Raw genomic sequence first — 144,179 nt, 5'->3', positions numbered from 1 at the left:
CTATTTCTAATAGAACAGATTTAAGGAGAAGGGACGTCAGTTAAATGAAATTTAGATAATGTGTCAACATGTGACCTAATATATATTTCATTCATTTGAAATCAATAATATGACGAGATAAAAAGAGTTGTAAACCTGTTAAGAACAGATACATAACGGATACTGAATAATCAGCAGACTATGAACAGCATAGAAATACAGGTAATATCTTGATTTTACTATTTATCATTTTGTTGTATTATTGTACAACACACATGCACGGGTATTTTTTTTAAGTATCTAGTGGCGAATGTCCACGACATGACAATTGTATGAAACAAACTATTAATCATACAAATAAGGTCAAATTCCTCATCCGTAGTGGGTGTACTAATAGTTATCAAGGGTACCAGGGGATTATAATTAAATACGTCAGACGCGCGTTACGTCTACACAAGACTCATCAGTAACGCTCAGATCAAAGTAGTTATAAAGCCAAACAAGTACAACGTCGAAGAGCATTGAGGACCCAAAATTCCAAAATGTTGTGCCAAATACGGCTGAGGTAAGTTTTGTAAACAGAAATTTATAAAAATTACCATATATTTTATATTCAACACCGAACTGCTTACTACTGGGCTGGGTGATACCCTCGGGAACGAAACGTCCATCAGAAGTGGCATCGACCCAGTGGTGTAAATAGTTATCAAAGGTACTAATCGATACTGCAATTCAAAAAGACAGCGAAAAAGATTCAAACTTGTTTTAGTGACATATAAAGAGCAGCAAGATCGATACTTTATGTCACCTCAGATCACCCAGGATTTTTGTAAGGTTCGATTTTTATTGTTCAGTCTTTAGTTTTCTATGTTGTATACTGTTGTTTGTGTTAGCTATATCGTTGTCATTTCATATTTGACCTGTGATCGAAAATGTCCTATTGGTATCTTTTGAAACTTTTTATGCTCTTTCAATTCATTTTTCGTTATGTGTCTGATTTACCCACAAGCCAGTAACTCATTTGTTGTCGTTGACTGTTTTTTGCCAGTACATTGCATATATTTATTTCTATTATACCGTACATACATTACAAACAATTCTATTGGGCAATACATTATCACTTGACATGGAATAATTCTTTTAATTTTTATTCAATTGCAAGGAAGGATGAATAACCCTTAAAAGGTACACAAGCGTTGAATAACCCTTTTATACAAAGGCAAATAACATTTTCAGTTCCTTGATTTGTACACGAGTAATCTCCCATGAAAATGACGTCACATATGTAAATAAACAAAAAGGCAACGTTCACGTTACAGAAAGCCCATCGAAAGACGAGGAAATAAGACTTTTGACATGCAGCTAATGCTAATGATATCTCTTATATAAACGGTCCTTTTCATAGCAATCAATGTTTTACAAAACGATTCAACCTTTGTTGTACGTACAGGAACTTGTACGCTTGTAGCTGTGTCTCAAATGTATTTTCGAACGTCAACTTGTGTTTGTTACTAAAAAAGGTTAGTATTTTTTCACTGATTCAAACATGGCAAACGACTCTTCTACAGTAAGTTCTGTATAATATTTAAAACAATTGTGGCCCCTTAGAAGCGATGAATATCCAAAATTGTCAACCCTTAAAAGTTATTTCACTTCGTGCTGCGCCCTCAATGAAATAACCTTCTCGTGTTGACAATGTTGGATATTCACCTTTTCTACGGGCCATAATTGTATATTGAACAAAATGTTTTGTCTCTCTCATTGTTACAGCTATGCGTTATTTATATTCACTCACTTATACATTTGACGATTGAATATTCTTTACATAAACATATTAAACGTTGACTTGATTTTCAATTGTTCTTCTGGTTTGATGCTAGATTTTACTTTCGTAACATTGTTTTATACACGCGTGCATTACTTTCAGTTATCTATCAGAAATGGAGTATAATGTAAATCGAAAAGAATGGGATGAAATGGCTCCATTTCGTTGATTTTATAAGAGAAAAAAAAAATAAAACTGTTAATATTGTACGTTCCCTGTTCTCTATTTTACCAACAAAACAACCCAACCAATGAAGACTCAAGCAAGAACTAAGCAAGATGTTTTTCTTTATTTTGTTTTCTTTCAGAAGAATTTGCAGGAAAATCGCGTTCATAGTAAAAACAAAATAATGGCACGAACAAGTGCGTAATAGTATCCAGTATAATACCAACTGTTTGTTGAAAATGTCAAGCTGTTGAAGGAATGTAATATTGTACGTCTGTTGAACCTCTTGTGGCCAGAGGAACACACGTTTTTATAAATTTCCTGTTTACAATACTTTCATTTTTTCGAAAAACTAAGGATTTTCTTATCCCAGGAATAGATTACCTTAGCCGTATATGGCACATCTTTTTAGAATTTTGGGTCCCCAATGCTCTTCAATTTTGTACTTGTTTGGCTTTATAACTTTTTTGATCTGAGCGTCACTGATGAGTCTTATGTAGACGAAACGCGCTTCTGACGTATTAAATTATAATTCTGGTACCTTTGATAACTTTTTACACCGACTGTGTCGGAGGGACACATATATGCGTGTTTAGAATTATGAAAGCGTCTCCTTATTGCTGTTTAAAAGAAAAAAGAAAAAAAGATATTAATCATAGTTATATTTTTCTTAAATGATTCTAGCGTAACGTCATATATCAAATGACGTCATTATTGGACATCTGATGTCACAGACAACAAGCTGTCGCATTGTCTGGCACACGAAATGCAAGTTTGAAAAACAACTGGCCTCAGGATTTTTTCTATCCATGAAGAAATAACATGAACAATGTTGTGCACACTAAATATCTTTAAATATATTATTTTTTTTAAAGTGTGCACCACATTTCTGATGTTATTTTGAATAGACAGAAAAAAATATTACAGTCATTCCTTTCAATTTTATTCTACATTCCATTTAAAACCTGAGTAAATCATGAAAAACGTTGATGACGTCACGGTCACATGAAAAAAATATGTCTAAGAGTGAAAAAAAAAGTATTGTCAGCTAATCAGAAGACTCGTTACATCCGAAATTAAATTATTTTGATATATTGAGAGTATCAATTCAACTATATTTTTGTCCGGAAACATAGTTTTAAACACAATTGTAATGAAGAAAATTTTATTTATATAAATGTGACTTAAACAATAACTTACAAGTTTTAACTTAGATAATTACCTTTTTTGTGTAAAAGTTGTTTTTCGGTGAATAATCCCCTGGCCATTATTGTATCAATAAAGGCAACAGTAGTATACCGCTGTTCAAACTCATAAATCCATGGACAAAAAACAAAATCGGGGTAACAAACTAAAACTGACGGAAACGCATAAATATAAGAGGAGAACAACGACACAACACTACAATGTAACTAACACACACAGAAACGGACCAAGCATCAGACAAAATCCCACGAGAATAACAAATATAACATCAAAACCAAATACATGAATTTGTGATAGACAAGTACCGTGACACAATAACCTTATTCGTTTGATTTATAAAACCAACGGAGGTCAAACTTTCGACGCACAAGGTTAACAATTAGGAAATTCCGCTTAAGCCACTGCAGATGCCATCTAAAACGTACATTGAGGTAAGCGTTTTTTTCCCATGTTGAAGGTCCAATTTTAAAATGACGAACAGCAATAAAAGCGCTCTTCTATACTTTCGATCTTGTGTTGATAGTGCATCTTGTGTTGATAGTGCATACCCCATATCCTTTGTTTTTATACAAAATTAAGTACCTTAACTAGAAGAAATCAAAACCGAATATTCGAAAGCCACAAATGTATATATTTGTTTTTGTAATACTTAAGACGTAATATGACAAAAAGGGGCAATGACTTTTTAACATTTTAGAAAACCAATATCTCGCCTTCTCGCTTTGATTTGAATATGGTCACCTACGTTATTTAAAATATCATTCATACCAATGTACATGGTATGATTCTTATGTTTTGAAAAAAAAGGTAAACAGCACTTTCAGACAGAATAGATACTTGCATTTTAATGGCATTATTTTTAAAACATTTCCTGAAATTGCAATAATATATATAAATTGCATTTGCGTCTTTCGATAAATAATCGTTGTTATAAGTGCAAGCAAATATGAATGAAAACTTAGGTAATCTATGCCTGGGATAAGAAAATCCTTAGTTTTGATTTTTTGGCTAAATCAAAATGAGTGAAGATTGTAAGAACCACTATTCATTTCACTATTATATGATGAAACACTGCAAACAAGAGGTTAAGACTAGATTTTGTCAACGTTGATATTTTATAACCTTTCTTGTTAACTGTCAATGTTGATTGCAATATATACACTATTAGTATTGAGATGAATGATGAACTTTGATCGTTCGTGACTATGATTGTTCATAGTCAACACATCGAATTAATTGACCGATCATAATTTTAGGCGTGACTACCGATATGTTGCAGTGCGTCTAAGATATCTGTTCGATCTTTAATCGAAATTTTACGAGATTTTAACATCGATAAACTTCAGTCTCCTTAATAAATATTATATACTTTTGCTAGAATAGTTACAATGAAGAACGAAAATTTCAATGTTGAATTTGGGTGAAGTTGAATTGAAAAAAATAATTAAATATATTTTTAAAGCTTAATTCTAAGTTGACAGTACAAATTATCTGAATGAATAGATAACAACTTTATTGTCCTAACCTTTTATAAAGAATTTCGAAGTTATGCATTTTTATACTTTATCATTCTATATTATATAAAACGCTGCAAGCAAATTTTGTATTGCACAATAAAAACTATCTACTTAATGATATGCAAGTCAAGGCAGCCCAGATACTGTGTTGAAAACCGTACTTTGACCTTACCTTTAATGACTTACTTTTTACAAATTGTGACTTGGATGAAGAGTTGCCTTTTTGGCACTTATATCACATCTTTTTATATCTAAATACATTTTAAAGGGGCATTAGCTACAACATAAAAACATGACATTATAATGTGTTTTTTTTCTTCAAATTAATGAAAGTGAAATAGTAAAATAAGATGAAGTATGCATGATTGATGCATGTTAGGCTATTAAAAGAAAATAATGTCAACATTGAAAGTGAAACAAAGGTAAATAATGTGATTGACTGATTCGATCCACAAAAAAAATCATTCTTGTACAGGTTAAAATTGAAAATTAACTTATTTATTTAACCTTAAAATTGAAATCAAACAGACATAGGAAAATCCATGTGCATGCGGTCCATATATCTATGTTTATTTATGTTTATGTTGATATCCTATTATGTGACCGTCGGTTGCTTTCAGGATAGTTAATTAGATGGTGTCTATAAAAAAGAAGATGTGGTATGACTGCCAATGAGACAACTGTCCACCAGAGACCAAAATGACACAGAAATTAACAAATGTAGGTCACCGTACGGCCTTCAACAATGAGCAAAGCCCAAAAAGCATAGTCAGCTATAAAAGGCCCAGATATGACAATGTAAAACAATTCAAATAAGAAAACTAACGGCCTTATTTATATAAAAAAATGAACGAAAAACAAATATGTAACACAATAACAAACGACAACCACTGAATTACAGGCTCCTGACTTGGGACAGGCACATACATAATTAATGTGGCGGGGTTAAACATGTAAGCGGGATCCCAGCCCTCCCCCAGCCTGGGACAGTGGTATAATAGTACAACATAAGAACGAACTATAATACTAAGACTAAAATACACATGAAATGAAGCTTCATATTATCGAGCCTATGCCCAGTAAATTGTTTAATTTATACTTTTCATAATTTGGATAAATGTTTTAGATTTTTATAAATCTTATATGATACTTTGCGTCAAATCGGTGAACATGAATTTGACTTTTAATAAATTAAAAATGATATATAAAAACGAAGATCATAACAACCAACGTTTTATATCCCCACTTTTAACGTTGTTTTGCCCCAAATTAATTTTCCTGATATTAGCCACAGGTCGCTTTTTTTTCTTCCTGATATTAGCCACAGGTCGCTTATTTTTTTCTTCCTGATATTAGCCACAGGTCGCTTATTTTTTGTCCTGATATTAGCCACAGGTCGCTGTTTTGTTTTTGTGACTGCTTACCTTGGCTGTCTGATCTCCATGTATATAATAAGTTCGAGGCGTATTTATGCTACTAAATGGACAGTAAATCTGTAACATGGAATGTGATATTTGAATAATAACGGCAAAATACAACAAAACATAAGTTATTCGTAGCAAGAAAAGTCAAACAGTTAATCAAATAAATTCAATTAGTTACAGACATTACTGTTGGCAAAGTAATGTTATTTGTCCTATTCTTGAATTGAAATGTATTTCAGAACAAAACAAAAATAAAAGGGAGGTAATTTAGCAGCATTGCAGATAAATGGAATGTTGTAAAAGACAATTATTTCCCTAATCTACAAGATATGGCTTGCAAATAGATTTTAGATATTTTACCTGTTTGACACAGAATAATTGAACCATTCAACCTCGTACTTAATATATCCGTGTTTACTTTTAACAATTTAATTCGATTGCCACTAATGAATCTTTTGACGGCATAATGCGCGTTGATCGTAAAGTTATTAGCCTCGTAGAATCATTGATGATTTATATTTATTCAGGATATACATTTTGGAACATATCTAATTTTAGTGTTGATCAACATGCATGATCAATGGACTGTTGAAAGGAAAAGTACACCATCTTGTAATTTATGCTTGGGCACGTGGATTGTATAATTAAATTCATACCAACTAGGCATAATTATGTACGAATGCATTAGAGTTTAACTAACCAAAATTAAAGTATGATTAAATACAGAATAAATTGACACAGCTTTCATTAACTGTTTTTTTTAGATCGGCACTTACTTTTTTGTTATTTGTTTTTGTTTTAAATATGCCATTCTCATGCTCATTCCCGTCTTCTATTTTATTGTATCAACACTGTTGTACTTTGTTTGATTCTCCGATTGCGTGTTCAAGCTTTTTTTATAGTGTTATATGTCTATTTGATTTTTTAGACTCCCTCTACATATCCGTTCATTCATTTCTTTATTTCCTCTCTCAAGAGATTCATTGAACAACTATATGCTAACAGATTAAATTACAAAAGCTTACAAAACATACAACACAATACATTATTACAATATGTACAATAACTATAGAATATTTCCACTTACGACAGCTCATATACTGGAACGCACCGTATCATCCTTCTTGTTACTATGCTATACTCAGCAACACAGTGTGTAACATGTACGTGACTTAGCGTAAGAAAACTGTCATATTCGATAATGACTGTTGTTACGTGCTTGCCTAAAAAAATGCAGTATAACTGTTCATTATCGTATGTTATCGTCAGTTCAACAAAGAAGTGCAAAGGAGAACTTTCAATAATGAAATCCCACCCTATATCTTTCATTTTTCACAACCCTACAGGACAGTAGGTAGCACAACAGAAATTTAAAGTTTAAGTAGACCGCATGTGTCACCATATCATTCCCATAACTTTTGTTATACTCTGATGGCGTGTTCAAGCTTTTTCTTATAGTGTTATAAGTCCATGTGATTTTTTTTACCTCCTCTACATATTCTGGGGTTTTCGAACAATCAGTTGTACTATTTTTGTTACAGTTTCAAAATGGTTTCTTATCTTATTTTAGTAAAGGAAAACAACAAATACTTGTTCAGTGAGAAGGCTACAAACGGTTTAAAATGAAGGAAAAAAAATCAGGGAATATGACATAAGCGAGTTAAACATGATATACCTGTGCCCTACTTATCCCTTTTAATCAACGGAATAATTCTGCCAATAAACTTTGTGTGATCATCAAATATACACTCTTAAATACAATTGCTCCAGTCTTGGATAGATAATTACTGTTCATGCTTCGACTATATCAGAAGCACCTTACTTTAATAGAGAGAAAAAATAATCGTAACCGTACGAAAAGAATCGCTTATGCTCAAATGATTCCCAAAATATCTATACAAGCACAAAAACAAATATCGCATTGAGGCCATAATGAGGTAATTACCGCTAGGCTCTCTCAATTTGTCTATCCGTTCGAACAGCATTACGTAAAAAAATTTCCTCAAAGTTTTCATTGCCTCTAAAGTATGTGGAAAATATATAGTTGGTATGCACCATAGTAATTAGTGAGTTACAGCGAGTATGCTATCTGCACATTTGATGTGCAACCACTTCCAGTTACCGATTGTTTGACAATTTACAAATCTCATTGCACAGGGAAAATTTTCATCAGAGTTCGACGCAGGTCTAAACCAGATATTGGTTCTGTTTTATTCGAGAGTACATATAGTAGAGTAAACGTTCCAACTATTTCAATACACCGATTTTGCATTTTAACAGAGTGACGAAAAATAAAAATTATATATTTGATACAGATGTTCATTGATAACGAGATTGTGTTTTTTTGTCGTATATTTCTGATTTGTTATTTAAAAATACGTGGACTAAGAATAAAAGATAATAGAAATATATCGAGTGGCAACTGTTATACAATGAAGAATAAATAGTTCTTATCCACATATTGTCTTTAAAAAGTATGGGAACTTTTAAAATATCTTAGCATGATCATTAGATATTGCCGACATACCCTTCAGTTGATCGTCCTTTCTTGATATATATCAGTTTCTGAATGACACACTTAGCCAACGAAAATATGATTTTTTTTAATGTCTCATTTAATATCTATTAAATGATGATTATATCATAATCCAAACTTATCAGCATGTTAATCCTGGATATACAATAATTAATGTGTACACATCACTTCATATTTTTCTTAAAAACCCTGTTGTTCAACAAAATAAAAAATAAAATAATGAGTAAGAATGTGTTGTGGAATTACGGTTTAAATTCTAGACGAACCAACACTTAAATGCTACCTGTTAGTGTTATTGTTATCTTAATCGTAAGTATAGTGCAGTTTCCGTAAAAGTCTAGTAGGTAAGAGCTGTCATTCCGTTCATAAAAGAAATTGTTAATATTCGACTTGCTTGTACAAATAAGCCTATCATTTCGGGCATTTATGACATCACCTGCTTTTTGGTTTTCATTGATTTGTCCAGTCATAAAAGAGGGGCGAAAGATACCAGAGGGCAATTCAGATAGACAGCCTTTACTCACAAAGGCTGTCATAACTTCTTTGTCTTCTTTTTGTGAAATGTGAATCAACTGAAGATCTCGATTAACTTTTCGTATCATTTGCTTCACTTTGCATAAGACAAAACACTATCATTCTTGTTTATTTAAAAAGCGGAAAATGAAGATGAAAAAAGTTGAACATACTGAACTGATAGATATACAACCATAACAACTGAATATGAATAATATCATAAGATACACGGGAAAGTTTCTCAACACAAGTAATTTAACTGAAATGAGGATCATTGGAGAATGCATATGGAGTGTGAATGATAACATATGCAACGTGTACAACATAAAGTATCTACGGTTTTGACATCTGACGTTTATATCTCCGTATTTGGGAAAATCAAATTCACTTCCACGTAATCTCCATAGAACATTTTATATAGTCAATAGGTTCTCAAAGAAATGATTAAGATAAGATTGTGTGCATATATATTAATGTTTCCATTCCTTCTTTGTACCTGATTGTGTTCAACAGAGAAGGATTAATAAAAGCGAACAACAAAGCGAAATCGTTGAAGTAACTTATTATAGTCAACATATTCTCATAGAAAGACAATTGTGTGGATATATTTAAATACTTCTCTTTATTTTTTCATCTGTTTCTATTTATTTGATGTAGATAAATAAAAGTTGGCAGCTGTGTTATGTGTATGGCCCAAAAAGGATACCTACAATGTAAAGAGAGTCCAACATTGTCATTTTCGTCTTTTTTGTGTTAAATTTGCCAAATCAATGGAATTAAGATGAGATTATGATTTCTGTTGTTGAGGTCTTTGCAGCGTATTAACGATTTATTTTTATATTTATAACTTAGATGTAATTCAGATTTATTATCAAACATTTTTTTTTATAATCTATCAATCAATAATCATGCCCTCTAAACGTACATTAAACAGAACATTTGAACAGATTAAAACTTTATAAAAAAGACTGTCTTTTTTTAAAGAACATTGATGTTACAGGTTTTTCTAATTTTGTATTTTATTCATACTATGTTCAAAAAGTGTTGGTTCGATGCTAATTCAAATGTGTCAAAAACTACAATTGCATGTTTCAACGTCATATAACGTAATACAGATTATGCAATTTGACGACAAATAATCAGGAGATAAGCTATGCATTCATAAACCAGTATGCAAATCCATACTCACGCAAAATAGCACAAAAGGGCAATTGTTTTTAATTTCTTGTTTCATAAAAAATCATTTCAAACAGTCATTTTGTAAAATCTGTTCATGTTTGCAGTTGAAAAGTTAAAATTTAATTTTTAACGTCTTGTGTATAGGTAATAATGAACATCCGACTTATTTATATAACCGTTTACATGTGCATACAGTAAAAAGAAGTAGACAACACTATGCAGGCAATTTATTTCGCATTGTACTTTAAGTAATCTTCTGCAAGTACACTCTGAAAAGTCAATTTGGAATTTTAAGTGTATTTTAACGAAACTAAAACAACACTACTTTCACTTCATCACACAAGAGTGAGATGAATATAAAAAAGAAGGAAATGTGGTATGATTGCCAATGTGACGACTATCAATCAAAGTTCAGATCAAGTCGATGTGAGCAATTGTAGGCAACCGTAATGCCTTCAACAACGAGAAAACCCCTTAGAATATAGTTGGCTATAAAATGCCACGACTTAAACAATCTGATTTAATTTGATTGGGAAAAGGAACGGCCTAAGTTATAATCTTGGAAAATGGTGTTACATCACAGCATAAGAACGAACTGTTAAAACCGTCAACTCATCAGATCAACACAAAGCAGACAAAGACATAACAAAAACACTGACTGGCCATGACAGGATATTTATGAATCCGTAACATCAAGAAAGATATAAAAAACATATATCAGAGAACTCGCAGCCAACTACAACTAATAAAAGAAATACTGTATCGATCTTAGATTTAAATATCATTAGCACGGGCACAGGAAGCGTTTTAAATAAGATAACTGATTAACAGTTAATTGGACAATGATTCAGAATCTTACTTGATAGTTTCTATCGAAAGCTTAACCCTACTTAACTCTAAGATAAACAGGTGTGGTATGATTGCCAATGTTATTGACACTTATTTAGTAAGTTGTCACTGAGAATAATTGCATAAATTCCATTGCTATGGAAGAAAATTTAAATTCTTCAAACTGATAGTTTTTCAAAAACTTTCTTACTGCTTTTTTGATGATAAAAAAACACAACTGAAACCTCTTGTTCATTTACCATTATCTTCACCACTACACTAAAATTGATATAAAAAATCAAAGGATTTCACATTTTAACTGGTCACAAACAATTTCTTTTTAAAGAAAATCAATACCTGACTTAATAAATAATAAATAAATAATTTAATAAATCTATAATGTATATCAATGCAAATGATATCTAAATTGGAATCAATTGAAATCTAAATTTACTCCAGAACAAAATTACTCAATAAGAAGGATAAAACTGAATTGACGGTTCAATTTATTATAAGGTTGGTAATTACTGTAAAATGAATTGACGGTACTACCTATTATTAAGTTTTATAATCTATTATAATTACAAAGGAAGCGGTGATATTCGACTTAATAGATATTGAAATATACCCTCCGGATAATCATTGTATAAACTGCTCTTGGCTCATACGTCGATTTGCTCAGTCTGTGTAGTTTTTATCAAATGCTGTATATATCTTAGTCGTTTTCATTTCGTTTTAAACCCTAACATATTCAGAAGAGTAGAACAACTACAGGTATTATTAACCTTCATGTAAATGATAATGTTGAAAAACAAATTGAATTAGAAGATTTGCATCAAATAAAATATAAATATAATACATTAAGTCTGAACATGAATGATATTAAAAGATGCACCGGAAGATTTCTCAAAACGAGTAACAGAAACAAAATGAAGATCATCCTAGTGTTATAAGTCCATTTGATTTTTTTTACCTCCTCTACATATTCTGGGGTTTTCGAACAATCAGTTGTACTATTTTTGTCACAGTTTCAAAATGGTTTCTTATCTTATTTTAGTAAAAGAAAACAGCAAATACCTGTTCAGAGAGTAGTCTACAAACGGTTTACATGAAAAAAAAATCAGGGAATATGAGATAAGCGAGTTAAACATGATATACCTGTGCACTACTTATCCCTTTTAATCAACGGAATAATTCTGCCAATAAACTTTGTGTGATCATCAAATATACACTCTTAAATACAATTGCTCCAGTCTTGGATAGATAATTACTGTTCATGCTTCGACTATATCAGAAGCACCTTACTTTAATAGAGAGAAAAAATAATCGTAACCGTACGAAAAGAATCGCTAATGCTCAAATGATTCCCAAAATATCTATACATGCACAAAAACAAATATCGCACCGAGGGCATAATGAGGTAATTACCGCTAGGCTCTCTCAATTTGTCTATCCGTTCGAACGGCATTGCGTAAAAAATTTTTCTCAAAGTTTTCATTGCCTCTAAAGTATGTGGAAAATATATAGTTGGTATGCACCTTAGTAATTAGTGAGTTCTAGTGAGTATGCTATCTGCACATTTGATGTGCAACCACTTCCAGTTACCGATTGTTTGACAATTTACAAATATTATTGCACAGGGAAAATTTTCATCAAAGTTCGACGCAGGTCTAAACCAGATATTGGTTCTGTTTTATTCGAGAGGAGATAGTTCCAACTATTTCAATACACCGATTTTGCATTTTAACAGAGTGACATGTGGTATTTCTTGGAGTGTTATTCCTTATTTCTAAATTATCTTTATTTCAAAAAGATGATATCATAGAATTTAAGAAAAAAATATTAATCGACAGTGCTAATAACACACAATTAATGTCGAACATTGCGCAAATTTTATTTTTGCGTGTTCAACCTTCATTTAGTTTGTCAGAAAATTGTTTTTATATTTTTTAATTGGCTGTTGTGACACTAGCTAAAAGAAAGTAAAGCAAAGGGAGAACCCTTGCACTGTTGTCGATGTCCCATACACATGTATTGAAATGCGGATTCCGAGTAAAAGCATTGTTTGTGTTTTATCTCCTTATAATAAAAAAAATAAATTGTTGACAATCGGTTACTAAAACAGAAAATTAACAAAAACAATAATTAATGCAATTATCTAATTGAGTGATGCAGAATTAACGGCAGTAGAAAGCCACATAAGTGGTATCGGGTATATGTAAAGTCTCCGTTAGCCTTTCTAGAAGTCGAGACATACTAATTGCGTTAAAATATTATTGATCCTTTAATGACGTAAACATCTTTGACATTGTGAGATATTAAAGAAGTAACGTTATTAAGTTTTACTTTCAAGAATATAATATTTATATTAGATAATTTTCTGTTTTCCTATATGGTTTAAAACTTTTCGCCCCAAAATTATCAAATATATTGATAACGATTTATGACAGCAAAGACAATCGCAAAACTAATTTGTAGTAGATGCATTGCTGTTTTACTGTGATAAATAAAAACAAATTAAACGAGTTGCATTCAAGTTACATAAATGATATATCAAAGGGTATTTTCTGGTGCTGGTTGATTTTCATAAAATAATGTTTATACAGGCAGTGCACTATCATAAAATTGAACTAATGTGTGGCTGTTTTATTTGTTACATAGAAATCGTAAAGATACATCGTTTTCATTTTTGTTTACATAGATGTCATTTAGCATTGCTGTGTACGATAATTATACCTTATACCATAAAGTGCCGTTAAACAACATCAATCAATCATTTGATTAATCAATATATTCGTTAAGTTTTGTTTGATATATGTGTATATTGTCGAATTGGGTGAACATGGTTAACCTTTTAATAAATGAATTAAATGAATCATCGTTTAATCGTCGAACAGTTTACTTTATTTTAGTATTCATAGAGACATATAATACAATTGTATGTCTGTGGTCTTCATTATTATTTTGACAAGTTTTTCACCAATTGTTCCGATATATGTTTAATTGCCTTTTTTAATTGTATTTTACGGTCGTTGATTTGATTTTTTTGCTTCTTCAATGAAAGATAATAACGTAGGTAAGGGAAAAACTAACTTTATTGGATTTACAATCGCTATCGAAATAATACATGTATTCACAGTTGTAAATTTTATTCTCACTTTGTATTTAGTTTGAATTGTTTTAATGTAAAACGAAGTATATCTTTATCTTAGGTTTTGAAGTACTCGGATCCTCTAACATGTATAACGACCCGGTTGCTACCAGAAAATCGAGCCGTTGACCCTCTGGTAAGTAGTTTTGTATTATATGTAACAGTCGGCTTAGCCTAAAATACTAGATATCTCCGATGATCATTATGTGTATGGGTTATATTTATAAGCATGTCTTCTGCATTTATATAAGACGACGGTTCTTTAAGGTTCAATGTCCTATCAAATGATTAAAAATAAACAAACAATGTAAACTTGTTTTAAGACTTTCATAAAATAAACTTAACATAAATGAGAAATAATTGTTTTTTTTAATGATTAGACATATGATCAATCAATTTATTGCTAAATATGTTGTGGTTATAGATAAGAAGAAAGATAACTCTGCTACTTTTATCACTGCATAACATGTTACACTTTACACGTTTATTGCATTATACACAAGAATAACTTCATAGAATGACTAATAACAACTCGTTGTAAGATTTGCTTGAAAACATCAAAATTATTACAAGTCGTATGCAGTTAATCCAAAGATGATGTGATTACCAGACTATGCATTTATCAGATTCGGTCAGGTATATTGCAAAGTTTTTCAAAATCATTTCATAAACACAAACCTAGTAAGTCTTAAACCGGCAATGATATGATGTTATGCCTTTGACTCAAGTTTTAGATCAATATATACGGGAACCAAGTATGCATTTCTAAATACAGTCATTTCAAATAGAGTAGACATCTGGTTATAGTGTTTAATGCTATTCCTAACACGCTAAATGAAGGATATAATTTCAGGTTAATAATTGTAGAGAAAAATACATCATATAGGCAGGCCAAGTTCTATCCTTTTTTATGCAAAAGAAATGAAACGGACATGGTACATTGTGTTCGATCAGTTAATATTTTTCTCTTTAAGGAAATGCGTATTGTGGGGGGTCTGGCAACCATTTTTACTTGTTTTACTTGTTTTAAATGAATGACATATTCGTGGTAAGCAACGAATTCCTAAAATAGACAATAGTGCATTAAAATTTTAAATTGTTAAAGCTAACCTACACCCAAAAACACCCAGTTTTCGCCGTCAGGTATGATTGATTAGAATTGTCGACTATGAGATTCTACAAAATGCGTATATAACTTAAAATGTCGTTTGCAATTGGTGTAATATAGTTATGTTGATTATTAATGCAGAATTGTAAATGTAATTAGTAAGTCAGGGGCGGATCTAGTAATATTTAAAGGGGTGTCACACCAAGGTTGTTAGGGGTTCCAACCATATGTCTTTATTCAAAACCATTGATCGTAAAAGAACCCCTCTTACATTCGGATCCGCTACTTTAAAATGTCTTACCCTACAGAGAGATTCAATTCTACATTAGAGGAGGGAGGGCCAGACTGTATCTTAATTATAATGGGATTTTTACTTTTGGGCAGTATTGTATATGAATTTTAACTTCAACACCAATGAGACCATAAAACGTATGTGATGTCATAAATTCTACCGCTTGTTTTCGTTTATTTAAAAACATTTCGTAACTTTCAAAGGTTACATACGAATCTGTATTAGAAGATTAGCTGATACAGAAATTCAATCATCATTAGATCCTATCACGTGAAATTATTAGTTGAATATTTTTTGGGATCAAATATCTGTTCGTTATCGACCATATATAGTGTTGACCTTTTTTAAATCGATTTGTAGTTGATGAGAGGTGTAGTAAATGGCATATAGACTTTAATTAACTTTTTTTTGGGGCAGTAACAAGTAGTGTAAGAAGCAAACACATCTCTTTGACAACAGTCAAAATAAAACATAAAACTTTAGATTTAAAAATTATTAACCATAATTACCCTATTTAAGAAAACAGGAATAATTAAATATGTATGCTTCTCAGATATTGAAATCGTCAAATGTTGCTAATCACATGTCCTCTATTGTTGTCTTCTCAGATAAAAGTTCAAATAAAATTGTTTGTGTGTAAATCAAATTGTATACAATGTTTGATAACGGAATTATGTTTTTTTTTTCTCTTGGAAGTTAACCTTTAATGGATTTTTCTATAATATCAATGCCCTTTTTGGTGATATTGCTCTTCAACAGTTTGACTTTTTATAAGTCCTTGGCTATCAAAAATTCGACTTTGTGCCGACCTGATGAAGATTAAATCGAGGAAAGCACTTTGGACGAATTAAAAGTGTTGTTTCATCGGCGTTCCCAATGGGAATCAACTGTGCCCTTCTTCATGTCGACACGTTCCGTCATTCATATAGGAAGCAGAATCTCAGTAATAACAAAAGAAGCTAGCAGTATCCTTTAACTTTGCATTCTATTATTTTGATGATATCCACTAAACATACTGTTGATTGTCTATGTAGAACGCATATATCCCATCGAACTTGAAATATGAACCTTAACAGATACAGTTAACTCTGACTTGTATATTGGCTATCATCTATTTGTTGACAAAAGAGGTATGTGACGAATTGAGAATACGTCTTTACGACGAAAGGGATGATTTCTGATTTCCAATGGTGAACTTTAATTTACTATTAAGCAAAATTTTAGCTGCGCATGCAGTGGAGTATATGTCTCCCAGTAGGAACGATATTACTGTTAAGGTTGCAGTCTTGTAATTGACTGCTCCATAGGCTTACATGCTAAACAGCTGATCTTTGAAAATAAAAAAATAAAAAATGCTACATAGAAAAAAAAATCATGTTTATATCATATATGTACTAATCTGAAATTGTGATTTAATCGAAAAAAAAGTGGGTCATGCCACGAAGAATAAAAAGTTTCGTCACCCTGAAGTCAAAACATTTTTTTTCTACTTTCTGTTTGCTGTTTTTTCTAGGCCGCACCACTTCCAGTAAACATGATATCCTTCCACTTTCCTGGATTGATATCCCCAAAAAGATGCAAGATTTTTTTTAAAGCTATATATATGTTTCAATTCAGAATAAACCTATAATCAAACAGAAAAAATTGAGTCCAGAAAAAAATTCAGAAAAAAAATGGACTATTTTGTTTCCCTCCATGTTTTGACATGCAACGGAAACTGGAGTTGTAATACAAGACTGGTTCCTATAACAATAATAACATGTCTTCAAAAAAAAATATCATTCACTTAGTTTCATTAAGTAGTCATATTTGAACATAAAAAGTGCTATTAAAAGAACTGTTTAGTTGTATTTAGAAAAATAACCCCACTATTAAAGCAGTACCCCTTTCTGAAAACAGATAAAATTTGGAAATCAGTCATGTCTATCAACTGATCTGTAAATCTCATTCTAATCTATCTTTATGAATGTTTTCTTATTATTTGGATACTGTGAAGCTAGAAGAGTATTCTTATCTATTATTTTTATTTTTTTTCCTTCTCTTTGATTGAACCACATTCAATAGTTTACCCCTCCCCCTTTTTCCATGAAATCTACCCAAGTGGGCCTCTTGTTTAAGTCAAATTGAAAAACTACCCAAAACTGTTTCATAGTAAAGAATATGCTACAATACAACTATCTAAACACAAGAAATACCATACCTTTTCCTTTTTTGACTATACAGGTCTTTATACATGCCTACTATATCATGGTTTTTAGACTGTACTTGACAACCCAATGCATATAAAATTTGCAATAAAAATCAAGAAAAAACAAAATGAATACTCAAGTTGGGGATTTTGGTAAGAATATTGATTACTTGTCACACCTAATCACAAAAATCCTTGTTATGATGGATAGTTTTAGAGAAATTCTACTTTTTAAACAACTTTTTAACCCAAATATGAAATTTTCAATTAACCATGCAGTGCCGCAGACAGGAAAAGAAGTATAGACTCATGCAAAGTGAACATTTTGTGAAAATCTTTTCACCAAAAGTTCAATTTATACATATTCTACCTAAATGTCAACAATTGAGCCATAAAAATAATAACCCTGAAGAAAAAAATTACTTTTGTATGTAGCTGTCTCTTGAACTTTGCACTGATTTTCAATAAAATTGCACAACTAGAAATTTCATCACAAGAAGAAGATTTCATAGAGTAAAAAATCTTTCTATGTTCTTTTTAATTGAAAATCATGTATGTAATACAATCAAAATCTCAATTTGCCTCAAACTATTGTGCTTTATATCTATTAATACTTTTGAATGGTGTCTAGTATAAAAAAAAAGCATAGTTTTTACATAATTTCTGTTTTTTCAGTGTAACTTGATACCGCTTGATGTTTTTCTCTTACAAAGTACTTAAATCATGATATTTTGTCATTCTGGACACACAAAAGTCCACATGAGCTACTTCTTTGCAGTGAACATATGACAAATTTACCCTATGCAGGTTGCAGTCTGTAATTGACTGCTCCATAGGCTTACATGCTAAACAGCTGATCTTTGAAAATAAAAAAAATAAAAATGCTACATAGAAAAACAAATTTATGTTTATATCATGTATGTACTAATGTGAAATTGTGATTTAATCGAGAAAAAAGTGGGTCATGCCACGAAGAATAAAAAGTTACGTAACCCTGAAGTCAAAACATTCTTTTCCTACTTTCTGTTTGCTGTTTTTACTAGGCCGCACCACTTCCAGTAAACATGATATCCTTCCACTTTCCTGGATTGATATCCCCAAAAAGATGCAAGATTTTTTTTAAATCTATATATATGTTTCAATTCAGCATAAACCTATAATCAAACAGAAAAAATTGAGTCCAGAAAAAAATTCCGAAAACAATTGACTATTTTGTTTCCCTCCATGTTTTGACATGCACCGGAACCTGGAGTTGTAATACAAGACTGGTTCCTTAACACATGTGGAACAGGATATTTGTACCTTTGCAGAGCAACTGCGATCAACCCTTGTTTGGGTAGTGTACATACTGCTAAAATTTTGCTTTGAATATTGGGGTCTGTGTTTTTTCTTCGGTTTTTGCCATATTATTGTCATTTCGTTTTCCACTGTTTTAATGCCCAGTTGAAATCTTTCGCATCTATTTTTAAAAAAGTACTGATATTCCAGGGTTGTTCAGAATATTCACAGGAAATAATTGTGAAATTGATACTTTCACTAATTTATGCAAAGAGAAGGTAAAACAATGACCTGAAAAAAATGTCTATATTAAATGAACAATATAGATAGGATCATTGAATACGAAACTCACGTACATATAGAATCTAAATATAGCTTAAGAATAATAATACATGCTTGAACTACGTATTGGTAACAATACAACAACAAAAAAGCGCATGTACCTTGCAGCCATTTTAATTGAAACGATAAAAAATACAGTGTTAAGATGTATAAGCGTAAGATATTTCAGATATGTCATTGTTATACGACGAGCGCATAGTATATTATTGGTGATAAATGGGAAGTTGACAAATAAAACTCAGTTTGTTATATACATATATATTCCAGTTTTAAGTCGTCAATCTGTGTCAATGTCTAGAAGAAAAAATGATTATGTGAAATAAACTTGGTTTCTGTATTATAATAAATTTCAACTCCTAAGGATGGATGAGATTTAAACACTCACTGATACGTCGGTGACATGAAAATCAATCCACAAAATATGACAAAATGAAATTAAAGAACGTTGCAAGAAACTTTTTGTTTTTATCTTTAAGAAGGTTCTGTATTAATTCTGCGCTGTAGGAGTACATAAATAGATCAGCAGGTCAACACGGATAATACTTTCTAGAACAAATCTCTATTTCTCTTCAATGACCTGTCAGAGTGGACATGACTCTTGTTCTAAAACTGATGTTAGATATAAAGACTATGTGTGATGTAGACTACCCTCTAATATAGTATATCAAAGAAAGAAAGTTGTTGATACTGCTTCGTAGGTTTGTATGAATTGCTTTGCTGATCAAAACAGACTTTCTTTAGTTCATGGTAAACCGAAAAAATATTATAAAACGAAGATCATTACAGCCAAAGATTTGTATCCCAGGTTTTTTTATTTATTTTCTGATTTATGCTACAGATCGCTTCCTGTCATATATTTCTTGTGCTACTATTAAAGGGAATATACACCTGATACACTATTGCATATGTGTGAACTGGGATACCAGGCGGTAGCCTTTCGACCTTTCAAGTCATTGCTTTAACGTAGGCTTACTTTGGCTGACAGATCTCCACGTATTTAATCAATTTGAAACGTATATATATTACATAATAAGCAATGAAACAGTTATATGGAACTTGATATTTAAATATCAAGGACTGGAAACTGCAAACATAAGTAAATCGTTGCTTGTAAGTCCGAACAATATCATAATAGCGAATCATATAATTGTAGGTAACGAAGTGCTATTTGGTAAAAGAATTTAATAACATTTTCATAGACAAAAGGACAGTAAAACAAATAAGGAAAAGGGAAGTCAGTTACCCAAAATCTAGATACGTAATCATTGTTTAAACTGCTAACAGATTATTACCTCCCTTTAAAAATACCCTGAATATGACTTGTAAATATTGTAGATATTTCACCTGTTTTAAAATTTACATTTATATCGGTTATAAAACTAATAAACAACCTATGAGTAAAATGTTGGTTTTAATAGTTGACACCATGTTCCCTGATGTGAAAGTGCATGCTATAGGACTGAGGAATAATAAGTCTTGTTTTGAAGGTTAGCAGCACGAGCATTGTATTAACGAATGATAATAATTGTACAAAACAAATTTCTTAAAATCTCTGTTGTAGTTGTACTAATCCAAATTGAAATTTGAATATTGTTAAAAAAAAATGATAGCAACACGTTAAATAATTTAATGCGTCCGAAGCGCTCTTCTTGATTAACCTTCATCGGGGAGGCTCAAAACCAAATGTTAAGATTGCTATTTAAGCTATAGTTTTCATTACCTGCGAATATGTTTAGTTTTAGTTTAAATCGTTATACACAACATCCTGTAATTATTATATACATTTAGTTTTGTTTGGTTGCTGATTGCAGTGGTTACGATTTGATTATTTTGAATCATCAGGTAAATATTTGGATCATGACAAGAAGGACAGAAAACATTATATAGGAATGGTCTGATAGTATGTTTAGTTGAAACACGACCGATGAATACAGGTTTGCTATAGGATCACACATTGTTGAATAAGAGTAATAGACATTTGCGGAAACTGTCATACACCTACAATTAGGGTTACAATACACTTACAGGTAGCATTTAAATCTTGGGTCGTTTCAAAGTGTAAATATAAAACATTGATCCAAGATACTCTAACTCCTATGAAGTTTTTCTATAGTTGAATAACGGGATTTTGAAAAACAAATGAATGTAGTAATACGTATACATTGATTATAATACATGGTATTATCAAGGTTTTGACATGATGCAAATATACGGAGTATGATAGAATGGTAAAATATCATTTAATGAATTCTACACCAGACCTGAAAAAAAAATCGCGAGACGTGAAAAAAAATCGTAATTGTCGTTGGCAAGGTTGGGACGATTAGAAATTTATTTCAGATAGACTTAGTGGAAAGATAGGGTGATCAACTTAGAAGCACGTTGATAATATTTAATGTTTATGCATAGACATGCCCTTTTCCTTTTTGTTTAAAGGGAATGAGTGGACCAACGGGTGGGTGTTTAAGAAATATCTAATCTTCATTGCAATGTACTTGCCTTTCGATATATTTTTATTATCTTTTATTATTTTCTGAAATAGGCAAACACTCATTTTAACGTTTTTGGTATGAACAAATTAAATAAATATATACGAAAAACCCATAACGCCGTTTTCAATGAATATCTGTGTGTCTAGTATATAGTTTAAACTATTCGTCAGAATCTGTTGAAATGTGAAATAGGTGTACTCAAATAGTTGGAAATTTTAAAATCTATCTTTTGAAATTAAGCAAGACCAATACCGGGTCTGGACCTGCGCCGCTGCATGTAATATTGATTGAGGTTGTATTATACTGATTCAGAAGCAAAAAATGATCATTCCCTTCCATCAAGCCAAGAAACCTTGACAAAAAGTTTCTTTGTGGAATGAGTCTTGTAAAATGTCAAATTATCGCCAAACAGGAAGTGGCTTGACAGCAGATGTAGAAATTACTTAAACGCTGCAACTCATGATTATTGATTATAACGAGATTTGTAAAATGATTCCCTTCAATAAAAATAAGAAAACTTTGAGGAAAGTTTTCTACCCAAGGTCTTTTTGAAAGATGAACGGACAGACAGACGGACAGAGTCGAAAGGCAACGCAGGAAAAAATGGCTACAAAAGAGAGACGAAAGAAACCAGAGGGAAAGTCAAACTCATAAATTGAAAATAAACTGACAACGCCCTGGCTAAAAATAAAAAGACAAACAGACATATAATAGTGCAGAAGACACAACATAGAAAACTAAAGACTAAGCAACACGAACCCCACCAAAAACTGGGGTGATCTTATTTTTGTGCAATTTTTATAGAGATCTTGTGAATCATTTGAGTATGGACGTTTTTTCACGATGTTTATTATACTCTCCCATAAACATGAGTGGGTCTGGTCTGCTCGAAACATGACCGGTACACTTTTCTTGAAATTGTAATATATATTGCATTTATCAGACGGTGTTCATTTCATCACAAAGTTTATCCTCAAAAGTATTCATTTGATTAAAAGGGATAAAAGGTGCAAAGTTTATCAGGCGAGAAGAAGAAGTGCACCATTTGTAGAGTACCCTCAAAACGAAATGTTTGCTGATTTTTCTATACTAAAATAATGAAGACACAATTTTGGAATATAACATAAAGAGACGTTCCTTGTTTCCTGGGTAAAGCGTATGGTTTTCTGCTGTTATGTTGGATAATAAAATATATCCGAACAGACATCTAGCATTGACACTTTTACAAGATTGTTCGAAACCCCAAGAATATGTAGAGTAAGTGTAGAAAATTAATTAGACTTTTTACCCAAGATTGAACACGCCATGCATTGGAGAGTTAAAAAATATTCAAAGTTATGGGGATTTGTTGACATCTAATACAGCGATTCGAATCTGCTATGACCACATGAGCTGCATTAGTATGTCGTCGAAAAGACCTTTTTATAATAATTAAAAAAATCATTTGGTTTTACTATGTATCTCTATTATTTGTTTTGTTTTTTGTTTTTTCAATTTTGAGATGACCCCTTTGTTTTTCGTCAACTGTAATCGTAAGTCTAAGTGTAATCGTAGGTATAGACCTAGTTTCCGCACATGTTGAATAGTCAACATAGATAAGTTTATTAAATTACTTTTATTGAATGAAGTGTATGGTGCCAATATTATAAATTACGTTAGTCATTTCATATAAAATACGAAGTTTATGGCTCTGTTTAATCGGGGGTTTGTTCAACATTTTGTAATTTGTTTGTTAACAAGAATTTGTTCCAAAGTGGTCAACACTTCTGTGTAGACAGTATTTATCATTCATTGGTCATAAATGATCAAATTATTACAAACCTTTTCGAATTGTCAAGGAATAGATCATTTGACGTACTAGTATTTGGCAAATTATTTTGGACTTTTGGTCTTCATTCTGTAAAAAATCGAACTGATTTGGTTTTTTATTTTGTTTTTGTTTCGTTAAAACGTCGCTTTGAGTCTTTCGAAAACAACGTACACAATTTTAATCTATGCTAAGTTAAGTGTACACATTTCAAAGTAAGGATCTTAAACGACACTTTCAAAAACAGAACAATGAATCAACAATATAGATTGTCGGAGTTACAGGTGAAAACCTCGAAACCTGGTAAATTTACAGCATCAATAAATGACTAACTATCTATTGAAAGAATGTGAAGAATGCCACACTACAGATAGTCGATCTACGAAGTATAAAATAGTTACCATGGTGATGGATATTGCAAACCATAGATTATTCAGACCCGTTTTTGAACATTCGGAGGAACTGCAAAAACTTTCATTCTTCAATATGAAGTTCACAAACAAGGGTATTGGTGCTATAAATATAAGTAATATTCTTCACCATAAAAGAGTAAAAAGCAACATTCCTTCTTACTTTAAGGATCATTCTTCTCCTATAGTATCGTATTCCTACATCAACCCTGTTGCATCTAAAATACTTTATCACAAAAAAGTGTTGCAGAATCTAAATATTGATGACCTCAAAGCTAAACCACCTGATTGTGCCTGTTCACATTCCCATTTCGTGTCTAATCCTTCTGGCCATGTAATTTCTGGAGACCTAAAAATAGTCAATAACTACAAGTTGAGACAACTTTTGTCCAAGGGTCCGAAATACAGAGAGCCACAGCCAATCAAATGGAAGCAGAACTTCAAACTACTAATGGATGCTTTTGAGGGTTATGCAAAAGACTGGATAAAAAGAGAAAAGGTTGAGGTTGACACTCTTACTGAGTGGGTAAAATCAGTGAGGTCATTGATTCAGATAAGAGTAAGTAAGCTAAAAGGTTCAATGAGGACCAAAGCTCCTTCCATCTTTTAAAACCCTCAGGTCATAGAAGAGTTGTCTTGCCTCCATGACAAATATCTTGTCGTTTCAGCTGACAAAGCCTCAAACAATATTGTTTATGTTTGCAAGAAACACTACATTGATTGCCTGATTAAGGTACTGGGGATAAATAACACTGTCACTTGGAAATCATACATATACACTAAGTACGCTTACGAAGCTGGAGATCCTGGAAAACTACAAATCGGTTCTAATCTCCTTTGGTGTTAATCCAAAAGATGAAGACCAGGATCATCCATCCTTATAATTATTGGATTCCTAAGCTTCACAAGAATCCTTATAAGGAAAGGTATATTGCGGGTTCTTCCAAGTGTTCCACTAATCCCCTTTCTAAAGTTCTTACTGCCATACTCACTGCAGTCAACGAAGGACTTCAGAAATATTCTGAAACGGCATATTCAAGAAGTGGTGTTAATCAGATGTGAATACTGAAAAATTCAAAAGAGTTATTGATGAATTTACTATCTAAATCATTAAAACAACATTGTACCAACATTAAAACCTTTGATTTTTCAACTCTTTATACCACTATTCCACATACTAAACTTAAAGCTAGACTGAAAGAACTCGTCAGCTTATGTTCTTTAACAAAAAGGGCACTAAACGTTTTAAATACCTATTTTGGTACTGGGATTCAGCTTACTTTGTAAAAAATCACACAGAGTCGAGGAAAAAATATACCGACGACGATATCACTGCCATGCTGCACTTTTTAATCGACAACATGTTTGTTGAATTTGGAGGTTTGGTCTTCCAACAGACTATTGGAATCCCAATGGGTACCAATTGCGCTCCTCTACTTGCAGATTTGTTTTATATTCCTATGAAGCAGAATGTATCCAAGGGCTTGTAAAGAAAGGAGAACAGAAATTAGCCCAGTCTTTTAATTTCACCTTTCGGTCTATTGATGATGTACTGTCTCTTAATAATAATAGATTCAGTGATCACTTACATTTAATATATTCAAGTGAACTTGAAATTAAAGATACTACCTACACATATAAATCTGCTTCCTATTTATACCTTTTTCTCGAAATGACTACTGATGGTAGGTTGAACACCAAAATTTATGACAAACGCGATGATTTTTATTTCCCTATAGTCAATTTTCCATTTCTGTGTAGCAACATCCCAACGGCACCAGCATATGGAGTATATGTGTCTCAATTGGTACGTTACTCTAGAGCTAGCTCAAAGTACGTTGATTTTGTTGAACGAGGAATACTGTTTTCTCAAAAGTTGCTTAGACAGGGCTATGAATCAATCAAATTAAGGTCATCACTCAAGAAATTTTACAGTCGCCATCATGAGCTGATTGGCCATTATGACAAAAGTGTGTCAGAAATCATATCTGATATTCTTCCTCAGTCATAATAACCTTACCATCATTACCGAACTGAACAAAGAAATAACACGACGGGTGCCGTATACGGTGCAGGAAATGTTTACCCATTCGGAGCACCTGATTTCACTCCCGGTTTTAAGTGGAGTTCGTGTTGTTTCTTAATTATTATTTATAACTGTTGATGTAAATGTCCTTTGGTTTTGTGAGTCTTTGTTTACTCCTTGATTTTGATTGTTATTGTCTTATGTATCGGTTTTGATTGTTATTGTCTTATGTATCGATGCATTTTTCTGTCCTGAGTGTTCTTGCGTCTTGTGTGTGTTTGTATTTTTTTCTTAACACATAGGGTTGTAATTTAAGCGGTATTTTTTGCTAAATCGAATTATGACTTTTTAGCAGCGATATACTCATGTTGCCTTTATTTACAACCAACAATATAAACTACTTAAAGTGTTCACCTCAGAAGTGTGTATCACTGTTGTTGGGCAGTCACATTCAATTCCACATGATTTCACTGGTTAATCATTTGAACATTGTATGTAGTCAAAAGATTCGGAAAACGACAAGATTGTATGCATATATTTTAATATTTCTTTGTACCTGGTTCTGTACAATAGATATGGAAGGACAAAAGAAGACAACTCTTTAAAGTGTTCGATAAAATAATGATATCATATTATAAACCAAAAGAGTCGAAAAGTCCATTTTCGGCATTTTTGTATTAGATTAGTTAAATTCATTGCGTCACTAATGAGTCTTTTGTAGACAAGCGCAGGTCTGGCGCAAAAAATAAATTTTAATCCTGGTATTGATGATGAGTTTGTTTGCTAGAAGTTTAACATGTTTACGAGGAAGTGCAATATATTACAAGATATATCAGACGATTTCATAAAGTAAGCAACTGAAACAAAATGAAATAGACTTGGCGGTCAAGTTTTCTTCCACATTAATCCACTCTTATAGTGTTTTGATAATTTTATACAGTCAACCGATCGCGATTCTTAAAGAAAAAAACATATTATTTCTCTTTCGTTTTTTCACTTTGTACTGTTTTCTTGAGTTGGTTGAAAAAAGTGTACAGCTATAGTATCTATATTTTCCAGAAAGGATCACCACTCAGAGTTGGTATTCTTTTTCAGCGTCTTGTGTAAGATTTACAAAATCTATGGATCTAAAATAAGATTACTTTACTGTTAATTCACTTATTTTCGTAGGTACCAATATTCATGGATTGAAGAAAACTTACATGTTCGTAGATTTTTAATTTCGTGGCTTTGCCATAGTTCGCATACTAGCCTTAAGGCAAATTGTCATTCGTTGAACATTTAATTTCGTGGTTCCCCTTTACCCACGAAATCCACGAAAATTGGTATCCAACGAATAATAATGAATCTAGAATATCTGATATTGGGAGATTGCACGTCCTGCCTTAATTCAGAACGTAAATGTGATTCAAAATTATTAAACATACTTTTTTTTTTATAATATGTCAATCTAAATAGTTATCAAAAGTACCAGGATTATAATTTTATACGCCAGACGCGCGTTTCGTCTACATAAGACCCATCAGTGACGCTCAGATCAAAATAGTTAAAAAGCCAAACAAATACAAAGTAGAAGAGCATTGAGGACCCAAAATTCCCAAAGGTTGTGCCAAATACGGCTAAGGTAATCTACTCCCGGGGTAAGAAAATCCTTAGTTTTTAGAAAAATTAAAAAAACTATGCCTTTTAAAAATCCATTAAATGGAACATGTATTCAAACCAAGTCTTAATTTTTAAAAATGTCTGTCACATATAAAAAGAAAATTTATTTTATAGGTTTTTTAATCTTTTTTTGTATCATTCGGTGCTAAATCAAAGGCAGCTTTGTTTACATGTAACTGTGTTAAAAGTCATAAAATCAAACAAATTGATAACAAATGTCACACTTGGAACAGCTTTTTACAATGCAGTAAAAGGTAGATTACACCTGATTGTATAGCTAGCTAAACCTCTCACCTTTATGACAGTCGCATAAAATTCCATTATATTGACAACGATATGTGAACAAAACAAACATACATTAAAGGTAAAAATGTCATAAATTGGGGAACATCAGTCAACATTGTGTTGTAATTTTCATCACTATAAAAACAAACAAATATGTAACAAAAAAACACAAAAAGGCATTTAGACAAAGCAAACACATTAGTAAAAATAAAAATCAAGTGAAAGGGTTAGCGCTATAAAACCAGGTTTAATCAACCATTTTCTACATTTAAAAATGCCTGTACCAAGTCAGGAATATAACAGTTCTTGTCCATTCGTTTTTTATGTGTTTTGTGATTTGATTTTGCCATGTGATTATGGACTTTCCCAATTGATTTTCCTCTGAGGTCAGTATTTTTGTGATTTTACTTTTCACAAAAATTTACCATAGCACAATAACACAATGACCGGATGTATAAGTACAGAGTCACGTCAAATGGATATCACCAAACAGTCTAGACTAAACAGTAAACAATACATTAATAAAGACAAATAAAAAATAATAAAACACGTCATTAAATGATAAACAACTTCAATACACCGATTCTATACTTCAAGAGCATCGTGTATTATTTCTGAAGTTGATAGAGAATATTTATCAACAAGGTCTCAGTACCTTCCGATAAACTCTTTTTGGAACAGGACTAGACGTTCTTTAACATACTCCTCCTGATTTATCAACTTTATACTCAGACGCTGGTGACATTTTACAAAGTCTGAGTAGGAGCTGCAAGCTCTTGAATGCCAAAACAGTAGGAAAAGGTATATCCCATATCATGTGAAGTTTGTATATTGCTACAAAGGTGGGGTAAATAGATAATTTTAAAATTGAAATCGTTTAGTTGTCATTGACCCTCATACTGAGATGGCCGTGTATGTCAAATTCGAGGTATAAGTCTAAAAATGAAGCTTTGGAAGCCGTGTCTGTTGTTTCTAGTTTTAGGGGATATGTTAATAAAGTTAATGGGAAGAACATCATCAATATATCTGAATGTGAAATTAAATGACATGGCCTCTTTGATTTTCTTGTTTTTGATACGTGTCCGAAGAAACTTCGATTTATATGGAAATAAGAACAGCCCGGCAATGAGTGGCATATAGTTCGGTCCCATAGGAATGCCGACAATTGGTTGGAAAAGTCTACCTCCAAATTGAACAAATATCTTGTCAATAAGAAACTCCAGCATACTGATCACTTGATCCTCCTTGTAGCATATTTTTTTATGTTTTTTTCAATATTGACAAAATATGCCAAATGGTATCCTACAGTAACAAAATTATAGCATATGCTACTATTTTTATGTTGAAAGGTACTGGTACGACCCTCTTTAGCTGAGGATAGATTTTCTGTCAAACTTATGGACAGTTCTTGCAGTCAAACATGACGATGAACCGCCATTGTACCGTTGTTTGTATGAAATTTTGTGAAGCTTATGTACCCAATACAGACAAGGTAAGTCCTCCGATTTGTTGTTGAAGCCATGAAGGACTTGCGATTCGCTGAAATCCTATTTATGTCAAATGGTATTCTTTTTGTATGTGTGATAACCTGAGTGCTCATTTATTTAGAATGTCCCTCTGGTATCTGCTCCCCTTTTTTCCTAATTCTTTTACATCTTTTACAAGACACGCGTAGTATTACGATTTACATACACAGACACTAGTATTTGAAGCTTTGTTCGAAGGGGCAACATGCTTATCACAAAGAGATAATGCGACGTCAGAGACCTAATTTTTTTACCCATTCTAACAAAGTTTCCAGTTCAACCTTTTCTCGTTCAGCTCATGCTCTGGCATAGTCCTCTATGGAATCAATAATCATTTGAAGTTATGGTTCCAATTAATGTTTACTATAAACTTTAGACCATGAGATATCATCTTTCGGTGATGCTCATGTTGAATTGTGTTTAGATCCCCAGTAATCAAACTGTTAGGGGTGTTAAAGATATAGGGCGAGTGGAAACATGTCAGAGGATTTTATATGGTATTGTTCTAAATCAAGGTCCTGCAATGCTTGTTTATAGTTAGATAATTTGGGTGCAATGGTTTTTGGTGTAACTGTAAGATAAAATAGCAAAAGATTGATTGCTGATGTTGTTTGCATCAATTCATTTATTGGTAAACTAAACAGTAAGAAGTTTTCCCTTTCCCATTGTAAAGCTTCAGTTCTTACTGTTTTGTGTAATCCTGGCGGATATGGAGAGGATCAAATCTCTCAGTGAGCGATCAATATTTTGAAGTTGTTTTTTTACATTGGGCCGATGGTTATTTTTTCGTCAGTGACTACGTTGGTAAAATTAAATAATCTCATTACATTAACATCACTGCATGCTGGACTTGAGAAATTTCCTACTCCTTTAAAGTTATCATTGCAGTATCTAGTTCCCTTATCCAGAAATGTTCTCTATCTTTTAGGAAAGGAGTACGTAGTATAGGGCTATTGTTGTTATCATAAATTTTCTTGATTTTGCGTTATTTTAACGATACAAAAAGAGCAACATCGTCCAGTTGATTAAAATGGTTATAAAGAACCCAGCATTGTGGATCTCTATTATCGGACCGGTGTTGGTTCATCCTTTTTTCGAGATTCACCAACGTAAAGTAGTCAACACACAGTTCATTTAATTACGTAAACGACATTATCCATGGAACAGTCCAGTGGATCAAAAGGTTAAGTATAATACGTTTTTCCTGTTGAATTAATGGTGAAATCAAAAGAGGGAAGAAAAATAACAAAAGACAGTCAAACTCATAAATCAAAAATAAACTGACAACGCCATGGCTAAAGATAAAAAAGACAAACAGACACATAATAGTACACATGACACAACATAGAAAACTAAAGAATAAACAACACGAACCCCATCAAAAACTAGGGGTGATCGCAGGTGCTCCGGCAGGATAAGCAGGTTTTGCTCCACATGTGGCACCCGTCGTGTTGCTTATGTGTAAACACATCCGGTAAATAGTCTAATTCGGTAGGTGAGTCGCGATTAACATATTGCATGTCTTTCACCTTTCTTGTTTATGTTTACAAGAGGAAATGATAGATGTTGATTCTTTGGACTGCTAAAGCTAAATGTATGTTGAACAAGCAAAAATATTTGCAAAATATTAATCGTGATATTGATATTATTGGCACTGTCAATTAATTTTTTTTTAAATTCTATAAAATCATATGATTAAAAATATTTTGACGTTATGAGGGATTAACGAAGTTACGTTTTAATATTTGGCTTTTAAGATGTTGATATATACATGTATATATATATATATACGCCTAGTATTTCTTAATCATAAGAAATCCGATGGACAAGGTATAATTTGCAGTTGTCACTACACATAGGCATACATATATATATATATATATATATATATATATACAGTGCAGGCGGTGTGGTGTCACGATATCTCAGTTGCATGGGTTCGAGTCCCGGCGAGGGAAGAACAAAATATTTGCGAAAGCAAATTTACAGATCTTACATTGTTGGGTTGATGTTTAGACGAGTTTTTTTTACACATAATGTTCACAGCCATGTATCACCAACACTGCTGGTGATCTGATGGATACATCTGTTGTAGAGTTGTCCCTGGCTCAGACGTACTTATAAACATCATTATTTTCTGTGACTGTATCTTACATTAATTTGTAGGATCCTTTTCTATAGACAATATCGCTGATCTGTAAGAATAACATCTGCATGCCTTATTTATCATGTACTGTAGTACGACGCTAGATTAAAACTGACGTGGAAAGGTAACACCCGGCCACCGAAAGCTTTATTTTTATGAAGCCTTGGTGGTCGTGTGGTCTAGCGGGACGGCTACAGTGCAGGCGGTTTGGTGTTACGATATCTCAGTTGCATGGGTTCGAATCCCGGCGAGGGAAGAACAAAATATTTGCGAAAGCAAATTTACAGATCTAACATTTTTGGGTTGATGTTTAGACAAGTTGTATTTACATAATGTAAACAGCCATGTATCACCCTCACTGCTGGTGATCTGATGGATAAATCTGTTGTAGAGTTGTCACTGGCTCAGACGTACTTATGAATATAATTATTTTCTGTGACTGTATATTACATTAATTTATAGGATTCTTTACTATAGATAATTTAGCTTATCTGTAAAAATAACATTTTTTTTTATGACTGTATCAAATTAATGTAAAAGTGTGAATCAGACTTAACTTCAAAATGCTGCATACGTGGCATCCTTTGTTTCAAGTTCGATGAGGAACACAAATTAACTTAAACTATTGAGTGAAGGGATATCATTTATATTATTAGGCTTGAAGTTAAAAGAAAACGCCTTTTCCTCCATAAGAAATTAACTCCCAATATGAATTTTTAAAAAGGTCATTAAAAAGGGGACAAAAGTTGTTCATATTAGAACACCAAACATAATGCATGTGCTGTTTTATTGAAACTAGTGATAAAATTAAAATAATTGTGTCATAAAACGAAGATCATAACAGCCAAAGTTTAATACCCCAGGGTAACACGAGAATATTGCCCTGATGAAATCCCTGATTTAAGCTACAGGTCGCTTTACTTTCGCGGATATTAACATTCAATATCCGACATTTAATTTTCCTGATTTTAGCTACAGGTCGCTTTCTTACATGGATATTAACATTCATGTCATTTCAAACTTTTCCTGATTTAAGCTACAGGTCGCTTTTAGTTCATTATATCAATTTAGAAAATCTTTACACTTTTTTGGGATACCAGGAGGTAGCCTAGACACCCTCTTGTAATTTTGTTATCATAACGGCTAACTTTGACTGTCAGATCTCCATGTGTCATATAGAATTGAACCGTATATAAGGGTATCAAACAAGCTACAAAACTGTTATTTCGAGTAGCATATTTAAATATGGAGGAAATAAAACAGCAAACATTTGAATATCTTAACATGAATAACATGCACTTTATGAAAATAAATTACTATAGATAACGAAGTAAATAGTGTCAAATTAATCTATATTTTTTTATTTATCAGAAGAAGCTTAATTTGAAAAATAATGAATATGAGAAAACAACATTGGAGATAGTTTATAGGAATCTCCATATCAGTGCGCTAACTGGCGATTAAAATTATCTCCCTTCTTAAAAGGAATACCGATTTTTCAAAATGTAAGATATTGGATTTCAAAAGGTTAGTGTTTACGCATAATAGGTATACAACTAATTAATACACCATGACAAGGGAAACTTTCTACATTGTCCTTTAGTACACAATTAAAGTATATGTAATTTCTTTTCAAACAGCTGTACGAATGAAAAATATAAAGTTTATTGTTTTCTGTTTGATATTTAATAAATATTTATTTTGTGAAATCTGCTTATCAATTTACTTTGGAGATCATCTTTGCAGTCAGCAGCGTTTCAGAACATCTGTTTCTCGACTTGCTAGTCAAATGCATGTTGTGAATATATACTTTTTGTCACTTTTTGGCTCTTTTAGAAAATATTGTTTGTGCTGTGTGCAAACCCCTTTGCCACGAAATTTGTTTTGCATGCGCACGAATTAAAATTTAGGTTTTTTTCCAATCCAACATAGGTTTGAACGTTGTTTTCAATTTTGACTTGTAAATTGTTTTCGTTTTGGATATTTGCCTTTGGGTTTAAATAATCAGTTTATCCTTTTATGACTATTCAGAATATAAGATTCTATCCTTAATTGAGGTAACTTTTATGGCCTTCAGAATACCGTTTCGATTCCGTACATCACTGACGAGACATTAATTATCGAAATCCGGATAAAATGTACCAATTATTGCACCTCATATTGGCGGTATATCATCTTTTCCGCAAGTTCAATGTTATCAGTTAGGTATTTAAATTTAATTTGATAACACAGATCGATTTTGTTACATCTGATGATCTGTTTATTTTGCACTTGCTGGAACAGCCACCAGTGTTAATAAACATCTATGTTCGTCCTGCTAGTTCTATACATTATTATAAAGTATACTTTTTTCCACTTTTTTGTCTTTTGAAATATGTTGTTATGTGCTGTATTTAGATCCCTCTACCAAGAAATTTGTTTTGCATGCAAACATATAAAAATGCAGGTTTTATCCAACGCAATCATAGGTTTGAACGTTATTTTCGCTTTAGACTGGTTTATATATAAGCTTTGAGAATATAAACAAGACCTACGTATTGGCATTTAAGCAATTTATTTTTGACTAGTCTTTAACACATACATATTATTACTATATATTTTTTTTAAAAAGCATGATTTGAATTGATTTGATTTCGGTGATTTTATTTTAATATAATTGTTTGATTCACGCTTTTATAGAACAGATGTCATAAGCTAAAATCACCCGAAACAATGACTGCTGTACAACATGTTGATCAACAACATCTGCTCTCCTGTTGTATCTTCAGCTTCTGTTTGGTACGTAAAAAGAATGACTATGCCATACATTATCTCTATTGTACCCAAACCAATCCAAATATTTCGCTGGGTTGTGGTAAAGCCTGTTGCAGCAGTTACTGGTACAAGAAAATAAAATTATTTTACTGTTCGATATCAATTTTTAGGGTTAGCTATACCGTCAATTATTCCCCAACAAGGTAATACTATACAAAAAAAATTTAGATTGAGCAACACACAGTCCAACCAAATTCAGGCTTCTATAAAGTTTGATTATTTCGTGCTTGGCCTTTGTCAACTGTCATCAAAGTGAGAGGTTTAGCGCTTTAAAACCAGGTTTAATCCACCATTTTCTACATTTGAAAATGCCTGTACAAAGTCAGGTATATGACAGTTCTTGTCAATTCGTTTTTGATGTGTTTTGTAATTTGATTTTGCCTTGTGATTATTGACTTTCCGATTGGATTTTCCTCTGAGTTCAGCATTTTTGTGATTTTACTTTTTTGATATGTGCGATAAGTCGTCACGGTAAACAAAAGTTAAAAAATAGATTAAATACATCTTTGTAAAATTAACTTATCTGTGACAGAGGAAGGCAAAAGATACCAGAGGGTCATTAAAACTCACTCATTGAATATTAACTGATAACTCTACAGCTAAAGAGAAAAAACACAGACAAACAATAGTTCACAAAACACAACATAGAAAACTATGATGCTACGGAAGGGTAGGCAGATCCTGCGGCACATGTGACACCCGTCGTGTTGCTCATGATAGTACAAATCCAGTGTTAAATTTAAGTTGGTAGGTCACATTCATGATAAGGGGATGGTATTGTTGTTACGACATTAGTTATATAATTATTTGTTATCATCTGTGAAACGGATATTCCATAATGGTCAACCAAATCGTAAAATTTATAATTACAAATGGATGATTGTGAAGTTCAACAAAATAAGTCGATGTTCACGGAACATAAAATAAAGATCGAACATAATAACGATGACATTTTCTGCAAAGGAGTAGAGTTGCATTTTTCTATATATAATATTATGAAGCCACAATAAGGATCTGAAATCGAAATATTCAACACTACCAGGACAATACTTTTAACGCCAGACACAAGAATTTTGTATACTTTATACATTAGTGACAAAAAACAGTTGAAAGGCTAAAAATAGTTTGTTTGGAGTAGTGCCAGATTGGTATTTCCTTTTTAAGAAACAAGATGATAACTTGTTTATAATCAAGATGGTTGACATGTTTGAAACAGTTACATGTACATATGAAATAAAACTTATAAACAAGCTATGGGTATGGTATTGATTTTGATGTTTATTACTATGTACTATGGTCGTAAAGTGCAGATTGCAGAAAAGAAGAGTGTATGAATTTGTTTCGAAGGTTTCTGACACTTTAATTAAATAAAAGAATGACAAAAATCATTAGTTAAAATAGTAAAATAATATTTTTGTCCCAAACTAGCAAACTATAGTCCATTTACTGTGTACTATAATTGTGTAGCGTTTACTTTTGTTATCTTTGATGCGTCGAAATACTCGACACATTTTTGGAACTTGCACAACCTTTAGATTATTACAAAAATACATGGATCATATACTCTGACACCATATGGAATCACGCTTTCTGAAAATATACATAATTATACATATGCACAAAGAATAAAAATAAAAATAAAAAGTTATAAAAGATGAAATCGGCATTAATTTTAAACAATCACTCAGTCTAAAGAGCTGTGATGTAGTGGTTAAGGCATCGGACTACTGACACAAAGGTAGTTTATTGGTTAAGCTATTGGACTACTCACACGAAGGTTCCTGGTTCAATCCCCGGTCTGGGGTTTAAATTTCAGGCACTGAATTATAGGCTCTCCCGTGACACCATTTGTGAGTATGGTCATGAGAAACGATGATAGTTCGTCGGAAGGGAACGAAAATGGCTGATCCGTGTTAAGAGAGAGCCATATCTCTTGCACGTAAAAGACACCCTTCTAGACTTCGAAAAAGACTAGGCTAATGCCGCTACAAGCTAGCACTCGCATCCGCAAAGTGGAAAGTTTAATATAAGTTACAATAACTTGTTTCCTAATCCACCATAAATAAATATGTTTACACAAGCTGACCTAAAAAGGTAATATCATAACTTATGAAAAATTCGGAAAACCGTTCCCAAAAACGCTAAAACGTTATAACAAATAAATGAAAGGTTTCAAATGAAATGTTGGATTAATCAATAATAACTTTTGGAAACTAGCCCTATATGAGACTTATTTTGAACTTGTACCATGCATATCAAATTATAAGCAAAGCGTATTTACTGAGCTGTTACAATTACTTAGTAAATACCACTGTTTGTGGATATTTCTACCTTTTTTTTTATCAACGGTCAAGTAGACATCACCTATGCGTTGACACACCGTACCATTGATTAGTTTATATATATATAAAAATGAGTGTTTATAAACTGTAAAATTAAAAACTGACATCTAAAGCATACTATTTACCTTCTTTGCTCTTCAATCTTGTACTTGATTTTCCCTTCCAACTATTGCAGTTCAAGTGCCACCAGTGAGTCTTTTATAGACGAAATCTAGCATACAAACAAATAAGTCTCAAGGTTTTTGATTGTCCCGGTTATATCATAACATTTGTTTGCAGTAGAATCAATACTATCAAAATAAGAACATAGTTATAATTTGATTTAAAACAATAATATACATTGAAGATTAAAAAGTATGTTGAACTAACCCTAACCCTAACTATAAAATATACATAACGTCTGAACAGGGAAAATATTATTTGATGCACGATTCCATTGCATTGACGAGGGGCTTAAGATACCAAAGGAACACTAAAACTCATAAGTAACATTTAAACTGACAACATCATTCTTAAAAAAAAAAGTAAAAATATACACAACAGTATACAAAACACAATATAGAAAACAAAAGACTGAGCAAAACGAGCATTTGAAAGATGTTATTGCAATTCCTCTGCAATTTTAGGCAGATTCTGCTCCCCAAGTAGCATCTGTCGTATTGCTCATGTTAGTAAAAGCCCGTGATATGTATAACTAAGCATTGCATCACTTGTTTTTGTGTGGATATTGATTTGTTCATCAGTCATTACTTTTCTGTTTTGTTTCTCAACACGATTTACTGTAACAAAATGAATATAATTGTCGAGCTATGTGTGACTTTTGGCAAACGCTACGTGTTTATTGTAAATAATCCATGGTTTTCACCTCTGAAATTTGTTTCAACGTAGTAGGGAAGTCACATTCACGTCCACATGATATCCACTCCTAAAAGGATAAATTTTAAACTACAGATAAGATTATGTGCAAATATTTCAATGTTTCTATTTCTCCTTTGCACTTGTCTGTTAAGGGGATGCAAATAAAACAACAAATAGACCGAACTCAAACATCTAACGAAAAGACAACAACTTTATTTTAGTACAGGCATTTTTGTATGTAGAAAATGGACGATTCAACCTTGTTTCATAGCTAGCTAAACTGCTTACTCATTACTTGTGTAACAGTTGCATATAGTTCCATTATATTGAAAAAAATGTGTAAACTAAGTAAACAAACACAATCATGATAATAGGTCAAAATGTCAAAAATAGGGGTACAATATTCAACATTGTGTTGTTATCCTAATCACTATAAAATATAAATTATGTCATTAAAGAAAATCAAAAAAACATACCGGCAAAGCACTTCTGCTAAAACGAAAGACAAGGATATGTATTAATAAAAGCGGACAACTCTGTAAAGTGTTTAATAATAAAATGATACCGATAATATAAATCGAGTAGACAATTCTATTTTCAAATTGTTTGATCAAATTTACAATCCATTTTTAAACGTTCAAAATTAAGTAGAACCAGCAGAACAGTAAAAAATGACTTTATGTCTTAAAGGGGCACTAGCTACGAGATATATAAAAAAATCTTAAGTATGATCTTTTTTTGTTCAATCATTAATGAAAGTGTAATAGTGAAATAATAATTTGCTTTCATTAGCTAAAATGATTTAATTTTGTCAAATAAAGCTAATAATCATTGATAATGCATTATTCCCTTGCAAGTTAATAATTTGCCCTTATTAAATCCGTCTTCATGTGAACTCCAATTTACCGCCGTAGAAAGTGATAGAATAACGCATGCATTGTCCATGTACGTTTTTTTTAAAGGAAAAGAATGTCAACATTGAAAAGTCAAACAAGGTAAAAAATTTGATTGACTGATTAGATCCGCTAAATATCGTTCTTATAAAGGTAAAAACGACGATAAACATATTTTATTAAATCTATAATACAAAATTTAACAGACCTATAAAATCTAATTGCACGAGTTGCTTAATCTATTTATATCTATGTTTATGTTTACATCTCTTATATGGTCATATAAGGTCAACTCGATAGTAATTTAGATGGCATCTTGGCTAAAATTCACACGAAACGAAGCTACATCGTATTGAGACCATGTCCTGTAAATTGTTAATGTTATACTTTCGATAGTTTGCAAAAATGTTTTTCATTGTTATAAATAAAATATGAGAATTTGAGTCAAATTGGTGATCATGAATTTTGCAGCTAGTGTCCCTTTTACAAGACATATATTTATAGACAAGTGTCCTGCAAGAAGCAAATGAAACAAAATGAAGATCATGTGGAAGTCACATTCGCTCCCACATGATCCCCACCTCTTTTAAGAGTTAAATGTTTTATATAGTCAACAGATTCTTAAATAAAAACAACACTGTGTGCATATATTTAAATATTTCTCTTTCTCTTTTGCACTTTTTTCTATTTATTTGATATGGTTGAAAAAAGCCGACAGAAAAGTTATAGATATGGTCCTAACAATGATAACCATAATGTAATCAGAGTCGAAAATTCCATTTTCGTTGTTTTTATGTTAGATGGTCAAAATCCATGGATCTAAGATAAGCTAACTGAATCTGATATTAAAGTTTTTGGAGCGTGCTGACGGTTTCTATTGGCAGTGTAAATTTAGAACGTAAAAGTGGTTCATAATTATTAAATTTACATACAATTTATAATATGTCAATCTACAACCATGTCTTTGAATAGCTCATTTAATGGAACATTTATTTAACAAGTTATAACTTTACTATAATGCCTGGATCATTTTAAAAGACAGTTTATGTTATAGGCTTTTCACTCTATCTTCATGATAATTGTAATATCGTCAAACGTCAAGAGGATCGTTTGATGATAAATCACACTCACTCGAAATTTTACAAACCAAATAAGAGTGAGATAACTATAAAAGGAAATGCATTTATCCACCAAAGTTCAAAAGAAGTGGATGTAAGCAATAATATGCATTCTTATTTCTTATATCTCATTTCTTCAACAATGAGAAAACATTGAAAGTGTAGTCGACTATAAAAAAGATTACTGACAGCTACACTACAAACCATTAAAAGTCTGAAATGGCCTATATCTGTACTCGACCGTACTGATTTTTACTCGACCAGTCTTAATTCGTCTGAGATTTACTTGATAATACTCGACTGAAGTCTGAACCATACTTAACAGTCTGAATGTGTACTTGACCAGTACTTAACCATTTTATACGAGTCTGAACCGTACTCGACCTAGTCTGAAGAGTACTCGACCTAGTCTGAACCGTACTCGACCCAGTCTGGACCATACTCGACCAAGTCTTAACCAATCTAGACCTATTCTTTGTATCTATCAACTGAATTTTATCAATTTAGGATTTTTTTTTAATAAAAATGAAATTTGAACAACAACTTGAAATTAAAAATGTATTCAATACAGTATTGAAATCAAAATTTCACAATAATCAATCATAATATAACTTCAACTCAATATTAATAAACACTTACATAATAATATATATCAACTTTTAAAATATAAATAAAACAAGCTGATCAAATAATCTAAAAAAATTAATTGTGACTCATATTTTCAATATTATTCAAAATGTTATGAATATTTCATAAGTATTTTATAGATCATTTTCACCATAAACTTAAGCCTAGTATAGATTTATGGTGTCAGTTGAGTTCAGGTAATAATGCAGTGAATGTTTTTTTTTATTAAGATATATATAAAATAGTATATAAAACAACTTAATAAATTTTAAAAAAATGAGAGCTTAATTGTTTTGTTTTATTAATCCAAGAATTTAATATAATCATGATAATATAATTTCCATACCAATCCTTGATAACCTTTTAAAAAAGGAAATGTTTTCCAAACTAACAGTAAAAAATATTTTCAATTAATTTAAGTATTTTTTTCTTCTTCAAATTAACATGGCATACATAAAGCACTTTGATATATTCTAATTACCTCAGTACATGTGTGTTTTACAGGTAAAAAGACAGCCCTATTTTCTTAAATTCGTGTATTACTTATCTAGTACATACATCTATATTATTTAATTAAACAGGATGTTGCAATTTTGAATCAATGTTATTTAGAATTTAATACCTCTGACCAGGTGTGATCTTATTTATGAGTTTGCCCCCAAGCAGAGGTTATACTTTATATTTCACCACTAATCAGAAAAACAATTTTATTTATTTATTTAATTTTATCCCTTTTTGATAGAACTTATATTTTTTTTTATCCTAAATATAATCAGAGATATATTTCTTTTATAAGGTTATTTTTTTTATAAATTTTGTTGGCTGTTGTTATATATGTCAGTAAAAAAGTAATTTATTTTAACAGTTAAAAAAGTAGAGGTTTTTTGGTCCAGTATGGTTCAGACTGGTCGAGTATTGTTCAGACCTTTGGTTAAGTATGGTTTAGACTAGGTCGAGTACATGTCGAGAATGGGTTCAGACTGTTTCAGACTGGTCAAGTTATAGTTCAGACTATTTTCAACGGCAAAGATAAGGGTCAAGTACGATTCAGTACAGTCAAGTACGGTTCAGACTGGGGTCGAGTAATGTCAAGTAAAAGTCAGACCAATTCAGACTGGTCGAGTAAAAATCAGTACAGTCGAGTACAGATATAGGCCATTTCAGACTTTAATGGTTTGTAGTGCTAGTTCAAAGCAAATAACAATTAACAAAACAAATCATGTATCTAAGACTTATATATCAAAGACACGGGCATACCACTTATTGTTGTCCTACAAAAAGATGACTGATTAACTGAGATGTATATATAGTAGAAAACTTTGTACACGACAGTGTTTCAGAAATAAAAAAAAAATAATAGGTCCCATATAAAACAAGTGAAAGCTTAATCCTACATAAATGATAACCGATATTATTGAAAAGTGATAAAAAAGTTTTATGAAATGTTTCCCCTAATTGTCTCCATTGCGTTGCTTTTGCAGAAAGAAGATTCAAATCCGAGAGCTTGTATTGTTTACATTTTTTTTTATTGCACTTTGATGATGAAATGCTTCATCTAACGACTCTTGTTTTTTTTACCATTATCTTCAACACTGCACTAAGATTAATTTAGAATATCACATCACAGGATTTCACATTTTAACTGGTTTCAACCTATTACCTTAGTTTTAATGAAAATTGAACGACAAATATATGTGACGTATAAAATTTTCTGACGTCAGACACACGAATCAATGAATGTGTTTGTAGATACATGTAGATGTTTTTGTGTTCTGTTAAATTATTCCTTTTAAAATTGTTACACGATGATGACTGCTGTACCAATATTTTGACTATTTTATTTATTATGTCTGTTTAGTTCACGCATCATTGTAAATATAACGAAATTTTTCATCAACGTGAGAGGGTAAGCGCTATAAAACCAGATTTACTCCACCATTTAAAATGCCTTTACCAAGTCAGGAATATGACAGTTCTTGTCCATTCGTTTTTGATGTGTTTCGTTATTTGATTTTGCCATGTGATTATGGACTTTCCGATTAGATTTTCCTCTATGTTCAGTATTTTTTTTATTTTACTTTTTACTATCTGACTCTAATTCAACAAATTCTAAGTATAAACTAATTCATATGAAAACAAAATTACTAAGTGAAAAGGGGTGAAACTGATTGACGGTAAGTCTATCATTTATAGTTTGATAATTTCTCAAAGGAAAGCGGTGATATAAGACTTGCTTGAATAGATTGTTTATTTTCTCAATCGATTTATGAATTTCGAACAGCGGTATACTACTGTTGCCTTTATATATACCATCCGGAGTACTCATAGTATCAACTGCATTTGGGTCTACATCGATGTTCTGTCAATGTTTTTATAAAATGTTGTTAGAACAAACTATCGGTTTAAATTACTTTAATGCAAATAACAAGGGCGAAAAACAAGTTCAACTAGCAGATTTGTATATAATATTTAACGTCTGAACATCAAATATATTCAAAAATACACGAAAAGATGTCTCATTACATGTAAATGAAACAAAATGGAGATCATTGTAGAATGAAATGCGACTTATGACCAACGCTACGTGTACAACATATTAAACTATCTGAGGTGTTCACCTCTGATTGTTCGTATCACATAGTGAGGAAGTCACATTCACTTCTACATGATCTCCACTGATATAATGATTTGAACATTTTATATAGTCAACAGATTCTCAAAGAAGGAAAAGCATGTGTGAATATATTTAAATATTTGTCTTTCTTTTTTTGCAGTTGTTTCTACTCACTTGATCTTGATGAACAAAAACGGACATCTAGGTTATGTGTATGGTACAAGAAATGGTTTCTATAATGTAAACAGAGTCGAAAAATCCATTTTGGTCTTATTTGTGTTAAATTTGCAAAATCTCATAGATCTAAGATAAGATGACTGATACTGAAGTTTTTGGAGCGTGTTAATGGTTTTTATTGGCTGCCTAAAATTAGAAATTCAATGTGCTTTAGAATTATTTAACACACATTTATAATATTAATTCTACACCTCTGCTTTTCATAAACATATTATACAAAACGTCCTTTCATCACATTTAATGTTATAGATAGAGTCAATATTGGTCATAATTGTCACCAAATGTATGATATGTTTTTTTTATACTTTTTTATTACCGTGGGTATCAATTTCGTGGATTATGGAAAAATTGCATGCATGTTTCGTTGTTTTGCCGAGGTCTGCATATAAACCTATAGAAAATTTGTTATTCGTTGAACATTTAATTTCATTGTTCACCTTGGGCCACGAAAGCAACGAAAATTGGTATCAAACGAATAATAATGAGTCCATAGTATTTGAAAACTTCCAAGCGGTTGAAAATGAGTTTTCGACATTGTAACTGAATCATGGTATTTATACCAGCCATCTAAAGCAGCACGCAAAAATAATACAAATAAGACATGATAAATGCATATGTTCTTTTCAATTTCAGCGATGAATATTTTGTTTTTCTTAGAGCGAAAAGATAATTAATTTGTTTGATGTTTTGATGTGTGCAATTTAAAAATTATTACAATTTCGACTGCTTACACTACAAACCAGTAAAAGTCTGAAATGGCCTATATCTGTACGCGATTGTACTGATTTTTACACGACCAGTCTGAACTTGTCTAAAATTTAACAGACTGGTCTAGTATTGTTTCAGACCTGGTTAAAGCTAGGTTCACACTGAAACTTTCAAAAGCGACTATACGGTATTAGGTTTTCTCATCATTGAAGATCGTACGATGGCCAATAACTGCTTGCATGTACTGCATTGGACAACGATTAAACTCTGTTGAGTGAATCCCATGATGTTTCAAATGTGTCTTTATTTCTTTTAGGGGCCGTTTATAGGCAACTATACGGTATGGTTTTTTTCTTCAAAGTATTGAAGGCCTTACGATGGCTAAAATTGCTAATATCTACTGAATGTGATCTCTGATGAATGAAACCAATGATGTTTTAAATGTGTATCAGGTTGTTATGTTCATTGACATCGGTGTTGTTATTATACTCCAGCAGAAAGAGGACTGAATGAATATGCCATATTGCATAAAGAGTTCAATGCATATGTCCTAAAAACATAAATAAACAAAAACTATGCCCCACTCGCACTATAATTTTATATGTTCATTGGACCGTAAAATTTGGGTAAAAACTCTAATTTGGCATTAAAATTAGAAAGATCATATCATAAGGAACATGTGTACTAAGTCTCATGTTGATTGGACTGCAACTTCATCATAACCTACATTGACCAAAACATTTAATCTGAAACTTTCACTATTATTTTCTATGTTTAGTGGGCCGTGAAATTGTGGTCAAAAATCTAATTTGGAATTCAAATAAGAAAGATCATATCATAGGTACATGTTTCAAGTTGATTGGACTTCAAAAACTTTGACTTAAACCTTTAACCTGAAGCCAGACAGACGGACGAACCGACGAACGAACCTACAGACCAAGAAACATTATGGCCCTCTACTATCGTTGGTGGATCATACAAACAAAAAATACCAATGGTTTAATTGAACTACTTTATTATTGTTAAGTAGGTTATAAAAGTAGGAGTATCAATGAGACATAAACATATCATTACAGGTCAAAAGAAAACCAATTTAAAACAACTACCTAAATTGTTTGACAGATATGATAATATATCATGTTTTGTATTTTAATGATTTAAAGCTTATAAACATTGTTCTAAATGCTTATTAATTGTTTACGAGTAAAAATGAATAAATGCAAATTCTGCCTAAACATTTGATTCTACCTCTCTTACAAATATAATGAGTTAAATATGAACATTGCGAACAAATAGACGTACATGTAACAATGGAACATTACAAAAACATTTATTATCACAGAATAAGTTAACAAAAATATTTGACTATAAAATAATAAAACATAACAGTATCTAAACAAATATAACAGAATAGTAACATAATTACAGATTATGTCATTTTTTGGTATCTATGAGTTTATCTAATATCATCTGCCCTTTATTTTTGTTTGGCACAGAAAGAAGTTTAAAACACGAGCTTTACTTGAAATATCCAAAAGTAAAAAATAGCAAAAATATGTAAGAAATAAGCAAGATGTATTATTCGCAACTACTGATTCTATAACAAAAAAATCATGCTAAATGCTATCTGAACCTTTCTTTTAAATTGCTGAAAAATTGTTCATAACAAAACTAGTCCTTGCTTTAAAAATGCACCAAAAAAAGTATCTTCAGATTTGCGTCGCCACTATTTCTACTCATTCTATATATTTGCATTCATGAAAGTTGTTAGAAAATCCTGATAAGATATTTTTCCAGTCATGTTATGGTCAAATTCGGAGAGGATATGGTAAAAATCTTCATTGCTAAAGCTAACTTTGCAAGTTGTCAAAACCTTTTTGAAATCCATAACACTAAGATAACCTCTGTTTTGACGATCCATCTTTTTAAAGGCTCTCTTTAGATTTCTGTGTTCGTTCATCATCTATAAATATAAATTATTAACAATCAGTTGTAAGTAGTTGATATTCTTAAATAAACATTGATTCAAAAGAAAGTGTGCATCGGCAATATAAAATTATAAAAGTAATAAGTTTAATATTAATGTTGTTGAACTAAAACAAATATATTATACTAATCTAAAAGTACATTAGTTGTGCATGTACTTTTCTTATTGTATAAATTGCAAATGTACAGAAAAAGAATTATTATACGATATTGAAAAGTCAGTTTAACCATACAGGAATCAATGTGACACTTGGTATCTAGTATTAACGAGGTTTGATCAAACTGGTTGCAGTCTTTATTCTTTACACTTAATTGAATCATCAATATCTGCCCCATTACACTTTTCATGTTTATCTAAAATTTTATCATTCTATTATTCACGGCGTCTTGTTATCATTACACGAAGTAACGATTGTTCATATTAAAAAATAGGAAAGTCTTTTTTTAATTTCCTAAAAGTTGTCATTCAATGGACACAACATGAAACATGTGCAACCTATCAGAAAGTTGTTCGAGTGGTTTTTTTTAAGTGTTTGAACTCAACTGGAAGGTTTAAAGTAGACAAACATTTATAGCTAAAGACTATGAAAAATAAAATAAAATACAAAATTGAAATCATTAGACTTCAAGCGAAGTTCATCTGACTTTGGTTTAGTCAAGTTTGTAGGATTGATGTAATAAAATTAACAGTATCCGTTTGATTAAACCTTTCGGAATTTTAGGTCCTCCTTGCTCTTCAACTTCGTCCTATATTTGGCCTTTTAATCTTTTTTTTATTCGAGAGATCCTTATGAATCACTTATAGACGAAATGCGCATCCGGCGTACATAATATCAATCCTTGTATTGCTGATGAGTTTAATTACTATACAAAATCCGAATTTCGACAATTTCAGCTCTGCTCGATGCCAAAAACCTAGAAAATGTTTAAAGCTTTTTCAATTTTTAAAAAGTGAAATAATACATAATATTCCTTTCTCCAAAGAAACAGCTACGCATTTTCTTTGATACACATGTACAACTAAAATTATCTTATGATTCAAAACGATACCAGGGAGTCACCAAATCATGCAATTTAAACGTGAAATAGTATAGCTAGTTCAAGCACTCTCTACAATAGGCATCCCTATGTTCATAAGAAATAAAGACAACAGTAGTATACTGCTGTTCGAAAGTCATAAATGGATTGAGAGAAAACTTAACAAAATAAAAGAGTTTTATGTACAGCAGCAAGAATGGTATCAACAGAATAAAACAATGTATGTTAAAATGAACAGTTACTGCAAAACAACAAACTAATGCAAATATGACCTTCTTCACGTTTCTTCATCAATACTAGACATTCATTCTACTAATATTGGAATCTCTGAATTGAAACTACGGATAGAATCTTCACTAAAAATAAGAGCTACAATTTCTACTGGAAATATATGTATGTTTTCAATTTAAAGCAAAATATTAGAATTGAAATTTAACGTCAAAGAAAGTGCAAACTAATTGTGCCACTGTTTGTATGATATTCGTTTTACATGCATAAATCTACGAAATAATACAGTGTCAATGTATCTAATAGTATATGAAGCTGCATTCATTAGTCTATGTGGCTTAACAGTATCTGAGATTTTGAAATTAAATGCGAAGAACAGAGATATATATAATTGAATAAATCATGCATAAAAATAATATGTATAATGCATTAATCACTATGATTCAACTAGATTATAGAAAGTGTCACCTTCTTTCTCATATTGTTTATTACTTGTGCCACAGTGGCTGATCCTATGTCCCGTTGCTGTTAATAATTATGAATATATGTCAGATCATAAAGCAAGCACAATGGTGCAGATTAGCATGTTCAAACCAAACATAATGTTATAAATAAAACAATATTAATAAATATTGTCCACGCAAAAAATCAGGGCCAAATATGACGTTAATTTCTTCAAAATGTCATACATAATTGTTTATCAGTGTACGTACAAGGTGAGGACAAATATTTTTAAAGTATTAACCAACATCACACAGTTATGTTGTGGAATCAGATGCTTAGGAAAATTACTGGAGTAGGACACACATGGTGTTCGTTTACATATAAAATTAAACATGTTCTGATGCTGTTTTTTAAACTCTATAGTTATAAACGATATTTAAACTCAAAGTAAGTAGAAATGAAACGAAATTTCAAATTAAAAAAAGACAAAGAAAACAACAGTATATGTTCTTACACTGTTGTTTTTCTTTGTATCGTCGAATTTTGCAATGATGTTTTCGGTATCTCATCGATTAATTCTGCCATTGGTATACTAAGCCCTATCCCCTGAATTTGTTTTACCATCTTTATTTCACCTTTTATTAAGAATAACGTGTTTAATACCTTTTAACAGCATCAGACCAATCGACTCTTCAATATTAAATATAAGCTTTTATTTACCTATCAAATGAGCGTATGATGATCGTTAATGTAAATACTAAGTAAAAACAAAGAAAGGTACAATAAACAACATCAAAAGTGAACATAAACTTATATTTGTAATTTGGTTTCTAAATATCCCAAATATAGGTATGCAAATAACATTTGAAATTGTGAACAATTTCTCAATGTTGCAATTTCTTTTCCAGATTTTACGAGATTGAACTCTGAAATGGTTAATGATAAAAAAAATACTTGTTAAATTTATATAAGGATAAGATAACAAAAAACAAAACAACGTGATATAATTTTGCAGCTTTCAATTCTGAAATTTTCCCTGAAACTGTTCACATTTCAACTATTCATAATTTATAACATATTTATGCGAATGAACATATACATATAGCATTTGATCCTTAAGATCGTGATCAGAACTACCTTGTTTCGTGCAGCAACCTGCAGAAGTGATTAGTCACCAATTAGCAAATATATTCATAGCGGTGTAAATCACACATTTCAATCAAACGTTTAACTTAATACCAACATAGATTCAAAGCTGTTTGTTTTTACTTACAGGGAAATCGTAACTTGCCAAATAATTTGATACGTTTATGTAGCAACCTAAAATGTTTAACAAGGTAAATAGCTTTGTTAGTTTGCAAGAGCTAAAAAATGTGATCCGGCAGATGAAAATATTATGAATGTTTTGTGATAAAGAATAAGAGGTTAAACATTAAGTAAACAACGGATGAATAAGTTAACCAAAGATTTAGACCATTTACTTTCTTTATGTGTTTCTTAACAAATGAAGAAAAACAAAGGAAACGAACGCGATGACATATGCAATTTCAATCTACAGCAGATAATGGTATTTTTGTAAGTTTTAATCAATTTTGCATAAATAGATGTATTAGTTTTATGTTAGCCCATCAATACTTTATGTAAGGGTCTTTACTTTTCGAAGCTCAATTTAATTTCATCGTGTGGAAATTAATGTTAAAGGTTTATAACAACCACAGTAGTTTTTTACTTACTTTTTGCTCTAGTTTGTGTGCGTGTTTGCTGTAGACAAGGGTTTTGTAACGTGACGCTGGTACAGGTCGGTTTGAAAAACATTTCATAAACTCCAAATAATGAAATCTGAAAATAATCAAAATACAGATATATGTAACGTCGTTTTGTTAAGAAATAAATAACTATGGGTAAACAAAATCATAGAATTATCACGAAATTTAGTCAACACTGACTAATTCAAAAGACTGCAATAGATTTGTATAGAATTATTCATTAAACTTCCTAATCACGTGTGCCGAGTTTTATCATTAAATAGAGATTATTACCAATCATATTCATTTTATGTACGAAGTATAATTGTTTAATCAAGTTACCGATACCTTATCGATGTTAAAATCGTGTAAATCAATTTAAAAGAGACAAGTCAATGCAACAACAAAAAACCATAAAGAATCGAATGAACTCTAAAATGTTCGAGACTAGTGCTTTCGAGGGAGTAATCGTCTCCTACTGTACATGAATCACCCGTCATCTATATCACACTCATATAAAATGTTATAGTCGGGAGTAAAAACAATCGGCTCATTACATATAAACGAATGAAGAGCGTAGACATTACTCATTTTATATAGTATTGAAAAGTTTTAAAGATTTTGTAATTGAATATTTTTGAGTAGATCCTTTTAACCATAAACCATCTACTTTGATACTATTGGTTGAATATAGCTTGTCACAATATTTCTGAACGCCATCAGTTAAAGAAGAAAGGAGGATAGTAAGAACGTTTATTGCAGAAGTAAAGTATTTAAAAAACCATTACAGTATCCCTGACCATAATGTTAAGGACATATTGTTTTCCTAAATAGAAATATTACCTTCCATTTTTCTGTAAATCAAACCTCAGTATTAGTTCCTTCAGTTCTTCTGCTGAGAGGTTAAACTTCATCGACTCCATAACTTCCTGTAAAGCAGATTTAAGGAGTTAATTTCTTTTCTTTCTCTATCAAATAATATGAAGATGATATAATCGTTATCTCTATCTATTATTCATTATCATGTTTTTTTAAATTATTTTGCGAATAAGTATTGAATGTTCGAAACATTTTAGCTGATGAAAAACGTAAAAATCAACTGCCATCTATGGTTTTATTTATTGCAGGCATATTGACATGATGGTTTTAAATGTAATACATAAACAAAAGAGTCTCCATATCACAAAATTAAAATTGCGCTCATTAGTGGAATACAATGTATTAAGTGTTAAAAAATTTGCGACATAAAGGATAATAAATAGTCATTTTCTCCGAATGAGCCACTTACTGTAATTTCGTTGTAGTTAACTGTCGCACAACCATTCTTGTCTATATATTTGAAAACAGATTTCAGTCCCTCCCAGTTGCTAATTACCTAAATGCATAAAATACAATAATATTTCACCAATAATACAGATGCTTCCTATGTTATTTATATAATGTTTAAATATGAAAGCAGACGTTTTGAAATCTTTAAAATGTTTGTTTTCAAAATATTGTCATAAAAAGTAATTATAATAACTGTATGTCAGTCCCAACACAATAATATATATTGTTCAACTTAAAAAAATGTAAAATTTATGTCATATCCCACTTATAAATGATCAGTTCATTACATATCCGTATTAAGAATATGTTTTTGTAATCAGTCTTACAATAACTTTGAATCAGTATTAGTTACATGGTGTGTTTGTGACGTAATACGATATATATTGGGTCAGTAAATTCCATATGGGGTGCTCTCAAATATATCGTATAAGGTCAATGGCACACACGAATTTATCTTACCGACTATTTTCACATGTGGTAATGTTTAAACTAGCGGCATATCGAAGTGATTAATTGTTTTAACATTCTTAAGAACCTACTTTCAATTGTCTATACAAAAAAAATGCTAATAATAACAACATGTTAGCTATAAATTTGTTTTATCTATCGATCCTTATCAGAATCTTCATCTGTATTAACCTTTTAGATTTATTTTTGTTTTGAATGGGAAGTAACTCCTTACAAACCCCATATGGTTGATAACCCTATATGGTAACTAACCATATATTTTTTGGGCACCCTATAACAAATATATATAGTCACCAAGTGTAGTTCATTAACCAATTATCTCCCCATAAATCTATAAGAGGTTAGATTAATTTACTTACATCTGGTTTCACCTTAACTAGCAAATCCTTTGTACGAACACTCTTCACTGACATAGCAGAAGTTGGTGCAGTTTTCTGATGTTCTGGTTCAATTGTTTCTATAGGCATATGCGATTCTTGTGCTTTCTTCTCTCTTCTCTCTCTCTGAACTTGATGGGCCCGCTCTACAGCATCTGTAGTGTCCTCTGTAAAACAAACCATAATGATTATCTTAAATAAAGGCAACAGTAGTATACCGCTGTTCGAAAGTCGTAAATCGATTGAGGGAAAACAAATCCAGGTTACAAACTAAAACCGAAGGAAACACATCGACTATATGAGGAAAACAACGAAACAACAGAAACACTGAAGTGAACAAACAACAGACGACAAATCTAATGCACGCAAACCATATTTTGTTTTATTCACTTCTTTTTTCTCTCACTTATTTCAGTTACCATATAATTACGTATTCGTTTGATTAAATACAGTATATATACAGGTAGTTTGTATAAAATGATAAAAAAAATATATAAAGCTAATAAGTTGGAAATCAAGGCACAAGTTTACATATAAAGGCAACAGTAGTTTACCGCTGTTCAAAAGTCACAAATCCATTGAGAGAAAAAAATCCTGGTTACAAACTTAAACTGACAGGAGCACATCAACTATGAAGGGAAAACAACGAAACAACAGAAACACTGAAATGCAACAAAACACGACAATCCTACATACATAGAAACGACTGCTATCTTCCTGACTTGGTACAGGACATTTAAAGAAAAAGAATGTGGGTTGAAAGAGGAAATCTTGAGGTGCCGATATTTGCTAATTTGTTTTAGAAACAAAGTTTTAGTGATATGGTATTCTAAAGGTTTCAACTTGACACATATTCGTCATTGCATGTTTAAGATATATCACTCATTTATACTTCATCGTGACAAGAACAAATATAATATCAGCTAATTGTTGTGCTCTGTTGTGTTTAAACTCACCAATTAAAACATTTTCTGCTGTTTTATTTTTATTTTTAAACTGCATAAAGTGTCGTATAAGTGCACTGTAGCTGTACATTCCATCATTAGCGACACTGAGTGTGGCCCATACTTTATCAAGTTCCTGTTGGTTCATTGATAAACCACACCTGGAAGTAAATATACCAGACATATATATGTATGAAAAGGTTAAATCACAAAAATACTGAACTCTGAGGAAAATTCAAAAAGGAGAGTTCCTAATCAAATTGCAAAATCATAAGCCCAAACACATTCAACGAATAGATAAAACTGCCATATTCCTGACTTGGTACAGGTATTTTCCTATGTTATATGATGAAAGTAATGTTATGTAACTTAATAGTTACTCGTTTGTAAGTAAAAAAGAATGTTATGTGGACTTAACCACCAATTTATTGAAAGCCACGACTCAGTTTAACCATGGGAAATCATTAAAAACATGATTTGGTTAATATACGACTATTTCATTACTTATTTTGTTATTAAACTGTAGGGTAAAAAATGCTTTATGTCATTCCTACGTTTTTGAAATTTAAACATAGACTGAAACCTACAACAAACATGTCGCTTTACTTACAATTTGATCAATGCTCCAAACTGCCATTTACTCATTCTTCCCATCATTTTCCTGTCCATTTGTTTGAAATGCTATCGATAAAAATAGATCATTTTTATTACATAGTTAAAAAAACAAATCGGTTATACCAGGATGCAGAAGATTTCATAATTTAATATGTGAAGATACAAATCTTTTTCTATCGTGGCGTTTTTTCTAATACATGCATACACATATTATGAATAGCTACTGTTTTAGTCATTTTGAGTTTGATGTTGAACGAAATATACAAACTTCATCCACTTATTGCTTTTCAACTTTACACTTGTTTGGCTTTTTAACAATTTTGATCTGAGCATCACTGATGAGTATCATGCAGACGAAACGCGCGTCTGGTGTATCAAATTATAAGTCTGGTACTTTGATAACTATCAAGTATACATTTCACAAACTCATAGGACATTGCAGCAGATTGCAGCTGCTACTCGCGACTTTTTAAAACGACATCGGTGTCTGCATACATTATCAATGAAGCAACAGTCTTTTCAAAAGAACTATCCGTCTTTTTTCTCTCAGAGTTTGTCGGAAAGAAATCAGACCTATAAGATAAATACTCGGTGTCCACTGTTCAAAAACTACAACATGGTTACGAGTTATAGATTCTGTGTGTGGAAGTAGTGTATCTTTTTATTTATATATTGAAAATGTATAAGACAGGTAGTAGATTTCTTAATCACGGTATCTTTATTATAATAAATACCTTATCAAAAGTGTGGAACTTGTTTTTGAACAATTCCTCGAGCAGTCGTTTGAGCTGAAAGAAAAATAAATCTGTTTAGAACTATGAAGTAGTATTTTGACACGAATGTCTGTTTTTACAAATGTCCAATATAAAACTTGCGATGAATGTTTAAACGTACATCAGAATTCATTAAATATTTCTGTAAATATGATTTGGAAGAATTTTTATGTCTTTTTTTTTCGTTTTTAAAATTCAAAACAAGACGCATGATTATGGAATTATAATATCATTCCTGACCACGATATTTCATCTAGATAAACCGATTCAATTATACTAGCTAACCAACTTCAGTGCAATTATGGTAACATTTTAGACAAATTTATCACAATTCAGAAATCTTTATATATACCTCTACAATTGTTCTATTTCCTGATCCATCCATTTTTGGTTTCTCAACCTCCTTAAATGATATAGACGTCTTTGCTTTCTCTTTCATTAACAATTCTACTACTGCTGGTGTTGGCATGTCTGACTTTACAACCTTAACAACGTCTACCCCTCCTTCCTGTTTTTTATTCCAAGATCCCGGCCTTTAAAATGTACATAATGGAAGTAAATATGAGAACAAATCATAAAACATACTTCAGCATCACCCTAATTCAAAGATACCACATGTTCACTGGTATGATTTTTTTGGCCCGAAGTCATTGCATAAACAAAAATTTAACAAAAAGTACATTTTAATTCTTTAATAACTAGTGTGTATTTAAAGTTTCAATTTTATGCCTAATAACAAGTAATATATGGATGAAATTAATGTTTTTGTCTCTATATTTACGGACTTAATACAAACATTATTACATCATTTTTCTAACGGTTATCGAAAATGAGGAAGATATAAATATAAATATAAATATATTTCGTAAAAAAATGTTGCCTTGATTGTAACACCATATATAATATATTGTTCGAAATCTAACAGGATTGTCATATTTATCAAGTTTATCATTAGCCATGCAATTAAAATGTTTTTATATGGACACCAACACACTATAGATTTACATTTGGATTGTACAAATGTGCTAGCTTAGTCTAGTAATAAACAAATCGCTATGTCAATATATTGCTGAAACACATCCATTGACCGTTGCTCTTTATACAATATGAGTGCTATAACACAGTATACATATCCACATACCACATATATTATGTCTAGTCATATTCTAAATACCTTTTTTTGTTCGCTTTGCTACACAATAAAAATGTTAACAAAGTTAAAAATGTCCATCACGATTTCAGTAACATGAAAGTTTAAAATAGCAATATAAGTTATCTAAATAGTTATCAAAGGTACCAGGCTTATAATTAAATACATCAGACGCACGTTTTGTCTACATTATACTCATCAGTGACGCTCAAATCAAAATAGTTTTAAAGCCAAAAATGTACAAAGTTAAAGAGCATTGAGAACCCAAAATTCCAAAATGTTATGCCAAAAACGGCTAAAGTAATCTATGCCTGGAATAAGAAAATTCTTAGTTTTTCGAGAAAAAAAATTATTTTGTACAATGAAAACAGGATTTTATAAAAATGACCAAAAAAGCTCTTTTGCATCTAACTGTTAATGACTTTTGTTGTCCAATTTATATTTAGTAAGTCGGCTTATCGTGTATATTGATATCTTATATGCTGACTAAGACATTGGACTGCTACTAGTGTTTGCGTTTATAATCAGAGAAAATGCAGTGTTCATTTGAAGAAACAAACACGTCATGTAGCAATCTCTAATTAGTCACTCGCTCAAGTCCATTTCATTACATTTAGTTGTTGTATATAGCGTCATAAACAAATAAAATACATACATAACATCGAAAAGTTGGAGGAATTTGTTGTAAGGTATAAGACCATCTGCATCTTGTCCAACATCATTTTTCAACTGATCCCACTGTTTATCTGACATTGTGTACCCAAGTCTCTTCTCCAAAGCACCACGAAACTCATGAGGAGTAATTACACCCAGACCATACTTATCGCATGATCTGAAAGCAAATACAAATAACAGTATTACTACTGTTGCACATTCTAGGTCTGTACATAGAAGCATTTATTTTAGAAAACAAATATTTTAACATGTAATGTAGTGAATGAGAGGGAACTTGCTTTGTAGTTTTCAAGTTATGTGACATTTATAAATGATCAGTTGATCTGTTTTGTTAAGTTAAGAAGTAGCATTCCTCTTGTCATACAAGTGTCACATGTTAAAGTGTCTTATGAATGAAATTAAAATGAAAGCTGTGTCACTCATTACAAATCTTGGATCGTTTAGAGGTCGGTTCAAATCCATATATGCTATGATTAGGTATGAATACAAGAACTGTACAATAAAGAAGAATACTTCTACAAATGTAAATAGAATCACAAAAAAAATCAAGTTGCTACTCACTTCAAATAGCTCATTAGCTTGAGGAAATCTCCATGGAAATAATCAACAAGTTTAGCTTCCATTTCCTCTACGCTTAAATTACTGTTTGGCAATGGTTGTGAATCATGTTGAAATCTTCAATACAACAAAACGAAACTTAATAATTAAAAAATAGATATTGAACTCAACATTTGAAGAGTACGATATGAAAGATCTCTTCATTTTTATAAATTACAGTAATATTCACTTCTAACATTGACATTGCATTTCCAAATATTATTATATATTAATTGATAGCGATATAAATATATGTGTGAGTAAAATTACAAAAGTTAAAAAATTGATTACATTAGAAATTTGCATTTTAATACAATGCAATGAAATTTACTCTTTATGAAACATATAATGTAGAATGAAAAGAACTTTTCCTTCCTTTATTGTTTTCAATACATATACATTGTTTATTCTACATACCTCACTTTCACATTTATTTTTATAGTTGTTATATTTATATTCGATAAGTTTATATTCCTTTCATATTTTTTTACTGATTGACCAATAACAGACAGACGTAATGGATTTGTCACTAATTTTGCCATTTTATAATATTGAACACTGTGTATTACATATGTGTATCAGCATGACACTTCCAAGATACAATGAACAAATAGGCATAGCACGTTATTAGCACTTTTTCTAAAACACGGTATAATAATAACTGTCACACTGTTGGATATGTCTAATCGTATGAAAAATCAAAATGTCAAGAATGAATTATTTTTATCCTTTTCTACATGTGCTCCTTTGTTGAGATCGTATTTACTTATAAAAATCTACACACAGCCATGATGTGAAGCAAAATACTTTGAGAATCAATAATGATGATTAGTATTATTTCTTGTGAAACACGGTATCCATTACAACAAATGACGTGCTATGACAACATGAACAGCTATGGTAAATGACCGTTTAACTCTTAAAAGATCAAATCAATAACCTTGATTGAAATCATTCATAATTTATAAAGATTAAGATTCGAAAACTATAGTGTGAGGATGAAGTCCATTGTTAAGTTTTTTCTTTGAAATCGAAGGCGAAAGGTAATTTAATATCAAATAAAACAATTTAACTAGATGAAATTGTATATATTAAGTATAAAGTATGAAACATAAAAATAGAAACAATTTTGTGCTTTTATTCACATAACATATTTTTGAAATAAAACGTAGACAGCCGCATTTTATTTTCTAGCTTTTACCATTACTATTAGTCTGCTATAAATTTTCTATTTAGTAAGAGGTCAAATTATACAAAACATACCTGACCAGTAGAAAACTCGTAATTTTAATTTCTAGCGATGCTACTATTTACTCTACATAACGTTACAATAATATCATGCTACTGAGTGACTATAAACTACGTATGATAGTATGGCAAAAAGAGGGCATTTTTTAATGCAAAGAAGTAAGCTATGAACTATGAAGCAAGGTAATGTAGGCTTGTACAATATCTTCTCAAAGCAACTCAGTAACTATAAATACTTCAAACCTGTATGCAATTTAAAGCGGTCATTCAGATTTCGTTTGTACGCGCTGAAGCAAGCTTTCGGATAAAACTAACATGAAGCGAACAAACATGACAAATGATTGAATAAATGATAATTTAAAGCATATTTACTACGTAAAGATTTTCCGATAACAATAAAAAGATTCTAAGACACGATTTCTCTATTATATGATCTGAATTATTAATGAAGTTGAAACAAAGGGCGATGTTTCACACTACTTACATATGGGCTTGGTTTGTAACAATTCTGTTAGTCATACTGTTTTCTGACTTGCTCTGATACTTGTACAAGAATTCCTTGTAGTTCAGTTGACCCCTTATAGATCTTATACTGGCCCTACAGAAGCATAGAAAGGAAAAATTAAAAGGGATGAAGTGTAGTGTGTGTTTTATTATGTGTTATATATGCATTATGGAGTTGATCGCTATATTGTGTCTCTTCACAATTTTGGTGAAATAAAAACATAAAATTGAAAAGCTCTTAACTTATGCTACAGAACATATAACTAAACTGATACATTTATATAAGAGACAAATATGTTTTTCTTCGATCAATGAGTACCATAATACATATAAAATTAATTGTAGAACCTGAGCAGTATGTATGTTTTCTTTTTTCAAATTCAAACAAGTATTTAAAATACACTACACGTTAATAAAGGGACATTAGCTGTAAAATTCGTGTTCACCGATTTCACTAAAATTCTCATATTTAATTTATAACATACTAAAATGTATGTATACTAAAATTTTGACAAAGTCTAAAATAAACATGTGCGATGCATCCCCAATATGATATGTATCAGCACTTCGTGTATACATTTGTATCTTAATCTTGACATCTTCTAACTAGCTGTCAGGGTGACCTCCAAAGAATGGTCATATATCGAGATATAAACATAAATAAAGATATATTAAATAATTAAATACCAAACACGTGCATTTCGATTTTTCTATGTTTGTTTGATTTCATATCATACCGTATGTTAGTTATTAATTTTACCTGAATAAGAAAGTTTTTTTTTTTTATCAAATCAGTCAATTTGTTTCACTTTCAATGTTGACACTCTTTTTAATAGTTGAACTCGACTAGTGCATACATAACTGCTTTCTAGTTATTAAAGGGTTTAAATTATAGGTCATATGAATACAGACTCAATGAGGTCAAATTAGTTACTTGAAAGTGAATAATTCATCATAATGTTTATTACATTATTTGACCAAAATATTAAACCAAACTGACTGCAAAAAAATGAATAATTATTTCACTTTTACATTTTAATTAATAATTGAATAAAATCAAAATCATTTTATATTTTTTTTAATATCACTCGTAGCTAATGCCCCATTCAAACAACTCGTGTTGGTGTCTTCAAATGACTTTTTGGACAATAACTGCTCAAATTCTATTTCTTGCTAAAACATTGTGGTTTAATTCCTATCACCAATCACAATGTTCGAACATTTACTGTCATATTACTAAAACTTACATTACAAGTATCTCCCTCGAATAGTAAGTTGTATCAGTAAGCATTCCCCATATAATTATTATGTGCTATATTGCGTGTAATACCTTTCTAAAAACAATCCTTTTTTTTTGGTCATATTTTTTAAACATTTGAATAAAAATAATTAGACACATATTGTCTTCACGGAACAAATCGTGTTTATGCGTGTGCTAAACTCTTAATAACGAAATAACTTGTTCCTTCCATCACATTGTAAAATTTTAAGAAAGTATTCGGAAGTCATCTTTCTTTAAAAGTATCGAATGCTTTTGTATTTGTCAGAACTCTTGTCGAGAAACAACTATTGGAGACATGTTAACATTGTGGAGCCTTCAATAGATTTATATCATCCTTTCCGTCGAAGGAACGTTTTTAGAAAGGTCCACACGCGTGAGAAATAGTAAGATTATTGTTTTAAACAGAAGGGAATGTGTGGTGGGTACCTGATGTCGACAGAACTAACGGACTTATGTGTTGTTTTTGTTTCCACACTTATACTTGTATTCCCTACACTAACGCATCGTTTATCCTGGTCGATTGTTTTGTCTGTTATCCTTTCTGATACTCTACTAAAGCATCTGTTCCCGACAATTGCACTTGATGACTGTTGGTTTTCTTTCCTCTCTCGCATTGCTTTGGCCATTTTGTTAAAACTTGAGTTTCCAAAGTGGGCTGTCTTTTTCCGCTCAGTTACGTTTTTCTGATGTGAATTAGTTGATTGTCTATTTATTATATTAGAGTTGCCAATTTGTATATTAGAGTCACTTTCTTCTAATTCAGTCCAAGCAGTTTTTCTTACTCGACTTCCAACATCAGCTTTCCCCATTGTTACCTGTGACTCTTTTTCTTGAACTGTTTTCTCTGCTAATCTATCCATTGTAGTGTTTGCACTTCCTTTAAGTCTCCCGCCAAATATGCTTTTGAATGTTTTACTCAGTGTCTTATCATTTAGTTGTTTTGAAAGTTTTTCAATACTAAAATGTGTGTAAAAACAAAAAACAAAATGTTCCAGATTATAAAACGAATATCCCTCTTTCCATTGATATCATCTAAGAAATGCATTTTACTTTTGTCAATTTTAATAACAGACTCAGAATATATGTCTAAATCTATCTTAATGGCTAGATATTTGTGTGGCTGGGCATGAATGCATTTGAAATGTCACATTAGGAATAATAAACTATAATGCAGATTTAAACATGAAATAAAAAACTGTGTTTTAGTCAATCTACCGTCATATATATCCATAAATATTTTAAACAATTCACTGATTATTTCCCTTAGACTGATTAGGCATAAATCTTTATATTGGTCTAAAGATACTTTAAGGTCAAAGTATTTTGAATTAGTGTTTAGACATTTCATCATTTAAGAAACAAAATATATAGCTTCAAACTATTTGCATTTTACAAAATTTTAACTTGTCAATTCTTTAGCGCTAAAAATTAACTATATACGTTAGCCGCAATTATAACTGGCAGAGTATTGATATGAAACTTACCTAGATAAGAAATGATCTAAATCACTTATTGAAATGTTAAAGCCAAATTCCTGGAGAACACGTCTGAAGTCTACTCTGGAAATATATCCATCACTCAAATGGTCAAACAACTCAAATGCTGTTAATATTGCGTTGTATGATTCTTCAAACTGAAAACATATCACAACAGACATAAACATTTTTCAACATTTCACAAACCTATGATGCACATTGGTCGTTATCATTTTTATTTTATGTAATATTATTATTTGAGCAGTGAAATACTTGATACTCTTCATTGTGAATCGCTCCTATTTGAAATCCCGTAATTAAAATAATCAAAAGGTCACGAAATGTCAATTTTAAAATATCTTTTACAGTATAAAACAAACGTTACAAAAATACTGAACTCCAAGAATTCAAAACGGTTAATCCCTTATCAAATTGCAAAATCAACGAATCTAAGCATATTTTCGAGAACACCTCCCAAGGTCTATAACATCAATTAACTTAAATAGGCATATTTCATACTGAACATTAACGCTTTAGTTCACCTACCCTATAATGTAAACAGTCTATAATGTTATCTAATTTTGGTTGCCCTTTCCTTAGTTTTGATTTTGCTGGTTTAACTTTAGTTTGACATTCCGTAGATTCTGTTTTGCTTTCCTTCTCCACCGTTGTTTCTGACTTCTCTATCGTTTTAATCACTCCATTCCCTATCTTTTCTGTTGTCTTTTCAACTTGCAATGCAGTGTCAGTTTCCACATCATGTTGCACTTTGTCTATGATATCGAGGGATTTATACAGGAAATGATCGGATTTTGGCCTCTGTGGTTGCTGGACTGGCACTTGCGTATGTGATCTGTGGAATGTTTTGGGTCTTGGATTCAAATCACAACCAAGCTTTCTGAGAAATGGAATTGTTCTTATACCACCTGAACCTTCGGTGTCATATCTGTACATAAAAAATATTTCTTTTTCAGTAAGTAGTACAAAGCATTTTTTTTATGTTTAGGTGACCATGTTTTAAGTAACAAGGTTGTTCAAAATCCATATTGCAAAATTGTTCAAAATATTGAAAACTTGGTTTATTTAAACCTTTCAGGTAAGTATACTTTTTCCAATAAATGTAGTTTTGTATATACATTAATCTGTTCAGAAGTGGATTTTTTTAAATTAAAATCTTATGAAACTAAAAGGGAGTATATTCTTTTTTACCATTAAAGAAGCAATTTAGATTCAAATTTATTGTGTAAGTCTTAACATATTAATTTTCGTCTTTACAGAGGAATAACCTCTAATTGTACTCTATGTAGTAAATATATATATATATATATATATAGTGCTGTTATCTCACCTATCCCACAAAACTTGGAAGTCTGAATCGTGCAGATAAATGCCGATGTGTGCGTATGCTTCTCGTAGTTGTGGAGGAACTATCATACCATCAGGTTCAAAGCATATTGCTGGGAACACTTTTCTAGCATCTTCACTGAAAATTAAATGAAAAAAAGGTAGAAAATGGTTTTTTTGTTAATTCGCCCTTAGATTTTTTTTTGGTGATTTTGGTCTTTATTTTTGTAAACAGTAATTTTAAACAGTTAATACCAATAATATTTAATGATAAGCTTAATAAATAAATATAACCGTTTTATGTCATGTAGTCGATGCATTCATGTAGTTAGCTTTAAATCCAGTATCAAAGAGGAGAAGAACCCTTTGTAAACTTACATAGTTTTTAATTTACTTTTGAAGATCGTATCAGAGAATGGTGCAGATGTATACGGATCGTGCCTTTTCAAATCAAGTTTAAGTCTATCTTCAGGGTGCCTCCGTTTTAATGCCTCCTCTAATGCTGATCTCTGTACTGGGCTTACCCATTGCTTTTGTACTGTCTGTAACGATAACATATAATATTAGACAAGTCGACTGTTTCATCAACGTTATAATTTATATCGTGTTGTTTCTTATTTATAACTGTTGATGTAAATGTCGTTTGGTTCTATGAGTCTTGTTTACTCCTTGGTTTTGATTGTTATTGTCTTATTATCTAGTTTAACACTAAGTATAAATGAATTATTACAAACTTTAAAAAGAAATAGTATTATAGGATAATAACTCATATAGTTACGTTGTTCTTTTTAACATACCATTAAAAGTCTAATACAAACTGAAGATGGTAGAGCCCTAACAAACTTGGTATTTTGAGTCTCGAATTACCTTTTTGTAAATGTTTGAAAGCTAAATATTACCTCATTTTCTTTAAAACATGCTACAAAGTTGTCAAATGCTATGGTTTCCTTTCCTTCCAATCCAAGACTGTAAAAGAATATTAGGGTTTAGTATTCTTAGTATTGAGTTTAACAAGTCTTAAATATTATTTCATCACCAGTGCTACATATTTGTTAATTTTTGAGGTTTTTTTTTCTTGTTGTTGAATTTAACGCCAGTACACATTATAAAACCAAGGTGTTGCATATGGTCTTTCAAGTCTGTTAAATTAACTAGAGCATGCATATCTCAGCTGGAAAATTAAAGAACGAGATATTGTAACTAGAACAAAAATACGATCACATAACATACACAAACCATTACTGTCAATTAGATATAGCATATCTAGAATATGTGAACAAATATCATTGTTAAACGAGAACATACAATCACACAATACTTAAACTATCACATTCAAACAGCAAAGACTATGGAAAAAACTGAAACAACTGTTGGTTTGATACAATTGACAATGCTTTCATAAACAAGACACTATGGTGTATGTCTACTTTATTCTGAACTTCATTCTTAAGATTATGATTGTTGAATGGTAGAGGGTAGTAATTTACCAACGCTTAATTAAATATCATTATAAGATATCGTTTAACGTTTAGCTAAAGTTATTGTGACTATATCGTACTCAGTGCATTCTGAAGAACCCTTTTTAAATGAGCAAATAGGTGCGTAATTAGCCTCTTAAAAATTATTTTGAAAAACCACTTCATGTCCTTATATTAAATAACATCTATATCCAACCATGTTTGACATACTATGTGGATGTTAAACATGACATAACTACTCAGGAGGCTATTCTTGCCTTATTTACAATTCAATTCAAATCTTTATTGCCATAAAAACTACATAATATAGATAGTATGTGACACAACATAACAAAATGAAAATTAGTCGTTTTATAAAACGATGTCTCTTTTTTTAAACTTATCCAGCGGTTAGCGACTACGACACAATGATAAACATACTTCTGTAAAGCCTGTTATATATGTAAAACTCAAGTCTTATCAATATGAATTTGTTGACTTAACACAAGTTTAAATAGACAGTTATTGAAATGTCATATCCCCAGGACTTCAATTTTAATACAAACCAATACACATTGAAATGAAGTTTAAATTACCGGCATTGTATCCTTGAAAGCACTACTCATTGATATGGAATTTAAAATCATGATAGTATTGAATAGATAATTATAAAGTTGAGGACACTTTATTAACTGCGCCAGTGTATGTTCTATTTTTCAGGTCATTTGTTGCAAAAGAGTTGCGAAATAATATATTGAATTACAGTCGTTTATAGCATAATTGCAGCATGCACATGTATAATTATCCACTGAGCATGTCGGGTATGATCAATCCTATTATTAAATGAAGTGGGTGTCAATCACCGTGGTGCTGGTTACAACTGTCGAAGGTACAAGACTTTATCTGTTTTAAAGTATAAGACGTAATTACATTTCTGGTTCCTACGTACACTCTAAAGAGTCCCCGGGTATAGAAATCGGGCCCATATTTTTCAGCTGTTCCCCAAGATGTCTGTTTAATTGACTGAAAAGGGACGTTTTGTGTAGCAAAAGTATCATGCCAACTATAGTCAATCAAGTTCAAGATTTGACATTGGTCAGATTTTCTCTACATTCTGAAGATCTTGTAACGATTCGACAAATGTTTCTTTATATTATACACACCTTAAAAGGTTTGTGACGGAAAATGTATATGTTGATTCAGTGGAAAAACAGCAAGTAAACCGGAGCGTTGTCAAATGAACAATACAGATAAGTTAAAGTCCTGTTAACAGCTACCGCTAGACGTTGTCAGATGAACAATACAGATAAGGTAAAGTCCTGTAAACAGCTACCGCTAGACGTTGTCAGATGAACAATACAGATAAGGTAAAGTCCTGTAAACAGCTACCGCTAGACGTTGTCAGATGAACAATATAGATAAGGTAAAGTCCTGTAAACAGCTACCGCTAGACGTTGTCAGATGAACAATACAGATAAGGTAAAGTCCTGTAAACAGCTACCGCTAGACGTTGTCAGATGAACAATACAGATAAGGTAAAGTCCTGTAAACAGCTACCGCTAGACGTGTAGCTATTAAACATCAAGAAATCAATCCACGAAAAAAATATCATTCGGCATCAGGTGAATTCGTAATATTAGTTCAAGGCTAAATCCTCATGGAAGGTGATTATCAAAAAGCTTCATTAAAAAATCGAATTCATGGGATGCCAAGGTTGTAACGATGATAAATTGTATAGTCTGTGACATGGACAAAAGAAATGCCTCAAAGTGTCTATTGAATGTAATACATAGATACATGTGTTACGCATGTACATATAAGTTATAAATACTTACGATTTTAGAAACTTTGAGTATTGTTCTCTTGTGATAAATCCACACAAAGAATAGAGTATCCGAAGCAATGCTTCTCTGGAATAAAATTGTGTACAAATGAAAATCAAACTTGATATGTTGACGCGCTAGACCACTCGAACACCTAGGCTTCACAAAAAAATAAAGCTTGCGGTAGCCGGGTGTTACCTTTCCTCATGAGTCTTAATCTAGCGTCGTAATACAGTACATGATATGTAAGGCATGAAGATGTTATTGTTACAGATCAGCTGAATTATCTATAGTATGTATAAATAATGAAGCTTATCGGTAAATAAAAAACATTCATAAATATTCATTTTTTTGTCTATTTATTTTCTTATACATCTATTAATATAAATTGCATATTTCTTCATGACCATAAGACAATTAGAAAAAAATGTGCAGAAAACTCTGTATATCTTATTTCGATTCATAACTTAAACGTGTATCTATATTAAGAATACATATTTTTATTCCCCAAAAAAGTGCCTTTGGAGGGTCTGTAAAACATAAATATCTTGATAGGAATATCAGAATATTATTATATTAGAATATGTAAATGACAGTTCTGGTACTATTAACTCAAACTATAACTCTGTACTCAGGTACTGTTATACGTTCCCGACTTAGGAAGGACTGTCTGATTCTTTCTTACAGTAAAGTTGGGAATGGGAATGGGGAACGTATCGAAGAAACAACAACCCGACCAAAGAGCAGAGCAGTATCTTCAAGAGTATCAAAAACAACAACAATAGTCACCAAACTGAAAAACAAGACCATGGCAAAAGACTTACATTTGTAAAAGGTTTACATCTTCGGTTTATTAGGTTTGAAATAATTACCTTGACACATTTCCTTGCCCAGTAGGATCATTGGCTCTAAAAAGATGGCGTAGTCCGTAATATCCTGTCGTTAGTCTTTCTCGTACTATATCAGTCAGCTTTATAATAGAAAACCAAAAATAACGTAAAACATAATATTAAAACCTGAGAAACAGTGTTGTCAAGACACAAAACCAAAATTAAATCTTTTTGAACCTTTGTTCTTAGTTTATCTATACTTTAATAAATACGCATTATCATGACTTTGTGGGGTATGTAAAGGAATGATGACTTAAGCTGTGGTGTATACACAAAAAAAGATAACTTAAGCCTGGTAAATAAATATAAACCTCTGACATCCACCATAGACTTGCGTAACAAACAGAAAATAGGTTGCTTTTAAATGTATGTACCGTGCACCGTTTTCAAACCATTACAAAGCCATCAATCTTATGATTGTTACACATAGCTTACAAACGTCCCTTTAAGTTTATGCGGTAGTTTCAGGTCAAATGTTATTTACATGGATTAGGGAGTTAAAACAGTAAAGATTAAAGTCATAATTACAACGATAGATTTATTGTTGTGTATTAACCGAAGCAAATAAATTAAATCGCTAATCATCCCATTGTCATAAATACCATAATAGCATTAATAACCCTATTATCCCATCAATGGAATTTCTATAAGCCTTTGTATTGAACAATATCTTGAATGTTTATAAACGCATATAGAAAATAGCATGATAATCAAAATAAGGGTCCATGAGAAACCAATTATGATGCAAAATTTTGATTGAGATCGATCAATCCATCCATCGATCGAGAGAGAGAGAGAGAGATCGAGAGAGAGAGAGAGAGAGAGAGAGAGAGAGAGAGAGAGAGAGAGAGAGAGAGAGAGAGAGAGAGAGAGAGAGAGAGAGAGAGAGAGAGAGAGAGAGAGAGAGAGATTTACCTCTAGGACTTTGTCTCTAGCCGGAGAAAACTGTAAGTCATCGCATTTGACAGCTGTTGCTTTGGGTCCAACTAAATACTCTGTAACATATGGAAATAATCAGTTGGATGTTTTAAATCTTTACTGAGGATCTGCGAATTATTAACCAAAAACCTTAAGAGTAAACAAACTCGTAAGTTATACCCCATGGAAGTATTCCATGGTAGAAATTACGATAAATTTTAATCGTAAGATGTTTTGTGAAAATAATTGAAATTACAGAATGGCAGCATTCGACATTAAAAAGTATTAACCAGTCAAATTGATCTAAAAACGTCGAGAAAAATAAATAAAACATCAGCTGTTGGGTTTGTTCGGATGTTTAGCAAAGTATTGCGAAATATATGTAACTCTTCATTAGAGAATCTTGAATCGTTTAATGATCGGTTTAAGTCTATTTTTTCTAAGTTTCAATTTGGATTCTAAATTAAATTTGTGGAACTATAAAACTAATAAAGTCTTATATATATATATCTACAAAATAAAAACAGAATTTAATAAACGCTTGTCTGTTCCATGAATACACAAATGTGAATAACTGTAAAACATGTTAGATTTGGGTATCATCACGTTGGGCTATAAGTAATGCGATTTAGATATTCAACCAGATTAAATGTAATGTAAAAACTTAATACATTTCTGAATATTCGAAATTAAAATGAAATGTATTACATGATTACGACTATTCTGTATTGCTTTAAATTCATTCATCGAATTGAACATTTAAATAGAATATACATCTGTTTTATAAGAAATGCCTTCACCAACACATACACAGACATAAAAATCAAACATCAAACACACCAGCACACGAATCTGTGTATAAGCTATATGTGACAGCAACATCAACCATATACTGTAACGCAGAATATCGTTATCTTTCCATTATTGAACGAGAACACTCATATACTATGTTTTACTATTGTAAATCTTGTTCTTTTCTGTAAAAGTGTTATTGCTATTTATCACAAGGCTTTAAAAGTGGGTTTCAATGATAGGAAATACTAGTAGTACATCGTATTGCTAATTTGTTGTTTCATTTCGTTAATAAATTATTAACAGGGAATTGTACGAATTCAAGCTGAATATGCAAAAGCGACAATATGTTCAAGCCAAACAAAAAATATATAGTAAAACCAGTCACACATTATTCTTTTTATCATACAGTGCTAAAGTTGAAAGTGGCAATATACTGATTTCCGTTTCCTGTGATTTTGAATATTTATTTTAACCTAACCACAGCAATACTATACCACGTTCCACCAAACTTACTAAGACGGAAAAGTCTATACCGCCAGAGCTTTAAAGGTAAAGCACGGTACTCCCATAACTTTACTGTGAAAACAAAGCAGTTGTAAGTCATACACAAGACAAGTTAAGAAAGGGGTTGCCCATTATATTTAGACGGTGTCTGGTTAAGCTTGCCTCTACAACTCAGTTAGATTAATCAGACCACTCAGAAAACCTCTTTGTTCTTTGACTAAGTCCACTATTTTTTCAATGGGAGGTAATTTAATGCGGTCTTTCTTCCTTCCTTTGACTGTGTATTCAACAACTCCAATGTCAAATTCTGAATTTTTCCTATGAACATATTTTTGTTCCTCTGCTTCCTCTATTTTTGGAAGAAAGCCAGTTGGCAAAGTGGACTTCCGGTATGAATACGGTGGCTCAAAATCACACACTTGATAAGTTGGAGGAAAAAATTAACAGGATATTTAAAAAAATGTTCAAAAGCAAAACAAAGCTGCAAGATTTATATGACAAAAATAAATACACACTCGTCAGATAATAATGGCATGATAAAAGCGCGATAAATACACATTTAGCTAGGATCATTCTATTTTTCGTATCAATCATTGCAGTTTTAAACATGAGACATTAACCAAACAAAAGCTTTAGTTCTTCTCATATAGATAATATAAGTATTATACAATACAACATGTGGAGTGTTTGCTTACAGGAAAACGAAATCCTTAGTAAGAGAATTAACTTGTCAAACATGTGGTATTTACTACGCAAAAAAATGGAGGTAACCAAATAACAGAAACACTGAAATAAAAGTATTTATTGAATGTATGTGAAGTTTAATCAATAGCTCATCAATATATTGGCCAAGATAAAAACTAGATAATCCTAGATAACGTGACGTCTATGGCACGCCGTTTTTTATATTTATTCAAATTTGAAGATATCTTTTTTATTTAACAAGATATCTTATTAAGTATTAAGATATCTTTAATTTTTATAAGACATCTTATTTAATTTGAAAGTAAATAAGATATCTCTATTAGTTTATAAGATATCTCTATAAGTTAATAAGATATCTCTATAAGTTAATAAGATATCTCTAAAAGTTTATAAGATATCTCTATTAGTTTATAAGATATCTCTATTAGTTTATAAGATATCTCTATAAGTTAATAAGATATCTCTATTAATTAATAAGATATCTCTATTAATTATTAAGATATCTTATAAAATATATAAGATATCTTACTTCTTTATAAAGATATCTTTTAAATACATACTTTATAAGATATCTTATTAATTAATAGAGATATCTTATAAACTAATAGAGATATCTTATTAATTAATACAGATATATTATAAACTAATAGAGATATCTTATTAACTTATGGAGATATCTTATTAAGTAAATAAGATATCTCTATTATAAATTATATAAAAGATATCTTATATAGTTAATAAGATATCTTATAAATTAATAGAGATATCTTATATTCTAAATAAGATATCTTATATATTTAATAAGATATCTTTATAAACATTTTAATAAGATATCTTATTTAATAAATCAGATATCTCAATTAATATATAAGATATCTCATTTTGTTATTAAGATATCTCTATTAGTTTATAAGATATCTTATTTAACTAAATAAGATATCTCGAAATTGAATAAATATAATAACGGCGTGCCATAGACGTCGCCGTTTACTATTCAACAGAGATCGGTATATTGTATCTAAGGGGTTTATACGGAAATGTCTTGATATGTAATGCTTAGTATGCAAGTCAGTTGTGAATTTTGGGCCAAAAAATGAAGAAAAAACTATAACTAATATAAACATGAAACAATAGGCAACCAAACTTAGTACGACCATGTTCATAATTACAATTCTTTACTGTAATGTTAAATTTATTGGAGACAATTCTCGAAAAGACCTACTGTAATATTTGAAATCAAATTTGAAAGATATGAAAATTGCATAAGAAATCTTTAAAGCCGCGTATTAAATAAGTAATGAGTATGTGATATACTAATTTGCAAATACCGATCTGGAACTTTAATTACACATTAGCAGCTTGCATCAATGGTAATTTATGTTTATTACACTCAACAATAACTGTGTACTAAATACGCGCACTGATCTGTGAAAAAATGGGTCTCATCAGATATATCCCCAAAACAAGATAGGATAATCGATTATTACAATTCTTTGCAAATAATGTAAGAAACCTTTTAACACGAAACTTAGCAATAAGTTCAACCATTAAATGGTTTTTTTAAAGATTTTACAAGGTATTCTGTGTGTAAGTTGGGACGGGTCGATGTTTAAATATTGCCGATTTTGTTAACCACACAACTCTCGGTCGTATTGTCAGATTAAAAAATACAAGTATTTCATAATAACTAATTTATGTGAAGAAACATGGAAAACCAAATCTCTCCATAGTTCATCTCCTACTATCGTACAACTTATAGTTCAATTACGTTTGTATGTCAAAACTTCTTTGTCTGCACAAGAACCGCAAACTAAGAAAGTTTTGGCATGCTCTTATATTATTATAATGACATTTAAATAGTAACATTAAATTTTAAAGGCAATAAAAGTAACAAAACATTATTTTTTTTATATAATCTTATATCATAGTTCTATAGTTATAATATTCAAGTTATGGTAGCTTTATGGCTTACGACCAAATCATTTGAGTCTACCTGCACGATGATAATTGTCTATTCATACGATTAGATATAAGACGATATTAAGAAATGTTGAATATCAAAGAGGTTATATGCTTTGTTGGTATAAGCGAATATTTAACACGTTTTATTGGTTTCTTTCATTGATGTAAAATATTGATAACATGGCAGTTTATGGTTTGTCCTGTATGGGGAATAAATAATTCGTTGATATAAGAATTTTGCAGACGTATGTTGTATTAGGACTAAAGTCCAATTTTAGGACACATGTTTGGGGTAAATCTTATACTAGAATAACTACGCAATAATGAATATTTACTCAATATGAAAAATTTGTATGGTAACGTAATTCTTACCTGGTGGCCATTGTAGTATTCTCTCTGGACAACTCTTTCTACCATTGGGAATACCATCATCATCTCTCTCGACAGCAGTGGTCGACCTCCTTACGTTGGCACCAAGATCTTGTTTTGTTCTGTTGAACGATACATCAGTTTTCTGTCTGTGTAAACCAAGACTGGATGTTCCACGTATTGATAAATCTGTCATGTCCCCTAAATTAGCCATAGGATGGGTAATGAGGGGCATATTCTTTCCCCTCCCCGACCCTACGGATCTTGAGGAACGGGGAACTGCCATACTGCTCGCCATAGCTGTCCTTATCCAAAATGTCCTTCAATAATTGGTCAATTAAAACACATTATCCTTATTTATTTTTCACAATAGTACATTAAGTCACTAATTTAATACCTTAAGTTATTAAATCAAACATATACGACCGGTATAATATTACACCTGACGGACTTGACCCATGTCATATCAAACATCCGCCATCTTAGTGTACATAATTGTCATGGGTAACAAAGTAGTTCGGTGGATTTAAATCACATGACTTCTTCTTTCGTCTTTTCATACAATTTCTCATACTGTATTATGTCGTTTTAAAACGTAAAGTCAATATTCAATGAACAAGGAAAATGAAATCAAAACATTTGACATATTATTTATTTTATATCATATTAACATTTGTATATGGATAATAGAAATGTTAAACCCAAATTTGATTCTTTTTTTCAAAAGGTACATTTCACTCATCAATGAAATGAAAATTGTACAATAAATTTAAATCTATTGTATATATCATGATACCAGGTTATATAAAATACATGTTTTATATTATCAGATTATTACATGGCATTTTTCATATCGCATGTATTATCAGCCCTAGGTTCAATATCAGCCCAAGAGCCGCATGGCTCGAGGGCTGATATTGACCGAGAGCTGATAATACATGCGATATGAAAAATGACATGTTATGATCTTTTTATCATATGCTTCAACAGCAGAGAAAAATAACAGATTCATATATTGATCCTTTTACGTGGTTCCCGAAGATTAAAAAGTAAAAAAGTTTACGGCCGTCGGACCCAAAATTTGATACATTCAATATGAAATATTTCTATCAATTGCGTCAACAGAGAGAGAACAAAAAATATTTTAATATGGACGAATCTACAAAAAAATAATTCAACAATATACATAATGATCATTGCTTGGAAAAGTCAACTTTTTAAAGAAACTTTCTAAATTATGTTTCAGAAAAACTTTAAAAAAATGCATTTATTAAATAATTTGTTTGGTTTGTTTGTTTGTTTGTTTGTTTGTTTGTTCCTTTTTTATTATTTTAAACAATATACTTTCCAGTATTCAAGTAATTGTTTTGTACACCATTTTGTAATGTTTTTTTCACTGAAAACGTAGCACTGAGGTGTATTTTCCGGAATTGGCCGAGTATTACCGGAATGCCATGTGATAACGTTACGGAAAGACATGTGATAACAATCGAAGCATGTGATAAACTTTTCATATCAGCCCGCTAAGCATCAATTCACAAAATATGGAATTTACGTCAATTTAATGCTATTATCATACGGGCAAATTTATATGTTATTTAGTCAAAGTATATGATAAGAATTAATATATAATATAACAACAAGCTAGAACTAGAATAAAACTATGTGATCATAATAAAAAAACTAGCCTGTATGTCGGGGTCGAGTCGAAGTTAAAAAGAATATGACAATAAGGTTCCTTAAAACACAGAATCAAACATACATTAATTTGTATGATGCCGTTGCACAACCCACTTACATTTTAAACTAGAATGATTCCGTGTGCTTTGACACAAGTTACATTAGTTTTAGACATTAAAACAAACTCGTTGTTTTTCATTTGTGTATTTCAGGGCCTATGCAGTATGGGCTTTTCTCGTTGTTGAATGTCGTACGATGACCTATAGCTGTGTATTTCTGCGTCATTTGGTCTCTTGTAGAGATTTGTCAGACCCAAATTGCTTGACCATTTATGACGTATTTGCTTGGAGATAAATGCTTGCCATCATTGTGTTGTGTTCTCAATGTTAGTTAAATTGATGCGTCCGACGACTCTGATTAATAATGTCTCTTAAAGAGCCAATGATTTAGAAAACAATGCATTCTACCTGCAGAGAAAATCTGCATAACCTTAAAAAGAATGATTTGTGAGTGGAATGAGGACAATATAAAAATATGTGTAATGAAAAAAAGTATTTTATTTTTAAAGTAAGATAGTCATCAACTAATAATTCAGACTCGTCCATTTATAAAACATTTCAACTGAACCACTCGTTTTTAATTATTACTGTAAATTGTTTTGATCAAGTATTGATAAGAGCAATGTATTATACGTTATCGAATTCCGTTTATTTTCTGGTTTAAAATGTTTGCATAGAGACATTTAAATATGACCCAGTAGAAAAAAACATCAATAATTAAACTAATTACATGGGAATCCTTGTTTTTGAACTCAATATTCTATGAAAAAAAAAAATACAAATAAAAACAATCGACGTATGATTCAATGAAATTGCTTTCCGCTAAAAATAAAATAGGGAGTAGATCGGCGTGAACATAGCTTTTTTTAAACAAAATTTAAAGAAAACATAACACTAAAAGAAGGAAACTATGACATGATCAGATACTATAGATGGATGCGGTATCAATTGGGTTGAAGCTTGGCAATGCTTACCTATCAGATGAATGGACCTATTTTACAATACAATTTGTATCATCGCGGTAGCCATACAATGTATATTTCAACAATATATGAAAGGGAGATAAAAAGACCACCAATTGGTCTTTAGCACAGCGAGAAAATCTCGCACCCAAAGGCGTGTTTCAGCTGGCCCTTAAACATGTGTATCAGTTTACCGAATCGGAATCACCACCATCAGATACATCAATCATTATCATCACCATGATTACTGATCACCACTATCATCAACGAATCACGTATGTCAATAAAAATGTGACAACTGCATATAATGATGATAATAATGAATATAAGGCAGTCATGACATTCCATAATAAGTATGATTCAAAGGCAAATGGTGAGTATATATCTTCTATTGTTGGTTTAAATTTGAAACTTCATTGTATATTAATAGATGAAAGGTGTATAGAAGGGAAAGCATCCTGTTCATTATTTAGGACCGTCACCGACGTCAAGGTTAAAGCTGCTATAAATATAGATGGACCATATAGAAGTATTAGTTAGTAGAATAAGTTGTTTCTATTGTTGTTTGTAGGGGATATATTTCAGTATAAGAGTTTGCTCTTTTTCATCAGATAGTAAGAGATGTCTTTGAACTCTGTTTTTAACCGAATTTTCGAAGGAAATGTGGTTTATTGATTTTGCGATGTACAACGAGCTAGCGGGCGTCTGTCAAACAGTTTCCGTTAATATACAGAAAACGCTTTGACAAAATTTTCACCATTAAGCTTTTCAACATTGAGCTTTTCACTTTTTGAATATTGAACCCTTTCAGAAACTAAAAGTTTTTCATATTATGTGATTGAGTTATTACCCTTTGAACAGAAATTAATAAGTATTTGTAGAGATAGTCTATAATCAATGATTATATCTGTTCAATTGGTTAGTCAGGAGTTGTCAAAAAAATCTTTATAACCAAGGATTTGTATAGTAAGAAGTCATGTATGTTTTAAAGGCAGATGTCACAGTTGCTCAGCTATGTGGTAATTTTATTTTTGTTGTGTGCAATATAGAAAATATCAAGTATGTAAAAACATATTTATGCAGTTGAGTAGATCCAATGCAAGTGGTGAATTATTATATATATATATATATATTTATGTTTATTGTTTAAAGTGACTTATAGACCCAAAGGGTCGGGTGTCCTAATTATTGTTTTTATATCTTACTGTATTATATAATTTTTTGTGAAAACACATGTCACTATAATAAATAATTTACTTACTTTCTTACTTATATGCAAATGATTTCATATTAACGTCAGGGGCGGATTTAGGCGGGTGTGCGCCCCCTTAGATTTGCAAAGCATGGGTTGTCTTCAACTTATTTAAGTATCAGAAGATACCATTCCATCTTTTTTTACCATTCAAAGTATATAAAACAGACAGTTTAACAGAATAAACGTGATTAGTTTTCAACTAACCTACGATTTATTAAAGTTCTATAAATTATTTCAAAGGAAGGTGTCAAACGCGGAGCAGCGTTTGATGACAGATATAATAGGTTTTTTTTAGCAGTTAAAGTCAAAACAAATGTTACATTGTATGTATGGTTTTTATTATCAATGTTTTTGATAATCGGAGTTCAAAAGCATCCCTAACTCACTTTCAAAATTTCGCGGAACAGGGACCTATTGTTTTACCTCTTTCCGTCCATCCGTCAGTCAGTCACTTGCTATTTGGTCCGGAGGATCCACTAGAAAGCATACAAACCTATTACTAGTACGTCATTTTTGAATTCCCCCTGAAGATATTCGGTTGACTAATATGAATGTAACACCAGTTTTCCAGATTTATTTCATATGGAGGTTCAGCTTGTGTACTCCCGATTGAGGTCGGTTTCTATCCTTATTGTCTTCATTCCCGTTTTCTGGGAAATATATGGGGCTAGTCTTAATGAATAGAAGCTTACTTACGTTGTTTGTAGATTGTTGTCGGTTGTAGATTAAAGCTTGAAACATCAATATCTCGCTAATTTTACCACACAATAGTTCCAGATATCTACACATCACCCCTTTAGAAGAAAATTTCAATAATTTTACCTCCAAAAATATTTCAGCCCCCTAACCACAAATCCTGGATCCGCCCCTGAATGTATCTGTTCAAAATAACGTACAAGAGCCAGCTCAAAATAATATATATATATGTTTGTGTGAGGCTGGAGAAGTTCGGATATCCTTTTACTTGGCAATTGTTAGTTCGTTTTAGCTAGCTATCTCCTTGCATTATCTGAATCAATTTGTTTTTTATATTTTAAAGCAGACAAGGCTAATATATATACAGGTACAGGAACAACAAATTAAGTATTGCATGTACTGTTCATGAGAATTCATCATGAGCGTATTGTGTTTGTATCGATGAAGGGGGTAAACGAATACCGGGCCTGGTAAGAAATGACAACTATACATAATACTTTTCAAGATTGGATTAAAATTAATATTCTCCCTAACAAAATAAAGGAAATGATCACATGTAATGGCACACAAATCAATTGAATAAAACAGAAATGCACAAATACACAATAACGAAAGTGAAACTAGATATCCGTTGGAAATCCCCTTTTCTATTAAAAATATATAGTAGTAGTTGCGTTTTAAAAACTACCTTTGGTAGTAATTTTCTTATCCCAGGCATAGATTACCTATAAAGCCGTATTTGGCACAACTTTTGGGAATTTTGAATCCTCAATGCTCTTCAACTTTCTATTTGTTTGGCTTTACAAATATTTTGATATGAGCGTCACTGATGAGTCTTATGTAGACGAAATGCGCATCTGGCGTACTAAATTATAATCCTGGTACCTTTGATAACTATTTAAAAACATCTTTTAAATAGCTTTCTTTACATTTTATGAAAATTCAAGTAGTAAGGAGATTCATTTGGAAAATTTATTTTTTACCTATGCATCGGACATAAAAATTATTGTGAGACGATTGCGCAGACTTTATTTATGATTAATGGGCTATGGTCCTGATTTTATGCAGAATATTGAAAGATATTATAATGTCAAGAAATATATTTTTCATTATACACCATGTATACAATAGTTAAAAAATTGTTGCTTTTATTAAACAGCGAATAAAAAGTAATTAATTGCACCCTGTATTTCCTATAGAAAATTAAATGTAAATAAAAACTTCCTGTTCACATATGTTGCTCTCTTAAATAAGCAAACCTGGACCACGGGCCCAAGTGAGATTTTCTGATCACTTTGCGTCCGTCGTCGTTAATTTTTACAAAAATATTCTCCTCTGAAACTACTAAAACAAATTTAACCAAACTTGGCCATAATCATTATTAGGGTATCTAGTTTAAACGGCAATACTGTTCATGCATCAGCAATTAAAGTAAGATCTACAAATAAGTCAAACATGGCCAAAATGTAAATAAAAAATATCAGGTGAGCGACAAAGGTTCCTTGGAGCCTATAGTTTTTTCTTTCTCAACCTGTTTTTTGGATACGAATTTAACTGTCCTTCTGCATTATCAAGTAAAATACACCAACGTTGAGCATGTGCATTATCAATGGAAAACAAATTGACTTGCCTTGAGATGTTTAACCCTTTTAGCACCGTTCAATTTTCACACTAAAGATTAATTTGCAGAAACCACTTGATGTGAAAAAACAAATTAAAAAAAGATACAGCAGCAGGACCGAACAAAAAAGAATAGTAATGGTATAACTGTGACAATTAGAGTCACGTGGGGAAAGGCAAGATACCAACACACTGGAAAGGAAAGGAAAAACTCAAAGGGTATTAAAAAGTTGCTGTATTTTTTTTTTTGGGGGGGGGCAAAAACAATTAAATAAATATCTAGAAGACTGGTCATATACCGGCCTAAAATGTTGACATAAACCGTCCAAAATAACGATTTAAAGCAAGTCATTTCAAAAAATTTATAATCTTGTTAGTAAATATTCAAAAATAACACATAATGTTGTAGAAACCTTAAAATATAATTGCTCTGATATTTTTTGCAGATATATATAATAAAGACCTTAAAAAAAAGTCCATCAGTGTACTATGGTAATATACAAATTATTAATGGTCGTTTGTCGTCAACATTCTTGTTATCAAACTCGATTACACATTTTGGGAGTAAACATTTGTTATGACTGTACTTCTTATCGTGCTCTTCCCTAGATTAAACCAGTAGCAAGTTATACCATTATACTTTCAAACAAGGGAAATAATACATAATTATATACAATTGTAATTTCTAATATTTATGCACTCGGAAGTTCTTTTTATAAAGTTCTGTAATTGTCGTTTGTCTGGTAACTTAAGTCGCATGTGCGAACGCAACTAAGACATATCTAAATAACCACTTCACTTTAAATATTTTAAACCAGAAAAAGACGATGATGTTGAAAATAATATTATTCCAGTCATTTATCATCACCGCGATCAAGTAAGTGAACCGATTTTTCTCACTTTCAATAGACAAAATCGAAAATTATATATATTGGAGTACTTCTTTGCTCTGAGCTTCTTTGTTGACTTAGTTCTACATGTTCCAGAAATGTGTCGAAATTTGTACATACAAAGTAACTTTTTAAGTTCGGAGATTGTTAACTATATATATACTAATCGTTTATACTACATTTTTTATTTATCTCATGAATATACTTTATAAAGAAATCTTAGGAAGCCACACAAATTTATTTGTATTTATACATATATATACATACCATGCATGCATATATACATGTTATAATCGATCTAAATAAATGTGTCATTCGTTACGTATGATGTGTATTTCGAATGAGACACCCCACAAGAAAACGAATCAATACTGTACAGTTACACTGATATTTAGTGCAGTTTTTATTTGTATTTATACATATATATACATACCATGCATACATGTTATAATCGATCTAAATAAATGGGTCATTCGTTATATACGTATGATGTGTAAACTTGTAAACTTTCATTTATGTTTATATGGTTCGAATGTTTCTAAGTGAACTTTACACAAAACAAAATGTAACCGAATATTCTGATTAAGAGGGATAAAAAAATCCTTCTCTAGCGCATATCTCAAGCAAGCACAGTTTTATATATAAGTTGATCCAAGTGTACATCGATATTGATTTATCTTCACGGGATGCTTGATCATTCTTCAGGGGTAAATTCAGTAAAAAATCTCCCATTGACTTTAATGCTAATTTATGTATGGAAATAAATTTTTACCTTTAGAAATTAGAAACTTTCATATATCATTCATGAAAGTACAAATGTAGCCCTATATTTTGCAACAATAAAAACATAGGGTCATGCGACATTTTTGGGCATTCACATGGCCTTGTTTACAAACAATGTAGATTCGCACTGAATTCCTATACTGACCCCTTTTACTTTTCAACCCTGTAGGGGAAAAAATTAGTACATTCAGCATTTTTTTTTTTTCAACTCTAGTTTTGATCCATCTACCAAAATACATTTTATTACAAACATTATCTACCAAAACATATTTTATTACAAACATATCTACCAATCAGAAGAGCACATGACTTCAGTTTTGTACAGAAAGCTCCCCTCCCCAAATGGGTGGTCCCTGATGACGTATATTTATTTATTGAATTTACCCCTATAGGGAGCAACTATTCAACTTCAACAATGTTCAAGAAAGAGGGTTATTGTTTTTTTACAATATAAAAGAAGTGTTGAATGATTGCCAATGAGACAACTACAGGTCACCGTACGGCCTTCAACAATGAGCAAAGCCCATACCGCATAGTCAGCTATAAAAGGCCCCGATAAGACAATGTAAAACAATTCAAACGAGAAAACTAGCGGCCTTATTTATATAAATTTTTTTAACGAAAAACAAATATGTAACGCATAAACAAAAGACAACCACTGAATTACAGGCTCCTGACTTGGGACAGGCACATACATAAATAATGTGGCGGGGTTAAACATATTAGCGGGATCCCAACCTACCCCCTAACCTGGGACAGTGGTATAACAGTACAACATAAGAACGAACTATCAAAGTCGGTTGAAAAAGGCTTAACTCATTAGATGGACAAAAATACAAGTGGACGTGGCCGGGTACTTATACATCCCGACACAAAAAGACACAATGTACAGATCTGAGAGTCCTCGCATTTATCTGACAGCTAGTTCAAAGCCACTAACAACTAATAAAAAAACATGCATCTCAGGCTAAACTATCAAATTGAATCCTAAGGTTAGATTATTTTTCGCGTACAATTTAATATAGTTTTTCAACGATATCAGATTATTTTTATCAAAATTTAACACTATATAAAGGTATGGGGAAATCTGCATTCAGAATATTTGTGTTGTCATCTGTTTGACAAGAATATTTTTTTCATCAAATTAGGGATCCGAAATTTGTTTAAGGAACACACATACCCTTCTCTCCCATCCCATTCCTTGATATTAAATTGTCGTTCCCTTACTTGCTTACCTTACAGGAATATGAAAAAAGTGATGTTTTCCGACCCATGATTTAAAAGAATCCATTCTGTCCTTTTCGATTGCTTCGTTACCTGGGGGAACGCCCAAACGTAAAGATTAACCGAATGATGATTTGCCAGACTTATTTTATTTTGGCTTTTCGTATCGTGGTTGCAGTCAAACTAACTTGCATCTCACATGTTTGATTTATTTGTACATTATAATGTAAAACACGTTGCATAAGTAAATAAATATTTTGCTCATTATTTAATTTGTTTCAAGAAATATTTTTATATTTTACAGGGGTGTTAAATATGTGGATGTGTGTCCTGATAAAATGGTATGGGAAACAAAAGCAAAAGATACGTGTTCAAATCCTGATGAATATCATTGTATGTACGATACAGAATGTAACTTAGTGGAAGACTGTAAACCGAAACAAACTAATAACGAGATTGTACTTTATTTTATTGAAAAGAATAATACTATTTTCAGTCAAAAGAAAGTGCCTGTTATGTCCTCAAATGTTCATGACTATCATAAACTACAGCAGGTAACATTCTGTAATAGCGTTAGCCATAGAAAATCAACTCCTTCTAATGATGATGATTACGGTTTGAAAACATGCTGTATAGTATCTGTTATAGTGTGCTGTTTTACTATTGCATTGTCTGTAATCATGTCTTGCATACTATTTAGAAGAAACAGGTCTAAAGAGGAAAAAAAAGGAAATAGTGATTTCGAGGAAACAAGATTTCAGCTCAAAAATATGAATGGAGAGAAAAATATCACCCAGAGCCGCTTTGCACAAGAAAGTTCGTCAGTTGGACAGACGGTACCATTTCTTGAAAAGGAAAATGACATCTGAAAATGTGAATAAGAGGAATTTTTTTTATAGTTTTTTAAATAAACATAATTTTGAGAGTAAATATATATATTAGTCATTATAAATTAAGACTTTTAAGTAATTGTACGAGTTAAACGTTTTCACTTTATACTATGTTTTTGTTAGATAATGAGAATGGTTAAACACACATTTAAATTTGGTACTCATTTTTCGAAGGGTGCAGAAATCATAAAAATTGTCATGTCTCGATGTTCTTGGCATTTTTCTAAACAATGTTTCTCGTATATAGAAATTGTATGCCTACCCCCTCCCCAAGACAAAAAAGTGAAAAAGTGATTACCGTTTATGAACATATTTTATTCCAGTATTTTGTTAATTATACTGTGTGTAATGCTCATGTCGTTTCAGATTCAATAAGTATGTTACTGTAACATGAATATTACATGAAATTCATGTGAAAACGAGCTTATACATTAATCTCACGTTTTTATAATTGATTTCATGATTTGGATTAGTAAGATTTGAAAATTGAGATTTTAGTTGAATAACATTGATTAAAACTATATTTATTATGCAACTTACATAAGGGATTATATTCGAGGACAACGAGAATTTACGACAGCTTAAAGGGGTCATAAAACTATTTCCTACGTATTTTTTCACTCCTCTGAACTCTCAATTTTTTAAGATTTTCAAATAAATTTGAATATTGAACAGGTCGAGAACTCTAGATTTTCTGACGTCAGAATATATTTGCATAGTAATTTCCAAAACACAAGGCCAATATGGCCTTGAAAAACTGACCAATCGACTCAATGAACTACAATGCATTGTGGGCTACTACGAGTAAACTACTACTAAAACACGTGGAATTAGTGGGAAAACAGTCAATTAATATATTGTCTGGGACACTAATTTCCAAAGTTTTTATTCTGCAAATATATTTAATGTAAAATATATAACGTAATCTTCAATTTGCATGCTCAGATTAAAAAAATATTGTTTATTGGCTTCACGATTCGACTTTCTTTTTCGCCTTGCAAAAGTATTTGAACCGGTTTTGTGCATTGTTATCAATTGAACCTGCATTAATTTCACGACATGACACAGTGAAATATCCAATGAAGTGACCACTGTCCAGTAAGAAAATCATTTGAGATCTTTTAAACATGTATAATGTCATTGCAAAATCATTTCTGCCTAGAAAAACACGAAACTTTCATTGAAACACTTCTTTCTGTACTGAATGTGTATTTATTTTTTATCAGGACCTGAACTAATAGTAAGAACATCATAATATTCAGTATTCTAAAAGAAGTGTTATCAAAGCGGCAGGGGCGGTTCCAGCCATTTTAAAAGGGGGGTCCTAACCCTGGACAAAATTTAAAGGGGAGGGGGTTCCAACTACATGTCCCCATCCAAATGCACTGGTCGTCCAAAAAAGGGGAGTCAATCCCCCGGAACCCCGGCCCCTGGATCCGCCACTGAGTGGGTACGGTATATAGCTCAATACATTTTTTGTAGTTTCATCCATCGAGAATATTCGTTTGTTGCTAATTTTATCACAAAATATACCTCAGAGGTTTTTTTATCGTTCGGCTGCTGTTCTGTTGACATATGTAAAATATCTCCAATATTAAAAGTCTCTGGATCATAGTGGGTGCCATATTACTTATTATTTTTTTCTAAAACGTGCTTTGTATATAGAAATAAGAAGATGAGGTATGAGTTCCAAATGAGACATCTTTCCAACAAAGACATAATTTAGTAAAGTAAGCAGTCATAGGTCCAATGCTGAAAAGTAAGCTATTAATGACCCAAAAATTACTTGTGTAAAACAATTCAAACAAACAAAACAAAAAAACAAAAAAAAGCCCAATTAAATATATAAAAGGACAAGAAATATATCCCATTAAAAAAAAAATATTGAATAGGAGCCTGTATTTCAGTGGTTGTCGTTTGTTTATGTGTTACATATTTGTTTTTCGTTCATTTTTTTTTTTTTTTATATATAATTAAGGCCGTTAGTTTTCTCGTTTGAATTGTTTTACATTGTCATATCGGGGACTTTTATAGCTGACTATGCGGTATGGGCTTTGCTCATTGTTGAAGGCCGTACGGTGATCTATAAATGTTAATTTCTGTGTCATTTTGGTCTCTTGTGGACAGCTGTCTCATTGGCAATCATACCACATCTTCTTTTTTATTATAGATCCAATGCTGCAATTTTCACAAAACATATCAAATTTTCCACCTTTTCGCACATACATATGGATAAAATCATTACAGCTTATTTCCTAATGCATGTGGAGCAAAACTTTGGTTAGCTTGCTTGCTTTGTTTGTATATTGTACAAAATATAAAATATACAAGTTAAACTATGCCTATATATATATATTGTTTAAAGATGTCAATCTTATTTTCAAAGCTTGTATAAACAACTATACAAACAAAGCAAGCAACCCAACAAAAGTTTTACTTTGCAGGTTTAAGAAATCAGCTGTAATGATTTTATTCAGTTTGGCAAATGTCCGGGCCCGTTAAAAAAGAACAAACTGAAACTACAGTTGCTGACTTCACTACCTTAAAAAAAATGGGAACAGTTTGGAAGTCCCATATACTGAAATGTGACCAAAAAAATACTTATAGATTTTGTTAACACTGCCATGTATGTAAATATTTCTTCGCCTTTTTTACGAACACAAAATTCAAGGAGCCCACATTTGCCTTTAATTATCTATACGAACATTGCTGTACTCTTGAATATCAGCAACTTTATCGACGGCTTACTTTACACCAGTAAGTTTGTCTCATGGGTAATTGTGTTTTTTCGCTGTTGTTTCGTTGCTTCTGGTGGACAAATACATGAAATCTCTGTGCCATCATCAAACATGTTAATGGCTATATATCGGGTAATTCAAACCCTTTTTTCTTCGCATAGAAACAACTCTTCGTTAATCTGAGCATGGAAGTAATACTTTATATCACAAACTATAAATGAGGATACACAAAATGAAAAACTAAGCGAAATTGTGAATCCCGCATTGTACGAAAAAATGTGTTGTATTTCAGTAAATAACACGTGTTCTTGGTTGATTGTAAACACGTAGTAGTCCATCATGCATTGTGACTCATTTAGTGGATTGGTCAAAAACCTAAGTAAAAATAAATTGCGTCACATGTAAATAAACAATTACATGTGCGAGAACATAAGTATGCTAATTTATGCATTTCCATATAAGGTAGTGGTCCCGACCTGTTGAACCGATTGCTCACAGTTAGTTGGATATAGAATATCGAACCGGAGGCTAACTGTACATATATTAGTTATGCAGAAAACTAGACATTTCTTTACACATTGCTACCAATATGCCGGATTAAGAAATCAAGCTAGTAAGTGCTTTCAGTTACTGACATCATTTGTGTTGGTTTGTTCAACGTTCACTTCTAAGGCTGAACATCTGTGGTCATGTAGACGTTAAAAAATAATACATATCGTATTCACTGGTATTAAAGAGATAATAGTAACTGTAATTACGATTATCCCAATATGGCGACGGTAGATATAGGTAAAATCTTTACACTCATTTTTCTTAAATGTAGCATGCTTTTGTCAATAGTTACTCAGCTGCAAGGTTTATCTATACCAGTACATCATATTTGAATCGTAAAGGTGCACTGCATTAGTCTAAGCGCTTTGAAAATTGCCGTCGAAAAATTCGGGATGATAATCGTAACTCGGAAAAAAAGATAATCGTAATTATGGTATTTAAAAATGGAAAGATAATCGTAACTGGAAAGTGTTTTATTGATATTGACACTTAAATAAAATTGAGAATGGAAATGGGGAATGTGTCAAAGAGACAACAACCCGACCAAATAAAAAACAACAGCAGAAGGTCACCAACAGGTCTTCAATGTAGCGAGAAATTCCCGCACCCGGAGGCGTCCTTCAGCTGATATATATCTAATAGCATATAATGAAGTTATGTCGATGAATTATTTACGAAACGTTCCAACATCTTATGACATTTCTTTTTATGCATATATTATTAACAGTTCTTAGTAAAACAGCTACATATGTGTATTAATTTATGTTTTTTGATTGAGTTAAGTCTGCCAATTGATATTTTAACGTGTGTTTTTCTATGTTGTGATGTTATGCTATTGTTTTTTTACACTAGTAATTTTGGGGCCCTTTATAGCTTGTTGTTCGGTGTGAGCCAAGGCTCCGTGTTGAAGGCCGTACATTGACCTATAATGGTTTACCTTTTTATAAATTGTTATTTGGATAGAGAGTTGCATGTCTCATTGGCACTTACACCACATCTTCCTATATCTACATACTAGTATATCATAAAATTTAGTTTTTTTTAATAAATAATGCCGTTAGTTTTCTCGTCTAAAGTGTTTTACATTGTCATTTCGGAGCCTTTTATAGCTGTCTATGCCGTATGGTCTTTGCTCATTGTTGAAGGCCGTACGGTGACCTATTTTTGTTAATATCTGAGTCATGTTGGTCTCTTGTGGAAAGTTGTCTCGTTGTTAATCATACCATATTTTTTTGGCATTTTAGCTACTTCATGACTGTCACTGAAATTTCGATATCTCAGAAAATAACTATAAACAACACAAATTTAATTTTGAATTATAACAATATGACATCCTTTAAACAGTTAATGCTATATAAGAATAGAGAAAGGTTGGGATTTTTTGTGTATTATGAAATTAAGTAACGTGGAGTTCTTTGACAAACATGGATTTGTGTTCTCTTATAGTTTGGCCAAAAGCCCGAAAATGAAGAATTGAAGTTGATGTGGCTTTAAATTGTCTTACAAGGAATACTTATTCAAAGAATGACTGCAAAGTGGAGAATAAAATAACGCATATTCCGCAATATTAGAAACAAACTAATTCAAAAATTCATAAATACTCGGTATATGAAAAGTATGATGCATACATATGCATGGAAGATATTGTAGAGACAAATATTGAAGGTACTAAACTAGGAACATTTTTGTATTTGCATACTTGCCATACAATAAGTTATTTTCTATTAAATGAAAACAAAAATTAGCCTAACCTAATTGTCATGTATTTTTCTGAAGCACAAAATATTTGTTGTAAAATCTATAAAAATCTTTGTAATTAAACAAGTTCCGACTGTGATGATGTACATGTTATGCCTTCTGATGTAATTTATCAATATACATATTTGTGTGTGTTTTTTTTCAGTCCGTCAAGTGCTTCGTATTAAGACTATAGGTAAGGCTAAAAAAAAAAAAAAAAAAAAAAGTAACTATAAACAAAAGTAACAATAAACAAAAGTAACAATAAACAATAGTAACAATAAACTGTAACTATTTTAGATCCTTTACCATACACACTCCTAAAATACATGGGTATTTGATCAAAACATTTGAAGTAAATTTTTAAAATCATATATTATATCAGTATAAAATAGAAAAAAAGGGAATCAAAGGGGAAAAAATGGACGGCTATATTTATTGAATTATAAGGAAAAGGGAAATATGAACACTCATATCTACCGATAAAGGTATCAACTGTTAAATCCGATAATGCAGTTATAAAGTTATTGACGGAAACTTTTGTTCATTTCGCGCAGAATTTTAATATAAACGTGATATTGGAGGCAAAATATATATATGACATATGAAAATGTGGTATACGTGACTTTCATTTTGAGCAATGAATTGAAAGGATTGCACTTTTGGGATATGGGATATAGCTAATCCCCCCTCCCCCTCCCCCTAAAAAAAACAAACAAAAACGGACTTAAACGCGCACACAACATTGAAACTTTGAAAAAAATCAAAATATCTACTTACCACAATAGCTGTCTCGACAGCTGCTTCATTTTCCGTATCTTTAACAGGTTCATGTATATATCAAAAGGTTCACCAGCTAATAGAAATTTATTATAGGATATGCATGTCACTTGATGATCGCTGTATAACATCTCTTATATTATGTGATACCTCGAAAGCTTTTGATAGGGTATGGCATAGTTGTGGGGATAGAAAATTAATATCATTCATACACGTTTGAGAAATATGTGCAGTTCTTTAAATTCAGATTTACATCGTGTTAATATGAAACCCAGTCCCGCATGCAGCTGTGGCCACCCTGTTGAGGATAGTATACACTATTTTTTACAGTGCACTCTTCACAACGAAGCCAGAGAAATACTGTTTTCAAAATTAGAAAGTAATGCTATATCCATTGAGCTTCTTTTAGCTGGTGACGGTGACCTTTCTTTTCAGCAAAACAAAGACATTTTGAGTCCGTACAATCTTATATCAGAATAACACAAAGATTTAAAGCAGTCAATTAACATTCTAAATTTCTACTTTACAACCTTTCACTTCAGTCTAGTTGTTTCATTATTATTCCTTATTATATTGTTTTTTTTTTCTTTTTTCTTTTTATTTCTAATTTTTGTTTGAAGTATGTATTACATGCATTACTACTATGTTGTGTTTTTTTTTCGCCATTATCTAATGTACTTTGTGTTTATATTTATATTGGGAGAGGACGTCTCTAATGTTGTTATAACTTGTGTCCAATCCCTTTTGCTACTTTTGCAAGTAAAATATATTTAAACTAAAAGGTTATGCAGAGGCGGATTTAGGGGGGGGCAGGGGACCCGGGCCCCCCCTTTTTGGAAAAAAATTTGGTTGCTTATATAGGGAATCACTGAAGCGTGACCGGAGCGGGCCCCCACTTATGAAAATTTCTGAATCCGCCACTGTTATGCATATTGTTGTCAGTTATAAATAGATATACAAGTTGAAATGATAGGATTTTTTTTTACTGGGAACTCACTTTAGTCCCATGACTGTATATATATATATATAGGTAAATTTGTCCTAGATATTAACCTGTAAGTTTCTTCATTTATTTTTATATGCGTTTATGTCATCGTTAAACTTGACATTTGCATTTTTAACACACAAAATACCATTGAAATGCCGAAAGACACATTTATTATGTTTCAGTTACTATTATCCGATAAAGAAAATTACGATTATCAAAGAAGAAAAATACCATAGAGTTACGATTATCATCCCGAATTTTTCGACGGCAATTTTCAAAGCGCTCAGACGATTCCAGTGCACCGTTACGATTCAAATATGATGTAATGGTATAGATAAACCTTGCAGCTGAGTAACTATTGACAAAAGCATGCTACATTTAAGAAAAATGAGTGTAAAGATGTTACCTATATCTACCGTCGCCATATTGGGATAATCGTAATTGCAGTTACTATTATCTCTTTAATACCAGTGATATTGGTAGCTAGAATTTCGAAAAAAAAAGTAACTGCTATCATTATTGGTAATTAAAACGGACTGAAATCCGTTGATAACCACTACATGCCGTAAAATGTCGATTCCACTCTTAAATTACATTTAACTTAGATTTTGAGATTTTTGGAACGTTCAAGTTTTTTTTTGTTTTTTTTTTTTATAGTTTTTAGGTTTTTAGACATATCATCAAAATTGGCTGCTGGAAAAAAGTGGCTCATATCTTGATTGGCTGCTAAAAGTGGCTGCCAGCTTGAGTCTAGTTAAAAGTTCTAGTGAATTTCACGTGAAACTAACATTAGCTGATTTACTTGAGTTTCCGCAAATGTAAGATCGTTTGAGGTGAAATTCACGTGAAATTGGTATGAGTGAAATTTCCCTGTTAACCAGGTCAAACATTTGAAATTGCCACTTATCAATCAATTGGCGTTAAGGATTATTTAAAGGGCAAAAACTGGTAGACAATTTTAATATGACGTGCTTCTTTTGCTATGTGAACAAACCCATGCTCTAAATCCAATAACATTTGTTTGCACATGCGTATATTGACTTCTTCAGATTAATGAATTTTATCAAAAATAAAATTATCATGCACTTAATATATTTCCTTAACTTTAAAGTCATAAGAAACCTCAAATTGAAAAAAAATATGCATATGTTTTTTATAACTAAATGGATAGTTTTCATTATACAACTTGTCTACATATACTTTTTTCTGAGGAAAATTCTTCAATTTGTCCACATTTAGAAGAAGTTTACTTATTTTTAATTGCTTGCTTCCAGGAAGCAATTCGCCGACATATTTTCCGTATGTATAGTGACCCGAGTGTAACCCTCCTCGTAAAAATCCGGTGATTGCAATACGCATGGATCTGTCATTGAAATAAACAAATATTTATAATTTCCAACGGTTCGATAGTATAGTGGGAAATTATTGTAATAACGGTACTAGTGAATACTATTGATACGGGTACTTCTTATGTACACGTATATACATACATGTATCACGTGATACTGATATTTAGCGGGAATATTTTCCCTTGTTGGTCACTTCTAGCCAAGCATCAGACTGGACAACAGTGAAATATGACGGACCCCGGTTTAGATAATTCCGTAAAGCAAGTAATTGTCCAAGAAGTACAAAATGCAGTATCTGCTTCACAACAAGATACCCTTAACCAAATCACAGCTTTGATAGATAACAGACTATCCACATTCCAGGGAAATATCCAGCAGTCTCAGCGAGATATCAGTCAATCCCAGATGTCCAAAATTGAGGAAACTTTGTCGGAGAACTATACTTTCCAACGGAAGGGGAACGAAAACCAGTACAAGCATGAGGTTAAAGTCCTGACGAAGTTAACGGAAGCGAAAGCACAGTTAGACGGACCAGATTTATCCGTAGACTCCATTCATCAAGCTAGAGACAAGATTGTTGAAGGTATGGCAATTTTTAGAGACAGACAGAAACTCATTAAACTCGCTGATTCATCCGAATTGGGTTGGAGAGTCGTGAAGGAGTACACAACTAATCCAATTGCCGACGACTCCGAAGATGAAAAGAAGATGATAAGAGCGCAAAATAGAGCTGAACGTAGGAGCAAGCCAGACAAGCTAAAAAAGTCAACGAAGACGGTCAGAAAAGTGCCATATTCCACCAAAGAGAGAGATCCAACCCCTACTTGGAGAACAGGGAGATGTTTTAATTGTGGCAATAAGGGCCATTGGGCGAATGATTGTCCTGAAAAGAAAGATAAGATAAGTATATTTAAAAATTTTGAATGTACTAATTTGTATAATAATATGAAAGAATGTTATATTGGTCAAGCTGAAAATTCATTCAGTTCAAATGTAAACAAAGCAGAAGATAAACATACGATAGAAATTACTCAATCGAAACCAAGTGTTATTGGTGGTCACTTTTTACTAGAAGTTGATATACCTGTCTCACCTGTAGGTAAATTGAGGTCAAAAGTACATGTACTACTAGTACACATATTATTGATGTTATTGAAAACGGGTATAAGTTACCGTTAAAAACGGAACCAGAGGTTAAACATTTGAAAAATAACAGATCATCTTTAAACAATGCAGAATTTGTTGTTGAAGAGATTTACAAACTTCTTCAAAAAAGGTGCATTTCTGAGGTTTATTCTAAACCAACTGTAGTAAATCCACTTACAGTAGCATTTAATAAAAATAAACCAAGATTAGTACTAGATTGTAGGCTTTTAAATCCACATCTATTTAAATTTAGGTACAAGTACGAGGATACTAAGATAGCAAGAGATCTCTTTCAAAAAGGAGATTATTTATTTAGTTTCGATATTCGATCTGCTTATCATCATTTGGAAATCTATATACACAAAACTTTCTTAGGTTTTGCTTGGAATTTTGATGGGAATACGAGATATTTCGTTTTCAATGTTCTTCCTTTCGGTATATCAACTGCAGGGTACATATTTACAAAAGTACTTAGAGAAGTAGTTAAGCATTTGCGATCAGAAGGCAAAAGGATAATAATGTTTCTAGACGATGGGTTGGGTGGAGATAGCAATTTTGAAAGATGCATTGAGAGCAGTAAAATAGTTAAATTTAAACTAGAAAATTTAGGATTTTTGATAGCACATGAGAAGTGTTTTTGGTTACCAAGCCAGAGATTAAAATGGCTAGGGTATACTTGGGATACAAATATAGGTAAAATATTTGTAAATGAAGATAGAATTATGAAAACTGAGAAAAAGATTAGATTTTTAATAGAAAAAAACAAACGAAGGGGTAGAATTTTTTGGATCTAGATATTTAGCTAGTATTGTAGGTCAGTTGATATCTATGCAGATAGTCATTGGTGACTTCGTTAGATTGAACACTAGATACCTTTATGATTGTATCATGGGTAGAGCAAGTTGGGATGCACCAGTCAAAATTTGCAAAAAGGCAATTAATGAAATACATGTTTGGTCTATTTCATTGCAAAACCTCAATGATGCTGGAGTCGACATTTGTAAAGTCGATCAGCTTGATATTGTTGATATAGAAATGTTTTGTGACGCCTCAGATGTAGGCTTTGGTGGTTATTTAACCTCAGATTTGAATGCAAAACTTTTTTGCAAGGAAATGTCCGGTAACTGGACATTACGAGAAAGGAACGAAAGTTCCACATGGCGCGAATTAGAATGCGTCAATAGGTTTGTACAAACTTTTGATAATACATTTAGTGACAAAACCGTCAAAATTTATACAGACAATCAGAACGTACATGTACCTCACATATTGAAAGTAGGAAGTAAGAAACAGAAATTACAAGATATAGCTATCGACATTAAACAAACTTGTGTTGATAGCAATATAAACATTATTACACAATGGGTTCCGAGAGAGAACAACACACACGCAGACAAGCTCAGTAGACACACTGATCACGATGATTGGGCTATTCTCATTCTGATATATTTGATGAAATCAATAGCTTATGGGGTCCATATACAATAGACAGATTCGCCACACACTATAATACACAATGTGAACGATTTAACTCTAAAATATGGTATCCCGGTACTGAAGCAGTTGACGCATTTAGTCAAAACTGGAACACAGAAACAAATTGGTTAGTTCCACCACCATCACTCATTTCCATGGTCCTACGTAAAGTAGAAAATGACAAAGCCAACAGCACGCTTGTTATACCGGAATGGAAATCAGCTCCATTCTGGCCGTTGCTTTTCGCATCTAACAATCTCACCAAATTTATTAAAGGTACAAAGTTTTTACCAAAAGAGCACTCAGTCGTTAAAGGTTGTGGTAAAAATGGCGTATTTGGTGAACGTATTCTGAGATTTCATATGTTAGCAATCAAACTAGAATTTTAATGTAATCAAGATTATTTGCAGGCTTAAGATTGGAAGAAAACGTCCAGGCTGCCATAGACAACAGTGGTATATCCCCGGACAACAAACTTAGGAATTTAGCCAACAAGATGTCCAGCTTTATTGTGGAATCCAAAGCCGAAAATACCAGTAAAAAGTACTTTTATGGTTTCAAACGATGGAAAACTTTTATTAATGAACACAACATGTCAGAATTACCTGCTAACCCAGTTCATGTTGCACTTTATTTGACATATCTTATTGACAAACATTGTTCTCCCAGTGTAATAGACTCCGCTGTATATTCTATCAAATGGGCCCATGAGCTTAATGGTTTCAATGATCCTACTAATAGTAGGGTGCCCAATCAACAAATATTATCGATTTGCCTTAACGGAATAACATACGACTATATTTTATATCATTGGAAAGAGAAGAACAATCCTCATCGAAAAAGCGTTGTCGTCGCTGTCTACCGTGGTCACGATTTTTTTAAATCAGGGTCAAAGGTCAGAGCAAAAATTCAAGGAAAATGCACAGTCACATTTAGATAGCTTGATTCTCCTAGATCTATGCGTTTGGAGCAAAATAAAAACAATTAATTTATAGAAAAATATCTTTTGTGTCTACATTTAGAACTTATTTTATATTTTTATCCCCAAAAATGACTTTAGATTGACTTTTTTGCATGTAGGGTGCAAATTTGAAATTTTCAAACAGCTGTTAAATAACAGTGACCTTGACCTATTTCAATTTCTAAATTTGTTATTTTTGTATTCAATTCGTTACAAGTAATATCTAAAGACGTTTTTTAGATCTTAACTTTAATCTTTTGTTGAAAACAAAATGTGTTTTTCACGTCTTTTGATAGTAAGGTGTTCGTCAATTTCAAGGTAAATATCAAATTTTTGTTATTGGGTGCGAAATAGTATATATAAATGATTTGTTTTGAAATTAACGTCGAACTTGATTGAATTTAAAGCTCTGTGTATAACTTTGCTTTGAAGAAGTAAAAATTACTGCAAACAGAGAAAAAGAGGGGGGGGGCAAAAGTTATGAAAACAAAACGTCTATTAGAACAGGTAAAACACCCCTTCTTACATATACTAAATGAGCAACAATTGGCTATAATGTTTATAAGTATTCCAAAAATGTAATAAGGGAGAGGGTTATGTACAGCACCGATGTTTTTACAAACAAATGCAAACAAAAAAGGCGTCTGAAACCAAAGGAAAATTAAAAACTTATAAAATGAAAACAAGCAGACAACAGTATTGCTAAAACACACACACAAAAAAGATCAAATGCAAATAGAAAATTATGATCGAGGCTAGTATTACCTACTACGTTCTATGGTCTCCTGTAGTTTTAGCCCATCAACCATGCCAAGGTCAGAGAACATAAGGCAGGGTGTTTTTTTGTTTTTTTTTAAATTTACATATCTTTCGGAATCCCCATTAGAAAGATTATTACTACATTTCCAACGATATCAAAATTGATTATATGTTTTATTTATTGTTTAGAAAATATTATGGACTTCTTAATTTTCATTCGATAAATAACAATGATTTCTAAGGTACATACAGAAAAATGAAATCTTATGCATCGTCATCTTCGTCGTCATCAATGTTTCTTACTGCAACCAGATGAGTATTTACATTTTGACATATGTCATTTGCCTGACATGGGCATACATCTGTACAGGATAGATTTTGTCGAAGCAAATGCAACCCTTTGAAAACACAGATTCCCCCTCACAAGTACAAACTAATCTTGCAGAAATTCGGATGACATCTGACCTTCGAGATAGACGAGTCATTTTTCTTTTCCCATTCGAACTGAAGAGGAGAATGCTAGGTTAGTTTTGCTATTTTGGAAGTAGATTCACAAGTAGGAAATTTGACAAGGGAGAAATTTAAAATTGTAGCCAATTTTACGCTCAATTTGTTTAAGCACAATGATCTATTTTTTAGTTTTGACTTGAGATCATCCAACCTAACAACAAGATCTCGAGCTGCATTAATCGATTCATCGATGTCACAATAAGAAAGGTTTGACAAATCGGTGAAATCATCTGGGTTGTCCTTTAAGACTTATAAACAGTGCGCCTATCGATCCTAAACAGGACCGATTACATTGTATCGCATCATGTAACATCATGTGCGGCTGGTACCATGTTACAGGTGGCAAACCCGATACTTTTACATGTGTCATGGACAGGTAAATAGCGGAGCAAATCTTGTGTGCATTGAGTTAAGTCTGCCAATTGATATTTTATCGTATGTTTTTCTTTGTTGTGATGTTATGCTATTGTTTCAAAAAAAGGGAGAAGGTTTGGATCCATTAAAACGTTTAATCCCGCTGCAAATGTTTGCACCTGTCCTAAGTCAGGAATCTGATGTACAGTAGTTGTCGTTTGTTTATGTAATATATACGTGTTTCTCGTTTCTCGTTTTGTTTATATAGATTAGACCGTTGGTTTTCCCGTTTGAATGGTTTTACACTAGTAATTTTGGGGCCCTTTATAGCTTGTTGTTCGGTGTGAGCCAAAGCTCCGTGTTGAAGGCCGTACTTTAACCTATAATGGTTTACTTTTTAAATTGTTATTTGTATGGAGAGTTGTCTCATTGGCACTCACACCACATCTTCCTATATCTATTTTAAGCTATATTGCCAGTTTGAAACCATAGCTCATGCAAATCACAAAATACTGAACTCCGAGGAAAATTCAATCGGGCAGTCCCTAATCACATGGCAAAATCAATTTACAAAACTCATCAAAAACGAATGGACAACAACTGTCATATTCCTGACATGGTACAGACATTTTCAAAAGTAGAAAATGGTGGATTGAACCTGGTTTCATAGCGCTAAACCTCTCACTTTTACTTATGAACCCATAAGATAAGAACATCTGTATCTTGTGACTTTTTTAGTAATAGCCTACTCTTGATTCCTTTCACACCGAACTCTTTGTTTACATGTATAGCATGTACAATCATGCGAGTATCTACTTCATCGGGCGTACAAAATAATTCTTCAAACCTGAATACTCCGTCTGAGCTGATTTAGGGTCCTTGGAAGTGTTAAATAGAATATGACTTCTTCATGTGTTATAGTAACTGTTGATATACCTTGATGCCGAACAATCAATTCACTAAGAAATCTGATTAAGGCCTGCTGGTTCTCACTGACCCAAAGAAATTTTATACAGTCAGGAATTTGACGACCTTCTATATATGCCCTGAAACACTTTACAGACGAACAAGAACTTGATTAAGCTTTAAAATAACTGCAGTTGTGTCTGATAGTGTAAGATTTATAGCAAGAATGATGGTACAACATTTTGTAATCATCAGTACGAAGATAGTCTAGGTCTGAAGCATCGTGCAATATACTAAAATATGCATGATCTTTCCGTCCTCCCATAGCCTCGATAAAGCTTTCGTGTTAATTCCTCGCATATTAATAGGCAATTCAGTAGAAGAACCATGACATATAAGTTATAACACACTTATCCCATTGTATTTCAGTCCTTCTTTGCTTAGGGTTTGATCAGCATAGTTTAATAGGACTGTGAATGTGTGCCATATTCCGTGTCCGAAACGTGACCGAAGGATTTGTTTTGTATATTACAATTATAACAAAACTATCAATTAAAAGAAAACAATTAAAGTTATAAAAACCAACAAAATGATATTTCAAGTTACAAAACAACGATCTTCAAACAAACTGGACTATCAAAAACAAACAAATTGGCCATACAACAAGCAAAAAAAAGAAATGAAGTTAGTGACAATTGTCCTAGTTAATGACCTAATAGTTTAAGCTACAAAACGATTAACGGCACGAGAAAAGGCGTGTTTGAATCAAGAAAAAATTATCAATAAATTTGTGTTTTTAATTGCTATTTTCTTTTCACCGATTAACATAACACGAAATATATTTAACACACATATGAACCATGTCTTATTGATGTAATCAGAGTAAAAATCCCGTGAAAGTAACACGTAATAAAATTGCTTTCGTTGAAAATGTTGTTAATTTCAGCTATAAAAATAGACCTACTAAAATCATGAAATACTTATACTTAAATTATATAAATATTATTTAGCTTTCTTTATATGAATAATTTGATATTTAAGCTAAATGATAAGTACAATTTGAACAAATAAAACAAAGAGGAATAATTTTATTTTTTGTGTTGAAGATGACCTGTACTGTACAGTATCTTTGGGTACCATAAGAAACAACGAAATTTTGAAAAACGTGACCACGGCAGCATACGACGACATTCATAATTGGAAAATATAATGATTTTTCAACAGTTTGCATCTAAATTTAGCCGTATGTTCTCCGTTAACTTAAACTCGTTAACTAGACGTCTTTTTCGATACTGGGCACCCTACTATAACAATTCGTATGTTAAATCACTGACTGAATCTGTAAAACGTTTGAACGGTAGACCAGTAGTCAAAAAGGATCCGATTAACAATACTATTCTTATTGATTTATGTTCATTGTACGATAGTTCAGAAGATTTATTGATAGTTCGTGATTTGACCATGATTTTGATAGGTTATTCAGGTTTTTTGCGTTACGATGAGCTTAGCTCTTTAAAATGTAAAGATATCACAGTTTTCGATGATTATTTAGAGATACACATTTCACGTAGTAAAACTGATCAATACCGACAGGGTAATAAAATTTTGATTTCAAAAGGTAGCACTTTAGCTTGTCCATTCAAAATGTACAATAGATATATTAAGTTAGCTAGTCTAGATGAGAAATCTGATTTATTTGTTTTTAGACCTATATTTAGATCTAAGGGTATAGCAAAATTGATACATAAGAATAAAAAGATGAGTTACACATCAGCTAAAGAGAATATTGTAAAAAGAATTAGAATTGTCGCCCCTAATCTTAATTTAGGTTTACATTCTCTTCGTTCAGGCGGTGCTACCGCTGCTGCCCAGTCTGATGTGAACGAAAGGTGCATTAGAGGTTTCCAGATTTGCTACCGTACCAACCGTAGTACGAAGTGGGAGCCGTCATTTAACTTTTGAAAATTATTGATGTATACACTTTATATCAACAAATGTTTTAGGAATCATATGCAGAACTGTTTAGAGAATTTTTAGCTGTAATTTGGGACTAATTTCATGTGGTTTCTTCTTGTATTCGTAGAAAACAATAGTGTGTGCACTCGATTATGCTTTCAAGCAACCGTTGCAAGTAACCGTCGGTAAGAAAGGTTTATAGTTAAGAGTTATTTCCCCGTGAAACTACATAGATACAAAGGAGGTAAATTACAAAACAAATTTAAAACTTTATAAATTTTGTTTGTAATAACTTTATGTATCATTATAAAATGTTAAAGTTTTGTATTTATTTTGGTAAGTTTTTAGAAAACATGATCAAATAAAATGTATTTGAACGAAATAAATTGACCTTAATAACAAAAGAAAAAGGATAAAATTAATATAAAACCAAATCACTATTTTCTCAGTGCGCGACAGGTCTATTACACTTGTCAAGAGATATAAGAATCAAGATAATAAAAAGTCCAGAGAGACATAATCAGACATAATTTAAAAAAATTTATACTCTGTTACAAGAAACCGAAGGTGTCAAAACGCATGATTTCTTATTTCTGTACTGATTATGTATGTCATTATACTTAATAACATTGCCTTGTGATAATTTTGTGTAATATGTAATATATCTGTTGTAAATATATGTTGAAGAATTGAATAAAGATAATAATAAAAAATCAGACATCCGGAATGAAGTTATAAAAAATACAAGGTCGTTTACATCTTCAATTTGAACAATTATAAAATTGAGAATGGAAATGGGGAATGTGTCAAAGAGACAACAACCCGACCAAATAAAAAACAACAGCAGAGGGTCACCAACAGGTCTTCAATGTAGCGAGAAATTCCCGCACCCGGAGGCGTCTTCAGCTGGCCCCTAAACAAATATATACTAGTCCAGTGAAAATTATGCATAGAGATATGGCTGATATCGTATTTACTTGGCATCCTTCCTTTTTGGACAATTATCTTTACCGTCGGGCTTAAAGTTTTTCTTTATAAAAAAACCCCTCATAAAATCAATATGCTCTATAAATTTTAGAAACATGCCCTTTTTAATATCTTTTTCGCAGTAAGCCGGGAGAGAAATCTCAGAAAAACTGACGTTAAACTATTTTTTAAAAGTAATATCGTATTCATGATACTAGTACATATAAACCTGAACCAAATTACAAGAAACATTTACCAACCGATGAAAATGATCCTTAATTTTGAGTCCATAAATCAGTTGTAAATGGTGCAAAAGACATTATATAGCAACACAGTATTTTCCGTAGAACATTAAGAAGAGTTAGAAAGACATATTCATATTGCATTAGACTAAGTGTAAATATAGCGTCAAATTATGGCTGTTATCAGTGAACAAAATACGCTGTGTTGTATGAAGTTTTTCTGGCAATGCTGTACGACCAAAGGATTAATGGATGGATATTGGTTTAATATTACCCCTCGTAGATTATATTATACTACTCGCAGGCATGTGCAATTTTACTCGCGACAATATTTACAAATATTAATGTAATAACAATATCTAGTGACATAATAATAATAAGCTGACACGATGAAGTAACATCGTGATGATAAATATTTCTACTCAAAAAATGGTTTTCGTTAGTGTCATAAAATTTATATTCTTACAATTAATATAATCAACAATTTTATTAAAAGTTCAGTGACAAAATATAAGTAAAAATATAGATCGATAGTTTTACAATGTGTGTTGCGTTTTATGAAAAAATGTTGCTCAAATGATCGCAAAGATAGCTTAATTAATAAAAATTTATTTTAATGAGAAATCAACACAATTTTGAACTCATTTTTGCCATTAGCACGTGTACTAGTTCAGTGACGCATCCAGAACTTTTCATAAGAGGGGGGGGGGGGGGGGCGCTCCATCCATGCTTCAGTGATTCCCTATATAATCAACCATTTTTATCCCCGAAATTGGGGGGAGGTCCCCAAGCCCCCCTTCCCCTGGATCCGTCTATGTAGCCATTAACGACACCAGTAAGGTTCAAGTAAGATATTATTAAGTAATTTCTAATTATTCCAATTTATATTTCAGTATTAGATTTTATTCTAATCCTTTTCTTAATATACAAAAACAGAATAGCTATACAGAAACGCAAATCTATATTTAGAATATAAAGGTCGAGGCAACTCAGTTCCAGTAAGGACTGTTTGATTCATTCTCTTGGGCACAGAATAAATTTTATCGTATAAAATCACATGCAAGGTTTTCTAGAAGCAGTGAAATCGTAATAAAATAAAAGATAACGGTTTTTATCACTGATATGCAATTTTGTTTCTCTATTTTTATCATGATACATACAATAATCTCATGCATTAAATGAAACCTCCCAAACAGCACCAACGGTTGTGTTACGTACCAACCGTACCTGATACGTAGCAAATCTGGAAACCTCTATTAAGAGACACGGGAGGTGGAAGTCCGACACAAGTAAGGACGGGTACATAGATGATACATTTGAAAAGAGAATGTCAGTTTCAAAAACGCTTGGGTTGTAAACTGAACTTTGCCCGCCCTTTCTTTGTGGTTCTAGTATTTCTGGGCTATCGGCTATATATAGTATTTTAGTATTTATTGATATGCCTAGAAATAGTATTTAGTAAAGTTGATACTTTTAATTTCCAACGGTTCGATTGTATAGTGGGAAATTATTGTAATAACGGTACTAGTGAATACTATTGATACGGGTACTTCTTATGTACACGTATATACATACATGTATCACGTGATACTGATATTTAGCGGGAATATTTTCCCTTGTTGGTCACTTCTAGCCAAGCATCAGACTGGACAACAGTGAAATAAATTTCATTTTCAATTGAATTGTTATTCTAATTTGTATTTAGTAGGGATTTATAAAGTAACTTGATTTATTATTTATTCCATATAGTATATTTATTCAGTTATACACAGTCCAAGTGTACCTCTCGAGACGGTCTTCCGAGCATTTGGGTTTGGACACAGGTTTCCAAAATTTTCCACTTTATTTAAAATGTAGTCTTTTGACTGCAGTTTAAATGGAGTTTGAACCGAGGTAACTCGTTTTTGTTGGTTTTTCCTGGCCGGCGGGATCGTTTATGACAGAGCCCATATTTTTGAACACAATTTACTCGTTTTTCTAAAGAATTCCTTATGAAAGTTTATTTATAGTGCATTGATACTTATGCTTCATGTATATTGTGTATATATATATCTATTATACTATTATATTTATATTAATAAAATATGGGGGTCCACCAGTATTGCTGGGCTATCGGCTATATATAGTATTTTAGTATTTATTGATATGCCTAGAAATAGTATTTAGTAAAGTTGATACCTGATTATACATGTTAAACACGTGCTCAATACCCATGCTTTTTGTGATTTGTTTACTAGACCTTTTCAACATCTCTCGACACCTACAGTTGAGAACGACTACGACAGGTAAAATGTGAAGGTCAAAACAAATTGAGATCATTATTTATTTTATTGCTTTCAATCATTGACAATGATAAAACTTTCCTACAGAGTCCAAATGACATGGTTTTTTTAAAATTTATTATAAAGAAAATGATAGACTTTAAGTCACATTTCATCTTTTCGACGTTTAGCTTCTAGCTGTCCTGGTTGAATTTGGAAAACGAAAAGAACAAATCATGTTTTATTGTAGTTGATATTTAATTAAACAATGATTATGTCAGTTGACAAGGGCGGCACATGTCTGTTAGTTTTGGCCTTGGATGCCTCCATAATGTACTCAATACTTTGTATCATTTCAATTCACCAATTTGGTGTTCCACTTGAATTATGTATTCACCAATCACTGCTTAAATGTTGAACCATTGAAACGAGGGGTCAATTATATTTTTTTTCAAAATTCATCTTGGTCGTGTTCACAAGTGTGATACGGTGAGTCCAGTATTCTTTTTCATTTAAAAAAAAAATCATAAAAGCTTTTACACCAACAAATTAAATCGTTATTGGCATGCGGCAAATATTTGACTCACATAATCACAAAAGTGAAGAGAAAATGGGTTAGGAATCTGAATGATTGGAATATTTGTTTAATCAATTCAACATGAAATGTCGTGCAAATACATACGAAATAAGAAAATTATATGACAGAGACATATGTATGGTGGACGGATGCGGACTTTTCCCCTTTTCGTGTTTTCGGGGAAATCCAGAAATCGAGAAAGCGAAATCGAGAAATCGAGAAATTGAGAAATCGGGAAATCGAGAAATCAAGAAATTGGGAAATCGAGAAAAGAGAAAGCAAAAACGCAAAATAGAGAATTCATTTCGCGTTTTCGCGTTTCCGTGTTCTCTTTCGTGTTTTTTGGCGTTTTTGCTTTCTTGATTTCTCGATTTCTCGATTTCCCGATCTTATCTATGGAATTTTTTGTGTTAAAAATGCAGAATTTCTCGATTTCCCTATTTCTCGATTTCCCTATTTCTCGATTTCCCGATTTCCCGATTTCTCAACTTCTCGATTTTGCTTTCTCGATTTCTCGAATTCCCAATTTCGCGTTTGCAAAATGAAAGAAGTCACGAAAACACAAAAAGGCGAAATAAATGGCCGCATCCGGCCGCCATACATATATTCATTTATTTATTTGGTTGATATAAAATTGAGAATGGAAATGGGGAATGTGCCAAAGAGACAACAACCCGACCATAGAAAAAAACAACAGCAGAAGGTCACCAACAGGTCTTCAATGTAGCGAGAAATTCCCGCACCCGGAGGCGTCCTTCAACTGGCCCCTAAACAAATATATACTAGTTCAGTGATAATGAACGCCATACTAATTTCCAAATTGTACACAAGAAACTAAAATTAAAATAATACAAGACTAACAAAGGCCAGAGGCTCCTGACTTGGGACAGGCGCAAAAATGCGGCGGGGTTAAACATGTTTGTGATATCTCAACCCTCCCCCTATACCTCTAGCCAATGTAGAAAAGTAAACGCATAACAATACGCATATATATTCTTAAACTATATATAGTCAAAACAGTATAAAACCGCCAATCCTATATGTTACGTAATGATAATCATGATTGTTTTTGTCTTTGAGACGACCCATCCATTTTACCTGTTAACTGTAGGTGTCATTAGTCGGTGTCGACAGATGTTGAAAAGGTCTACTATAAGGTGACAATCGGTAAAACTCGACTTCAAAACACGCAATTTAATGAGCAGCCATATTTGTTAAATCATAACAAACAGAGAGAAAAAAAAATTGACGATTATATGATATATTTGCGAAAATAATTATAAAATCGTGCACAGAGGACTAAGTTTATGATATATACATGCATTGGTTCAAGAATTGGATAAACATTATTTTGCACCACTCACCCGTTTCATATGACTTTAACAGGTCGGGAACTCTACCATACATTGAAATGCATGAATTAGCATACTTATGTCTTCGCCACATGTTATTTACGTGTGACGCAATTTATATTTACCTGAGTTTTTGACCAATCCATTAAATGAGTAACAATGCATGATGGACTACTACGTGTTTATAATCAACAAAGAACACGTGTTATTTCCTAAAATACAACACATTTTTTCGTGCAATGCGGGATTAACATTTTCGCTAAGTTTTTCATTTTATGTATCCACATTTATAGTTCGTGATATAAAGTATTCGTTCCATGCTCAGATTAACGAACTCAAGAGTTAATGCGAAGAAACAAGTGTTTGAATTACCCGATATATAGCCATTAATGACATTGATATGTTTGGTGTTTGACACGGAGATTTCAGGTATTTGTCCACCAGACAGCAACGAAACAACAGTGAAAACACAATCACCCATACGACAAACTTATTAGTGTAAGGTTAGCCGTCGATAACAGCCGGTGCTAATATTTATAAGGGCAGCAACCTTCGCATAGAAAGTTAAAGAAAAATGTGTGATCCTTGAATTTTGAGGTCGTACAAAAAGGCGAAGACTTAGAGTTTGTCAAATATCTGATGGGGTTTTCACAATTTTTTTTATGATATTGTACCTTCATATATGATTAAAAAGTACTTTAAATCGACGATAAGAATGTGTTCATTATGAACACAACGCTTATTACCATAAAACACAGATCAAGATTCAAGAACCGTTCGTCAGTTATGTCCCTTTATTACTTTCGTTTAAACATATTTATTTATACTGGATTGGGAAACAAGTGGATGCAACTTATATTAATCCCTTTCCACTTTGCGGGTGCGAATGTTGCCTTGTAGCGACATTACCCTGCTCTTTTTCGAAATCTACAAGGGTGTCCTTTACGTGCAAGAGATATGACTCACTCTCTCTCTTAAAACGGGACAGCCATTTCTCGTCCCCTTCCGACGGACTATCATCGTTTCCTCAAGACCATACTCGCAATGGTGTCAAGGGAGGGCCGAAAATTCAGTTACTGTAATTTTCATCCTGGAACCAGGAACCTTTGTATTATTAGTCCGATACACTAACCACTACACCACGGCTCTCCACGGCCTTTATTACTTTACATGATATGCAAGCGGGGGCATAACCTGTGCCCATTTACAAATGGAAAAATTGCTGAACTTTAGTTTGCCTAAGGTAGCACTCCACAGTTAGAAAATAAAATTAAAAATGAGCCACAAAATGTTTTATCATCTCCTATTCCTGGATTTCTAATACATTAACCCAACTGTTTGTGTTGTACATGTGCATATGTATGTAATCAGTATATTCCATAGATTTGATTTTCAAAAGTTAAAAGAGTGAAAATTAATTCCTTATATGTGTATCCATGGCAACATTCTGCATTTATTTACCATAAAATATTGCAAAAAGGGGGGTTGACATGTCACATATCCCCCCAAAATTTGGATCAAACTAGAATTTCAATGCCTTTGAGTTTTACCTTTTTAGAAACTGTTTTCATAAATCTTCCTAATGATCAAATAAAAAATGGGTGTCTTTCGCCTCATTTTTTCGTAAAATCCAATCACAAAGTTCGTGCGATAAAAAGTTGGAAAAAAACATTACAATAATTGCCGGACCAATGTATGGTAGGGACATGCAAATACGGACTGTCATGCAGAAAACAGCCTATATTACATACTTTACATAACCTTGATGTTCATATAAACCCAATACAATGACTATTTTAATACTCAGCTATCCAAAAATGATTTTTATTGCACACTAGCTCTCATATTTGAAAAATCCACAGGGGCCAAAATGCGAAACTACACATCTAACTGTGGAGTGCTACCTTAAGGTGAAATTTTTCCCCTTCTGCTTCAATTTTTATTATATTTTCTGTGTTCTACTAGCTGTTACAATGAAAATGGTACCTTAGTTTTTAAAATTGGTTCAGTAATAAAGATTTTATGAAGGTTAGCAGTTGATGTTGAAACGCGACAAAAAGTGATTTAAAAATAAATGCTGGATCATAGTGAAAAACTTCAAGTCTGTCTCATTTTTGGGGTAAATTTCTAAAACTTTTCCCATTATCATATTTCAAATCATAAAATTACCTTCAAAGAGGACAAATTGTACAATTTTAAGGTATTTGAAAGCACTTATAGGTCAATTTTGCTGTAAATAGCATACCTAACCTTGGTTTAGAAGCTCTCAAGTAGGGTATAAATTTCTAGCAGTACTGGCATCATTAAATTTAATTAATGCCAAATTATAATATAAAATCCTGCTAAAAATGTTTATTTGACTTATTCGCGTTCAAAAATATAAAGCAATACATTCTGAGGATATCATATAAAGCGCAATCTTTGGTTACAATGGCGAAGCAAATGGAGTACAAATTTGAGACCGCAACATGTCTAAGTGTCAAAATGTGTATATTTGGTTGCTAAGGACATTAAACAATAAAATAAACATAAATTGCATTCCTAACAGATTTTTTACCTTCAGAACTAAAACAAGAACATAAAAGACTAAAGATTTGTGGTAAATTTTATCTTAAAAAGTGCATTTCTGTGCTTTCTGGTGTGCCATAAGGTAGCACTCCACAGTTAGAAAATAAAATTAAAAATGAGCCACAAAATGTTTTATCATCTCCTATTCCTGGATTTCTAATACATTACCCAACTGTTTGTGTTGTACATGTGCATATGTATGTAATCAGTATATTCCATAGATTTGATTTTCAAAAGTTAAAAGAGTGAAAATTAATTCCTTATATGTGTATCCATGGCAACATTCTGCATTTATTTACCATAAAATATTGCAAAAAGGGGGGTTGACATGTCACATATCCCCCCAAAATTTGGATCAAACTAGAATTTCAATGCCTTTGAGTTTTACCTTTTTAGAAACTGTTTTCATAAATCTTCCTAATGATCAAATAAAAAATGGGTGTCTTTCGCCTCATTTTTTCGTAAAATCCAATCACAAAGTTCGTGCGATAAAAAGTTGGAAAAAAACATTACAATAATTGCCGGACCAATGTATGGTAGGGACATGCAAATACGGACTGTCATGCAGAAAACAGCCTATATTACATACTTTACATAACCTTGATGTTCATATAAACCCAATACAATGACTATTTTAATACTCAGCTATCCAAAAATGATTTTTATTGCACACTAGCTCTCATATTTGAAAAATCCACAGGGGCCAAAATGCGAAACTACACATCTAACTGTGGAGTGCTACCTAAACCAAATGTTATAAAACTGATACACAATGCTGATTTATAAAACCACAAAATCCAGATTAAGTTTGTAATCTGGTGACGTCACTTTAAGAGGCTGTCCAAGGAAAACTCAGGCAATGGTTGGCACATCATGGGACTCAGATTTCAATGAAACTTTACATGAGGTCTATTTAAGACATGAAATGAAAAAAAAAAATGTCTGCGGAAAAAAATGTGCACGGTTGCCATGGCAACACGAGCATCATCATTTCGGCCTTAGAAACAGCCAAGAAAAACTGATTTTTACTACGTTTTCAATTCAACATTTCTTCTTAATCACAATTTAAAGAGCTTAACTATGTTGATACAAGATAATATCCACCTTAGTGTACCTATTCCATAAATTACTTGTTATAATCAATATATTGACAAAGGAAAAAAAACACCTAATAAGGACATCCAAAACACCAATTGTTCATTTTGCCAAAATCGGCCATTTTTGAAGTCTTCTGGAATTCCATCCATGGTAAATATTGGAAATTTACCATATAGAGCTAACAGATTATCATATTCTTTAATAAAAAGAACAAAAAATTTGGTGGGATCACATTCCTGTAAGGCTAAAAAAAATCGGAACAGCATACCTCTCTCAGCTCAAAAAACTGCTTCAAACTGTATTATTGCCAGATCAAACTTCTACACATGCATGCATATTTTTCTTTTAATAAAGTCAAATCTCATTATTCTTTATGAAAGGGGTATCAGTAACTAAAAAAATAATAACTGCTTTCCTGTTTAATATATTTTAACATTGGTGCAGCCTCAATTTCTCCATGGATAATATAAGATCACGATGCAAGATGATCATGTATTTAAATTACACACAAACTCACAAATAAGCAAATAGTGATGGCAATGATTTATTTTTATTCCAATAGATCAATCTAATATTTAAATAAGGTTCAAGATAAGTTGAAAGAACACAATATTGCAAAAATTACAGAATAAAATAGGCAAGGAAAGTATCCGTGAACTTCACATTTATACCCGTTTCTAAGACCAATCCCAACAAATTCTATTTTCGTCAGCAATAATTATTGTATGTTCACGCACTACAAATTTTTAAACTAAGAATTTAACCATGACCTCCTTAAACTTGCAGACAGGTGCAAGTATTTATTCCATGTTTCTTGTCTCTCAATTTACAACAATAAAAGTCTAAATGGTACCATAGTGCACAAGAAAACTTCCATTCAAAAAACTAATTTCTGAAATATTTTTATTTTTATCATGTTTAGTAATTGAAACCTTGACCTTTTATTAAAACAAGCAAAGTAAGTATAAATTATAGGGTTTGACAGGAATATAAACTGTTGAAAACAATTTTTAACACCTTTACCCCTATTCGCCATCCCCAATAGTCTGGTACAGGGTTTCCGCTGGCGGTCGCCATTTTCGCAATTTGCGAAAAAATAATAATTGTGGCGATTAAAATTCGTCATTGGCGAAAGAAATATATATGACGATTTATTTTCAGCCATCTTGTTTATTTACTTTTTTCGGGTTTCTTTGACTTTACCATGTTTACCGATCAGACAATACTCGGAATTCACCTTGAACTCGTTAAGATTTTGACAGAAAATCAATAATCAGCTGATTGCATTTATAGCTATCGACATCAAAGGCCTAATTAATAAAGGTGTTGATTGTATGATATGACAAAATGATATGGTTAAATGGCTTCTTTCGCATGTCATAAAAGGGATTTATTTACCGCTTTGCGACGCACGTGTTTGAAGCAAAGTTTACGCTTCCTCTCCTTCTTTTGAAAAGAAAATTGTTGTTATGACGAAAAATGTTCAAAAGCTAGAAAGGTCGCTGATTTAAAACTTTATCATTTAACTTTCATATAGATCATCGAGTGGGTACTTCAAAGTCGTTTCAGTAACACACGTGTTTCAAGCATATAGTTTTACTTATTTACGATGGTCTAGAAAAGAAAACTGTCATTATGAAGAAATATATTCAAGTGGTTGTCATGAGAGTAACCCTTCAATGTAATGACTACACCTTACACGAGGGATCAATTCCAAGTGATAAGATTCTTCGTTTTGTTGTAAAAATCACTTCTTGTTTAGCGGAAAGGGGGGGGGGGGGGTCAGATGACACCTGCCAGTTGGACATGTACACCTTACAGTCCTTCCATACACCAAATATACTAGCCCTATTGCTTATAGTATCTGAGATATGGACTTGACCACCAAAACTTAACCTTGTTCACTGATCTAAGAAATGAGGTTGAGGTCAAGTGAAAACTGTCTGACGGGCATGAGGACCTTGCAAGGTATGCACATACCAAATATAGTTATCCTATTACTTATAATATTAAAGAGAGAATTCAACATTACAAAAATTCTGAACTTTTTTTTCAAGTGGTCACTGAACCAAGAAAATGAGGTCAAGGGCATTGGACATGTGACTGACAGAAACTTTGTGACATGAGGCATCTACAATGTATACCTCCTTGTCGTTCACCTTCCAAAATATAAACCTTTTAAATTAGCTTACGCTGCCGCCGTCGTAACCGCCGCCGGATCACTATCCCTATTTCGAGCTTTTTGCAACAAAAGTTGCAGGCTCGACAAAAATCATTGACAAATTGAATGAATTAGTGCAAGTTCATTTTCCTGACGAGTAATTTCTATAATAGCATCATTTAGTTCATCATCAGATTCCTCTTTAGGAATTTTTCCAGATTGATTGACAAATCTGGAAAATAAACCCTGTACTTGTTGTGAGCTCAGCCATTCTTCTGGCAAAAAAAGCCTATTCCCATTTTCATCCCTGACTGCTCTTATTTTTTTGGAAGCCTCTGTTGGAGTATATTTTCGGCCAGTTTGTTCACCTTCCATAAATAAATTAAGTAAATAGTCTTTTACAGCTATGCTAAATCTCTTATTCATTCTTCTTCCTTTCAATGACCATCCTGAATGTAGTGAACATTGTGTTTTAGACTGTGGTGTCTGATCATCAGTTGCTTTTGAAAAAACACTTGTCATTGACTCTTTTATGTTAGTGCATTTACTACTCCAAAAAGTTTTTACTCGATCAGCATGCCTGATCTTATGATTTCCAATGTCCTGGTGAATGTTATATTCATGTAGACTAACAAATGTAAGACCACATTCACCACAAGTATAGTCATCAGTCTGCAAAAGAAAAAAAAATTACATTTGTATAAAAGAAGTGAAAAAACAGCAGAATTGAATAACTCTATCATGCATACATGTATACTTTGAACGAATTTGTGGGTATTTAAACTTGAGTAATTTCAATTATCTCCCCTGAAAAAAATCAGACCAGAAATATCCTCCTTCATGCACATCTTCAGGTTGTGTACAACAACTGGGTAAAGTTTCATCAGTTTTATTCTTTTTAGGAGTAATTGCGCTAACAAGACTTGTTGCCATTTATTGCTAGATGTATATTTAACTAAGTAAAGTCAATTATCTCCCTTAAAATAGTTCCAACCTTAAATATTTTCCTTTGTCCACATCCTTAGGTTGTGTACTACAACTGTTTGAAGTTACATCAATACTAAGGAAGAGTTGCACTTATGAGATGTGATGGACAGACAGATGGAGGGACGACAGGGTGATTCCTATATATATCCCTGAAAACTTGTTTATTTGGGGGTATAAAGACACTAACAACACCGGACACTAATAAAACCTAAACAAACATTAGACCTTTGGTTTTCCTGTTTGAATGGTTTTACACTAGTAATTTTGGGGCCCTTTATAACTTGTTGTTCGGTTTGAGCCAAAGCTTTGTGTTGAAGGCTGTACATTGACCTATAATGGTTTACTTTTTTAAATTGTTATTTGGATGGAGAGTTGTCTCATTGGCACTCACATCACATCTTCTTATATCTATGAACAATATTGTCAAAGTCTAGAAAGATTGGTCCATCCTTAATTTCTTTTGCAAGATGAAAGGATAGTGATGTTAACCACAAAAGAATATACATAGTATTTCTCTAATTTTTGTGCTATTTTCACATTTCCTGACCGGTGTGGGAAAAATATTTCTCCTCACTAGTGAAAAATCTGTTCACGGCAAATGATTAGTCGAAATTTGATTATGACGTCAAAATGTTTTGTTTTCTTCTCCATTTTCCTATTGTGACGTCATGAAAAAAGGCGACCTTGCCTGATGACCAGTTGGAAAGCAGGTCACGGTTTGACCCCAAGTTTATCAGCAACAATAGAGTCACGTGACCGTGAAAATTCAGTAAAAAAACGGATGAGACAAACCTCATTTTAACTCACTGAATACTATTGTCGTAATAAAAACTTATTGCCTAACTAATCTAGAGTATCCATAGTTTATTCTCGTCAAAGCTCACACATCAAATCAAAGTCCTTTATTCTTTATTTTATCTGCAAACTTGGAGTTTGGGTGAAAATTGTCAAGTCTCCTGAACGAAAAATCTAAATACGAGGAAACTAAAAATGATGGGCTGAATTTAAATCTAATAAAGCATCTCATTAAGACAAACACTCGATATGAATATCTCGGCAATAGAATGTTGGATACGCAAACGTCAAATTGATTTCAAACCGAAGCGGTGGTTTTTATGCCGATTTGTGCAAGTGGTTATCTCCCCTTAATATCACCAGTCAAAAATAAAAACCCAGCAAAATGCATAAAAATTAAAAAAGGAGTTTACTTTACAAAAATTAGAAAGAAAATATAGAAACTCGATTTATAACTATGTTATGATAATATAAAGAAGAGATACTTCCCCCTATTTTTCAGAGAAGGACTAAATTTAAATATTAAAAGACAAAATATTACTGCAGTAAAAAAAAAACAATTCAAAAATGTGGATAATGACACCTATACATGTAAAATTAAAAACCTAGCTATATTGAAAGAAATTAGATCTGGCGGATGAAATATACTACATGTAATCTTTATATGTGGGATCATTCCTAGCAGAATTTTTTTATAAACACTTAGAACTGATTATATTTAATGCAATAAAACATAGTTTAATATACAATTTCAATAATCTTTCTGAAAATTGATATAATTATTAAATAAATAGTACTGATCATATATATTTTATATTTTAAAGTGTGATTAAGAGTCACAACAAATTTCTTCAAATTAAGAGAGCCTTTAAACTCAAGCCTATGTTTCTTAGTTGAACAGTAAAATACAAAAAAGGGATTTATTAGTTTTATACCAAAAATATTGACAGAAATTCTGTAAAAAAATATGCTTTAAATTATAAGTGAAAGTGACACAATTTTGAATTTCAGAATCATTATTATTGTAAAATTAAACTATAAGATTAGCTTGCACAGTAGCCCTTTGTCTTATTTCTTAGGGTATTTTATAGATTATGAAAGTAAACTTTTTGGAAAAAATGGGGCTTCTTCTCTTAAACAGGTTGCTGTATCAGCTTCTTTAAATAATTACATATTTATAAACAAAGTTTTGTGTATATACTTTACCTGAATACTAGTAATAGGAAATGAAATGAAACTGGTGGGACAAATTTTGTGCATTTTACTTCAATAATGATCAAAGATGCTTAAATTTTTTGCCATTTGAAAAAATTCAATTTTGTAAGAACACATCTCTATGAATTAACTTCTTGTTTGGCTGACTTGGCTTGATAAGCTAATTTTTGCTCTTATTACCATAAAATTGAGAATGGAAATATAGCTTACTAAGTAAAGAGATAATAATATAAGCAAGATTTTAATAACTGACCTTCATTTTCTTTTTTCATATGTTTTTTTTTCCTACAGAATTTTCTTTGCAATGCATTTTCTATTGCTATTTTTGTGCTTTTGTCCTTCCACACAGTAGATCTAGGCTATCAATAATTTGTCAGATCTGTCAGAATTTTCCAAGACGTTTAGCTTTAAACGCAATAAAGAAGATCTTTGTTTGTTGTTTCACTTTTCCAATGTGTAAATTTTTACTATGCACATGACCCTGACACATATTTTGTTATAAACGTTACATGACGTATGTTGAAAAAAGAAAACAATGTCACCGTCAATTTGTGTAGGGGATCAAAAGGGGTTTTAGTTACTTTAAAATACAAGTATCGTATGGAATTGTGAAAATCCACAACTTTTAATCAAAATTTCATTCATGTCTTTAATAAAATCAGTATTTTAGAGCACTTTGAAACGGGTACAATGAAAAGAAGCTAAACTTTACTGTTTTGAAGTAGAAACGTAGCTAAAACCAGATCAAAATTGATATGGCTGGTGGTCACTAAAATTGATGTATAAAAGTAAAAAATGATGGCTTCAAAACAGTGTATAAATTTGAAATAGGTTTCCCGGTTTCATTTAAGATTATAACCGTTCTTTTTTGTATTTGGATACGCAAACGTCAAATTAGGAAAAATCGATTTTTTTTGGCGAACAAAAAAGATGGCTATTTTTTTTTAGAACGGATAGGAGAAAGGAATAGCAATAACAAGCTATTTTTGTAATGTTTGTATGTCGTAAAGATATTATATTGGTCACAAAACCTACAAATTTTTAAATTTAATTATAATAAAAGCATGACAAGTTGCAAAAAATACTTTAAACGTCAATCTTTTAGCCGATTGATTTGGCGGAGTTTTTGACGTTACGGACGACTGTAGCGCCACCTAATTAATTCCCCCTGCTATTGTTGCTGATAGAGCTTGACGACAACGGCCGTATCGAAGGACTTGCTTTCCAACTGGACATCGCATATAAAGAACACAATTTTCTGAAAATCTTTGAAAAAGAACGATAAAAAGCATTAGAGAAACAGATTCCGACACTATAACTCATGTATAACGATATTTCTCCACTCTCGACAGTTAAATTTTATTATTTAAAGGGCTCGGCAAGCCTTGCGCTTTAAATAATAAAATTTAACTGTCTCGAGTGAAGAATTATCATAGTACACTTGTTTTAGTGTAAGAATCTATATGTATCTGTTACCTCATTCATCTGTTCATGACTAGCAGCATTTTCCTCTGTGTTCTCCTCATTTATTTCCTCTATATTGTCTTCAACATCTCCTGTTTCATTTCTTTCCTGTAAAAATATACTAATTATAAACACATATTTCCAATATTGTTATCTAAAATTGATATAGGTGACAACAGTTAAGAAAGTAAATTTTACATAACTCAGTTTTAAACATGAAAAATTTACCTTAGTAAGTTAAAGGATCTTTGAGCAAACTTTGGACTTTTAAAGCTTATATATTATTACTTAGTTCAACATTCATGTAAAATGTACATTTGAGGAGTCCAAAAGGGAGATGAACTTAAAACATACAAACTTGCTGCATTTTGTAAAAACCTTTTCTAATTCAGTCTGTTGTTTTGGTGTGTTGGTGTAGTTAATATGTGTTTTTCATTTTTATTTTGTATACGTTATAATAAGGTTGTTGTTTTCCTGGCTTGAAAAAGATTTTTACTGGCCATTTTGGGGTCCTTTACAGCTGATTTGATAAAAATCCTAGCTTACTTTACCTACATTGTGTATTAAATGGAGAGTTGTCTCATTGGCATTCATACCACATCTTCTTATTCAATTATTCATATTGTATCATAAAACTAAGAAAAAAAAATGAAAACCTTTTCATTATTTGTTTCACTGTGCTTCCTCTTAAGGCTCTTTCTTGGTCTTATTTTACTCTTTCCTTTCCTAGTAACTTTTGGCATTTCCAGTATCTACAATATAGTCAAGCAAAAATATTAATAATACAAACAAGTTGTAGTAATTTTAAAGTTATAACATTGTACACTTCTTATTCAATATGAATTCATTAGTGTTCTTTGACAAAAAGGAAAAAAAATTGTGCTTCCTTTTACATCCACTCAAAAATTAGGATCAGGTTTTTTTTCTTTAAAATTCAAATTTTTTTGTGAATTTATTTCAAGGGTAAAAAAATAACAGGCATGACAGTGTAATACCATGTTAAACTTGAACATGTTTCTAGAAAAGGAGAAGACCTAGGGCAAAAAATTATAACTATATTTTGTTGTTATACAATTTTTTACTTGGGCCTTTCAATTTACCATCAACCTTGCCAATTGTATAGATTTGATATTAAAAAAAAGTTATTTACATTTGTACTTGGTTTTTCTATTTATTGGAACATTTTTATTTGTCAAAGGATTAGTTTGGTTAGAAAAACACACTTTGTCAGAATGTTTATTGATTAAAAGGGCTTTTCCTGCATGTCTAAACCTAAAATAATACTATATACTTGGCTTGTTTTAAATTTCTACTGACCTTAAGATTTGTTTCATCTTGTTTTCCATTTGACATCTTCTTCAAATCCCTAGATGAAATGAAGACACCTATGCCAACATCATAAGCTTGCCACATTCTAAGACCTCCAATCTCAAAGCTGAAATTGTTGTACATATTTATGTTTGGTATGGAACATTTTTTCATAGTCTGTGCACTAAAATCAACTTCAGCAACATACACATGTGTGTTCATGATACCACTATAACTTTCAAGGGCTCTTTTCAACTCTTCTGCAGTTGTAATATTGTTCCCTTCATTTCCAAACCGTTTTGCATGTATCTTCATTGGAGCAGTTCTTCTGTCGCAAATATCCTTACCGCTTTGAGCTTCACTGAAATCGTACCGAGAAATGTTTATCCCTGTTCTTTGAGAAATTTCTGGAATAGCAGCCATCAGTGGTCCACAGTGATAACAGGAGGCATTATCACTACGAAGATATACTGTATCTTTAGTTTCATCTTTGCTTTTTATGCAGTTTAATAAGCTCTCAATTATTGAAGCAACAGCATACCATCCTTGGGGGATACTGTCAAACAAATGTACATAACAGTCAGTATTGATTTTCATATCAATACCTCTGGATAATACAACACTTACATGCCAGTTAATTCCCTTTTTACCATAAAAATCAGTTTGCTTTTCACGGTCAAACCATGGAAGAAATTTCATGGCCCAATCCATAACTATAAAAATTTCATTTGGAAGAAGATTCTCAAGAACCAAATGTTTTGCCTGTTCTTGACTGACTGTTCTCAATACATGTTGCTTCCACTGAAACACTTTTTCCTTGCAGCTTTGGAAGTCATGCAGATATTCAGTTTTCATTTCTTCTGATGGAAATGTTCCATCTATAACAATCTGCTCTAGGTCATCAATTACAGAGCTCATATCTGTACACAGTTCACAACATTCGTCATGTGTATGATCACATTTCTCTTGTAAATCTTTTACGTGTGAATCACTAAGAGCATAATGCATGCAATGATCAGCTACTTTTGATGAGTTTTCAACATGCCATCTGTAATCGCAAGACAAATACCGCTTTGAAGCTCGTAATCTTCGTTGAATGTCCTGCAAGATAAAAAAAAGTATTCATATCATCCCTTATACATGTATAACATGCTTTATATTCATATGAAAATTATACAACTGTAAAATGCATTAGAAATATGGCATGCTGCATGATGAGTAATTGGTGATTACAAACTGACAATTGCACTGTAAAAAAATTACTCTACATTCATACATAGTTTCATCCTTCTATTATTATGTTCAAACAATTACATGTATAAAGTTATGATTTGGGCAAACATGTAATTTTTCCAGAATTTCATATATATGTAGATGTAATCTCATACGAATTCTTTGATCTTGGAACTGTCCGTGAAGATAGATCATGGACTTTCAAAGCATACCGTATTTAAGTTGTCTTAAATTATATTTAAAATCCATGTCTAAAAAAAAATACATGCATTTCATGCAAATATTTTTTCAAGCACCTGTCACAGTGAGTACTTATAATTGTTCATTTTTTTTTTAATTGCCATTTCACTTTTTTTTTTTAGAAACAAGATTGTAAATACCTATACATCTGATATTTATATTTTCATTGCAAATTTTGATATTTTTTCCGTATGAGGTTTAAATATTCTTTTAGCGCATTCATAACTGCTAGAAAACTTTGAGAATTGGTCAGCTACTGTCCACATGAAAACAAGTTCTACATAGTAACATTCCTTTATGGTGGGCAAACAAGATATATGGATCTAACTAAGACATATGATAGGACAAATTATAGGTCATCTGTATCCAAAAATATTGAATAAAATACCTTGAAATCATGAACTTCATTTTGAGTAAAATCCTCCATATTGTCTGTCAAACTGATTAGCTTGTCAAAAGATGTTATACCATCTGCTGTTGTATTGTCTAAACCACTAAGGCTTTTACGCTGACTTGCTGAACACTGCTTCAAAATGTTGTACAGGCTTGATCTTCCCAACGGTTCAAAGTTTGATTCTGAACAATATGCTTTGTAAGATGAAATTATTCGACTGCCTATTACTGTTCTAACAACATCAGGTACATGTATTTTTTGTCCAGTAGATAGTTTAAGGATCCTTTCTCCAAATGCAACATCTTGGACATATTGTGGCTGAGATACAAAACTTACAAAATGCTGAACTTTTTCGATGGGAAGTTTGGCAGTCATATTATGGTCTTGATCTAGCAATTCTGTTTCTTTGACCTTTCCATATTTTCTCGCAGCTTCTATCTTGTGTTTTGTCAAACCAGGTATTGCGGTCAATAAAGCCTCTTTAGAATATTTACTTGCAAATAGTGATAAAATTTGACGTTTAAGATATGGAGAATCTGCTTCTTGGTATGCAGCAATCATAGACGGAAGATAATTATCAGGACAATCAAGGTTAACTGTCTTGTTCTTTTGGACAATGCTCTTAAATAAGGTGTCTGACTGGTTTGGGGCAATCAGCTGTAAAGTTCCTAATACCAAGTCATCAGCTTTTTTCAAGTAATAACTTTGTGTTCTTTTTGACGCTGATTCCCAAGGTATTGTAAGCTGAGATCTGAAATATAAGAAGAAACTTATATACATGTAAATAGAGAGATAACAAGCAAAACTAGAGGCACATGAGAGCCAGAATTGCTCACCTGGCTTTAATAAGATTATTAGAACATTTGTATGTATTATCCGTAGGGTCCTATGTTAAACAAAGTTCCCTGCTGGCAGCCATCTTGGATGATGGATTGGCTACAAAAAAGTACAAGTAACTAAGTAACAACCCTTGGTCAGCACCACATTACTAAGTCATTAGGAACACATTCATGTCATGTTTGGCTTCAATCGATAAAAAGGTTTTCTAAAAGAAGAAATTTGTATGTATTTCCTATAGGGTCCTAAGTTAAAGTAAGTCCCCCATTGGCAGTCATTTTGGGGGATGAATAAAGCTACAAAGTAACATCACTTGGTCATCATCTCATAAGGATCAATCATACCATGTTTGGTTTCATTCCATTTAGTGGTTTTCTAAAAGATGAAATGTGCATGTATTTCCTGTAGGGTCTTATATGTTAAACTAAGTCCCCTGCTGGCGCCCTTATTGGATGATGGATCGGATAAAAATTAACAACATTTAGTCAGCACCCCATAAGGAACATTCATGCCATGTTTTGTTTCAATCCATTCAGTGGTTCTCTCAAAGGAGACATTTGTATGTAATTCCTATAGGGTCCTAAGTTAAAATAAGTCCCCCGCTGGCAGCCATTTTGGATGATGAACTAAGCTACAAAATCTAAAAAATTGTTTTTAAACATCATTCTTCTGTTATTTTCAAGCATATACTATTGACAACAAGAATGTGTCCAAAGTACACGGATGCCCCACTCGCATTATCATTTTCCATGTTCAATGGACAGTGGAATTGGGTAAAAAAAACTTATTCGGCCTTAAAAGTAAAACGATCAACCACAAGGGAACATGTGTACTAAGTTTCAAGTTGATTGGACTTTAACTTCATCAAAAACTACCTTGACCAAAAACTTTAGGTAGCACTCCACAGTTAGATGTGTAGTTTCGCATTTTGGCCCCTGTGAATTTTTCAAATGTGAGAGCTAGTGTGCAATAAAATTCATTTTTGGATAGCTGAGTATTAAAATAGCCTTTGTATTGGGTTTATATGAACATCAATGTTATGTAATGTATGTAATATAGGCTGTTTTCTGTGTGACAGTCCGTATTTGCATGTCCCTACCATACATTAGTCCGGCAATTATTTTAATGTTTTTTTCCAACTTTTTATCGCACGAACTTTGTGATTGGATTTTACGAAAAAATGAGGCGAAAGACACCCATTTTTTATTTGATCATTAGGAAGATTTAGGGAAACAGTTTCTGAAAAGGTATCACTCAAAGGCATTGAAATTCTAGTTTGATCCAAATTTTGGGGGAAAATGTGACATGTTCACCCCCCTTTTTGCAATATTTATGGGAAATAAATACAGAATGTTGCCATGGATACACATAAAAGGAATTAATTTTCACCCTTTTAACCTTTGAAAATCAAATCTATGGAAGATACTGATTACATACATATGCACATGTACAACACAAACAGTTAGGTTAATGTATTAGAAATCTAGGAATAGGAGATGATAAAACATTGTGTGGCTCATTTTTAATTTTATTTTCTAACTGTGGAGTGCTACCTTAACCTGAAACTCACACTTTTAATTTCTATGTTCAGTGGACCATGAAAATGGGGTCAAAAGATTAATTTTGTTTTTAATTAAGAAAGATCATATCACATGGAACATATTAATCTTTTGCATTTTAAATTAATTAATGCCCATTGAAATTGGTAAAAAGATTTGTACCGTTTTATTTTCAATTGAAGATTTCTTGCTGTTGTGCAATACTGTGCTGATGCGCATTACTGAGTTTTGTTTTCAGACCATTTTTGACACCGAACCTCTTGGTAAAATTTCATAAAGATTCATTTATAAATACTTAAGTTATTGTCTAGAAACCAAATGTCTACTGACAATGACACTAACATGATAGATTGCAAGCAATATAATATTACAAATACATTTTTTGTGCAGTCATGTAAAACCAGATGCTCCACAGAGCGCAGCTTTATTTTGACCACAGAGGTTGAACCCTGAATGGTTGGGGCAAGTATGGACACAACATTTAAGCTTGATACAGCTCTGAATTCGGATTGTGATTTTAAATAGTTTACACAACATACAATGTAGGTTTCTGACACAGAGTGCATGTGGTCGAAGAACTTCAACTTAAAAAACTTAAAAATCTTTAATTGGACATTTTCCTTTTATGGTCCAATATCCAAAATCTAAATACATTGTTAGATTCAGCATATCATAGAACCCTAAGAATTTAATTTTTGATGAAATCAAATAATGTTCAATTTAAACCTTTTTGGCCCCTTATTTCTACATGTACACTGTTGGGACCAAAACACCCAAAATCAATCCCAACCTTCCTTTTCATAGATTTTTATTTTCTTTTACTAAAGTTAGAATGCGAAAACCAAATGTCTTCAGAAGACAACCACTACGACGACGCCAACCTGATACCAATGTACGACCAAAAATTTTTCAAAAAATAACATTACCTCAATAGTGGAAAAGAGCCATCAGAAACAAGTTTGATAACAGCATTGACTTTCTCTAAGCCAGACATTTCAGGTTCCCATTCTTCATGGCTGCTCACCGTGGCAGTACTTTGAGTTGGAAAGAAATAAGCTGAAAATAAATACATGTATATGAATATTTTATTCTGTTGGGTATTTTACCAGTTATTTCTTCAATAAATATTAATCAGGGGCGGATTCATTTTAAAAAGGGGGTTCCCAACCAAGGACAAAGGGGGAGAGGGGGTTCCAACTATATGTCCCCATTTAAATGGCATACGATACAGTTTTGAACCTGTATTTACAAGTTGATGAAAATTTGCATATAGGCTATTTTTTACCTGATTAAATCAAATATGTCATAAAAAATATACCTTCATGTGCTACTTTTTGAGTAAAATGAGGTCGACATTTTGTATATTTGCTCAAAATTCAGATTTGTGTCCGTATTTTCTTTTTCGAAAGAACGACGTAACTTTTTTGCTTTAAAAGATAAACACAAATCGTTTACAAATGGATAAAAATAAATGTTGATTTGTTTGTATCCGTTCTCTAACTTAAGTTAGCCTTTACCAAATGTTATGAAACTGATACACAATGATTGTTCTCATATATATTTTGATGGTATAATACTAAACCCCTAACAGATGCGATTGCTCTTAATTTTCATATGATGAAGACATAATCATTGATGTCTGGAGCTGGCAATCGCTTCTGTTACGGGTTTAGTACCATACCATCAAAATATATATGAGAACAATCATTGTGTATCAGTTTCATAACATTTGGTTATGCCCGCGTCACACTGTCCCGATTTTTACGCCGATGGCAACACGATTATGGAAATTTTCAAAATCGGGACTGATCGTATTCAGATCGGGCTATTCGTAGTGCCATCTTTAACCATCGGCAACTTTTTCTAGACTTCGGGGACAACTTCGGGAAGGGTTCTAAATTTTTTAACATGTTAAAAAATCCCCGAAGGTGCGTCCGATGTTGAGGGTTCGTATTGAGTTCGTATCACTATCCTCACCATCGTAATGTCACCGGGAATGCATCTTTAAACATCGTATTGCATTCGTGTTTCCATCGTTTCCATCGGGCAGTTTTGACATTGCGATGTCTACACGAATGAATCACGAAGCTATCCAAAGGTCTTACGATGGCAACACGACTTCGTGAAGACCTCGTAATTCCGTCGTGTTGCCATCGAATAAAAGTACGAAGGCGACAAGATGGAACTACGACGGCAATAAATCCATCTAGATGTAAGTTAATTTTCGCTTTAAAATACATTTAAAGTGCCATGCATGCGCGATATGCACTGGTCAGTCTAATACGACAGTTAAGAAAGACGTTAACAAAACATGGAGCTCATATCATATGATTCTATGAGAACAAGAAAGGCGACAGCGTTGTTTCTATTAATTCAAATGGAACAAGAAGAGCAGCTATTACAGGCTCAGGATTTATAACATAGGCGGATCCAGGGGGGCCTGGGGGCCCGCCCCCCCCCCCCGTTTTGTGGGAAAAATTTGATTGATCATATAGGGAATCATTGAAGCATGACTTGAGCGGGCCCCCTTTAGGCCAGTCAGTGCCCCCTCTCCCCCTTAGGAAAAGTTCTGGATCCGAATCCGATTTACTTTTACAAGTAAAATATTATTTTTTGTCAATTTTTCATATCAAGTAACATAATGAAAATCATAAACGCGCCTCGTACACCAACACTGCAGGTACACGTATATAGGGAAACTATCTTTTTCTTCATTATTCTGATTTTTTATGTATCGTCTGAGTTGTTGTCACGCGATGTTACTCCATAACCACTTGTTTTCTAGATGTCATATTTTGCCGCATTCATTATTTTGTTGCTTTCCCCACATCCTTCCTTTTGTCTATATTATTATGATAATCTCCTGGAAAGAGCTCTTTTTGAATAAAAGGGATCAACGAACCCATTACCTTACCTTTAAGATAGATCAGTAAACATGGACATAATTATGGGTGATTATTCAGACTACTGCACACATTTTACAGTTCAAACAAGGCAATGCCGAGCGTGGCATCCCCTCGTATGTAACATATTGGGGACAAATATGGACACTATATTTGTATATGACACATGCAGAAAATGGTAAATTGAATATAAAATTGAGAATGGAAATGGGGAATGTGCATATTTGATACATAAACTATTTTTTGGGAAATCAACAAAAACATTCAGTAACTGGAAATACCTTTAATATTGTCTTTAGAACCAGCAGGTAAACAAATGAGCAACCAATTTCCTGTGTATTATGCTATTTCAAGGAAAAACAAAAAGTCCATCTGCATGACCTAGACCTTTGGCCTTGAACGGAAAAAATGTCAGATCATTACAAGGAGGAACAATATGCCAAATGTGGTTAAAATCGGCATATAATTTAAATGCATCGTAATCTGTACACGACGTCTTTTAGACATCGTATGGCCATCGCGCCATCATCGTAATCCATCGTGTAGCCTTCGTGATCCATCGTGTAGGCTTCAGGTGATATATGAAGCTTAAATACCCGTCTTCGGTTAACCTTCGTATGTCCATCTTTTGCTATCGTATATAATTTCGGCACCATCGTATAGACTTCGTTATTCATCGTACTTGCTTCGGTCACTTTTTGGTATTTTAACGAGATCGGTACCAACTTCGTACGAACTTACAATTTTCGCATTCGGGTGTCCATCGTATATAAATATCGGGACAGTGTGACGCGGGCATTATGAAATGACTATCTCCCTTGTCACAGTATTCAGTTATTTTCTGATGTAGAATTTAATGATTGTCTCCCTTGTCACAATATTCAGTATTTTCTGTTGTATTATTTAATGATTATGACTCAAAAGCAGATGAATTTGAACACAAGATGCATCAAACCGAAATCGATAAACTTTAAAACTTTGAGACAAACTCTGATAATTTATCAAAAGGTTACGTTGGGAGATTCTCCTCGCTTCTAATAAACGCTTGATTCATATGGCGGTAAATTCTTGTATTCCAGTTGGAACATTCCAACCGTACTTAAAACTATATTGGAAAAATCAAAATCTTAATAACAGTCATTTCGAACAAAGAAATGCAAGACGGAAATGGGTAAACCACAATAAAACAAGGGGAAAAAATGATCTCAGCTATATCGAATATAAAAACAAAACACCAGAATTCCGTAAGCGAAAACGAACCGCTGAAAACCTTTGGCAGGAGGAAAAATTCGAGGATATACAACTTGCTGCTGAAATGGATATTGGTGAATTTTATCAACGAGTACGCCGTATGCAAAAAAGCGGTCCATCAACTACAAAGTTGTCATACAATGGTACTGAAGCTACAAACGATATAGTCCGAGATTACTCTGACGTCCAACGGCTGTTTTGCCAGACAAGCTGGGGCCGTGGGACGTCAGAGCTCGTCCCATATCAAAAAGTGGATATTTGCCCACCCAAAATAGATGCGCTGCTTCGTCGCTTCTGGTGCCGACTGAGGGCCTTGGAATTATATAAATCGGGCATCAATCTGTTCATTTTTCATTTATCTCTTCATTTATGTAAGTTTCATCTACCTGCCAACCTTTATTTTTCCATATTTTTTACTGTTTTCACAGAGACCCATCGATTTCTGCATTTTGCCTTTGAAACTTACATAAATGAAGAGATAAATGAAAAATAAACAGATTGATGCCCGATTTATATAATTCCAAGGCCCTCAGTCGGCACCAGAAGCGACGAAGTAGCGCATCTATTTTGGGTGGGCTTTTTGATATGGGACGAGCGGGCGCATTTCATTTGCGCCAATTTTAAAAAAATCAAACCTTTCATTTGCGCCACAAGGTTATATATCATTTGCGCCAAAAAAAAACCTTCATTTGCGCCATTTTACAGGTATGACAGGTAATATAACGGAAAAGTTAAATATTATTTACGATTTATTTTGTTTTTTGTTTGTACATAACTCCCCCTGGATATATGTGTGAGTTCATACTCATTTCCAATACAAAACTGAGAGTCACTAAGGTTATAATTATATATATAGTGTTCACATGACCAGTCCAGTGTGAGGTGTCAAGATGGACATAGTCAAATCTGAGACAAACAGAGGAAAGAATTCTGTGATATTTGATGACCACATATATAGGTTATCAAATGTTTTAAAAAATGGAGACAAATCCTTCAGGTGTACCAAAAAAACCTGAAAAGCCAGGATTACGACTGATGCGGACAGCAAAACAATTATAAAAACTTTAAACGAGCACAACCATGGAGTAAACCAGCAGAAAGTAGAATCTCAACAACTCAGAGTCCGAGTTCGGAAAGCATCTGGTGATATAACTGCAAGACCTTCAAAGATAATACGCACAGAACTACAAGGTAATTTTGTTTGTCACCTATAGTTATCTCATTGACATTACTACCACATCTTCTTTTGTTAAATTCATTTTAATTGAAAAAAGAAAATAAGAGCAGAAAAGTTAAATGATTCCACTGTCTTCCAATTTGCCATGTGATTATGGACTTTCTAAGTTCCTTGTATGTTACTTTGTATTCTATGGATAAATATTTTTAACACCATTGTTTTTCTTCTTCAGGAATGGATGAAAACCACCTACGTACAAATGACTTAAAAAATGTTGCCTTGGCTATATACCGCGAACGAAGAAAAGATTACCCTACTTTACCAAAAGATAAAGCAGATATCCACGAAGCAGTGAAGGAAATGAAAATGGAAACAAACAAATTTGAGAATTTTCTTTTGATAAATGATGTTGAAAGTGGAATTATCATTTTTTCCTGTACTGCTAATCTTGAGTGTCTTTGTAATGATGTGCCAGATGTATTTGTGGATGGTACCTTTAAATGCTGTCCAAGATATTTTTTTCAAATGTACACACTGCATGGATGTAAAGATGGTAACTATGTGCCGCTTGTATATGCATTGCTTCCTGGAAAAAGTGAAAAATGCTACACAAACATGTGGAACTTTATATTTCAACTTTGTGAACAGAGAAATCTTGTACTTAAACCACAGTCTATTCATATAGACTTTGAACAAGCCATGCATAATGTTATTTTGCGAATGTTGCCAGGATCGAAAATCGATTGCTGTAGATTTCACCTTGGCCAAAATTGGTGGCGGAAAATTCAAGATCTTGGATTAAGTACCGAGTATAAGGAAAAGACCTGCGAAATTGGTAAATGGTTATCATCATTTTTTGGGTTACCATATCTACCGCCTGATCAAATTGAAGACTGCTTCGTAGATGATATTATGACTGAATCTCCAACTGATAGCGGAACATTTAAAAGCGAATTATCTGAGCATAGGTTAATAAAATCAACGGTACCAATTTTGTTGCACCAGATGCGCATTTCGACAAAATATGTCTCTTCAGTGATGCTCGTGGCCAAAATATTTGAAATCCAAAGCTTATATAAAAGATGAAGAGCTATAATCCAAAAGGTCCAAAAAGTATAGTCAAATTCGTTAAATTTTGGTCACTAAAATATCTAAACTAAACAAATGTAGCATATAGATATACATATATATAAGAAACATGTTTTTGTTTGTGTGTGCTTTAATTGTAGTTTGTAATTATATGTTGTTCATATCTTGTAATTTGTATTTTGTGTCATAAAATGTAAATCTTCAGTATATTGGAGGAATTAAAGAGAATCAATCAATCAATCAATCACCTCTTCCGAGTAATGGAGTTCACAACATGAATAAAAATATCTTCCACCAATATCACTGTACACTATTTACATTGTACATAATATACTTGACGATAAAATTGGGCTTAATGTCAATATAAGCAGCATCAACTAATTGAATACTTTAAAATATAAAATATATATCTAAAGATATCACTGTTCAAGAGTAGACAACAAATCGTCACTAGGGTTCATATAACGTTATTATCTACTTTCTCTTCTTTTTCTTTATATCATCTAATTGCAACAGTCTATACCTTTCACAATGGAGATTGTAACATAAATGTATTTTCTGTTGTCATAATAATCAGTTATTTTCTGTTGTAGCGTTTAATTATTATGTCCCTTGTCACCATATTTAGTATTTTTCTGTTGTTACATTCAATGATTGTCTCCTGTGTCATGTCTGTTGTAGTAGTTCATGATTGTCTGAATTGTCACGGCAATATTCAGCATTTTCTGTTGTAGTATTATGATGATGAGCTTTTATCATTAAAGAGAAAAATATCATCATAATAATAAAGAAAAACCTCATCATGATAAAGAAGGATTACCATAAAGCAGTTACAGCGTTCCATATGTAAGGTTAGTGCCGACATTGTTGTTTTTTGTAAAGAATATTACCATAAACTAATGGATGGAAAAATTCTGAATGTATAAGATGTCTGCATGTTGATTTATATTTACGAATGATGTCTTTGTACCGACGAGAAAAAAATGTTTTGACTAGTTTATGATATCGAAAACCCTGGTGTAATAATAATTTTAAAGTAATTTAGAGATTTTGTTCGTTAAACTCAAATATGTTGTTACATACACCAGCGAATCGAACAAGTTGAGATATACAAACACCATAAGATTGTGAAAAGGGGACGTCACCATCTAAATAAGGATAATTTACAATAGGAAATGGGAAAAAATCTCTTTAATCATAAATGTTGGTATTAAGCTTCCCGTTAGAAATATAGGTATCAAGATCCAGGAAAGGACCATGCTCATTGTTAGTATTAGCTTTATTTATAGTCAGTTCGGCAGGATAAATACCATTAGTGTACACAATGAAGTCGTCATTATTGAGAGCCAATGTAGCATCAAATTATCTTAAAGTGTTATTAATTTTTTGTATCAGATGTTGATTCGATCGGTCTTTTCTGATTTTAGTCATAAAAACTGTAAGTAACTTTTAACAATACAGAAACAGGTCAACAATAAGTGGTGTACAGTTAGTCCTCATTTGAATTCCGATAACTTGACCATATACGGAATCTGAGTGACTCCTTTGTGAATAAAAATGTTATCTAGTCCAAATTCAGGTGCAATCATAGTATCAAAGCAGGTTCAAGTGACATAGTTCTTTTGTTTGTTGTTACTTAAAAATGCCTAAAAGAGTTTGAACATATATATTCGAATTCGGATTTTTAAATGCCTATTAAATAAGGTGTGTGCATTTTTTTTTAGTAAGATTATAAAGCAAAGTGATACATGTATGATAGAAAACTAATAACTTTGAACAGATTCGATATCACCTATATAAGCATACAATTTTATCCAGTACTTCCAACGAATTTTTGAAACACTCCAAAAATAATTTATTCCTTTATTTTCAAAGGTCTTTTTTGAATAATTTATGTAGAATAGACAGTTAAGTAGTGAAAAAATCTTTATGGCTTGAAGACGAAATAAATTTATATTTGTAAGAAATTTTATGCATCCTCGGAAGCCATTTCATAGTTGGAACTTTTATTACAACTGGAACACACCCGCGAAATCGCGGGCATATACAGCTTGTGAACTGTTGTAGGATGAATTTTTTGTAAAAGATATAATGTATTGAGAATTTCATAAAAGGTATCAAAAGCCCTCTCCCTTTTTCCAAAGTCCGATAATTGTTTCCTCTCTATTAAATTCAATTATTTTCGTGTTTCTGGCTTCAGACCACAATTATTTTCTCCTTTGTTACAATGCATCTTTTGGTAAAAGTAAAATTAAATTAAAAATTTGCACCGCTTCAAACATGAAATAAATGTAACTGCTTATATATAGACCATTATTAGTCTAATAAAATATGCTTCTACGTCAATCCATCAGTGCATTTTCTTTTGAGGGCCTTATAAACATACCAATGGTAGGATATGAATTTTATATAAATGACTAAGACCGACTAAGGCTAATTTGAGGGGTAGTCGGAGGGGTCCTGATCCCGAAATTAAAACTATGAAGTCCCGAGATGCAGAATTTAAAGAAATTTATATCCCGAAACCCCGAAATCGAAAAATATATTCCCAGATCCAGTAAGGATCAATCCCCAAATCCCGAGCTTAAAAACACCCGATCCCGACGTCCCGAAAAAGGTCATGACTTCCTCTAATATTTACCCTATTTTCATTTTTGCCAAATCACTACTTTCTCTTTCAACAATAAATATTTATGCCCCACTTATAGGCATTATGTTTTCAAGTCTGTGCACAGTGCGTTCGTTTGTTCGTTCGTCCGTCCGTCCGTCCGTTCGTCCTGCCGTCCGTCTGTCCTGATTAAAAGGCTAAAGTTTTTGGTCGAGGTAGTTTTTGATGAAGTTGAAGTCCAATCAACTCAAAACTTAATAAATATAGTGCCGATGTGGCATCTGTGTGATATGGACACATTGTATTACTTATTTTAATATATATGCAAGTGGTATGACCCCTTAAATAGTAAACATTTCAAAGAAAACAGTAGACAGCATACAGAGAGTCTCTATATATTAAAGTAGTATACATGTAGATAAACGCGAAAAATAGTTGTCCTCTCTAAGGAGGTATAATAGTTGTGGTTCTTGCGATCTAAACACCATGATATGGAGAACGCTCTGATTGGCTTATTTATTTTTCATTGTTGTTATCTATTATACGATTGGTTGTACTTGTGTCAACATGTCTTACTTATTTTAATATATATGCAACTGATATGACCCCTTAAATAGTCACCATTTCAAAGAAAACAGTAGACAGCATACAGAGAGTCTCTATATATTAAAGTAGTATAATCGCAGTTTACATGTAGATAAACGCGAAAAATAGTTGTCCTCTCTAAGGAGGTATAATAGTTGTGGTTCTTGCGATCTAAACACCATGATATGGAGAACGCTCTGATTGGCTTATTTATTTTTCATTGTTGTTATCTATTATACGATTGGTTGTACTTGTGTCAACATGTCTTACTTATTTTAATATATATGCAACTGATATGACCCCTTAAATAGTCACCATTTCAAAGAAAACAGTAGACAGCATACAGAGAGTCTCTATATATTAAAGTAGTATAATCGTAGTTTACATGTAGATAAACGCGAAAAATAATTGTCCTCTCTAAGGAGGTATAATAGTTGTGGTTCTTGCGATCTAAACACCATGATATGGAGAACGCTCTGATTGGCTTATTTATTTTTCATTGTTGTTATCTATCATACGATTGGTTGTACTTGTGTCAACATGTCTTACTTATTTTAATATATATGCAACTGATATGACCCCTTAAATAGTCAACATTTCAAAGAAAACAGTAGACAGCATACAGAGAGTCTCTATATATTAAAGTAGTATAATCGTAGTTTACATGTAGATAAACGCGAAAAATAATTGTCCTCTCTAAGGAGGTATAATAGTTGTGGTTCTTGCGATCTAAACACCATGATATGGAGAACGCTCTGATTGGCATATTTATTTTTCATTGTTGTTTTCTATCATACGATTGGTTGTACTTGTGTCAACATGTCTTACTTATTTTAATATATATGCAACTGATATGACCCCTTAAATAGTCACCATTTCAAAGAAAACAGTAGACAGCATACAGAGAGTCTCTATATATTAAAGTAGTATAATCGTAGTTTACATGTAGATAAACGCGAAAAATAATTGTCCTCTCTAAGGAGGTATAATAGTTGTGGTTCTTGCGAAAAAAAGTATATAGATCTTTAGATTAATATAACAAAGAAGTGTACAGTTTCAAGCAATAATCATAAATTGTTTTTGCGATACGGCGCGACATGTAAAAAAAAACCCTCCCCTTTTTTACAAAATACTCAATAACTCAAAAATAAAATTTTGAGTCATCACCAAAAATTATACAGATCTTTAGATTAATATAACAAAGAAGTGTGTAAAGTTTTAAGAAATAATCATAAATCATTTTTGAGATACGGCGCGCCATTTAAAAAACCCTCCCCCTTTTTTACAAAATACTCAATAACTCAAAAATGAAATTTTTAATCATCACCAAAAAGTATACAGATATTAAGATTAATATAACTAAGAAGTGTGTAAAGTTTTAAGCAATAATCAAGAATCGTTTTTGAGATACGGTGCGACATGTGAAAAAAAACACACCCCTGTTTTAGTTACAAAGTGCCGTAACTCAAAAAGTTTAAATCTTATTTTCACCAGAAAGTATACAGATCATTTGACCATCATAAAAAAACAACTATATTAAGTTTCATGAAAAGTCGTTCTCAAGTTACGGTGCGACATGTTTACGCCGGACAGACAGACGGACAGACGGACAGACAGACGGACGGACACCGGACATTTGTATACCATAATACGTCCCGTCAAAATTTTGACGGGCGTATAAAAATTGAAGCCAAATAGTATCATGACCAATTTCCAACGGAGCTTGTTTATGTTATCCATGCCTACCGTCATTTTGCAGCAAATTTATAAAATTTTAAAAGCCTTTTCGAATAATTCTATAGAAAATATTTCAATAGGTTTTAAAATTTATATTGTAAATATAAACACTGCAGTTATTCATAGATAAATAAAAAAAAATATATTGTACCCTTACATCCAATCGCGGCGCTTCTAAGTTGACTTCCTTCACCTGTCTTGGGTACACAAAAGGCCAACTTAATGCTGGGAAAATGTAGTGTACTTGTGGTGTTTAAGGTGGCACGGTAGTATTTCCTGGCCCATAGGTATAATGATAGCCTTTTTAGAATTTTCAACACTTTCTAACACTGCAAAAAAAATTCTACATTCAAAGTTAACTGAAGTACTTTCATTCTACTACTCAGAAATGAATATGAATATGTATCATGACTGTTTACTTTTTTTGCTATTTTTGACAACCTAAGGCCACTTAGTCTAGTACTTTTAGGTCTTTTATGGTGCAGTGAATAAAAATTTTTTAAAAATTCTCAAAAATTCATTTTCATCTGTATGTAAAATTATTTCATATTTTTCTACACCTGATTCATCCCTCAGTTTGGGAAAGTATGTTCAGTTGATACTGTATATTTTGTCCAATCACACTGTTTAGATACATTAACCTAAGTAGGGTACACAAAAGAGCAACCTAAATTCTGGAATGCAAATACTACCGTGCCACCTTCAAACCGGATGTCTTATCTGACTAAAAGTCAGTCTGATGACGGAATCATTATCCGGACTCCTTTTGTCGTTTTTTCTCCAAAAATAACTCAATCTGAATTATTATCATAAGAATGGATGACAAATGCGACTATGCATGTTACCTATAGAACACAGAGGCATGACGATTAATTTATCGTGGAAGGAAGAGAAGCGACACACAAAATGAGGTCTTCTCGTTTAATAGTATAGATATGTGGTTCTGCTTGTAAAGAGGTAGCTAAAAGTTTATGTTTGTACAGATGTCATTTTCCGAAAATGGAGTCAGTTCACTATATGTTGTTCTCTGGATTTTGTTTGTGCATTTTTGTCGTTGTGTAGCTCTCCCTTTATCGTGTAGCACAATTTCCCCTAGTCAACATAGACAGAAAACTATCTTCAATTTATAACGATATTTCAGAATCTCATATATGTGAATGGCATGCATGGTTATTGTTTTCAGCACCCAGAAGGATCGTGTAAAATATTTACACAGAGTACATGTTCCTGATAACTAGTGTTTTAACCAATAGGTATTTTCGTGTAGACTTCAATGAGACTAAAGCATCTTACACTATGCTTAACATAGAAGAGACACAAGACCAAAGCAAGTTCATTGAACCAAACTAATTATTTTTATTTTATGTATCCTGCATGTGTCTGCAATGAACAGTAAAATTATAATAAACAGAAGAATATATTATGATAATAATACCTTGAAAATTCCAATTTCAAATCTGTATGAATTGAAAAAAAATCAAACAATTATGTTATTATAAGAAAAATGTATATAAAGTTCCAAATCAGAGTTATCTTTCGTTAACCAACGACGAAATCGTTGCCGAGTCGTAGGTAAGGTTATTTATGATGTTGTCAGACGTAGCTTTTTTGAAAACCTCTTTCAGACAAGTTAAACATGATCATTATTAAAGAAAAAAATACAATGAAATATAGTATAAGCTTAAGAAACATACTGAATATCAACTCTAGGAAAGAGACCTTTAAAAAATGGAGATAGAACTAAAAAAACTAGCTCATATATGACATTAACATAAAGGCTCAACTGAATATCTGAATTACTTTTACTAACACAACCCGATATACTTCCCTGAATTAATGGAATTGGGACTTATTTTCCTATACACTGTAAACTGTGTACTCTCTTTTTCGTGAAATCTATCCGTTAGAACAGCAATCGGTATTAGCCTATAATGAGACACAATTATTTCTTTTTTTCTTTTTGATAAAGAACTAAGGGGACGACCATTTGATATTCGGGGGGGGGGGGGGGGGGGGGGGGGGGGCAGGAGGATTTTGAAAATAAAAAACTCGGCCTTAATGATCACAAAAATAAATGGTTTGTTCTGTGATAGTTTGAAAAAAAATTACCTGACTTGCAATGTATTGAAAATAAATAACTCAGGTCTAATTGAAAGTATGAGATGGCACCACATTCTTCGTAAATTCATCTTTTTTCCCAAAAAAAAATCAGGAACAACTTCCCAATTTTTTTAATAATAAAAGTATAAATATTATTTAAATATACTTGAAATGTCTGAAAATTGGTTTCATTTAACATGAGGTATATTGTCTCGGGAAACCTCACCTCACTTTTATTTTAACGGGACCGTAACTACATTGAGACAAATGCCTCATGTTGAAAATTTCAAAACCATTTACGCTTGTCTCCATATCAAATTGTGTTCACGGCGAGTGCCTTTCAAGAAGGCAGTTCTGTTTTCCCTCAGACGTAGCCCTGATTTTTCGGGATCAATGTTTCTTATTTATTTGTCTTTTGTTCATTGATTGCCCTTTTGTATTCTGTTAGTGTTGCGTTCCTTTTGTAATCTAGTAATATTGTTATGAACTTGATCATGAGTTTGAAAAAAACAGCAGCCTATGTAAATTCAATTTTTCCTTTATCATGCACATTGGTCTTTTGATGTTGTCCCTAGAAACTTAAGTCTTACACTGAATTTATACATTTTGCTTTGAGATCAAAATATTGTCAAAAAATTATTAAAACAAAACTTGCATTTTCAGATTATGAAAGGTTCTTCGGAACACCCAGAAAGCATGAGTTTGCATCATTAATTTTTTTGTTCTATAGCTTCTTGGGCCTTGAGTGGCTTCAAAACCCTTCAAAATACAATTTGCCTATACTTTGAGTAAAGCTAGTTACAACTAAACTTTAATACTATGTATGTATGCACTACATGTATATGCAGTTGGGAATATTCATTTCTGCAGAGGAGGATGATTAATTCTGATTAAATGGTAAATAATACCTTAACTAAACATGTATTTTTTACAATAGACAAATCATTTAAAAATTGTATGTTTTCGAATATCATAAATATAGTTGTGAAAATAAATAATCAGTCCCTTGCTTTAATGAAAATTAAAAAACTTGCTTCAATAGTGCCGAAAATGAATAATCTGTCCTCTTAATTTACAAAAATAAATAACCGATCAAAAACAAATCTTCCTGCCCCATCCCCCTCCCCCTCAAAATATCAAATGGTCGTCCCCTAACATGCGAACATTCTTAAATAAGGTACGTACAAAGTTTTATTAGGTCTTTCCACTTTTCTGTGGAAAGACCTATTGTTTTTCTTCTGATTATTTTTTTTTTCTTCCGCCAAATTTTGTTCTTGCGATAAACATATGTTTCTCAATATGTCGCTTAGATATTTGGTATATGATATCGAACAGTTTATGCGCTTTTGAAATTTACCCTGCCTAACCGAATACTTTTCTTTGTAGGAGTTATCTCCCCAAACACTGTTTTTCTTGTGTCCACGACTCCTTCGCAACTGTAAAAGATTACGACAAATTTATTTTATAAAATTGCTCGTTATATCCTTCGCATGATTTGTCCAATTTCGACCAAAGCAATATGAACGCTCCATATGAGAGTTATTTCCCCTTTTGTATTTGAAATTTTGAAATTCATTTAAAACTGGAACACCATAAGTGATAGAGACCTAGGATCTTTTGATTTGAGGTCCTTGGTCCCAAAAAATGAAAATTAGGTCAAGGTCAAAGGTCAAAGTCATATTCTAATTTTTGAATTAGGCTGATTTCCACTCATTTCCAGAAACCGTACAAGATATCGACAAATTATTTTGACTAAATTGTTAGTTGCGACATGTCGTAATTTAATAATTTTAGTTGTGTGCGTAGACAATGAAGGGGAGTTTTTGCCCCCATCATATCTAAAATTATGTGTAAAGTGATATAACTTATTAACCATACATATTAGAGACCTAGGGTTTTTTGATTTGAGATCCTCAGTTTGTGACCTTGAAATTGAGGTCAAGGTCGTAGGTTAATTTGACGTTCTAGATTTTGACCTTTGCTTTAAATTCATATCTATACATCATAAAGCCATATAAACTGACATTTTAGACTGATTTTTAATATTTTAATATCAAAATAGATATTAACTGGTGGAAAGACCTTCAATTGTTCTCTGAACAATTGGTTTTTAATTCTTTATATTATCGTTTGGTCAATTAAATATATAACTTGCCGTTTACTAAAGTTCTTAGTAATCTTTGTTAATTTCCACATCAACTTGATAAGACACAGGGATTTTTACACTTGTTTAGGTTTAGATTACTTTTACAAGCAGAATCGAATAACGTGCACTTTCCAACTATGTACTGGCTTCCGAAACCGCACAAAAGCACCTTACGACTATAGAATTTCGTCTTCAAGCCAATGTCCACTACCTAACTGTCTATTCTTCTAACATGTACGAGTACACTTGGTACAATTAAACACCTAGTAATTTATTGTTCAAAAAAGGCCTTTAAAAATAGCGAAATTATTTACTTTTGGAAATGTCAAAAATTCGTTGGAAGTACTTGAAAATTTGCATGCTCATATTGGTGATTTTGAATCCGGTCAAAGTTTTGATTTTTCAATTCTATATACCGTGTTGCCGCATATTCTCATAAAGAAACAAATCAACCTATTAGATCGGCATTTAAAAAGTCAGAATGCGAATATATAGGTTCAAACTCTTTAAGGCCATTTTAGTAACAACAAAATAAAGAATAATTGGTCATACTGTGATTGCTTTTTGTTTTTTTTTATAAAACATTTTTGTTCGCTATGGAGATTCGTCAATAGTAGAGCTAATGGGCTTTATTAGCTGGTCCCAAAACACCAACAATGTGTTCTAGTTTAGAGTAAATGGACGTCACACTCTAAAACATATAAATGAACCAAAAGTAATAAAAAAACAACATACAAGACTATGGAATTGCGCCAAAACGCGGGGTTAAACATGCGTTGTGAGATCTCAACACTCCCTCTATACCTCCAGCCAAAGTAGAATTAACAAACACACCTCGTGAATACACACATTAGAACACAGTTTAAAAGAAGTCCGAGTTCGACGTTAGAGTAGGAAACAGAAGAAAATTACACATTGATAATCATATATAAATTAGAAAGGATCACTAGCTTTCGAGGCAAATGGTGACATTTTTGTGCTTTGTATAGAATATTACCATTACAGATTTAGTGTGATATACCTGAATGTATAAGATTACTGCATAATGATTTATATTTACGAACGATGTCCTTGTACCGATGGTAAAAAGTTAGTAAAAGTTTGTGATATCTCAAACCCTGTTATAGGGATTTTTCAGTAGTACAGAGATTTTTTTGGTTAAAATCAAGTAACTATGTTGTTACATACACTAGCGAATCAAACAAGTTAAGATACATTACCACGATAAAGAGGATAGTGCAAAAGTTATGTCACCATTTCGAAATTTTGTCGTAAGTTTTGGTATAATATATAAGCTTCCCGTTAAAAGTGTAATTATCAAGTTCCAGGAAAGTGCAGTGTTCAGTTCAGCAGAATACATGTATTTAGTACGCATACCGAAGTCGTCATTATAGAGAGCCAATATACATTATCATCACAATATCTTAAAGTGTTACATATTCAATTTTCGATCATGTTGTTTCTATGTAAATCGTATCAATACAGACACAGGTCAGCAAAAAGGTTACAAGAGCGTAATTATTCGTAATGCATTTTCCATAGGGTACCACTGGTGTTCCGTATTTTTTTTTCTAGAAGACTACACAAATTAGGGTAAAACGGGTAGCAGTTCCTATCACTAGAAATGCCAGTTTGGCATTACAACCAAAAAAATATATATGGTCATGCGGCTAATATTGACTTAAAATGCAGTAGAAAAAGATCGTCTATTTTTTTTAATGGCTCCGACGTGCAGAAATGGAAGATATTTTCTATACTTCGTAAAATGTGAATATGATTTTCGTTAATTTTTAAACCTAATTGAATAAGCTTTCGATTAAATGTTATCCCAATCCTGTATCATCCAATCAGAAGCCGTATAGGATTCTATTCTGAGTACCATCTTGGGGTGTTTTGGTGTAAAACACTAGCCGGTAAAATGTAAACAAATAATTGCGCTCTTGTAACCATAAGTAGTGCACAGTAAGTCGCCATTATAATTCCGATAACTCTTATGTTGATAACCTATTTGTTGCCTTTGACTGTTTTCTGCTTTTTGGTCGGAATGTTGCCTCTTTTACTTATTCCCCGTTTCCATTCTTAATTTTACTTATGGTACGGACATTTGTTTTTTTAATCAGTAATTTTCTGTTGCAGTATTTAATGATTGTCTCCCTTGTCACAATATTCAATATATCTGTTGTAGCATTGAATGATTACTTCACTTGTCACAATATTCAGTATTTTCTTTTGTAGCAATAAATGATCACTTCACTTGACACAATAATCGGTTTCTGTTGTAGCTTGTAATGATTGTCTCCCTTGTCACAATATTCAGTATTTTCTGTTGTAGCATTGAATGATTACTTCACTTGTCACAATAATCAGTATTTTTAGTTGTAGCATTTAATGGTTGTCTCCAATTTCACAATATTCAGTATTTTCTGTTGTAGCAAATAAATGATTGTCTTCCTTGTCACAAAATTCAGTATTTTCTGTTGTAGCATTAAATGATTATCTCCCTTGTCACCATATTCAGTATTTTCTGTTGTAACATTAAATGATAATCTCCCTTTTCACAATATTCATCGTTTTTAGTTGTAGCATTTAATGGTTGTCTCCAATTTCACAATATTCAGTATTTTCTGTTGTAGTATTTAATGATTGTCTTCCTTGTCACAATATTCAGTATTTCTGTTGTAGCATTTACCAATAGTCTCCCTTGTCGCAAAATTCAGTATTTTCTGTTGTAAAAGTTAATGATTATCTCCCTTGTCACATTATTCAGTATTTTCTGTTGTAGCAGTTTGAATTGGTTATCTCACTTGTCACAATATTTAGTATTTTCTGTTGTAGCATGTAATGATTATCTTCCTTGTCACAATATTCAGTATTTTTAGTTGTAGCATGTAATTGTTGTCTCCTATGTCACAATATTCAGTATTTTCTGTTATAGCATGAAATAATTATCTCCCTTGTCACAATATTCAGTATTTTCTGTTGTATCATTGAATGATTACTTCACTTGTCACAATAATCAGTAATTTTCTGTTGCAGTATTTAATGATTGTCTCCAATTTCACAATATTCAGTATTTTCTGTTGTAGCAAATAAATGATTGTCTTCCTTGTCACAAAATTCAGTATTTTCTGTTGTAGCATTAAATGATTACTTCACTTGTCACAATAATCAGTAATTTTCTGTTGCATTATTTAATGATTGTCTCCCTTGTCACAATATTCAGTATTTTTAGTTGTAGCATTTAATGGTTGTCTCCAATGTCACAATATTCGGTATTTTCTGTTGTAGCATATAAATGATTATCTTCCTTGTCACAAAATTCAGTATTTTCTTTTGAAGCATTAAATGATTATCTCCCTTGTCACCATATTCAGTTTTTTCTGTTGTAGCATTAAATGATTATCTCCCTTGTCACAATATTCAGTATTTTCTGTTGTAACATTAAATGATAATCTCCCTATTCACAATATTCATCGTTTTTAGTTATAGCATTTAATGGTTGTCTCCAATTTCACAATATACAGTATTTTCTGTTGTAGTATTTAATGATTGTCTCCCTTGTCACAAAATTCAGTATTTTCTATTGTAGCAGTTTGAAATGGTTATCTCACTTGTCACAATATTTAGTATTTTCTGTTGTCGCATGTAATGATTATCTCCCTTGTCACAATATTCAGTATTTTCTGTTATAGCATGTAATGATTATCTCCCTTGTCACACTATTCAGTATTTTTAGTTATAGCATTTAATGGTTGTCTCCAATTTCACAATATACAGTATTTTCTGTTGTAGTATTTAATGATTGTCTCCCTTGTCACAAAATTCAGTATTTTCTATTGTAGCAGTTTGAAATGGTTATCTCACTTGTCACAATATTTAGTATTTTCTGTTGTAGCATGTAATGATTATCTCCCTTGTCACAATATTCAGTATTTTCTGTTATAGCATGTAATGATTATCTCCCTTGTCACAATATTCAGTATTTTTAGTTGTAGCATGTAATTGTTGTCTTTTATGTCACAATATTAAGTATTTCTGTTGTAGCAGTTAATAATTGTCTCACTTGTCACAATTTTTAGTATTTTCTGTTGTAGCATTAAATGATCACTTCACTTGTCACAATTATCAGTATTTTTAGTTGTAGCATTTAATGGTTGTCTCCAATGTCACAATATGCAGTATTTTCTGTTGTAGCAAAGAAATGAATATCCTCCTTGTCACAAAATTCAGTATTTCCTTTTGTAGCATTAATGATTATTTCCCTTGTCACAATATTCAGTATTTTCTGTTGTAGTATTTAATAATTATCTCCCTATTCACAATATTCAGCATTTTTAGTTGTAGCATTTAATGGTTGTCTCCAATGTCACAATATTCAGTATTTTCTGTTGTAGTATTTAATGGTTGTCTCCCTTGTCACAATATTCAGTATTTCTGTTGTAGCATTTAATGATTGTCTCCCTTGTCACAATATTCAGTATTTCTGTTGTAGCATTTACCAATAGTCTCCCTTGTCACAAAATTCAGTATTTTTTGCTGTAGAAGTTAATGCTTATCTCCCTTGTCACAATATTCAGTATTTTTGTTGTAGCAGTTTGGAATGGTTATCTCACTTGTCATAATATTCAGTTTTTTCTGTTGTAACATGTAATTATTATCTCCCTTGTCAAAATATTTAGTATTTTCTGTTGTAGCATGTAATGTTTATCTCCCTTGTCACAATATTTTGTATTTTTAGTTTTTGCATTTAATTGTTGTCTCCAATGTCACAATATTCAGTATTTTCTGTTGTATCATTAAATGGTTGTCTCCCTTGTCACAATATTCAGTATTATCTGTTGCAGCAATAAATGATTATCTCCCTTGTCACAATATTCAGTATTTTCTGTTGTAGCATTGAATGATTATCTCCCTTGTCACTACATTCAGTATTTTCTTTTGTAGCATTAAATGATCACTTCACTTGACACAATAATCGGTTTCTGTTGCAGTATTTAATGATTGTCTCCCTTGTCACAATATTCAGTATTTTCTGTTGTAGCATGTAATAATTATCTCCCTTGTCATAATTTTCAGTATTTTCTTTTGTAGCATTAAATGATCACTTCACTTGTCACAATAATCAGTATTTTTAGTTGTAGCATTTAATGGTTGTCTCCAATGCCACAATATTCAGTATTTTCTGTTGTAGCAAATAAATGATTATTCGTTGTCACAAAATTCAGTATTTTCTTTTGTAGCAGAAATGATTATTTCCCTTGTCACAATATTCAGTATTTTCTGTTGTAGCATTAAATGATTACTTCACTTGTCACAATAATCAGTAATTTTCTGTTGCATTATTTAATGATTGTCTCCCTTGTCACAATATTCAGTATTTCTGTTGTAGCAGTTATTAATTGTCGCCCTTGTCACAATATTTTAAAAGTATTTTTAGATGTAGCATTTAATGGTTGTCTCCAATGTCACAATATTCGGTATTTTCTGTTGTAGCATATAAATGATTATCTTCCTTGTCACAAAATTGAGCATTTGTTTCCAAGTTCTAATTTTATGAATTATTTTTACTTACCAGTCAAGGAATATACATAAGGATTATCTCCCTTACAACGTTCTCACTCGCAACACCTGAATGATTTCAAACATCTATCTACATTGATCATCCGGGTGAAGGCCTCCTCAGTTTATCGGCGGGAACAAAATATTCCCTATACCGAAAATTATTTATAACGGGGGAGGTGGTGGGAGCCTTGACTGGTAAGTAAAAATAATTCATAAAATTAGAACTTGAAAACAAATTCTCAATTTTATATCATATATATTTTTACTTACCAGTCAAGGAATATACATAAGGATTACTACTGATTTCAACGCAGTCTGAACCTTAGGAGGAGTGTTATAAATAAATTATCTCACCTGAAGAGACTTTCTACAACACATATGCACATCTAATAACAGAAAACTTCTCTGTGATTCTTTGTCATTTCAACTTCATCATAAGTAAAAACTTATAAAATAACAGTTTAATGAATAACAAAAAACATGCTGCGCAACTCGCCGAAAATATCAACTTAGTCTATATTCTGTAACACATTTACATCTAATTCACGCAAATAAAATCTACTAAAAGTAGATTCCGAATTCCAATCTGCCGATTCTAAGATCGAATTGATAGATGCTCCTTTAAAGAATGCCCAAGTCGGACCAATAGCTCTTGTAGAATGTGCATGTATTTTCCTTTCCCTGAAGATTCAGAGTCAGAATAAGCCTGTTTAATAATTTGAACAATCCAATGTGAAATTGTCTGAGAGGTAACTGGTTTGTGAGGTTCACATAAAGCTAAAAATGATTTCCCTCTTTGGTCCTGGTGTAATTTTTTTCGCAACGGTTTTGTTTTATCTAAATATTGTAACAAACTTTTCCGTGGATCTAAAGAGGTATTCTCAGTGTATGTAGGAACGAAAATATTTGCTCCAAAATGTTTCTCCCTATCCTGTTTGGCTAGGCCATGTCTTATAAACGTAATTCCTTTAGTCTGTATTCTCATGGAGCCTTCATCCGTTCTTAGTGCCTGCAGATCGCTACATCTCCTGAAAGTAGTAATGGCAGTTAAGAATACAGTTTTCATGAGTAACGTCCCTTGATATGTTAAGACGTATCGTACAATACTCCATAAAAAAAGTGATTTAACTAGTTGGAAAAAGCTGAAAATGAATGCAGAAGTAGAAGCATTATGCAGAAAAATGACTCAGGATCGCCTTCAAAGGCTTATAGAAGGTCTACAGGGTACTGATACATTTACATTACAAAATGAAGCGACGGTCAGTTCAGATGTAAACAATGACAAAATGGCGACGTACGCCGAGGCAGTTTCAGATATTCACAAAAATCAAAGTAACATTCAATCTGATCAATCATATACAGAGAATAATACTCACTATAAAGCACCAAGAGAACAAAGTGACCCGGGCGATTTTATAAAACCTATTTTCTTGAAAGATCAAGATGTTCATGGCTCGGTCAAACCTCCTCGCACCCAATGGCTCACAAATGTCGAAATATACAAGTCAATTGGTGCTAAAGTCCCAGAAGAGTGCATTAAGGGGATACAGAGAATAAGAGAGATGTGGCGTATATACATGGACAATGAGGGTGACAGACTGTCTTTGTTAGTACAGGGGTTAAACTTACGTGGCAGGCAAGTACCCCTTCTCTCACAAAACCCTCACAATCCATCTACGTTACAAAGTGACACAGTCCGCATAAAGGTGAAGAACATCCCCCTTTCTGCGGACGATGGGCAAATACATCGAGCCCTATCCCTTCAAGGCTGTAAAATTCAGGGATTGTTTAGGGAGCGTTTGCGCATAGACGGAAAAGTAACCAACTGTGAGACTGGTGATAGACTAGTGATTAGCAAGACACTAGATAAACCTATACCTAGGAATTTGCAAATTGGAAAATACATGGGCAGAATTTTCCATTCGGGCCAACCTGAATTCGAAAACAGAAATAACAATTCAGAAGAAAGAATTTGTCACAAATGCCTTCAACCAGGACATATGCTGTTCCAGTGCCCTAATGATTGGGCTTGTAAAATTTGCAAAGAGAGTGGACACAAAATGATTGACTGTCAAAAAAACTTCCAGGACAAAGATGAGAATAATCAACAATTAGAGCAGAATTGCATTGAGTCTGGTGATGACAATGTACAGGAGGAGAGTGTAGAACTTACAAAAACTCCAACAAAATCTCCTTCTTCAAAAACATCTGAAAACACAAAAGGTGGTAGTAAGAAACATGCAAACAAGTCAGGACAACAAAAAACCAATCTTGGCAATAGTGGTAGCACAGACAAAACACAACCATCTATGGAGAGGTTTGTCAGAACACCACATAGAAGAACAGTTAATGCAGGAGACAGAACACCACCAACACCAACTGAAGCTCTACATGAGAAAACTACTGGAGTTCATGGAACTAAAAAGACTAAAGCATAATCAAATGTTCAAATTAATATCTTAATGACATTAAAGGATTGTATTATAGTTTTATCATATAAATTAAACTACAAAAATATTTAAAATATGTACAACAAATTCAAGCTCAGATTAAGAGTTAACCAATCATACATAAAAAACATTAGTGAATGTTTTATATGTCTCAGCTTACTTTTTTGTTTTGCTGAAATTTTATTTTATATCAAATACATGAAAAAAAAATTAATAAAAGTATATAAAAGTTTTAAGCTCTTTGAAAGAGTTCAATCATGTTGTAGAGAAGTGTATAACAGATGTAACAAATTGAATGTGATAAAATTGAATGTGTTAAAAGTTGTTAAAATACTATATGTTTTCTATGTACCAATATTATGTACGGGTATAACAATCTTTAGACAGATTAACGACTTAGTAGTAAAATCAATATGTACAAATTGCTACAAAACTATTGAAAGTTATAGTAATGACTCTCGTATAGAACAATCTTGTATAGAACAAACTTTTAGAAATCAGCTGTTCAATATTATCAAAACAAGTAGATTATTTGGGTTTTTACCTATGCTATTTTTAGTAACACAACACGCAGTGTCAATCAACGATAAGCCACACACGAGATTCGTTAGTCTCAGTACAACATTTTCTCAACAACACCTGAAATTCAATAAAACATACGATAATAAAATGTTTATAAAAAATAGTTACTTACCTGCAAAATATAGATATGGTCACATGAACCACTCATGGTTATATAATCCAAAACAATTGATTGAAAAACCGCACACATATTTATACAATCCAACACTTGATAAACTTCAGATTCAATTTGTTGAGCTAAAGATGCAAAGCAGTGTAGAAGTGTATTATACACAAATAACTTATATCCCGGTTGAAATTTTGTCTTATAAAATTGGCAGACTTGTAAATACAATTGCATCATCATGCACACACAAAGCGGAAGAATCTTTTTGTTTCGAACTTTCACAAAGATATTCCATTACACAACTTAATCGAATACATAATGCGTTGATAAATAAAATATCGAATAGATTGTATACACAATCGAAAGCACATAGTTCACACAGGGAATGTATAAAATTTATGTATGTCTTTTTTCCGAAGTTAGCCAATTATCTTTATTGGTATGTATCAACATGTATTAAAGGGCACACGATAGACCCGTGGTTTAGTAGCGTATCAATAATTATGTGGAGGTCACACCAGGGTATACCTACTGGTAAATATTATATGTTTTTATTTTATAGAAAATTGTGCTATAAATATGACTTTATTAAAATGATGTATATTTATGTCAAT

The 144,179-nt window shown here is 32.1% G+C and overlaps 2 protein-coding genes and 1 long non-coding RNA gene across 16 annotated transcripts; 1 reads left to right on the top strand and 2 right to left on the bottom strand.

The window, feature by feature from the left end:
- Positions 1-45,093: 45,093 nt before the first annotated feature.
- On the bottom strand, positions 45,094-72,260 carry LOC139493354 (EF-hand calcium-binding domain-containing protein 6-like). 14 transcript variants are annotated; one of them, XM_071281698.1, is made up of 23 exons: positions 71,745-72,260; positions 68,908-69,123; positions 67,404-67,483; positions 66,471-66,568; positions 65,611-65,685; positions 63,218-63,284; positions 62,697-62,860; positions 62,323-62,457; positions 61,521-61,920; positions 60,984-61,132; positions 58,198-58,311; positions 56,430-56,543; positions 55,849-56,025; positions 54,396-54,576; positions 54,005-54,058; positions 53,266-53,336; positions 52,668-52,816; positions 51,694-51,878; positions 50,826-50,912; positions 50,381-50,466; positions 49,526-49,631; positions 49,066-49,112; positions 45,094-46,059 (listed from the first exon to the last, which is right to left on the bottom strand). In XM_071281698.1, the coding sequence occupies exons 1-22, from the start codon at positions 72,037-72,039 to the stop codon at positions 49,101-49,103; spliced, it is 3,015 nt and encodes a 1,004-aa protein (XP_071137799.1). In that variant the 5' UTR covers positions 72,040-72,260; the 3' UTR covers positions 45,094-46,059; positions 49,066-49,100. The 14 variants fall into 14 exon arrangements, with proteins under 14 accessions (XP_071137799.1, XP_071137792.1, XP_071137787.1 ...); XM_071281691.1 differs by lacking the exon at positions 58,198-58,311 and adding an exon at positions 59,926-60,456 and having other exon boundaries at positions 71,745-72,172; XM_071281686.1 differs by lacking the exons at positions 49,066-49,112; positions 58,198-58,311 and adding exons at positions 47,817-47,873; positions 59,926-60,456 and having other exon boundaries at positions 71,745-72,172.
- A 6,515-nt stretch (positions 72,261-78,775) lies between these two features.
- On the top strand, positions 78,776-82,769 carry LOC139493353 (uncharacterized). The gene is made up of 2 exons (XR_011656985.1): positions 78,776-78,890; positions 81,215-82,769. It is a non-coding gene; the product is annotated as an uncharacterized lncRNA (long non-coding RNA).
- Positions 82,770-109,225: 26,456 nt separating this feature from the next.
- Positions 109,226-124,065, bottom strand: LOC139492571 (uncharacterized). Its single transcript, XM_071280724.1, has 7 exons — positions 124,059-124,065; positions 120,196-120,325; positions 116,868-117,624; positions 115,016-116,107; positions 114,355-114,450; positions 113,711-113,806; positions 109,226-109,909 (listed from the first exon to the last, which is right to left on the bottom strand). The coding sequence occupies exons 1-7, from the start codon at positions 124,063-124,065 to the stop codon at positions 109,349-109,351; spliced, it is 2,739 nt and encodes a 912-aa protein (XP_071136825.1). The 3' UTR covers positions 109,226-109,348.
- Between the last annotated feature and the right edge of the window lie 20,114 nt (positions 124,066-144,179).

This window comes from Mytilus edulis, chromosome 10 (genome assembly GCF_963676685.1).
Source record: "Mytilus edulis chromosome 10, xbMytEdul2.2, whole genome shotgun sequence".
NCBI lineage: Eukaryota > Metazoa > Mollusca > Bivalvia > Mytilida > Mytilidae > Mytilus > Mytilus edulis.
Note: the sequence above shows the minus strand (reverse complement) of the source record. Positions and strands in the feature narration are given on the sequence as shown.

What these genes read in the sequence shown, in the direction of transcription:
- LOC139493354 (XM_071281686.1), bottom strand. Translation starts at nt 72,039, where the DNA reads ATGGCGAGCAGTATGGCAGTTCCCCGTTCCTCAAGATCCGTAGGGTCG. An exon ending in AGCAGAAAATGTTTTAATTG is followed by an intron (nt 51,879 to 52,667) that starts GTGAGTTTAAAC and finishes TTTGTTTTACAG; the next exon opens with AGGACACTACAGATGCTGTA. An exon ending in CACACAAACTAGAGCAAAAA is followed by an intron (nt 47,874 to 49,525) that starts GTAAGTAAAAAA and finishes AATTATTAACAG; the next exon opens with CAACGGGACATAGGATCAGC.
- LOC139492571 (XM_071280724.1), bottom strand. An exon ending in GTGAAACAAATAATGAAAAG is followed by an intron (nt 113,807 to 114,354) that starts GTTTTCATTTTT and finishes ATATTTTTACAG; the next exon opens with GAAAGAAATGAAACAGGAGA. An exon ending in GTCATGAACAGATGAATGAG is followed by an intron (nt 109,910 to 113,710) that starts GTAACAGATACA and finishes TTTCTTTTGCAG; the next exon opens with ACTGATGACTATACTTGTGG.